This window comes from Cupressus sempervirens, chromosome 11 (genome assembly GCF_028749045.1).
Source record: "Cupressus sempervirens isolate cs-2001-9-10 chromosome 11, ASM2874904v1, whole genome shotgun sequence".
Taxonomy (NCBI): Eukaryota; Viridiplantae; Streptophyta; class Pinopsida; order Cupressales; family Cupressaceae; genus Cupressus; species Cupressus sempervirens.
Window position 1 is genome coordinate 410,091,158 of NC_143128.1, and position 144,179 is coordinate 410,235,336.

Here is a 144,179-nt window from a genome sequence, read left to right on the forward strand (position 1 = left end):
AAGGGAAACCTAAGAATCAACTACAAACCATAATAGGTACACCAACACAAAATAGTAGGACTAACTAACAAGAATTATTAGCTCCATACCCTAAAGCTCTCTAAATCATGTACATACCAACTTTTCGTATCCACTAAACAAAATATAAGATATTTTAGATTTTAGATTTGATTGTTTAGATACTTCATAGCATCAAATTTTCTTGTTCAACATCCACTTCTGATTAATGCTTCATCTATTGGGCTATTTATTCATAGAATTAATATAACATAGTAGACCTATTTTTCCTTCATGTCAAGAATTTACATAATCCTTTTGATTATAACAAAAATATAAAACAAGATAAAATTTAAAATGAATTACAATTAAAACTCAATAGACTTTATCATCAAACCTCATAAAATTTAAAGTAACACAAGTAGAGAAAAGATCCAAATTGGGAACCTTAAAATACTCCACTTGTATTTATTAACTTAAAATAATATAGTGAAATGTTAGACCCTATAATATAACTCAAGACAGGATTAACATAAATATAACCCTATATTTCCTTCTATGAACAAGAAACAAAGAAGAATTATACATAGTATAATTGGATTGACTCAAAATATGGTGACTAACTTTCATTATATCAAAATTTAAACCCTTCTCTAGCCTTGGGAACTCACTCATATAGATGATTTTTAGTAGGCTTTAGGCATTGAGACGAAAGACACATGTCATATTTTGATTTCATATTTTAGTTTATTAGAAATAATCAATCAATTAATTGTGTAAAAAAAAAAGTTAATCAATCAACAACTTGATGTGATAGATTGTACTCACATGACCAATTACCTCCTTTTATCTTTTGCACTCTACCCTAATCAAACTACTCATTTATTATGGTATTTGTGTTGCTGAACCTTCATGACTTGAGTCATCAGCTAGAATACACCTTCTAACCCACTCTTCAAATTCATCATCTGTTGGCCATGTATGATCCAAGATTTTATCTACTACCAACCTATATGAGTTGTACTTAACCATGGCCATAGTAGCCTCCTTCTCAAAATTCTCATATAATATCCTAGAGTTAACCAACTTGGATATACATTCTTGGAAAAATGTCATATCCATATTTTTTGCTATCCTTTTCACTATGTCACTTACTATAGAAATGGCCTTAGTTCTCCAAGAATGTAATTATTTAATATTTATGTCCTTATCCAAAATAGTTGGTATCTGAGTGTCTTGAAACCCCTCTATTAAGTCATTTAGTTCCACCATCTATAGTCAAATAACACCTTTAAGTTTCTAAGTGACTTGACAATTTTCACTGTAGCCATAGAACTTGGGTGAGGATTAGGGTTTATTCCTACACATAACTCAAATTTTCTTATTTTTTAATCCTTTCTACCCATTATTTATATGTTGGTTTAATCAAATTTGTATCATCCTACATCTTACTAATATACAAGATAAAGTATTTTATATACATCATGAATCCTAAAAAAGTTGGAATTTGTCTTCTCATGCAAAAATATTAATGCAGTTCTAACAATAACCTCTTTTTTATAATCAAAATCATTTTGTGTATTCTCCAACTACATTTGTAAGTCCAAAACCTCCTTTATCAAAGAATCATCACTTTTTCTTCTCTTTGAAGAAGTTTCCTTGGGTTGTACTAGTGTAAGTGTTGGAAGAAAGGGTACTATGCTCAATTATTTTGATGAGGTGGCTTGATCTTTGTTCAACAATTGATCCATACCATAATTTTTAGCTATTTCAAGCTCAACTATCCTCTTCTCCAACACATTTACTTGATTTTTTAGATTAGAATTTGTTTGGTTCTTTGCTCATATGTTGCAAATGTATCATTTTACCCTTCTTTTAACTACTCATATCCCTTTTTTGTTACTTCTATAAAATTATGAACATATGAAACATGTTTTTTCAAATTATTTGTAGAATGGGAAAGTTTAGCATCCTCCACCCTTAGTAAAACCACATGCCCTCTAATTCCACTATCTTTATCAATACTTTGATTTTATAAAAAAAGGTAAGAAAGACCAAGTGGCTAAAATAGCTAGATCCTCACTATAATACATTCCAAGGGTGGACCTTTTAGTTTCTTTTTTAGGCCTCTTCAACCTCATATATTTCATAATTGAATCAAAGGAAATTACATTAGAAATATTATGATTTGGCAATAGTTGGATTAGATCTATTAGATTTCCACAATCCATGTAAATGAGCTTTTACTTTCTAGATTTGATTGTATAGATTTTTTTACCATCAACATTTCAGATCATACTACATGATCCATCATCAATATGCAAGAGAACAAGAAGAACAAAAGATCCCTGATTCTTGATTTATTATTCCTTAACAATTGTTCTCCATTCTTCTAGAGTAATTTCATCCAACTGTATCATCATCTCATGCTCCACTTCTTTAGTAAGGTCATCAAGATCAACATATGGCTTTTGTATTATTTTATCTTTGGCCTTTTGGAGACAATCCTCCATGTAGTATTTCCATAACAATTTCTTGAAAGAGATTATTTGAAAATTTCAACATTATCCACATTTACCTTACATGACTATATTCTCAACTCCCTTGGGAAAAATCCTTTTTTTCTTGTGTTGTAATATCAAAAATTGGTTTCTTAGGGACTTAGAGATCTTTTCCTATCAAATTTTCTTTAGGGACATAGATGTAGTCTTCTTCTTCTACATAATTTACATATGGAAGATTTGATTCCCCAAATTTCTCTATACCCTGAATGTTCTCTATATCATTTTGGACCTCTCCTTCACTAGCTTCTCTTTCATTGGGTATATAATCATGGTGCCCTATATGTGGTTAGGTTGTAGAAGTGGTCTTGGAGATTATAGAGAAGGTGATATTCTTACTGATTCTTCTAGCTCTATTGCTTCTAGGCTTACTATCTTAACTATCCCTGGATAAGTGGATCTCCCTCCCAATCTCCTCCTCTAATACAATCTTAAACCTTCTAGAGTTTCAATATACTTCTCTAACTATTCACCATGAGTTTGTGACTCCTCTCTTATCCTCTTTTGTCTTCTTCCTTCTTTAGGGACTACATCAACATATTGCAATAGCACATTTAGAATTTATGTATAATCTATGAAAATTACCTTTGTCTTCTTTGTTCTTCCCAATTTTTCATTCATAGTATCATATCTATTGACAATTGGCTAAATGAAGATATGTAAATTTTTTCATTAATGGAAACACATGATGTACATGCTTGTGGAAAACCTCAAAAATAAAGATACTTAGCTTTTTGGTACTCAAAAAATTGTCTAAGTATGAAAGTGGTTTACAACAATATATTTTTTTGTATGCAACTTATTGTCGATGTCATATTTGTTGACATATTTAGATTGTATATAGCTACCAAGCTCATTATACAATTCTTAGTGTTTGCCATGTAATTTAATTGCTACTAAGTTTATCATTTGTTAGCAAGCAGTGCAGTGTTCACCAAGTTCATAGTGTATGAGATGAGAGTCTAGTGTTAACTAATCTTCCCAGTGTTAACCAAGAAACTTAGTTTATACTAAGCTCAAGGTGAGAATTTTTACTGATTCATACAATGTAAATCAAGAGACTTATTTTATATGAAATTTTTTAACAATGTCTACTGAGTGACCAATGTAGACCGAGTTCAAAACTACTTAGAAGTGATCATTATGGACCAAGCTTCTATGTCTACCAAGTGCATGATGATATTGAGTGTTGATAGTGGATGTCAAGTATCAAAACCTCACTGACTCAGTCATTAGAACCTAAATGTCTTCATGTGGGCTGACTTTGTAACATTTGTGGTAACTTGTATAATGGTCGACTTTGTAATTTGTATAATTGGATTGATATATGTAATGTATTGTATCATATCCAATGCATGATGTATGGATGTATGTAATCTGTGGAAATAAAAATGTGAATTACATCAAAGAAAAGTGGAAGGAGCAAATTATAAAGGCCATAACAACATAAGGAGTAGTAGAGACATATTTATCATAGAAAGGTGATCAATATACAAAAGAATCTCATTCAACAAACTAAGTAGAAAATCAGAGATCTACTACTACTTCATCCTAACAAGTGGAATAGACAAATCCTTTCACAAGATAGACCTAATATTATTTTGTAAATCTCTTTACCGAGTGCATACTTAATTGTATGTTTGTAAATCCTTTCACAAGGTGGACCTAATAGTCCTTATTGCTCCTAATAGGGTAGATCATCAAAAGTCATCAATGTAAGCTTTAACAAGCTAACTTTATACTGCAGTACTAAAGTTGTGGGTATCATCCCCACCCTAGTTTTATGTTCTATTTGGAAGGTTTCTAGGTCACCAAATCTTCATGTCTTAGTGTTATGAGTGCTTTCAATTTATTATACATGCAATTAGATAATTTATATTATGGATAAATGCTAATTGAATGTTTGGATTAAAAGGTTAGAATTGTTAAAAGTTTTAGAAGTTACCGATTCACCCATCCTCTCTTAGTAACTTAGCTTAGTCTTGAATATTTCCAATAATTAGTATTAGATCTTTTTGGTTCTTAGGAGAAAGCTTAATGGCTTGAGAAAATATCAAGGCCATAAAGATATTCAAACTTGAAAAAGGCATTGACAATGAAAAGTTGGATTTAGAAATGGACATTGCCCAACTCAAGAAATAAAAGGAGAAACTCTCTCAATCCTTGAAAAGAAGAAAAGAACTAGCAATTCAAATGAATGATCAACTCTACATTGAAGAAAGAATTGAAGAACTTTATTCAAGCAATTCAGATGAATCCAATGAAGCAATCAAAGAACTCCTAAAAAAGAATGGTTCCCTACAAGAAGTAAGAAAGCGAAGAAAAGAATAAGAGATTTATGTAGTAAGGTTATGTGAAGTCTTGGAGCAAAGAAATAAGATAAAAAGAGATAGATGGAAGGAACAATGAAATCTAGAACTAATCCCTTCAACAAGTAGACCTTATTGATCAACTCTTCAATGCAAATGAAGAAACCATGAGCCTAAGATTTGAAAATGAAAGAATGAGGAATGATCTAAATTGTGAAAGGAAAATCAATGAAATAATGAAAAATGATCTAAAATCTAAAAGACAAATCAATGAAAGATAAGGAATGATCTAAACTCTAAGAAGTGAATCACTGAAAGAATGATGAAATCTCAAGCAGACATGAATCAATTGAATGAGAAAAACCTCTATAGGAAAAAATGAAAAGTAGGAATTGGATATACAAAACAAGGAAAATCATCCAAGCAAGGATTTCAAAAGAACCAAAGACCTACTTGCAATCAATGTGTTAAGACAGGCCATACATCAAACAAATGTCAAAGTAATGGAAAAGAAAAATGTGATGGATGATTCTACAATTATAGTTAGAATGGTCATATAGCTAATGAATGCAAAGAGAAACCAATATTTTAAGGCATATGTCACAAATGCAAGAAACATGGACACAAGTCATTAGAATGCAAAACCAAGGTATTGAATCTAGCAGAGAAAATTGTGAAAGCAATATTTGGAAGGGACTACAACACATGGTGCAAATGTCATTATTGTGGAGAATTTGGACACATTGGTATGAATTGTGTTAAATATCACACGAGGAAAAGAGACACCAATATAAAAATGTTTCATTTGTATAGAACTTGGTCATCTTGCCAAGAACTAAATGAATATTAGTAAAATTGAAGATGAGAAAAAGGTATAACAATAAAAAAAAGATGAGACAGCAATGGGTTCGTAAGTCTATCATGTTGGAGTTGATGAAATCCAACTCTGAAGATGCTCAAGATCACCTACATGTGAAAACCTTTCAAAGAGAAGCTAAGGAGAGAAGAGCATGGAGCAAGGGAAAATCCCTAAATGGACATGAAAGAGAAAATGATATTGCAACACAAGAGAAAATGTATTTGCAATATGCAATGTCTTGATGTTTTTATACAATGAGGGAGCTCGAATATAAAGAGCTCCAGGAATCTTCCAGAACAAGCTAGAAGATGCTAGGAGATAAGTGTGACAACTAAGCATACATCCACACAAGGTGGAAAGTCCTCAAACAATGTGAGAGGATAAGTATGACTTAAGAGAGAACAAATTCTCGTATTGTCAACAACTTATATTAAACTCCTAGGCTACAACTAATTAATAAATGCATTTACCTAAGTAAGATTAAGTAAATAGAATAAATAATTAGTAAATTAATTATTTAATCTAATACCCCCCCTTAAGTGCAACTTATGGAAATGCCTTAAGCTCACAAAATAAAGGAAAAAATGCAAAATGGGTCCCAACAATGAAGCCATTTTAGGTACCCAAGTACAATGCAAGAAAAACAACATGCTGAAAAAAAACAGGAAGTGAAGGCAGGAAGGCCTCAACCAATCCCTCCAAGGACAACTTCCATAACCCCAAGCATTGACCATAGCTAAAGAAAGTGAGGTGATGCAAAAGGCTTAGTGAAGATGTCTGCAACCTAACCGACAGTAGGAATGTACTCCAATGCAATAACACCATCCTGGATCAATTGACAAATGAAATTCATATTTAACTCAATGTGCTTGGTACATTGATGTTCCACCGAGTTGCATGAAATGTGGATGGCACTTTGATTATCACACCACAAAATAGTGGGATGATCAGGAGGAAAGCCAAACTCAGTCATCAACTGACGAAGCCATAAAGCCTCCTGACTAGCAAGAACTGTGGCCCTATACTCATCCTTTGTAGATGAAAGTGCTCGAGAATGTTGCTTCTTGCATGACCATGTGATGGGACTAGAGCCAAGGCAAAACACAAAGCCAAAAGTAGACTTATGATCATCAACATCACCAGCCCAATCTGAGTCAGTGTAGCCAACAATGTGTGGAGTCCCCATAGTGTAATGAATGCCATATATAAGTGTGCCCTGAATGTAGTGCAAAATCTGCCTAGTAGCTTGCCAATGACTCTCATGAGGGTCCTGAGAAAACTGAGAGACTAGGCCAACCACAAAAGAAAGATCAGGGTGGGTGTGTGTTAGGTACAATAGGTTGCCAACCAATTGCCAATACAAAGTAGCATCTACTGGAGATGAAGAGCAGGAGGTAGAAAAAGTGACACCTGACTAAAATGGTGTAGGAGTAGCCTTACAATCAAGCATGTGAAAGAAATGAAGCATTTCAAGACCATACTTCTGCTGATACACAAAAATGCCAGTAGGAGACTGATGAATCTAAAGACCAAGAAAGTAGTGCAACAAACCAAGATCAGTCATCTCAAACTAGTCCATTAGTGTAAGCTTAACATCCTGGAGCATGAATGATGAACTACCTGTAAGGATAAGATCATAAACATACAAAACAAGAATCAAAATTTTATCACCAAGATGTTGAATGTACAATATGGGATTGGAATGGAAGCGAGTGAAGCATGTAGACACCAGAAATGAGTCCATCTTCTCATACCAAGCCCTAGGGGCTTGTTTGAGATCATACAATGAACGTCGAAGCCTACAAACCAAGGTGGGATCCTGCACAAAACTTGGAGGCTTCTCCATATAAATATCCTCTATGATATCACCATGTAGGAAGGCACTTTTCACATCCATCTAATAAACTGACCATCCCTGTGAAGCTGCAAGGGATAAGACAAGGCAGATAGAATTCATCTTGGTGACAAGGGCAAATATCTTAGAGTAATCAAAACCCTCAACTTGCAAAAAATCCTTCACAATAGGACAAGCCTTATACTTATCAATGAAACCATCAATAGCATACTTAGTGTGGTAAATCCACTTACAATGCACTAGTTTTTTTTCCCTTGGGAAGAGAACAAAGATCCCATGTGTGGTTCTTCATCAAAGAAGAATATTCCTCCTCCATTGCACTATCCCATTTTGAATGTCCTGTCACCTCCACAAAAGTTTGAGGATCAGTACTAATAGTGTGATTGAGTAGACTGGAACTCACAGTGTGAGAACGGGTGTGACAGGAAGTGGATGGGTCACTAGCTAGAGATCCTACAACCTTAATAGTAGCTCAAGCCCATTTAGGCATCTGGGGAGGATCCTATGGTGGAGGTATATTGAAATCACCATGATCATCATCCTCATCATATGTGAAACAAAGTGGAGATGAAGAGGGAGTAGTGGGAGCTAGAGGAGGTGCTGGAGATGAGGAATGAACTATGGGAGGGCTCCCATCAAATTGGACATCATGTCAAAATAGGACCTCTCTAGAATTAGGATCAAATAACATGTAAGCCTTTACATCCTTGTAGTAGCCAACAAAAATCAATGGTCAGCTCTTCAGTTCCATTTCTTTCCTCTAAGCATCAAGTACAAATGCATATGTCGTACTCCCAAAAAATCTGAATGATGACACATAAGGCCTTACATGGGACCAAGCCTCCTCAGGAGTCATATGTTGAAGTGCCTTGTGAGGCATCTAATTTTGAATGTAGTTGGCACAATTGACTACCTCTACCAAAAAACATGAATCCATGGACCTAGACTAAATCATGCAATTTGCCATCTCCCGAAGGGTTCTATTCTTTCTCTTGGCCACACCATTCTACTGAGGAGTGTAGGGCACTGAAAGCTGATGCTAAAGACCATGCTCAAAATAGAAATCTCTAAAATCTTGGTTCACATACTCCCCCCCATTATCCATGCATATGTGCCAAATAGAAAGTCCAAAATGCTTCTCTATAAATGCCTTGAAAACTCAAAATGAATTGAAGGCATTAGACTTGTACTTAAGAAAGTACACCCATGTGTGTCTGGAGAAGTCATCAATGAATGTAAGCACATATCTAGCACCTAAAAAAGGAGTAGGAAATGGCATGAGGTCACTATGAATCAACTCAAGAGTGCTAAACCATGAGTGGCTCATACATGTGGAAAAGAATCCCTATGTTGCTTGCCAAGTGCACATCCCTGACAAACACCATCTACACTAGAAATTTGGGGAAGCCCAAGAACAAGTGCTTGTGTGCTCTTGTGTTGAAGATATCTATAATTGACATGCCCAAAATATTCATGCCAAAGTCTACTTACTAAATCTGCATGTGCAACTAAACATGAACCTGTGTCATCAAAAGACTCAAATCCATCAAATATATAGAGGCGTGATGTAGAGTCAACACTCCTAGTAGCCACAATCATCTCTAGATCATGCAAGTCCTAAATAACCACATCATGTGGTGAGAACTTGACTATCTTCCCAGAGCCAAAGTGTCAAATCTAATAGCTAGATAGAAGGTTCATCAAAATATCAAGAACACAAAGTAAATCCTATAGAGAGCCCCCAGCCAAAGAAACAGTATCAAAACCCAAAACTAAAAGTTGTGAAGAGCTCCCAACTACAATCTATGTGGTGGCACAAGGAGCAAGTGAAGTAAGCAACTTAGGATTCATAGCTCGTGGAAAAAGAGCATGACCTTTCCCTATAGGTGGAGATGAAGACTGGGGAGCTAAAATGTGATGCTCCTTCATGGCTTCCTCTAAAGCCTCTAATTGTTTCCAACACTTGGAAACTGAGTGTCCATCTTTCCCACAACAGTTGTAGTTCTCACTTGATTTCTTTTTGGTCTTGGAGGTAGACTCACTGGACTTTGAAGAATCTTTACCCTTGGAAGGGTTTGTTGGAGGATTAGTTGGAGGCCTAGGATCAGATTTTGATGTGTATTTCTTCAATTTTCCTTTCTTCTTTGATTTCCCCTTAGAATTTTGAGCAACCAATGCTTGGCCAGAAGAGCCAGAGCCATCCACCCATTCGATCTTTGCCTGTTCCCTAGTCAACCTATCATAAAATGTCTCAAATGTAGGAATCCTATGTCTATCTCCAAGGGTATCCATGATGGAGTAGAAAGTAGAAGAAAAGACCTAATACTACCCCTTCAACTTTGAGAGTATCAAAAATATGCACTCATTATCCATTTTGTTCTCCCCACATCCCCGTAAAACTACATGTAGGGATTTGAACTTAATCAAAAAGTCCTCAATAGTGGGAAAGTTTCTTGGTAACAAAGAATTCAATTCTACATCCAACTAAAGTGCTCAAAACTCATTCACCTATCCAAACAAAGTTTGAAATTTCTACCAATAAGCCTGTGGAGTAGTCAAACCATCCAAATGAAATAGAAAACTGTCTAAAATGTTGAGTGCATTCAGTCCCATGGCTTCATCCATTTTGTTTCTATGCTATAGAACCTCAAAAGGTCATGTAAGAACTAGTTGATTCTCATCCAAACAAGACAATAGACCTCTTGACATGAGGAGCCTAGTCATTTGTGTCTTCTAGGTGTGGTAGTTGTGTGGTGCCAGATGGGTCACAGATGGATCCGCAATTGAGAGAAAGAATAAGACAAAAGTAGAAGGGTCTTAACTAAAGTAAATTATAGAAAAGAAATACAAACCCCCCCCCCCCCCCCCCCCAAAAAAAAAAATGTACAAGTATATCCCTCAAATACAACAAAAACAACTATAGAAAGAAAAAAATTGGAAAAGAACCTAGATTTGTTGATGCAGAATAGGAGGAAATAGAAGCCTCTACTTTGATGCAAAAAATGGAAGCTCAAATGAACTTAGAATCTTATGAAACTAGCACCAATGTCTCCATCTCTAAGTCATCTTTTCGATGCTTCTTTTAGAATCTTATGAAACTAGCACCAATGTCTCCATCTCTAAGTCATCTTTTCGATGCTTCTTTTAGATCAGAAAAAGACCTTTGTATGCTCAAGTTATAGCCAAAAAATTGACTGTTGCTCCAAAAATACACCTTGCTAGAAAATTACTAGTAGTGGATTAAATTTGATGCTCGTATGGCCATCACAAAAATGTCCCCAAAAAAGATGACATCAGCAGCTAGAATGATGATGTCAATAGATGGAAAGATGATGTCACGTAACAAAAAATGATGTCAGCAAAAGTTGCCAAAAAAGTGATGTAAACTGTCAAAATGATGATGTCAGTGTGTCTAAAAATGACGTTACTGGCTGAAATGATGACATCATGATTTGGAGTGGCTATAGGACAATGGAGCAAAAAAATTTGCTAGTGGTTGTGGTGCATGGGAGGAGAACATGGCGGTGTCACCGGCGGCGGTGGACTCTGGGTTGCACGTTGGAGGCGCACTAGTAGCACGGGGCTAAGGGTGGTGTTGCGGCAAGAGTCATTGGTGAAGAGGGGAGCTAGTGGCACACTGGTGGTGCATAGGCAGCCCCGTGGTGGCTCGTGAGTGCTGCTACGACGACGTGAAATTTTATTTTTTTGCTTTGTTTATTCGTATGGCTACTTGGGAGGCCAAAAAAATTCCAAAAAAAATGCCTGAAGCCAAAAGAAAAAAGTTTTATATGAATCTTAACTATAAATAGTGTTCCAGATCCAATGGCAGTGTCCATTTGGGCTGAAAATGCTCTAGAAATTTTCTCTATCCTCAATTTGAAGAAAATTGTACAAACAAACTAGGGTTTGTGACTCCAAATTATGGCTTCAAAAATCCTTCGAACAAGAAGTAGCAGGGAGGCTCTGATACCATGTTGAAGTTGATGAAATCCAACTCTAAAGATGCCCAAGATCACCTGCATGCAAAAACCTATCAAAGAGAAGCTAAGGAGAGAAGAGTGTGGAGCAAGGGAAAAACCCTAAATAGACATGAGAGAGAAAATGATATTGCAACACGAGAAAATGTATTTACAATATGCAATGTCTTGATTTTGTTATACAATGAGGGAGCCCGAATATAAAGAGCTCCAAGAATCTTCCAGAACAAGCTAGAAGATGCTAGGAGGTAAGTGTGACAACTAAGCATACATCCACACAAGGTGGAAATTTCTTGAACAATGTGAGATGATAAGTATGACTTAGGAGAGAATAAACTCTCGTATTGTCAACAACTTATAACAAACTCCTAGACTACAACTAATTAATAAATGCATTTACCTAAGTAAGCTTAAGTAAATAGAATAAATAATAAGTAAATTAATTTTATACTCTAACATATCGAAGATACAAGTCTGAGCAATGATTGACAAGTCACTCAAGAATTTGGTGATTCTACCACTTATAATTAAGTTATGAAGGGAGAACTGGTGCTAAGTCATCAAAGAAGGCTAAACAACAAAGGCTAAGAGAGGAGAGAGATAAAGAGTATAAGATAATTGAAGATGCTAAAAACATTTTGGCAGAGGCTATAGGAATTGAGATTAATTCTTCTTAACCTATTTTGTATCACCTAGTAAAAGTAGTCCAAAAATTCAATGAAGATATTGATGGACAAGATAAGCTATGGAGAAGGCTGAAAAAAAGTTTAACAATAAAGTGTTAGAGCACATTTCTTAGTAGATTGCCATTCATCAAGTAGAACTCTCTACAATTTTGGTCAATTTAGAAACATCATGTTCAAATGTGTCATCACTTTTTGAGAAGTTATGTGATGTTTTTGGTTTTACAAAGAAAATAAAGGAAAAATTATCAGAAATAGATGAAGATCTAAAGGCTAGTGCTTAGCAGCTGCAACTTGACCCCAGTTCAAGCTCTACACACTTCAAGAAAATAAGATTCTTGTCTGAAATGCAAATATAATTGCTAAGGAAAGAAGCAAGGATCCGATCTACATTGATTGACATATAGAACATGATACTTTCCAAAATGGATGCACTATGAAAACATATTGCATATTAAAAAACTCTAATCCATGACAATATCTTCTCTATTGGAGACTACATGATAGAATTATCAGCAAAAGTACAAATTATACTTCACACATGCAAGGTCTTGTAGGAAAATTGGGACAAAACTTTGGCAATTATTCTGAAGGTACATTCTAAATTTTTGTCTCATTTTGGTGTTTTTATGTAAATAATATAGAATAAATCTTTGGCATTATTGTCAAAAAGGGGGAGAAAAGATATATTAGAGAAAGATATATTGAGAAAGCCATATGTTATGGAGAGTAAGACATATACAGAGAGACACACAGTATGGGAAAATATGCTATGGGGGAGAACTTGCAATAAGTAAGTCATGTTGTATATAGTAGGAAGATGTATGGTATATTTTATATACCTCACAAAATCAATTTTTAAAAATCCCAAAAATGATATACTCTACTAAGCCAGTATCACATGGTGATGGATATAAGGTATTCAGTTTTGGCTGATAAGTGTTTTTGTCACTAATGCCAAGGGGGGAGATTGTTGACATATTAATCAAGTTTTTTATTAGTGACACACACTTATTCAAATTGTATATAGCTATCTAGCTCATTATATAGCTCTTAGTGTTTTCCATTTAATTCAGTTGATATCAAGTTTATCAATGGTTACTAAGCAGTGTAGTGTTCATCAAGTTCACAATGTATGATAGGAGAGTCTAGTGTTAAAAGAGATTCCCAGTGTTAACTAAGAGATTCAACTTGTACCGAGATTGAGGTGAGAATGTTTATTGATTTATACAATGTAAATCAAGAGACTCAGTTTATATGAAAAATTTTCACAATGTCTACTGAGTCACCAGTGTAGACTGAGTTCAAAACTACTTAAAAGTGATCAATATGGACTAAACTTCTATGTCTATCGAGTGCATGATAATGTTGAGTATTGATAGTCTATCGAGTATCAAAACCTCATCAAGTCAGTCTTCAAAACCTAAATGTCTTCATGTGGACCAACTTGATAACATTTGTTGTAACTTGTATGATGGCCAAATTCATAATTTGTGTGACTAGATTGATATATATGTAATTCATTGTATCATATCCAATGCATGATATATGGATATATTTAATGTGTAGAAATATAAATGTGAATTACATCAGAGAAATGCAGAAGTAGAGAATTGTAAAGGCCATAATAGCATAAGGAGAAGGAGAGACATATTTATCATAGAAAGGTGATCAATACACAAAGGAATCTCATTCAGCAAACTAAGTTGTAGATAAAATATCTACTACTACTTCATCCTAATAGGTGGATCAGCCAAATCATTTCAAAATATATACCTAACAATCTTTTGTAAATCTCTTTACCAAGTGCACCCTTAATTGTATGTTTGTAAATCCTTTTACAAGGTGGACCTACCAGTCCTTATTGCTCCTAATAGGGTAGATCATCAAAAGTGGTCAATGTAAGCTTTAACAGGCTAACTTTATATTGTAGTACTAAAGTTGTGGTATCATCCCCACCCCAGTTTTACTTTCTATTTGAAAAGTTTTTGGGTCACCAAATCTTTTTGTCTTAGTGGTATGAATGCTTCTAGTTTCTTATGCATGCAATTGGATTAGAATTTATATTATAGATAAATGCTAATTGAATTGGATTAAAAGGTTGGAATTATTAAAAGTTTTAGAAGTTATTGATTCACCAATCCTCTCTTAGTAACTTAGCTTAGTCTTGAATATTTCCAATAATATTATGATAGAAAGGTTACATGGAGGTAGAATGAAGTGAGTTGAACATGTGGTTAGCATTTCTTGCAAGAATACTAACTCTAACATTTGTTATTCATGCTCTAGTGAATACAATTATATGATTATCAAATAGGAATAGAGAGCAATATTCGAAGTGAAACTTGTTTATATGATGTTATTCTTGAAAGAGTAGATATATGGAAACTGTATACATTTTCTTGATGATGTGTATAACCTCAGACATTAGTATAGATAGTACAAAAAATAGACATTTAAGACTTACAGAACATTAGAATGAAAGCTAAAGGAATTATTTTGTTTACAAAATAATTACTTGACCAATTAGGGATGACATCCTAGATGTTACTCTAAATTAGAAAGTTTATTTTGGTCTTAGCTAAACTAACAACAATTTTTAAAAAGGCATGGTATTTATGCAAAGACATCTTGTGAAATTATGTGCAAGTGAATTGTGAAGCAATTTGTGATGTTATGAGCGAAAGATATGAATGTGAAGTTTTGTATCATATGTAGAAGTGAACTTCTAATAACCTAATTTTGTGATTCAAGATTGAGTTGAGGTCAAATATTGGTTGAAATAAGGTACAACATCTATACTTCTATATTTGAGGAACTTAGAGGATAAATTACTTGTTTGGATAATGATCTCTTCTTATAGTTGAAAGTGCATGTTTGGGTAGTGAGCTCTTCTTGCATCCATTGTACCACAACTCCTAACAATGTTAGAATCTCCTAATAGGGATTCAAAATCTCCTAATATAGACTCTTATGTATTAAATGTGTTTATAGACTCCTAATAGGGTCCATCCTCTAACAAGAAATATATATATATATATATATATATATATATATATATATATTAGTATATCTTTGTGGGTATCATTCACACTAGGGTTTTACCTTGGCTAAGGCTTTCCTAGTTAACAAAATATAGTGTTATGAGTTCTCCTTATGCATGGTTACTCTTACTATTTAGCATTACTTGTTTACTTTCTTATGTATGGTTCAAAGTAATAAATAATATCTAGTTGGAAACAAAATTTTGTAGAATATTGATTCACCCCCCCTCTCCCCCCCCCCCCCCCCACCCCCCCTAGTATTCCCAATTTCTAATAATTGGTATTAGAGCTTAGTTACTTAGAAGAGACTTAACAAATTGGTAAGATACCTATGGATATAGAATAGTTGATGAAGAACCTTGAAGAGACACTTGAAAATATTGATCTCCTTATTGAAGAAAGAGATAAGCTAAAAGATAGATGTGAATACTCCAAAGTATACATTGAACAAATGAAGGACAAGATTGAACATCTCAAATCCAAGCTTGAATCTATTGAATCTGAAACTGGTGATGATGAATATTGATGGGGACACAACCCAACAACCAGAATAGACACAATAGAAAGGGGAAATTATATTAACTGAGAAAATAAGCTGGTACAAATAGTGCAGAGAAATTAAACTCAAAACATGCCCTGCGGGCTTAAAATAGCATAAATTTGGAGGATATTTCTCCTTTTAGCACCTCCTCTCAAGCTCCAATCCGAACTGCCTTTTACAATGCCAAAAATCTCCTTAAATAGACCTCAGAGGGTTAAGGACTAGGAGTACATTCTAGAAAGTGCTAGTAGGCATCCACCGACAAAATAGAAGGTTCCGAAAGCTGCGTTAGAAGTTGGTGCAATTCTAGAAGAATCCAGAAACGGTAGCCGAACTTTCGGGAGGCATAACTTTTGAACCGTAACTCTGATTGACAAACCGTTTACATTTTTGGAAAGCTCTCGAAGTGCTCTATAGCCCTATGGACAAGCTTTGCTCATCCCCCATTTTTCGACCCTTTTCGAGGTCATTTAATGCCCCAAACCTGAATTTGAAGCATCCTTAGGGGGTCTCCAAAACCCGAAAAACTGTAATAACTTTCAAACCGTGGGGCCTTTTGACCTGATTCTTTTTTTGGAATGCTCTAAATCTCGATTACATTCATGTGGCCAAGTCACACCTTCTAGGTCACCAAAATGATAGTCAAATTGCATGCTCCTATTTTTTTGGGATTTTTAAATGCACTGATAGTTGAACTATGAGAGTTAGAACCTTTATTTGAGCCAAATGGGTATCCAAAAATGTAAAGACATAAAATAGAAACTAAGTCTAAGTACATTTTTTTGGGTGACACAGGATTGCCCTTATACCTCTGGATGCTCCTGCATCAAATATTCAATACTAAAAGAAAAGTACAAGATCTTGAAGCATGAATTGAATATTACCAATCTAAAGTTAAGTTTGAAGAATGATCCTAAAAAAGTTGAATATGATTTGAAGACTAAAAATTTATATCTTAGAGCCAATCTAGCAAAGAAGACATTCAAACTTGAAGCACTAAAAGTAAATTATGAAGAACTTCAAAGTACAACACTATTGTGAAAGGTGAACTAACTCAGAGTAAGCTATAGGTTGAAAAGCTTTATTCTAGTAGAGAAAATCTTGCTGAAAAAATGTTAGTGAAAAGATCTACCTATGATCAGATCGGTCTTGGTTCCCTATTTAACATGTCTTCGAAGAAACTTGAAAGTGGATCATATCTAAAAGAAAAAGATACATTTAATGATAAGATCAAATCTAGCTAATCTTCTAATAAATCTAAGGAAGTTTAATAAGAGGAGGAAACTAAGAAATTAGATAAACCTAAGCAAGTTGTATCTCCTAAAGAAACTAGGTATGAATTTCAAGGTAAGCATTTTCATGTAATGAAATAGGTTGTGTGGAAAGAGATTGCACAAATAAGTCATTTAATTATGTTACAAATATCCATTTTCATAATTTTCATGGTATTGGTCATAAAGAAATTGATTGTAAGAAACCTAAATATGATAATGATGAAAGGAATAGTAGAATGTATGGAAATACTAACCCTATCGATAGAAGAAGATCTAATAAAAGGACATCAAGAGAAAGAAGACCTTTTGAAGATAGAAAGCAGATTGTGTGTTATAAGTGTAACAAGTTTGGACACATAGCCCAGAATTGTCAAGCACCTATTGATTAATAGAATCTTAGAAGCAAAACCCCAGTATGTTAGTTATGTAACAACTTCAAACATATAGAAAAGTATTGCAGAATGGACAAAAGGAACAATGAAAGGAACCTTGGAAACAAAAGGAACAAAGAAATAAACTTTGGAAATGATAGAAGGAATCATGAAAGGAACTCTGAAACTAACAAAGATAATGAAGATCAAAGAAATGTAGTTAGTGAACTTTGAGAAGAACTTGATGAGACATCTATAAAGGGATTAACTATTGGATCTAAAGAAATGTTAGATGATGTGGAAAAGCAAGATTCAAGTTAGTAATTAAGTTTGATTCAACCAAGTTGAATTAAGCTTGTTCATAGCACCAGAATTTGAAACTTCATTTAGAGATCAAACAATGAGTAGCGAGGTTGAGAAAAGATGTATCTAGATGATTTTAGATTACAACTAAGCTTACTTGTGATTTGGAGCCTATCAAAACAAGTTACAAAGGAAATAAGAGTTATTATTACAATAGAGAAAGTTTACTCTATGGCAGAAGATGAAATCTATGTTTTCATACCAAATTTCATGGAGTGAAATTTTTTGGAGCATTTTCATGATGAAAGGAAGCTATGGTTAACCTTGGGTAGCATTTGAGGATCAGATAGATGATTTTGAGAAGATATTTGATTCCAGAATGAAATTATCATCTTTTTTATTTAGCAAACTACGTAATTAATGCAAGTTCTATTGGATACAATTGTCTAATTTTGCGTTGTCTTTGATGTTACACAAATTTCATATCAATTCTCAGTCAGAGCTTATTGAGCTCACTTGGTTAGCAACATAGTTTTCCTTGTCTACTGAGCATCCTTGAAGATTACTCTAAGAAGACAGTGTCTACTAAGATTAGTCGAGCATTGAAGGAATTCTGGTAGGAAATAGTGTCTACTAAGTTCTCATGGTTAGTGAAGAAAATTTTGGCAGATTCAATGATCACCGAGTTCACTTAGTTGCAAAAGGATTTTTGTAAGTTTTCAATGCTAACCAAGCTTCTATTGGTTAACATAGGAAATTGTCTCAGAACTAGTGCTTACCAAGTAGGGTTGGCCAAAGAAGGATTTTGTTGTTTTGGCATAAGAAGCTTAATTATTTTAGATATTGTTTATAGCTAACTATGGTAATGATTATTGGTTATTATAATTTGTATTTGAGCTGACTTAACAATCTAGATGGTATAAATGAAAGGTCAAGTTGAGATTTTCAGTGTGTGCAAGTGTATTGACTGAATTGAGAAGGAAAGAGTGAGAGAAAACTTGAAGGATAAGAAAATATTCTTGTGGATTAGAAAAGTGTTATTTGATCAGGAAGGGTCAAGTATGAAGTAGAATAGAGATTTGTAATCAGCAATTCAATTTCATCACAATCAAGTCATTTCAATGTTACTTTCTAACCACTATAGCAGTGATCTAAAATCTCTTAATAGAGTTGGTTTAACAACCAATTGTAAATCCTCTAACAAGGTGAAAATTCCATTAAATTGTTTTAAGACCTATTGCAAGGCCACTCCTATTAGGGTGATTAAATTCTCTAACAAGGTCACACCTAACAATGTGTTTTGTAACCTTTAACTGTGTTGGCTCCTAACAGGGCTCACTTCAAAAGAGTGAAAATAGTAACTAGTTACATTGATTATTTTTCCCATATTGGGTTTCCATGTTAAATCTGGTGTCTCATGTGTTCATATTATTTCGCTTATGCTTTCAAATTAATCACTATTAATTTTTTAAGATTAGCTAAAAGTAAATCACACCGCATCTGTCGAGTTACATCATTTTCTATGCGTTTACCAAATAAAAACAACAATCAATTTTATCAATCTAATTTTTTTGTTTACATCTAAGGGATCTAGGATATATTTTAGTGGTAGTTGATTCACCCCCCCTCTTAGTTTCTCCTTCTATATTTCCAACAATTGGTATCAGAGTATTTGGTGCTTGCGGGAAAGGTTTCAAGGACCTAAGCTAAAGATCAATATGCCTTACAAGAGAGAGATTCCAAAGCTAAATATAGAAAACTTTTCAGCATGGCAGGGACTCATGAGACTTCATCTAGTCTCCATTAGTGATTTAGGCTTGAAATACCTTGATGAAGAATACACAACCCCTATTGGTAAATTATTTGTTGGAGATATTGTTGAGAAAAATAATCATAACAACATGATGATTGGCATTGCATCTACTCTAAGATATGATGAATTTGATGAGATCAAAGACTAAAAAACTACTTTTGATATGTGGAACAAGCTAAAGGAAATATATTGTGGTGATGACAATGTGAGGAGAGCCAAAGAAAAAAGCCTTAGAGGATAGTTTGATCAAATGAGAATGAGAGAAGATGAAAATGTTGCTAAGTATGTGGAAAGAATCAAAGCCAATGTGAATGCAATCAGAGCTTTTGGAGGAGAAATCAAGGAAGAAACTATTGTAAGTAAAGTTCTTAGAACATTGCTTCCTATCTATGAAATTAGAGTATCTATTATTCAAGATAAGAGGTGTGAACCAAATCACAAGCTAAGTTTGGATACCTTAGTAGGAAGATGGATAGCTTTTGAGCTAGATAACTATGACAATTATGTTCCAACTTCTAAGAATGTTAAATCTACATTTGAGGCCAAAATTTCACTCAAATTAAAAGGCAAGAAGATAAAGGACAATCAGTCAAAAAGTGAAGAGGAATTAGAGGAAAGTTTTGATAGTGATCTTGAAGTTGTTGAAGCCCTACTTGTAAAGAAATATTCTAGAAGTAGAGAAAAATACAAAGTTAAAGTTTCCCTAATCTATTTTTCATGTGAAGAAATTGATCATATTGCTGCCAAGTGCCCAAACAAAGAAAGCAAAGATACGAAGAAGAATAACAATTACAATGGCAAGAAGGATTTCAAAAATCTCAAATAATTCAAGGAAAAAGGTAAGAAGACCTATTTTATGGCTAAAGATTCTGATAACAGTGAAGATGAAATAGTATACATTGCTATGAAAGATGAATCTGATGAAGAAGAAGAGAATATGGCACTTATCTCTCATGTTAGTAAAAAATGACACATGGATCATAAATAGTGGATGTTCACATCATATGACTAGAGAAAAAAAAAATTTGAAAATTTTGAAGACTATGATGGTTGTAGTGTAAGATTTGGAAACAATGAACCTTGTTGCATAAAAGGGAAAGGCCAAATCTCATTAACCAAAGAACTTGTATGTGACAATGCCTATTGGGTTGACTGACTAAAACATAATCTGCTAAATGTGGCATAGCTAATCAACATTGGATTCAAGGTAGATTTCATGCATGGCAAGGCAAGATTGCTAGATGACAAAGGGAATCTGATTGGATCAGGAAAACAAACAAGAGGTAAACTATTTTATCTTGATCTTGGTGATTGCTCATGTTTTATTTCTCAAATGGAAAAATTTGGTTATGGCATAGAAGATTATGTCATGTTAATTTTGATAATATGGTCAAGATAAGAAAATTCAAAAAAGTAAGAGGTATTCCTAGTTTCAAGAAACTAGATTTTGGTTTATGCAAAAATTGTCAGATTGGCAAAATGGGAAATACTAGTTTTAAGAGAAAAAACTATCAGTCTAAAGATGTCTTGGAAATTGTGCATACTCACCTATGTGGGCCCATTGGAATAGAAAGTTATAGTGGAGAAAAAAATTTTATTCTTTTTGTTGATGATTATTCTAGAATGAAAACTGTTATGTATCTTAGAAAAAATCATAAGCATTTGAGAAATTCAAATGGTATCTAGTAAGAATAGAGAAGAAAATAGGGAAAAGATTGAAATGCTTAAGATTAGATAGAGGAGGTAAATTCATATGCAATGAATTCAATAACTTTTGTATTGAAAGAGGAATTAAAATACATGTATCAACCCCTAGTACTCTTGAGTAGAATGGAATAGCTGAAAGAAAAAAATAGATCCATCATAGATTGTGCAAGGATTCTAATGATTGAAAATAATGTTGCTATCAAATACTGGAAGGAAGCCATCATCATTGCAATTCATACTTTGAGCTGACTAAAATTAAAGAAGGACTCATATAAAACTCCCTATGAATTATGGTATGGCTATAAACCCAATGTAAGTTACCTAAAAGTATTTGGAAGTAAATGTTATATCCTGAAAGAGTCTAGAAAAGGAAAGTTAGATGTAAAAGGTGATGAAGGTATATTCTTAGGATATTTGTGTATAAGTAAGGCATATAGATGTTTGAATTTTTTTACTCATAAAATCATAGAAAGTGCACATGTAAGAATTGATGAGTTTGTAGAAAGGATTGGAGAAGAAAGCAAAAAGGAACTAGAAGATTATAGAAGATATGTTTACTTTAAACCTGATACATTGCCAAACACATCTATCAATAAGGAGACTTCTCCTCCTAAGTCTTCCTTAGTTACTAAGTTACAATAAGTTCAAATTGAGTCACAAAGACTCGAGTCACATTCTGAAGCTATCGAGCCAATGCCTACTGAGTTTGAGCAACCAGAGCTAGAAGTTGAAATTCAAAATGAAGACAATATAATTCATTCAAAAGGTAAAGAACCTACATTGGCCAAGTATGTCAGAAGGCATCACACACCTGATCAGATTATTGGAGATAAATTAGAAGATACTATCACAAGAAGTAAGCTAAAAAGTACATGTTTACTTGTTGATTTTGAACCTAAAAATGTTAAGGATGCATTGGAAAATGAAAGTTGGATTGAGGCTCTGAATGAAGAAACAAAACAAATAGAGAAGAATAAAACTTGGACCCTTGTTTCTAGACCTAAAGATAAAAATGTGATTGGAACAAAATGGGTATTCAAAAATAACCTAAATGAAGATGAAAAAGTATTAAGAAACAAAGCAAGACTAGTATGTAAAGGCTACTCTCAAGAAGAGGGAATTGATTATGGTGAGACTTTTGCTCTTGTTGCAAGATTAGAAGGTGTTAGGACTCTACTTGCATATGCTACTCACAGAGGATTCAAAGTATATTAGATGTATGTTAAATCTACATATCTTAATGGTATACTTGATGAAGAAGTCTATATTAAACAATCAAAAGGTTTTGTTGATCCAAACAAATGGGACATGGTCTATAGATTACTCAAGGCACTGTATGGTCTAAAACAAGCTCCTAGAGCATGGTATGAAAGGTTGCACAACTACCTTATACAAATTGGTTTTTAGAGAACTAATGATAATAATAGTTTGTATATCAAGGAAAGAACAGATAATAAGATTGTATTGGTAGAGATATTTGTGGATGACACTCTATTTAGGATTTGAGCAAAAGCACATAACAAATTCACGAAGCCCAGGAAAACCTGCATGCAAAAAACCTATCACGGAGAAGAAAAAGACAAAAAGAGGTAAGGGTTTGATCTAAAAAACTCAGACACAGAAGAAAAATATTATTCAACGGATTCTTGATAAATTTACAATGAGATCAAGCTTTATAAAGGAGATTGAAACTTGAAAAGGGTAACCTAAAGCCTAAAAAAGCTAGGGTTGCACATTATAATTAATAAAATATTAATTATATACCCCTACAAGATAGCTTAATCAAACTAGAGTAATAGGCAACTTAATTAATTAAATCAAAGTGATTTAATTAATAAGTTAAAACAACTAATTACTCTAACACCCCCCCTTAAGCAAAGCTTAGGAGGTAAGCTAACCTAGCATAATTATGAAAGTAGAAAAGTGGGTCCCAACAACAAGGCCTGATCAAGTACCCAATACAAGGAAATCTCTATAAACTGGAGAAATAGAGAAAAACACATGGGAAAAACCCTACTTCAAAAAGAGATAGCAAAGAATGTTCTAGAAGAAGGAAAAAATAGAGATCATTAAGAGAACCACTAAAGCATGAAAAGCTGCAAAACTTTGTTTAAAGGTGCTGATCTATAGAACCTCCATGAAAATAGAAGGCATGGACTAAGCGTGTCTATATGGTAGATGATCCATCTCATTGAAATGAATAGGTAGCCAGCCACTGCAATTGCCTAGTATGTAGGATTAGGTACTAAATACATAGCTCACAATAACAAACCATCGAACCATGGAAGCATTAGAACCAACAATATAACTCCCCATTAATGTAGATTGGGTGAGGTGACAAACAACTAAAAAGATGGGCCAAAAATCTCTACAACACAGGAACCAAACACATCAAGAGTGAGGTACAAAAACCTATAAAGGCACGTGTCATTGACACATCATAGGGCTAATTTCATGGAAGGGACACTCACTTGACAAAGGAAGAGGGCCTAAATGGCAATCAACTATCCCCCCCATGGCTCTTTATAAAATAGTGCAAGTACAACAAATCACAATGATGAAAAGGATCTCAAAACACAAGAAGTGGCACTTTATCTTAGTGTGTTTGCATAAAGATGCTTACAATAAATATCAACAATGATTAGAAAAAGCATAAGGTTGGTACAATAGAAGGCACATCCCAAAAAAAAGCATCTAAAGCAACAAAATTGATCCTCAGACCTAAAACAACAGGATATTCACCAGCATGCAAAAATGTAGAAGGTTGAATAAAATGTGCCTGGAGAAAAATTTAGAACAACTAGCATTACTGAAAAGAGCATAGAAAGAGCTTTCCAGTGATATAAAGAAGTCCAAAAATGGAGATCGGATGCTCAAGATACGCCTCCTATAGTGCAAAATAGAACATCCAGCTTTGACTACCAAAATAGGCAACCAAACTATATCCAAACTCAAAAAATTTTACACAAATATCTCTGTCTAGAACCAGCTTTCTGATGCATTTTTCAGATCGAAAAAATACGTTCTTATGCTCAAGTTATGGAGAAAAAACCACCAGGCCCTCTAAAATGCAAGGAAAAATATTTTTTAAATAAAAAAATAATAAAAAAACAAAAAAAAGGTGCCACCCCCACACCACCAGTAGAGTGGTAGTTGGGGTGGTGGGAGGGCGAAGGGCCACCATAGGGTGGAGTGGCGGTGGGGTTACGGTGGGCACTGCCGGCAGAGCTATTGCAGGTTCGCTGGTAACTTTAGCAGTTTTCACCAGCGATGATCGCAGCGGTTAACCGCTAGCAGTTCCACTATGGCTAACTAACCACCATGGGTAAAAATAAACTGCTGCATTTTTTTTGCAATTTTTTAAAAAAAATGTGTGCCTCAAATTGCGTGCAGAGGCCGTACAGCCTTGTATGACAATTTTTTTTGCCTCCCAGATCAACATTATCCAAATCAGACAAATTTTATATGGAAATGGAGGTTTTGATGCCTTTTGAATCCATCCGTGATATCTGTTTGGCCTCAAATAGATCCAAAAATTAGTGGCCCCCTTGTTTTCTCAGAAAAGACCTAAAAAAATACCAAATCTAATCTACCAAACCCTTGCTCTCCCTTTTTCTTGAAACACCGAACAAGCTACATCAGATCTAGCTCTGATACCATGTAGGATTTGAGCAAAATCACATAAAAAATCTATGAAGCCAAAGAAAACCTACATGTAGAAAACCTATCATGGAGAAGAAAAAGACAAGAAGAGGCATGGGTTTGATTTAAAAACCTCAGACAAAGAAGAAAAATATTATTCAACGAATTCTTGATAAATTTACAAAGAGATCAATCTTTATAAAGGAGATCAAAACCTGAAAAGGGTAACCTAAAGCCTAAAAAAGCTAGGGTTGCACATTATAATTAATAAAATATTAATTATATGTACCTAAAAGATAGCTTAAGCAAACTAGAGTAATAGGCAACTTAATTAATTAAATCAAAGTGATTTAATTAATAAGTGAAAACAACTAATTACTCTGACACTATATTTATAGGAAATGATTATCCATGCAAAGAATTTTTAGAACAAATGAACAAAGAGTTTGAAATGTCCATGTTTGGTGAGATAAAATTCTTTGTTGGACTACAGATATAGCAAAGCGAGAATGGTATCTACATTACTCAATCTAAGTATATCTAAGAGATACTCACAAAATTTGGAATGGAAGATTCTAAACCAGTTGGAACCCTCATGTGTACTAGACTAAACCTTACCAAAGATGATGATTCAAAAGAGGTAGATCAAACTTTATATAAATCAATGATTTAAAAATTATAGTATGTAGTTCATACAAGGCCTAATATTACTTTAGCAGTTAGGATAGTGGCAAGATTCTTAGCTAAACCTAGAGAAAATCATATGATGGCAATCAATAGAATTGTGAGATATCTAAAAGGTACCAAAGACTATGGTTTATGGTAAAAAATTGAAGGAAAAGTAGACCTAAAGGTATTCACTAATGTTGATTGGGCAAGAAATCTTGATGATAGAAACAGTACAAGTAGTGGAGCATTCTTTTTTGGTAAAAGGTTGGTATCTTAGATAGGCAAGAAGCAAAACTACACATCCCAATCTATAGTAGAAGTAGAATATGTTGGAGCAGCAGTGAATTGTTCTAACATTATTTGGTTTAAATAGTTGTTGGAAGGCATGAAAGTTGAGGTCAAAGAACCAATTGTCATGTATTGTGATAACACCAATGTAATTAACATATAAAAGAACTAGTGATGCATTCCAAAGACAAGCACATTGCTATAAAATATCATTTTGTCAGAGAACTATTGTAGGACAAAGAAATCAGATTGGAATATGTTCACACAAAAGAATAGATTGCAGACATATTCACCAAGCCATTACCTAAGGATGCATTATTGTATCTAAGAAGTAAGTTAAGGGTCATTCCCCTATCTAAAGCTCACTCAATAAAGTTTTAGTGATGCATCAATAGGAACCAAGTTGAAGATCAATCAGTTGATGTAGCATAGTCAAAGAGAATATTGCATATGAATTAGTACTCAAGGTACATTAATACTCATTTGGTATGTGTTGTCATTGGCATGTGTTGTCAAAGAGGGAAAATATTACTATCATATCTTTCTAAGGGAGAGGTATACTATCATATAAGTTATGTAATTCCTTCACAGAGGGAGATTACTACATGAAAGAGAAGAACCTTTTGGGTAAAAATCTAAAAGGTTGAAACTTTCTATCAGAGAAAGTCTTGTTCTCAAATTTTATTGTGCTATGACATGTTGTGTTGCCATCAATTCCAAAGATGGAGATTTTTGGACATAATTGTCTAATTGTGTGTTGTCTTTGATGTTACACAAATGTCATATCAGTTGTCAGTTAGAGCTTATTGAGCTCACTTTTTTAGCAAGACAATTTTCCTTGTCTACCGAGCATTCTTGAAGATTACTCTGATAAGACAACATCTATCTAGCTCACTTGGGCATCAAAGGAATTTAGGCAAGAAATAGTGTCTATCGAGTTCTCATGGTTAGCGATGAAAAGTTTGACAGAGTCAGTGTTCAGTGAGTTCACTCAGTTGCCAAAGGATTTTTGTAAGTTCATAGTGTTAACCAAGTTTTTGTTGGTTAACATAGGAAATCATCTCAGAACTAGTGTTCACTGAGCAGGGCAAGCCAATGAAGGATTTTGTTTTTGATTAGATAAATAGGTTTTACAGGGATCTTGAAACCTAATAGTTAAAACATATAAGACTAATAATAAGCATGAAAGCTTAGCCAAAAAAGTATAAGTTTAGAGGCTGATAATAAGCATAAAGCCTAGCCAAAAAGTAAAGTTCTGAGAAAAGAGCAAGAAAAAGGATAAGTATTACCACGGCCTAAAGCCAAAAGACATAGAAAAGCAAATGAAGGATTTTTTTATTTTGGCATAAGAAGCTTAATTATTTTAAGTATTATTTCTAGTCAATTGTGGTAATGATTATTGGTTATTGTAATTTGTATTTGAGCCGACTTGACAATCTAGATGGTATAAATGAAAGGTCAAGTTGAGATTTTTAGTGTGTGAAAGTGTATTGATTGAATTGAGAAGGAAAGAGTGAGAACAAACTTGAAGGATAAGCAGATATCCTTGTAGAGTAGAAAAGTGTTATTCAATCAGGAAGGATCAAGTATGAAGTAGAATAGAGATCTGTAATCAGCAATTCAATTGCACCACAATTAGGTCATTTCATTGTTATTCTCTAACCATTGTAGCAGTGATCTAAAATATCTTAACAAATTTGGTTTAATAGCTAGTTGTAAATCCTCTAATAAGGTGACAATTCCATTGAATTATTTTAAGACCTCTTGCAAGGCCACTCCTAGTATGTTGATTAAATACTCTAACAAGGTCTCACCTAACAGTGTGTTTTTTAACCTTTAACTGGGCTAGCTCCTAAGAGCGCTCACTTCAGAAGACTGAAAATAGTAACTAGTTATATTGGTGGTTTTTCCCATATTGGGTTTCCACATTAAATCTGGGTGTCTCATGTGTTTATTTTATTTCTCTTATGTAATGTCCCTTTACTAATTTTTTATCATATTTCTAGCCTCAAATCAGAACTTTAAAACCAAACAACCAATATTACAAAGATCTGCCAATTTCCCAATAAAACCCAAATCGGGTATGTCCAAATTAGTGCCAAAAACTTCACAACTTCACAAATTATTAATAAATCTGAAAATGGACATTTTTACAGAAATTTCAGCAGCATAACAGCCTAAAAAATGACATTTCCAGATTTTTATAGCCCTTACACAACATATCACAAATGTAGGGCAAAACTATGCTCAATCGGGCTCCCGAAATTAACACAAAAATGCCCGGAAACACCACAAAACACTCATAAATTATCTCAGAAGTTTAATCATGACCCAATAAATATATTCAGCTCTATTTTAACATCATAAAGTCTGAAATACAGCAGCAAACCAAACTGATATGAAACACTCAACTGAAAACCCAAATTCAAACCAAAAGCAACCTCGAAAACACCCAAATCGGCACTATTCAGCACAAGGGCAAACTCTGTATGAGCATGCACATGGAATGGCTTTAAACTCCCATCCTTAGCCTTCCTATAAACTTGAAAACTCCCATTCTTGGGTCTCCTTCTCCACAGGTTTGGCAGCCTCTGAAGAACAACAAGAAAATTAGCAAGAATCAAGATGTAGAATGAGCCCAAAATGCCTCCAAACCCCTTTTAAAGAGGGCATAACCCTAACTCACGTCCAAGAGGGGTTAATAAAATATAATTTAATAATAATTTTTATTTATTAGTCCATTGGTTTCCAAAGATTAACCCCTTTTTCCGAAATTTCACATTTTTGGAGCCTGCCTGCCTTAACAAAGTTTATTTATTTTTTAATTATTTGAATAGGGGACATGACAAGTCCTCCCCTCCCAAATATTGCTTGCCCTCAAGCAATGAAGGTTGGAATTCTCAAGAATATTTTCTCCTTCCCAAGTTGCATCCTCTAGTGGTAATCCTTTCCATTTGACCAAATGCTCTATGATGCTCCAATTTCTCAACCTTTTCTCTCTTATATCCAAAATCTCTTCTGGTATCAAAACTAATTTTCTTTCATCATCAAGAGGTGGTAATTCTATAGATACTATGGTTTGCTGGCCTAGAACCTTCTTTAAGCAAGATACATGAAAAATATTATGTATTTTGCTGTTTGGTGGGAGCTCCAATTCATAAGCTACCTCTCCTACCTTCTTGATGATTTTATAAGGCCCATAGAACCTTGGCTTGAGTTTCTCTGCCCCACTTCTCTTCAAGGTGCTTTGCTTATATGGCTGCAACCTAACAAATACCAAATCTCCCACCTCAAAATATCTTTCAATCCTTTTCTTGTTAGCATATATCTTTTGTTGGTTTTGTGCATGTTGTAGATTATCCTTGAGGGACCTTATTATGTCTTGGCTTTGCTTGATGAAATCACTTGCTGCGGGTACTCTGCTATCGGAAAGTATTAGATCAACAAAGGAAAGGGCATCGTAACCATAAAGAGCATAAAAAGGAGGCATACCAATAGACATGTGATGAGATGTATTGTAACAATACTCCCCTAGGTGTAACCATTTCACCCAAGCATGTTGTTGATTTGAAACATAGTTCCTCAAATATCCTTCTATCTATTTATTAACTATCTCTGTTTGTCCATCTATTTGAGGGTGATAGCTAGTACTGGGAGTGAGTTCAGTTCCTGCCAAATGAAAGATCTCCTTCCAAAAAGAGCTGAGGAATCTACTATCCCAGTCACTAACAATGTTTCTAGGCAAACCATGTAATCTAAAAATTTTCTTGAAGAACAATTCGGCCACTTGTGATGCCTTGAAATCAGATGTGATAGGAAAGAAATGTGCATACTTAGTTAGTCTATCTACCACCACATATATGCAATCCTTACCTTGAACCTTGGGCAACCCAGTGATGAAATCCATGGAAATACTTTCCCATTTTTGTTCAGGGATAGGAAGTGGCTGCAACAACCCTGCAGGAAAATTTTGGTCACTCTTGCTTTGTTGGCATACCATACATTCCTTAATGTGTTTAAGGACATCCTCCTTCATACCCTTCCATGAAAAACGCTCTCAAATTTTCCTGTATGTCTTGAAGTATCCCTGGTGACCAGCCAAAGGTGTGTCATGAAAGGCCCTCAATATCCTCTCCTTAGTTTTTGACCCTGGCACTAAGAAGATCCTATTCTTGTAATAAATCAATTCATCAACAACCTTGTACCTATTATCATCCACTAACTTATCCAAAATCTTGGTGGCAAATGAATCTTTAGCATACTCTAAAATTATGGAGACTTTCCAATCAACAGAGATAGATGATAAGGAACACAAAGTGGGCTTTCTTGAGAGAGCATCAGCAACCACATTATTCTTTCCTTTCATGTATTCAATATCAAAATCATAAGCTTGCAATTTGCTTACCCATTTTTGTTGACGATCATTCAAATCCCTTTGGTTCAAGAAGAACCTGAGGCTATTATGGTCTGTCTTTACAATGAATCTCCCACATACCAAATATTGTCTAAACTTATGAAGTGCATGCATGATTGCCAACATTTCCTTATCATAGATGGAGTACCCTTTCTCTAATTGATTTAATTTTTGACTCTCAAAAGCTATTGGATGTCCCCTTTGAGTTAGGACAGCCCATATACCTTCTCCCGAAGCATCACATTCAACAACAAAAGGTAAAGAGAAATCTGGAATTGCAAGCACAGGGCATGAACTCATTACCTCCTTAAGCTTATAAAATGTTTTTTGTGCCTCTTCTGTCCAAACAAAAGCTCCTTTCTTTGTCAAATCAGTCAAGGGGGCAGCAAGCTGAGAAAATCCCTTGGCAAATCTCCTATAGTAGCTACACAACCCGAAGAAACCTCTCAACTATGTAAGATTAGTGGGTGGAGGCCAATCCAAAATTGCCTGGATTTTTTGTTGATCAACCTGTACTCCTTTAGAGCTTATAATATGTCCCAAATATAGGATCTTTGTCAAACCAAACTCACATTTAGATAGCTTAGCATAGAAGGATTGCTGCTCCAAGATTCCCAAAACAGTGTCTATGTGCTTTAGATGCTCTTCCCATGTTTTACTGTATATCAAGATATCATCAAAAAATACCAAAACAAATTTTTGAAGATGCTGACTGAATACCTTATTCATACAAGATTGGAATGTTGCTGGTGCATTAGTGAGTCCAAATGGCATAACAAGAAATTCAAAGTGCCCATAGTGACATCTGAAAGTAGTCTTTTCCACATCTTCACTCCTCATTCGGATTTGATGGTAGCCTGATCTTAAGTCAATTTTTGAGAAGTATACAGCACCATGTAACTCATCAATGAGTTCATCTATGTGTGGTATGGGATACCTATTTTTTATGGTCTTCTTGTTTAGAGCCCTGTAGTCTATACACATTCTCATTGTACCATCCTTTTTCTTGACAAGTACCACAGATGATGCAAATGGACTAGAGCTAGGCCTTATGAATCCCATGTCCAGGAGTTCTTTAATAGTTTTTTCAATTTCTTCCTTATAACCTCTTGGATGGCGGTATGGGGTTGTTATAACTGGTTTGGCGCCATGTTCTAACTCTATAACATGCTCAAACCCTCTATCTGGTGGTAATCTTGGAGGCAAGTCATTGAAAACTGTACTATGCTTATCAAGAATATTTTGAATTTCAAAATAGAAATTACCTTGATTCTTTGGAGAGCTTGTTGGTTGGATTATGACTCCTGCTGCCCATGTTACTTGTCCTCTTCAAAAAGTCCTCTCCATCCTCTTTGCAAAGACCTCCTTAGGTGCTCCATTCGATAACCCTCTCAATATGACTTCTTTCCCATTGGAATGAAATTTAAACTCCATAGTTTGATGGTTCATGTAATAGCCTCCGATAGAGTGCAACCATTGAACACCCAATACAAGATTTGTCTCCCCAATACCAACCACATAGAAGTCATCACATAACTCATAATCTCCTAAGGTCATCTTGAGTTGTTTCACCACCCGTGTGCAAGGCATAGTGAATCCATCAGCTACAGTAACATTGAATCCCTCAAAATCTTCTGCTTTAAGCCCTCTTTTCATGACAAATCCCTCATCAATAAAATTGTGAGTTGTCCCACTATCAAGAAGAACAGTCAACCTTTGCCCTGCTAGTACCCCTCAAATTCGGAAGGGATGGTATCTTGGGACTCCTGATAATGCTGCTAAAGTGCCATCTTTGCTGATTTCTTTTACTTTCTCTTCTTCTACCTCCTCCTTAGTATCATGAAATTCCTCATGCTCATCTGAATCAGATTCTAAAGCAACTTCAATATAGTGCACTTGACCTTTCCCCAAACATCTGTGTCCTGGAACCCATGGTTCTCTACAAGTAAAACAAAGCTTTTTCCTTCGTAATTCACTCCTAGTCTCTTCATCTACCTTCTTTTTTTCCACATTTGTCACATCTTTTGGTGGTAGTGTTGGGAAAGTCTTTTTCTGAAAATTCCCCTTATGTTGCTAAAGATTTGGGGGTTTTTGATTAGTGATTGATTTCATAGGCACGCAAGTTTCAAGTTGCAAGCTTCTTTTGATAGCTTCCTATAAGGTTGAGGGTGAGAAAGCCTTAACCAAACCCTTAACAGAATCTTCTAAACCATCAAAAAAAAGATAAACGATCCTCTTTTCACTCATATCAGGTACCATAACAGCCACTTTTTGAAATTCTTCTATATACTCATTAACTGATTTGGTTTGCTTCAACTTTGACAATTCTTTAAAGTACTCTTCATCATCCTTGAGGTCAAATCTATCTATCACCCTTTGACTGAAATCTTCAAATGTAGTTACCTGATCGTGACCTTGAGTAGTCATTCCATGATACCACCAATCATAAGCTGCATCTTCCAAGTGTAGACTTGCAAATTGAATAGCATCACTCTCTTTCATGGGGTTAAGTGTGAAGAAAGTTTGTAATTTTTGTAGCGATGCTCTAGCTAAAATTTTATTTGTTCCATCAAAAGTAGGTGCTATAAACTTGCTTATTTTATTTTTGAGCTCTCTTCCACTTGTGTCATGCTCCCTCCTGTTCTCTTTCTTGGGCATCAAAGCATTCATCATATCCACATATTCTCTAAAAGGAACTAAACTACGAAAGTCATCATCTAAGCCATTGTAAGTAGCTCTTAATGTAATCAAATTACCTGTAACCTCTTCCACTGGATTAATGGCTAGATTTGGTACTGGTGGCTCATCTGCAGGCAAGAAAATAGATTTGGTTGATTTAGATGGTGTGGATCTCCCATTTCTCGGCTCCTCTGAAGTGCTCCCTTTCTCATTAATAGATGCAATTCCTTGTAATTTTTCTGTCAATATTCGCAAAGCCTCTCTAGTTTCCGCCAAACCATCCACTGTTTGCTTCGAGTATTTTGGATGTCTTGGAAGAATTTCTTTGCCATCTCATCTGGATCAGCCATACTTTTTTCTTCCTTGGATTTTGTACTTTTGCTTTCAACTGGGGGTTTGATCAAAATTTATTTATTCTTTTCTCACTACAAATATATTTTTTCTCTTTCACTTAGTTGCATGCAATCATAAAATATGACATGCAAGATCTGGGTAGTTATCAAAACTTGACATGCAAGATCTGGGTAGTTGTTAAAACTGACATGCAACTTCTAAAAACCCTCAGGCTGGAAAGATCACGGCTCTGATACCACTGTAATGTCCCTTTACTGATTTTTTATGATATTTCTAGCCTCAAATCAGAACTTTAAAACCAAACAACCAATATTACAAAGATCTACCAATTTCCCAATAAAACCCAAATCAGGTATGTCCAAATTAGTGCCAAAAACTTCACAACTTCACAAATTATTAATAAATCTGAAAATGGACATTTTTACAGAAATTTCAGTAGCATAACAGCCTACAAAATGACATTTCCAGATTTGTATAGCCCTTACACAACAGATCACAAATGTAGGGCAAAACTATGCTCAATCGGGCTCCCGAAATTAACACAAAAATGCTCGGAAACACCACAAAACACTCATAAATTATCTCAGAAGTTTAATCACGACCCAATACATATATTCAGCTCTATTTTAACATCATAAAGTCTGAAATACAGTAGCAAACCAAACTGATATGAAACACTCAACTGAAAACCCAAATTCAAACCAAAAACAACCCCGAAAACACCCAAATCGGCACTATTCAGCACAAGGGCAAACTCTGTATGAGCATGCACATGGAATGGCTTCAAACTCCCATCCTTAGCCTTCCTAGAAACCTGAAAAATCCTATTCTTGGGTCTCCTTCTCCACAGGTTTGGCAGCCTCTGAAGAACAACAAGAAAATTAGCAAGAATCAAGATGTAGAATGAGCCCAAAATGCCTCCAAACCCCTTTTAAAGAGGGCATAACCCTAACTCACGTCCAAGAGGGGTTAATAAAATATAATTTAATAATAATTTTTATTTATTAGTCCATTAGTTTCCAAAGATTAACCCCTTTTTCCAAAATTTCACCTTTTTGGAGCCTGCCTGCCTTAACAAAGTTTATTTTTTTTAAAATTATTTGAATAGGGGACATGCCATCTTATGCTTGCAAATTAATCACTGTTAATGTTTTAAGATCAGCTAAAAGTAAATCACACTGCATCTACCGAGTTACAACATTTTCTATATGTTTACCGAATAACAGTAGTAATTAGTTTTATCAGTCTAATTTTGTTGTTGACATCTAAGGGATCTAGGATATATTTTAGTGGTATTTGATTCACCCCCCTCTTAGTTACACCTTCTATATTTCTAGCAAGTTCAAGTTGGATAAATAAATAGAACACAAACTTGATTATTTCCTCATTGTGATTATCTTAGAAGTTTAAATCACCCCAAAGTGATTTGACAGAGTGATTTTGAGCAAAGCCTTGCTTTGAAAAAATGTTATGAATTGAGTGATGATGTAGCTATTGGTTGCATTGATCTATTTTTGAACTCCCAAAAGGACAAATCCTCATATAGATTTGGAACATATGAAGAGATAACTCAGTTAGCTTACTATACATCTTTAGAAAAAGGATCTCATAAGAAGGTTGAGACTATGATGAAGAAAGTATTGATTGAGTTTGGTATGATAGAAAGAGAATCATAGGCAATTAGACAAACAATACCTAGACTAAAACAAACTAGTGAATAAGGTGTGATGTATGTGAACCTCTATTAGTTGGTCAAACATTAGGAGTATCCATTGAAATAACTCCTATAGAGTAAAGCATTCCATATGTTGTTGTATTAGTCGAGCAACCAAGTGAATGCAAAAGGAAGTCTGAAAGGCTAGTATAAGTTGAGGATAAGTCAAAAATAGTTAAGCAACAAGCTATTGGACATAAGAAAAGGAAGAAAAAATTGTTGATAATTGAAGATTCTAGTGAGGAAGATGATGAGGAACAAGAACTTAAACAACCTAAAAGGTTATTACTTCTAAGCAGCCAATAGGTAAAAAAAGGCAACCCTAGAAACCAAAGATAGAAAAGATTAACACAACTATTTCCAATGAGGGTAACCTTTTGCAAATGAATAAGTTTTATGACTTGAATAATGATATTGAGAAAAAATAGATAACAAGCTAATAACAAATTGTCATGTCTTCATCATATTGGTCAAAGATATACTTTTTGTGAAATTTTGGCATATTCTCCAAGGATGTATCATTTTATAGCTCTCTAAAAATGCCTTTAGATCTAGTAGGTGAAGACAATTGATGTCTTGAAGTAGATCATGTAAACCTAGAAGAAGAGGATGACCTTAAAGAGGGTGACTTGTGTACATATAGAGAACTAGAAAGAGAATCATTTGATGATTTTTTTTCCTTGACCATTTTTTCAAATCTAGCATATTTTTTTATCATGCCCTTAGTGAGACTAGTGTAAGCAAGGTTAGGGGTCTCTTAAATTTTATTATGTTGAGTTTGTAGGGTTTAAAATTCCCTAAAGAGCTCAAGCAACTTAGGATAATCTAGACTTGGTTGAAATTTGATAGCACAAGATTTAGATCCCATAGTTGTAGATCAAAAGCCAAGCATGAAAGAGACTGGAAGATAACTTGATGTTCAAACTATAGGAGGTAGAGTGTTCACTTGTAAAATAGAGAGTAAAAATAAGAGAATGACTTGTGAACAACATGTCCAAGAAACTTACAACACAATTGACTCAAGTTAAGAGTTAGGAAAGAAGCCAAATATCCAAGTAGCCAAATAGATAGATAGGTAATGACAAGCGAATGACTCTCCCAATCAAGCAAGGCAATCAAGAGGTCAAGGTATCCATTTTAGTGAAACATACTCTAACATGTAGCTTCTAGACCCAAGGAACCATGGTAAATCAGGTATAGATACTTTAGAAAATTGAAGAATAAGTTTGGAGGAAAAGAAATTCGATTTAGAAACTAGGCAAGACAATATAGTACCTCATGTGATAGTTTGACAGTGTAAAATATCATACAATATTATTCATAGTAACAAGATGACACTTTTTCTTAGTACGACAATTTTTCTTCAACAATGCAACATAACTTAGTATAGGAAAGCAATATTAGTTAAAGTAACTAGGCAATACTTTTTTTGGACAAAAAGTATCATATGATATCTCTCTAGAAAGGATGCAATAGTTTGCTAGTGAATTGTGAAAATAAGACAATGTTGACCCAAAAGTTTATGTTTCAGTTTGATAATCAGGTAGCTTTTAGATCACACAATGTGAGATTTCAATTTGTGTCAGTAATCAACATGGTTTGCAAATAGTAAAGTTATTTTGCATGTATCAATTAGTTGAACAAGGGACAAAGCAACCTTGCCAACATGTATATCATGTGATATTAGAACAAATTTTTTCCATTCTAATGAGATGTTTGATGTGAAAGAATGTTTACATAGGTTAGCACATTCAAGAACACTTGCCAAGCATTTCTACCTAAATGGCACTATTCATTACTCAAAAACTTGGCCCATGCTAAGTGCTCCTTCACCTCATACCAAGTGGTTTACCACAAGAGATATTGGCTTTTTCACGGAAATTCCATAAGCATTACCAAGGAAACATAGATGGTGAGTGTAAAATCTTGGGGTGATTCGGGTAATCCACTAAGATCAATCCTTGTACCAAGAATTTGAGTCAAAAAATAAGGTAGCTACTAACCAAGGATGTTTAGAAAGGATTTATGTTCATAGCACTCCTCTTGCTCTTGATATAGTACACATCACCTTGCAATGAGTAACTAGTCTTGCGAGCACAAGAGTACCTTAAAGATTCCTGCCTAGTGATCTCCTCATGGTCGCAATCCCACAAGAAATCAAACTAGGTAAGACAAATGCTATGTCTACCAAGGTTTTGTTTCCTTGATAACCTTGAGATTATAGTGGGTCAAAATAGTTGGGTTCACTTGTCCCCACTTGGTTCATCCCTCTTGGTTTCCCAAGAGAAAGCCCTCTAAAGGATTCTAACTAAAACACATTGGATCCACTTTCAAGAGTCAAGATTTCTAATTTTCCACAAGGGTGAAGAGCATACCCTCCTATCTTGATCATTCCCCCTAGACATGCCAAGAAGTTTCAATTACCCCCTTACTTTTGAAGTCCAAAGGTGAGTCAAGATTTATGATTCACCACAAGGGTGAAGACCATTCTCTCCTATCACCAAAGAATCTCAATCATGAGTTTAATGTGCCTAGGAAATGAAAGCAACTAGTAGAATTTTGCACATAGAATAAAGGAAATACAAGAAAGTGCTTGATTTTTATGCATTGGCAAACTCTACAAACAAATGTTAGTAGCCCTTGTGCATTTGAAGCTTTGACATGTGCTATGTTTTGCTAGGTTTTTTTTTCTCATCTCTGACATGTGCTCCCACAAAAACCACAAGTTAGAGCATTGAAAGTATATAACAAACATGAGTTATGAAAATTTTAACACCTTAGCATGAGCTATTATGTCTACCATCCTACATGAAAGCTTGACTATGAGAAAAAAATTTAACCTTTTTTGTCATTTTTTATATATGTAAAATAACTTAGAAAAGACCAAATCTACAGAACCATCAAAAGTCAAATTTCACTCTAAACCCTTCTATCCAAGTGATTCCATGAGTTTAGAATGCTTCGATGCCAGCTTAGAGCTCCCTATCTATGGAGTGCAAGGATTCTTAAGATAACATGCAATGGGATCTCAGCTGAGCCTTATAAGCGCATTCCCTTCTAGTGAACCATGCAATGGGAGGTTCCAAAGATGAGATGGAAGAATCCAAATGTCCACAAGGAGTTCCTCAAGGATTAAATGTAGAATAAACTATATGAATATGCAAATTTCAGCTATGTTAAACAAGATGAGAGTATTACAAGATCCAAGCTAATTACTAATTGATTTAAGCTATTGAAAAAGAGAACTAAGCTAAATGGAACTACACTAAAATGCCATATGATTCTAAGCTATCATGCGATGGATGCGAGAATGAGATGAGAAGTAGAAGTTCTATACAAAGCTCTTCAAATATTCAAATGATAAACCTGTAGCATAATAATACTCAAAAGTGTGGATCCTTTGACAAAGGGAGAACTCTCTCTTTTAAAGTCATATAGATGGTGGAGATCAAGGTCAAAATAATGGAAGATCAAGGGTGGAGTTTGAAAATGAGGATTGATCCATGTGCACACACAAGTCAACCAATAAAATAGAAGTTGACTTCCCATATAAGACAAAATTCACAAATCCTTTTCTTTTAATTTTTAAAATACAAAAAGGACTTTATGTGTGCACCTTAAGCAAGTTAGAAGAATGTCGTATTTTATTTAATTAAAAGGGGACATGTTCTTTTAATCAAATAATGAACTTAAGATAGTTATAATCAATTTAATTGATTTTAGCAATTTGGTCTAGGTAAATGATTAATTAATTCAGCCAAAATGCTGAGAAAAGGGCTAATAGTCTAGGTGACCATTTCTAGATGATTATAGTAAGTTTTGGAAATTTTTTTGATACTTAGCCAATTTTCCTAATTTGTTGCCATCAATGCCAAAGGGAAAGATTTTTGAAAATTGGCTATATGAAGATATGTAAATGTTGTCATTAATGGCAACACATGATGTACATGCTTGTGAAAAACCTTGTAAATTAAGATACTTAGCTTTTTGGTACTCAGAAAATTGTCTAAATATGAAAATGGTTTACAACAATGTATTGTTTTGTGTACAACTTATTGCTAACATCATAGTATGTCTAGCAAGGTTACATAGAGGTAGAATGAAGTGAACTAAACATGTGGTTAGCATTTCTTGCAGGAATACTAACTTTGATAGTTCTTATTCATGTTCTAGTGAATATAGTTATATGTTTACCAAACAAGAACAAAGAACAATATTTGAAGTGCAACTTGTTTATACAATGTTATTCTTGAGAGAGAAGATATATGAAAACTATATACATTTTGATCATGATGTGTATAACCTCAAACATCAGTATGAAGAGTATAGAAAAGAGATATTTAAGATTTATAGAACATCAGAATGAAAGGCAAAGGAATTATTTTTTTTACAAAATAATTACTTGACCAATTAGGAACAACCAAGATATTTACTCTAAATTGGAAAGTTTATTTTTCTCTTAGCTAACCTAGCAGAAATTTTTGAAAAGGCATGGTATTTATGCAAAGGCATCTTGCAAAATTATGTGCAAGTGAATTGTGGAGCAATTTGTGATGTTATGAGCAAAAGATATGAATGCAAAGTTTTGTATCATATGCATAAGTGAATTTTTGATAACCTAATTTTGTGATATGAGATGGTGCTAAGGCTAGAGATCCACTAAAAGAAGGTACAACATCTATACTTCTATATTCAAGGAACTCAGAGGATAAATTACTTGTTTGGATAGCAAGATCTTCTTGTAATTGAAAGTGCATGTTTGGGCAGTGAGCTTTCTTGCATCCATTGTACCACAACTCCTAATCGGGTTGGAATCTCCTAATAGGGACTCTTTTGTATTGAATTTATTTATAGACTCCTAATAGGGTCCATTCTCTAACAAGGAATATATATATTAGTATATCTCTATGGACATCATTCCCACCAAGGTTTCCCTAGTTAACAAAATATGGTGTTATGAGTTTTGCTTGTGCATGGCTGCTCTTACTATTCAACATTACTTGTTTACTTTCTTATGTATGGTTCAAAGTAATAAATAATATCCAATTTGTAAAAAAAATTTCTAGAATACTGATTCAATAGCGCCCACTGCCCCCCTCCTCCCCCCAAGTATTCCCCATTTCTAACAATATATACTTAGGAAGTCATCAAAAATTATTCTCAACTTTTGATATAAGCTCTTATAGTTTAAGAGTGGATCATAACTTAGATCTTCCTCTTGAATTTCCCTCATTTTTTTTTGGTATGTATGTCAATATGCTTTTATTCTTTTATGAGATTTCAAATCTTCATCATTTCTCATGATGTCCTCCAAATAATCAAATTCATTCTTACACCTAGGTGTCTTATTTATTTTGTGTGTTAATCTTTCATAGAAGTGTATACATGAAAAATCATGCTCAAAGCATTGTAGGATGGTGAAGATGGATGCAAGAAAATAAACTAAGTTAACCATGCAAATAAGATGAAGCTAGCAACTACCAAAAGTTAGCAGAATGCATAAAACTACTATGAGCTCTAGAATTATACTAACATGATAACAGTGCAAATGAGGGAGATGAAAAATGTTTGAGACAAGGGGTCTATTTATAGGCTTGAGGGAGACCTTAAGGAGGTGGCATCTATGTGGCATCCACATAGGTGCCACAAGGGAGACACATGGGCTAAGGGGACAAGCCATGCAAAATTCAAAATCAATCTTTTATGATTAAGATGGCTTAAGGTTTGCTCACACATGTGTGAGCAACCTTGGAGAAAGGAAAGGGGGGACAACAATGTAAGAGGCTTTTTGCAGGAATTAATGAAAATAGGCTTCCTTGGGCTTTGAGTTGCTCACACATGCATGCGCAACCACTTAGGGGTTAAAAGGTGTTTAAGAGAGTATTTAGGATAATAAAGTGAGATTAACTAGTGGGTAGGCTTAGAAGGTTGAGAGTGATGGGTTGTAGATGAGATTTTAGGTGGGATTAGGATTAAATTAAATAGTATTTAATTTAATCGTAGGATTATAGAATTTAATAAAGTGGAGGGAAGTTAAATAAATTAGAATTTATTTAAAAGGGAATTTATGGAGAATTATGCATTAAATGAATTTAACACATTAGGGGGGAAGTATTCAAATTAAATTTAAATACATTAGGGAAGTGAATCTATTTAATTCAATACATTTAATTAAATAAGTAGAAGAATATGAAAAATATAATAAATAAACAAATAATAAATTATAATTTCAAGGAAATATTAATAAATTAATATTATGTTTGGGATGATTTTAAGCATCTACAAAAAGCTCTCTGTGTCATTCATCCTTTTTGAACTAAACTCCAAAATTGTAGGGTTTGAGCAACTAAATTTGATCATTCCTTCCATCTTTAATGATTGAAAAGTGATGAAAATTTGTAATATTAGGAAAGAATGTTTATTTTTTGGCCTTTTCTAGTGGGAAGTTAGTATCTTGAAGCACAACAATTATCCTCATGACTTAAAGAAAACCAATTCTTAGTAGAACATAGTTGGGCGACACAAAAGGCCTTCCTCAAAGTCCATATATTTTGGTAATTGTGGTATGAGAGTAATAATAAATGTCTTCCCATTGGTGACACATTTTTGGTTTTGTATTGAAATCAATTGGCCTTAAGAAAATTCTCAAAGAGCAAGAAAAATCACTAACTGTTGTCAAAATCTTTCTTCTCAAATTAGTTCCAAACTAGTTTTCAAATAGCACAAATCTAGAGCCCTCCCAATTCATTGAAAAAATGGTTGACCATAATTGAACAAGAAATACTTCATCATCCCTTTCAAACTCAATATCCATGCATTGTGAAAAATAATATTTATTGTGAAAATGAACCATATCAATAAGCAATGAGTACCGTCCAAAATCTATGGATTCATCTTTATTTAATGATGCCAATACCTCATCAATATTTGCTTCAAGATACTTGGGGAAATCATAAATTACTGCATCCTCATACTTCTAAATTTTGAGACACATCCACTTTGTAGTTTTACTGAATTTTTTTCTATTTGTCAGCCTTATTATCTGGTAAAGAGAAGTATGGGTGTTTACCAAGGTATCATTATAATGTTCACAATAACCTATGGTATGTGATATAGCTAGAGGTGTCATTTTGATTCCATCTACCTCTTTTAAGAAGGAAACTATTGAATTTTGTTGCATGTCAACCCCTACATGATCAAAAGCTTCCTTAAAAATTTTGAAATCTATCCTATCAGGTATATCTTCAGCTAGACAGAGACCAAAAGCTTCTATATTGGAATCAATGTCTCTTCCTAACAAAACCTCCCCAATTATGGCCCTAATTATGTGTGAAATTGAATCATATCTATCCACAAGATCCAACTGTAAGTCAATATCAAGGAGAACGGTAGGCAATACCAATTTACCTAAAGCATATTGCTAGACATTACTGAGAGGGATTCCTAAATTTTCTTGACCACAAAACCACTTAAAACCTTCTAAACCTTTGGTTTGCATATTTTTATCATAAAAATTTCCATATCCATTCTTCAAACCATGACTTATTTCATTTTTCAAAGTTTTCTATACCTCAAATGCTTCCCTAGCCTCCTTTGACATAGGTAATTGTGCAACAAAATATCCTGTAGTCTTCTATCTTTGTAATTAAGCTTTCTAGAACACTTCTTGGGAGGCATTATTTCTTATTATAGGGTATTCACACAACTAGGGCTTATTTTGGGTATGAAAGCTCAAACTATGGCTTTTATCGGTTAATGCAAATCACATAACACAAAATCTCTTAAACTAGAGCACAAGCAATGAAAACAACCACTTACTTATCTATTTCACAAATTTTTGAAATTCTCTTAGTCTAATTTTGAAAACCCTTTAGCTTGGATTTCCCATTCTTGCAAATTTTGCATGCAAATGCTACTAATTTAGTATGAGGTGATAGCTTTTAAATCTGTCATAGTAGCATTAGACTCATGAATTCATACAAAGTAACCGTCACTCATCCAAGATTTAAAAAATATCTCTTCTCATCTTAGTACCAAGTATAAATTTCCACCATTGATCATCAACCTACTAATATCGGATGACTGCAATCTCCCTTTGACATTCACTAACCATCTAATTCATCTTTTGGGACCCATCACCAACCAATAAGAAACCAAAAAATTTATAACATAAGCTTGTTTAAAAATTATACACACTGAAGCAAGTTGAACATGTGTCATGATCATGCTTTATCACCATAAAAATGCCAAGCCCTTGTGATAACACATAAACTGTTAATCTCCTTTCTATTTTTGAGCACATTGATGACTCACTTCATTGAGTGAGTAAGTCCCCATAGTCAATTTAAACCTCATGTACAATTCTTCCTTCTAAGTAATAGTGGGCTATTACAATTTGGATGGGACAAGTGGAATAATCATGCTTCATCTTCATGAGGATTCAGATTCCTCATGAGAAAAAAAAGCCATCTGATTATCTTAGGATTAAAATAATAGGTACTTATACAGTTATACTTGCTAACACTATCAACATGGCCCAATCATATGTTAGGTCCCTAATGACTCCTTAGGTCCCACTGGAAAAATTTCTATTGATCAAAGCCACGTGTCATGATCTCTCTTTCTCTCTATAAACTCTGTAAGAGTTTGCAAGAATGTGATATCTATTGATTAAAAGAAAAGAGAATGCGTTGTATTATAAAAGAAACCCTAGTCCTCATGTCCATGTGGAAACATATTAAAATCTCCATTGTTTTATTCATACCTTAGACCTATTCATATCGACAAACATGAGTGTACATGGACAAAATAGGATGTAAAAGGTCCAACAATTCATCTCACCAATAAATATTATATTGGGCCTATTCCATGTAGAAAGATCTCACCTTATTGCTATAGCTATTTCCCAGGATTATAAGTTAATGAGAATTGTTGCCATCTTTATATTTGAGAGGACATAGGTCCATCCCCTGGATACACATCCAAATCTCGCTATGTCACCATATAGAGAAATACATCTTACAAACAAGTTGTGGCCGTTGATTTTTTCAATTGCTACCTAAAAGGGAGAAATGTTTGGCCCCACCACCAGCCATGTAGAAACATCATGCATTCTTGCTAAAAGAATTATTAGAGCTTGGGAATAAATGTGTTCTATTGATCTTAGGTCCCACTATTTCATGCACTTAGAACCAATTAATATTTAGGATACTTAGGACCAAGGTTTATTTATTAACTAAAGTGTCAACCATGGGTGATATAAATGTTAGTACCTAGGATATTTATGAATGGGCCCTAACTATGAAGAAATAACCCTTTTCCTTTTTAAGATAGACATATTTTTTTAAAACAGGCACAGGGTCATGACTTAAAATTAACAAAACTTAGGCTCAAATACAACATGATAGTGGACACTACCTTTTTAAAGTAAGTCAAAAAAGTAATGAAGGAAAAGGAATTAGAGGATTTTGAAAATTTACTTAGGGTTTCCACTTCAAAACCCTTGCAACTAGGGTTTTTCAACATAGGAAAAAAATTGGTACATTACCAAGAAATTTTCTTAAAACCCAATATAGAGATAGACTTCTTGCTCAAAAACACATTAATACATCTCATATGACATACTTATTTGATTTGATCCTTAGATCTCTCTGTGGTGCCTCTTGTGTTTGCAGTCTATACCTTGTCTATTTTGATTTGAGAGATACTCGATACTCCTATTTTTATTTGTATTTTGAGATGACCTAAAGATCATATGTTATACTTTGATTCAATACCATAGATGCTTTACTGCTATATTGTTCAGTTTATCATGTTTTCATGTTGATGCCATTTTGAGATGATAGTAGATCTATGATGATATCCATGTTTTTGGTATTTTGGACATACTTTCTGATTATTTTATGTGATGGATTTTATGCTATGTTTATTTACTTCATTATTGTATCTTTATGCTTTATGTGAATGTGAGTGATGTAAATGGATTTATTAGGTATGTAATGCATTTTTCTTTGGCTATGATAATTATATACAATTGCACTTGATCGTGTGTTTTATTGTGTATGAATTATATCTGTGGCAGTGGCACATGGAGTTAGTGATTCAACTATTCATATTTACCAATGTTGTCCCTATATGGTTGACATATCCTTATTTTAAATTGTTTAAATTAAAACCTTTAAGTGATTATTAAATCTAAAATCATCTACATGATGTGATTAGACCAGTAAGCATGTTTGTGCATTTAGAGGTTCGCATTGTCATGAAAGTAGTTTAGTGATTTTCTGCGATTTTGGGTTTTTGGCTTTAAATCTTTTTAGATTTAATTTCTGGCAGCTTTGCCTTAGGTGAATTCCCATTATAAGGAATGACCTATTTTTATTTGGGTTGATCCAGAGTCTAGCTACTCTAGTTGGCTATTTTCCCTAATTGACTATTCACTCGAAAAATGAATAAGTATTGAAAACGAGTTTTTATTATTCATTCCCCACTTTTTGAAATAGAAAATTTGAGAGCTCTTTTGAGAATCCTCTTCTGAAGGATTCAATTTCTATTCATTTTGGGAGCTGTGAGCCTAGGATTTTTGTGAGATCAATTATCATGTCCCCTTTTCAAATATTTAAAAGTAATAATCTTTGCTAAGGCAGGTAGGCCCAAAAAGGTGAAGTTTTGGAAAAAGGGGATAATCTTTGAAAGCTAATAGACTAATAAATGAAGATTATTATTAAAATATGTTTTATTAACCCCTCTTGGACGTGAGTTAGGGTTATGCCCTCTTTTAAGGGGTTTGGAGGCATTTTGGGCTGATTCCAGAACTTGATTTTTGCTCATTTTCTTTGTTATTCTTTAGAGGCTGCCAAACCTGTGGAGAAGGAGACCCAAGAACGAGAGTTTGTAGGTTTCCAGGGAGACCCAAGAATGGGATTTTGTAGGTTTCTAGAAAGGCTAAGGATGGTAGTTTGAATCCATTCCATGTGCATGCTCATGCAGAGTTTGCCTTTGTGTTGAACAGTGCAGATTTGTGGGTTTTCAGGTGTATATTTTGTAAGAGTTCGGTGTTTCCAATTGAGTATTTCATATCAGTTTGGGTTGCTGCTGTATATCATACTTTTAAATATTAAAATAGAGCTAAATATATTTATTTTTATATGATTATATTTCTATTATATATTATTAAGTTTTTGTGGTGATTATTGGCTATTTTGTGCTATTTTCAGGAGCCCGATGAGCATTTTTTTTGTCCTCCGTTTGGGAGCTATTGTGTGCATGTTATACAGATCTAGAAATGACATTTTATAGGTTGTTATTCTACTCAATTTTTTTTTTAAATTTCCACTTTAAGATTTATTAATAATAGGTGAAGCTGTGAAGCTTTTGGCACTATTTCTGGCATACCCAATTTGGGGTTTATTAGAAATTGGTGGATCTTTGAAATATTGGTTGTTTGATCTTAAATATCTGATTAGAGGTTGGAAATATCATACAAAATCAGTAAAGGGACATTTCATCAATCTCATTGGATCTAGCTTGGGGAGTTCTTGCCTTGTTGTCATTTTCAATGGTTTTGGTAGGATATTTATTTTATTCTATGGGTTTTGGTTTCTACCCCTTTTGCTATCAGGTAGGGCCTTCTTATTTTATTGTTTCTACTATGTTTTAGCTTTTGTTTCTTGTAGTAGTATGTTAGGAGGCTGAGAATGAGTGTTCCCCTCTATTTCTTGTTTCTGATTCTACTTGGTTGGTTGGGTGTGAATGTGTTCCCTATTTTTGACAAGAGGGTTTGAGTCGTTATGCTAGCCATTTTTGCATACAATGTCTAAACTCATTTATTTTTGGATTTTTGGAGTTTTTACACCCAAAGGCCAAATGGGTTTTAATTTTGGAACTTTTCCATATTTTGGGGTTTTTACCTCATTTTACGTGCCACCTTATTTTCTCAGGTTTTCTTGGCATGAGTTCAATCATGGACCTAGATGATCTTTTTGGATGTCAGTTAGATCTTTGCTGCACTTTTATTGTTGTATTGGGATACATGTCACATCTGTTCTCTTGAGTCTATTTTTAGTTGAGTGACTTTATGCTTGTATTCTCATCTAGTCCTTGTGTTATGATCTTAATGATGGTGGTGCGCCACACACGATTATGTATGTGTACATTTGTCAAGTGACTTGCAAGTCTCAATCTTCTATGGTACTTCTAGAAGTTATGATCGTTGAAGTTGGGTTGGGAATTTTTATGCCTATGGGCAGTCATCATTGGATGAGCACGAGTAGGGTAGGGTAGCATATGGAGGGGGCTTCTTTTCCACAACCTGGTGCTTATTTCCCGAGGGTTGGCACATAGAAGTTTTAATCAAGTGATTACTAAAGAAAATATTGGGCAGTAATAAAACTTAAGATAATAAAATATATGTGTGAGAACCTTTCTGTTGATGGATTTTTATCCACATGATTCAAGTTTGAGCTTTTCAATGCCAAGCAACTCTCCATGATGTTAGCCCCTACTTAGTAGCCTATTGAGTGTCTAACTAGGACCTATAGTTATGCATTGTTTATGTCTTGGTTTTAGTCATCATACTACCTAGCATGTGTGTTAGCCATGTATGTTTTCTTTGCATGTGTTTGTGGTTGGACCATTATCTCCATTAGTATGATAGGTGTGGACCTATGGGTACCATGTGGTTGGGAGGCACAACTACCCAAACCACTACCAAGGGTCTGTGTATAGAGGTGATCTTTTATTGTAGTGTGACCATTGCTAGATGTTTTCACTTGGTACTTCAAGTTCCAGAGTATGCTTTCTTGTGATTTATGCTTTTGTTGGAATCCTTTTATATCATGTTTGGATGATGTTATTTATTATCACATTTCCTTATTATGATGACTAGCATATGATAGGTGATGTTATCTACTTTGTAGGATTATCTTATGCTTTACTTCTAGCATGTTAGAATTCCTTATGCTTATGTGTAGCATGTTTTATTAGTGATGTCCCTATTATGATAACACCAACGATTTGATTGGTGGCTTGGGATGTTATTCATGGGGGATGGCTAGGGCCCATGATGGTCTTATGATGCTACTGATGGTTGGGAGGAACTACATATTTAGGTAGTTTGTATTGCCCATTACGATGTTAATTATGTTCATTGTGATGTTATTTCCATTTATTGTGATGCTGCTTTCAATACTCTGCGATGTTTCCCATTTGTTCTTGTCCTTTGCTATATGATTAGATGGTTAGATGTTGTTTCTATCTTTCCATCTTTTAGTATTTTATTCAAGTGTTACACCTTGAAATGTGGATCCAATACTCCTAGGTGTGGAGGAATTTATTTTCTAGTTTTCTTCCTTTATTGTTTTTTGGCTTGCTATTCTAGATCTGCACATAAACTTGCAGTTTCTTGCATGAGAGTTCAAGTCCTCGTGTGGCATGTTGGGTTTCTTCACACATCTTTGCACTTTGTCATGCAAAACCCGACACCAATTTGTGTTGTTAGCTTGTGCACTTTCTCATGTGGTTGGTAGGTTCATGCAGGGTCTATAGCACATCTTCACATGAGAATCTAGCAATCTGTTGGCCTTGCACAAAAAATAGGGGCTATCTAGGCTTATCTGAGAAAAGTTCAAAAGTTGGTTTTGGACACCCTTTTAGGTTTTACACCTTCCTAGTCCAAAATAGATTTCCTAAGGGGTTTAAAATATATCATTTAAGTGTAAGTTTTCATTCCTTATATGTAAGATATATTTTATTATATGTGACAAGTCTTTTGAGATAGGTTCAAGACCTCTACAAGTTAAGATAAAGATTCTAGGAAATTTTAGGGCTTAAGGATTTTAGACTTAGCCAATTTTTAGGAGTTAGCTTTTGTATTTTAGTCTGGGTGATCTCTATTGTTATCTTGTTATGTTTTGGTTAGTAGTGGTCTTTGGAGATCTATTGGTGTTTGGATGTTTTTCAGTCTTCTGTTGTGATCTTTGTGATCCTTATATGTTGATTGTTGTGTGCATCCATACTTGTTTAAATTTTTTTTAATCTTGGCTTATATTTATCCTTGTTTCCAAGGATCTCCAGGCATGGAATTACACTCTCCCTTTCTTATATATTAATCCATTGGGACATTCTCCATATGTTAGGAAATAAGCTACATTGGAAAACCATGGGTCCTATATACTTACCATTAGTACCTTGTAACTCTCTATATTCACCTTGCATAGACCATTGTCATGGACTAGCTTGGTAGGATTATCTCAATATCATATTATTGAACTTTAAAAATCCAAGATCCTTTTGTGTGACATCCAATCTCTTGTTGAGTCAAGATGCTCTTGAATACTGAATTTGGTACATGTACAATTGAATGTGAATGAAGAATGTGAAACTAGAAGTTCTTTAAACCCCTTACCACAACATAGGAATACTTCTCCATTTTAGAGTATTTCAGCTCATGGTCCTTAAGAGGCATACTCATGAAAGAAATAAGTGCTTGAACACCTTCCTTGCTCTCCTGCATGAGGATGGTTGATAACATATGGTCTGGTGCATAGCAGGTTTATGATAAACTACCTAGTGTAGTCTAGATGGACAAGAACATGATCCTTTGCAATAGCACCCTTTATATCTTCAAATTTCTTTTTCCATCTTCATTCCATTTAAATCCTTGACTTCCTTTCATAAAATCCACTATACATTTTGTAATTTTATAGAAATTAGGGACAAAATTCCTTAAGAAGTTCACTTGGCCAAAGAATGATTTGACTCTAGTTTTTCTTAATGGTATATTGATTTGTTAGATAGCTCTGACATGTTCAAAATCAATATGAATGCCTTCTTGAGACACAATGTGATCCAAAATTTTCCTTCTATCATAGAGAAGACTAACAAGTCTTGGGGTTGAGCAATATGCCATGTTCTCTACACCTTTTTAGTACCTTCTCCAAGTCCTTCAAATGATATCCTCTCTTCTTAGGTAAAATAGTTAGACAATCCAAGTAAATAACAATTATCTTATCCTTTATATCTATAAATAACATTTTCATAATTCTTTGAAATTTTTCTCTATCATTGATTAACCCAAAGGGAATTCTATTGTAGGAAAACATTCCCCAAGGGGTGGTAAATAGTGTCTTATACTAATCATTTTTATCCACCTCAATCTAATTAAAGCCTAAGAATCCATCCAACATAGACATCATCTCTGAGCATACTATAGTTTGAAACAAGTAGTCTATATTGGGGAGAGCATAGTTGTCCTTAGGGATACTTGGTTTAGAATTCATAAATCAACACATATCCTAATTTCTCCATTCTTCTTCCTAACATAGAAAATATTTACAATCCATATTGAATGGTGTATGAGATAGGTGATCCTTGCTTCCAACATTTTGTCTACTTCTCTAAAAATAACATCTACAATTATGGGGTTGTATTATGCTACTTCCTAAAGGGAATACTTCCTAAAGGGAATTGTATCTAGCTTGAGGGGAATTTAATGCTTAAACTCTACATTCATGAAATTCTTCAAATCCCCATAACCCCTACAAAAATATCTTGATATTCCATAAGAAATTTCTTTACCTCAACTCATTCCTCTTTAGTACAACATTTCTCAATAATGATAATTTTTATGTTTTAGTTTACTTCCTATGTTTAATACATCATATTCTCTAGAGGCACCTCCTTTCCTACCCCTTTCTCTTCTAATGTATGTATCATGTATGCTAAATAGCTTCTCTAATGAAACTAGGTGTGGAGGGATTTTATCACCTTTCAATTGTGGAACTCCTAGATCCAAATACTTTTTCCTATCAAGTGAGAAATTTTGGTAGGGGCTATCATAGCCCTTCAAAGTGTTGGTCAGTGAAAGGCTTAACTCCTTCAAGAAAATTCTTGATATGCTTGTCATCATTGAACACTTTCCAAGAGTCTATTTTATCAAGCACATTTGGTTTGAATAGTACCTCAACCTTATATTCTTGATCTATAAATTTAGGATGAGGTAACAACAAGGAGGCTAAGACCAATAATGAATGATCCCTTTCATTTTTTTCCCTTGGGACAACTTTAATTAAGAAGGCATAAAAATCCTCAAGTTCATCCCATACTCAATTCCTATAATTTTGAAGCTTATAATTCTTCACCATAGATTTTCTTCAAACTTTCTTAACTATAAGCTCTACATTACTTAGAGGCTTTATAATTCTTTCTCTTTTTTCTTTGCTACAACTATTCCCTAGAGAAATGCTTCTTACTTTGTAATATTGTTTGTATTCTTGAATTTTAACTTATATGCTAGTTGTGTGATGTCTCCCTTAGGGGATACAAGTATGACACATAATCCTGATCTAGCAAATTTATAGATACCATCAAACTCTAGTTTCCATATTTATTGATCATTTGGTGATTCTACTTCTTTCCAAAACACTAAAGTTAGAAAACATCATATAATTACCACACTCCATCTCTTGATATAAGATCTAGGCTTTAGGATCACCAGACTTCATTACTGTGAAATTAGCCTTTTCTTTAGGGTCAAATTTAATCTTCTTATTTCCCACATGGATGATGGAATATGACCAATATAATTGGATTTCACCTCCCATGTCCCTACAAAGGGTTCTACTGAAGAGCATACCATAACTTGCAAGGATGTTAATCACTATGATGGTTAACTTCAACCCTTTTTTAGATGTGTTGCTAAGGCTACTTGGGCATCCCTAACTTGGCCTATGAGGGGGATTTATTTAGCATCCATGGAATAGAAACACCCAAAGGTTTTAATAAAGGGAAAACCTAAGACCCAAGAAATAGTGATTGGAATGACATTATCTAACACTCCTAAATCTATTATAAAATTACTTAGCTTGTGACCATTGATGAATAATGACACATAGAAGGGATATAATTTTTGGCTAGGGGAGGTTGCTAAAATAGGGGACTCTTCTTCTTTAAATAATAATGCTAGAACTAGTTCCTTTTCAAGAGAGGGGCTCATACTAGCACTCACTTTGGCATTCTCATCAACATTCACTATAGCATATATATTAGCATTAGTCTTATCTATACTATCTCCTTTATAATAATAAATTAACTTCTACAACTCAAAAGGATTAGAATTTAAGTAATCTAAAGGAGAAATATGAATGTAGGCATCTTTATTATAGTAAATGATGTCAATGATTTTTTGGACTTACCACTTGGTTTTGCTCTTGAAGTAGAGGAATTTGACTTGCTAGTTATGGGTAGAGAAGCAGTAAAGGAATTATTTTGAATAGGGACTAAAGTCATGGGATTCTTATTCTTATAGCTTCTAGTCATCATTAATGTCATGTGCACTCCACCAAGAGTGGAAAAGAAATCTCCATATTTCACCAAATAGATTAATACTTAAAGGAATAATTTATAGAGTCACTATTAGGAGTAGAATCATCTTCGCTTTCAAGAAATTTTGTAGACAACTCTTTAGTTTTTTTCATCTGTATGAGTACACACAATGATGTCCTCATGTTATGGAGACACAACACTGCAATTTGCAAAAAATGTAGCAATATGTTCAGCAGCTAAAACCTTCTCATCTCCACTAAACTTTGGGAATTTATTCCTTGAATCTCTTGGTAATTCATTAATTTTTGTGAGGTGAGGATGGAAAATAACATTACCCCAAGGTACTACCATGGCTACTTGTAGAATATTAGGTATAGACTAGAAGGTTACACTTGAGGGTGTAACAACTTAGTGAAAAGTAAGAGCATTACAAACTAATGAAGGTTGTGTTCTAAAGAATGAAGGAGAAGATGACTTTCTTTGTCTTAACCAAGAAGGATTAATGGGTGAGAGTAGAGCTTTTTAGATGCCTTTCAACACCAAATCTTTGGAATGGATCCTTCTACTTCACAGGGGGTCCTCTAGGAAAGGAAAGTTAGATTTTCTTAGCTCTTTATAGACTTAATCAACTTTACCATGCACTTCCACACTCCTAGTGTACTTTAGATCTAGGATGAATCAACATCTTCTCAAATAAATTCTTTGGGCTTGCCTCAACCTTAGCTACTAAAGAAACCTTTCCCAATACTCAAATTTGACCTCTTCTCTCTCAAGCACAAAACATACTCTTCTATATTCATTCATTGATTTTTTGTTCCTCCAAGAAAGCATGTTCAATTGATTAAAAATTTCTTCTTATTTGTCTTGGAAACCAAGGTTGGGTTGGACAACTGGGACTAGAGATTCATGGGAAGCACCATCTTTCCTCATAGCCTAATGCATGTGACTCAAGAAATATAAGATGTCAGAGCATTAAATGTTTGTGTTCCAAGACCACCTAAAATTATCATAAGATTTTATGCATACTATAAGTCTTGGATGGGGATGCTTAAGCAACTTGAAATATAGAGATTATAGATTTTAGGTTTGATCCCTAATAGAATCACCAAAAAAAAGAGGTTAACAGTTTGTTTTACTAGGTTTGGCTTATACCTTGACTCTTTATTGTGCCCAATGTAGGGGAAGAACAAGATGAACTCAAAAAATTGGGTAAATTTATGTGTTATATCACTACCCTCTAAATTAAAAGGTACAACTCCCTTGAGGTAAAAATATTTGCAAGAAGAATTTTCTCTAGTAGATTAAGGGATTTTGAGGGGTATGCTCTTAACTAAAGAGCAGTAAAGGAAATTACAAAGTTCAAGCTTTGAGTAACTTAGGCAGATTGATGGTGTTGATAGCCCACAAAATTCATTGCTATGAATGCATGTTGTATATGCTACTTTAGTATGTTAGAAACACCAAATTAAAACAATCAAAAGCATTTGGATACTAATTTAACATAACTTCATGAGAGACAAAGTGAAGTCCTCAAATGAGAATATGAGCCATGGATAGGCTCCCTCAATGAGGATGATCACTTGATGTAGAGGTGTGTCTAATAGCTAAGATGGCTTGATTATGTATGTATGCTCAAATGCTCAAATGGGCTTCAATGAAGGATTTTTGATAGATTTTGGTGAATGGATTTGATGTAAAAATTGCTTCTCAAAATGGCATTATGGCTTTACTTTCTAGATTGTGTTAAAATGGATTGGGAGAGGATTCCTTAAATAGGCAAAGGGCTTGAGGGATCAAGGGCTAGGATGCAAGGATGGGAGAAAGCTTATGGAAGGTTTAGATTGAATGAGAGGAGGGCACATGGATTGTGCTTTCTTACAGCCAATTAGGGAGTGAAACATGTCACAGGGTCATTGGTTAGAGCAAGAGGGGTTGAGGGGTCAACAAAGGAGGCTCAAAGCTCATAAAGACCCTCATAATGGCTTGTAAGAGAAATGAATGGGCTTGTAAGAGTCATTTATGGCTTTGTGGGCTTCATAAAGTTTTATGGTTGAGATATTTGTGAGAGACTTGAGATATTTTGACTTGGGTTGGATTAAGAAAGTCTTAAGCTTGTTTCGGATTGTGCAAATGATTAAGGGTAGGATTAGAGATGGCTTAGGATTAGATTAGGGATGTTAGAGATGGGCAATTGGATGGCATTTGATGAGGGTGGGTGAAGGACAAGATACTTGTTGGCTTTGGCTTGGGTTAGCAAGTCTTAACCCATGTTTAGGGAATGTGACAAGGTTAAGGGAGGGATTAGGATTAGGGTCAAAGATAAGGATTGCCATCTTCTAGAAGAGTCTAGGCTTTGGATGAGGATGAAGACTTTCTAGAAGAGTCTAGAACTTCCTAGGATGAGGATAAAAAGGGTTTTTAGGAAATAAATAAATTTTTATTTATTTCAAGGGTTTGGGTTGAGGAGATATTTATTAAAGTATTTTTAATAAACACGAGGATTAATATTTAATCTTAATTAAATATTTTGAGTTGGGATTAAGGGTAGGAAATGATGGGATTAGCCTTTAATCAAAATTAAAGAAGGATTAGAAGATTTTGGAAGATGTTAGTGGTCTTAAGGAAATTGGCCAAGTTTTGGGCAAAAAATAAATAAATTATTTATTTTGAGATTTTTTGTCAATTTATTAATTAAATAATTAATAAATAAGGAAATAATGTTTAAATAAGATTTAAACATTTTTGGGAGGGATTCCTTAATTAAATATTTTTAATTAAGATAAAAGGATTTAATGGCATAAAAATAAATAAATAAATAAAATAATTAATTAATTAATAAATGATGATGTCATCTGGGACTTTTTCAAAAAATAAAAATACTTTATTTTCTAAAAGATTTTTTAGGTGTCTACACATGCAAACCACTTTTAACTCTCCTACTCTAACCTATAATATGCAATCTAATCTAATTTCTATATGCAAGGCTATACTAAAAAATATAAATTATAGGAGAGATATAAATATAATTAACAAGACAAAAAAAATTGGCCAAGTTATCAAGCTTATAAAAATATCCCAATCAACTTTCACTTAACACTTTACATTAACTATATTCCAACTCCTCACAAAACATAGAATGTGAAAAAGAATCTAACTTATGCAGAATAGGGGAAATGAAATAATAATGTAGATGATAGCAATACTTTGTATTGCCAACCATAAGGAAAATAATAACATAGAGTTTATTTCAACTAGAAAAATAATCAACACTTGAATTCCATTCCCATACACCATACATGTAAATTAATATAAGCAACAAAATATTAGTGCAAAGGCAAACTCTCATTTGGTAGGCACAACTATAAGGGTTTGTCCATCCAAATTTTTTTGATACTCTATTCATATTTGAAAGTTACACTTATAGGCCCCTCATAGAGATTTGGATAGTTACATATCATCATTACAATTCAAATCTAGTTTGAATAGGATAGCCCAAAATAGGATTGACTGGAAGTTATCTATTACCAAAACTCATATATGAGAGGAGAATCACCATATATGTCTACAATAAATAGGGAGAATCAGAGACAAAGATTTCAAAATTCATATTGAAGAAGAATCATTAGAATAATGTAACACTCCTATTCATGTCAATTCTTCTTCTTGGGCATTATGGACTTGTCCTTATCTGCTTTCATGGAGTCAACAATTGTCTTTAGCTCCTCGACACTTGGAATGAAAATTCTATTAGTTTTTACCACCTAGCAATCATGATCACCTATCAATTACTCCATGATGGTGATGTTGGATTGGAGCTTGTCTAATGTTTTACTCAAAGTACTATTGATTATGGTAAACTCTAGAATCTTGAAATCTTGGAAGCTAGTGGGATTGATGGTTTTTTGAATGAATTTAAGGAATTTTGACTTCATCTACTCAATATCCACCAATTTCTTATTTGGATCCACTTGAGATTTGATGTGTAAATATTTCAAGTACATGTATATTTTTTCAATCACATTTGTCACTTATCTACGTATAGTATTCAGTTCACGCTTTGATTTTTCTAAAATCTCTTTCTTGAATTCCACTAATTGTCCTCAGTAGAGCAATGACTCTTTTCTTGACCTTAGGATTGTTATCACCTAAAAATAGTCATCTAGACTATTAGCCCCCTTCTCAACATTTTGGCTGGATTATTTAATCATTTACCTAGGCTAAATTATTAAAAATTAATTTATTTGATTTTAACCTATAGTTTGACTATATTATCCCAAGTCCATATTTAATTAATAGAACATGTCCCCTTTTAATTAAATAAAAGACCCCATTCTACTAAACCACTCAATGTGCACACATAAAGTCCTTTTTCTATTTACAAATTAAAAGAAAAGGCTTTTTTCTCACATGAATAGTCAACTACTTTTCATTGGTTGACTTTCTCTTGCACATGGATCATATCAAAATTCAATCCTCACCCTTGATTGTCCAATTCTTGATCTTGATCTCAACCATCCATCTACCTTTAAAAGAGAGGGTTCTCTCCCTCTATAAGGATCCCAATTTTTAGTATGTTATGTTGCAAGATTCTTGAGAGATTTATTAGAACTTTTTCTAAGGAATCTCCCATTTCATGGTTTTCTAGAAATGGATGTATCTCTAAGGCTCAATTGAGAGCTTATCATATGCACAAACAAAGATCTTTGCACTCCATGGATAGGGAGTTATAAGCTTCCATTCAAGTATTCCAATTCATGGGATATCTTTGATAGAAGGGTTTAGAGAAGTGCAGTTTCTTACAGTGAATCTTAGTGTACACTTCTCTATAATGAGTTCATCACATTACCAAACTCTAGATCTTATGAACCTGGAATAAAACCTCCATGATGGAGACATTATCACTTTTGTAATCATATAAACAAAGGTCAAAAAATTGAATATTTCATTGAGTTGAAACATAAAATTCAAGATCTTAGTGCTAATGGGATCATAGATGTTGGAACCCCTAATGACTCATGTGATGAATTTGCTACTCTTTAGAAGACCATATTGATGAAACTATGTCTAGTGATGGTCTAATTGACACCTCCACTTCTTCTAACACTCATGCATCTCCCAAAAATTTGAATCTTTCCAACATGCCTCCATAAAACAAAGAACCTAATGCTTTCCATTTTGACTATGCTTATCCTCAAGGGATACCTCTAAAAGAAACCCAAGCTAACCTTCACTTGGCTGCAAACATTTTCCATGCTACTAAGACTAAAGATCCTAACACTTACTATGATGATATGCTTACTATACCCACTCTATCTAGTCCTAGGCTATCTCTTCAAGATGCTATCATGCAAACCTCACAAGCTCCTATCTCCTTAGAAGTGGCTCCATGTCAAGAGGACTCTCAAAAAGAAAAGGCAATAAATGTCAAGAAAGATCAAGATCAAGCACCCTTTCATATCTTTCAAGATTTTTCCCCTCCATATCCTATGTCTTACCCACTTCCTAAGTATGATGAAGACACCACTTCCACTATCCCCATTGAGCTTACTAAAAATCATGAGAAAATTTATATGCCTATGCTATCCAAAAAAAAAAATTCAAGATCAAAGTATCACCTCTTGTTCTACTACTTCATGTTCACTTCAAAACTATGTTCAAGCTTCAAATGATCCTATCAAAGGTGTTTCCCATATCAAAGCTACTCATGAGTCTATTTATGGTCTTGACCATATTACTCAATCTAAAGATCCTAATTTATCCCTATTCATTATCCATTTGCATCTCCCAAATCTATCCTTGGTCCTTATCCATATAAGCTAAGGCCTTCCAACCTTCCTTCCATATTGGGGTCTTATGTTCCTTCATCCCCTACACTTTCCACTTCTAGCTCTCTAATTGTACCTCAAGATCAACAAAGACATTCATCCTTGAAAAATATCCATCCACTCAACCATCTAAACCAGTCATATTAGCCTTATCCATCCACAAATCCCAAGTCTCTTGGAATCAATTTGGATGATCAACTTAATAATAAACACAAGAATCCATTTACAAATGAAGACCACTATGTCCTATCTAATTGACATGTGAATACAAAGAAAGAAAAATTATTTAAGAGACCACAAAGGTCCACTACCCAAAGAGCTATATCAAATAAAATATGGGTTCCTAAACCCATTATTGAAGAAATGTGTTCTAAAATATCCAAAGGAAAATATAAAGCTATATGGGTTCCCAAAGTCTCTCTTGAAAGACTTGAATATTGAACATAAATCTAAGTTGACATTCAAGCTTCCTAAGGTTTCCACTCCATTTTCTTCCAAACATCTTCCTCAAAATATTCCAAAGGCTTAGACTTCATATTCTTCTAAAATTACTCTATCAATTCATACATCTAAACCTCAAGTGATTTCCTCCATGATCACTTCATCATTTCATCACCCTTTAAGGTGTGTGTCTATGTTGATCTTGTCCAATGTTTACCTACATGTATGACATATTTTCAAGCCTACACTTACTTACTATACATCTTCTTTCCTTACAAGTAATGCACTCTTATCCTCCATATGCTCTTTCTACTACCACCTCCTTTCCATCACTCTATCAGAATCTTTGAGCATACTTATCTATGGTCTTGGATTATCATGACTTATCCTTACTATAGGAGCACTATCTAAATTGAAAAATCTCGATGTCTTTCTAAACATTCAAATTTTTTTTTTTTTGAAAAAGTCCTCAAAACATCTACCAAGTGGTAAAGACTTGGAAATGAGTGCTACTTGAGACTCTCACTCCTATTTGTTAGTCTCAATCATTGACTTCACAACACATTTCCTAGGTTGGAATTGTCTCTTGTTCTCATCTTCGGGGCACCACTACTTATGGTCTTCTTTTGTGTTAGGGTTTCTTTGGAAACTTGTGCACAATGCTCTCCCCTTAACATCAAGTGTTTCTCAACACTTTTTAGATACTCCACCTATAGTCTAGGATGATATGATATTTCTCACTATCAAATTCAAGTCTTGAAGAAATGGCCATGTGACTTACACAAACACACTTAAACATTATACTTGTTGAGCTATGATGAATGTTATCTTGTTTGTGTGTTGTCTATGTTGATTTATTTTCTAAGTGTAACCTCCCTAATAGTCTTTTGAGGATGTCATGGACTAGAAGACTAGGGGCATGGGGCATGTTTTACCTTTTCTCTTCTTGTGGGTATACCTTGTTAGTCTAAGGTGTTGAGAGAATTCTAACTTGTCCTACTTGACATTTTGGGCCTACAATGTATCATCCTTATCTATTTTCACAAGACCTCACTCAAGGGTTATCCTAGAAGTTATGCCTTGATGCATGTGTAATCTTTATATACTAATCTTAGGGAATCTAGCTGCATTAGTCATCATGACTTACATGTCTTTGATTCTTCGGTTTGATTCCCACATCTCTATCCAACATAAATCATATTCATATCCTTTTAGTTATACTAGGTATGATTATATGATCTCTCAATGTCCCCAATAATGATCAAAGATTAAATTAGAGTCTAAATGTTTTGCATCCCTTAAAAATAAATCATTTTGTATACTAGTTTTTATCACAGGTACATTCTAGCTTAGTCTTGCATTTTGAATATGGGGAGAGCTCTCTCTTCATATTTTATGGACACATTAGCTAAATTTCTTTAATGCTTTCTTCATTTTCTTCTTAATTATATCTAATCACTTTCTTGATCTTTTATGTCATCTCTTTTCTATCCTATCAGTAGAAGTGGTTAATCCAAATAATCATGACTAATCTATCAAGGTATCACATTTTCAAAACATGAGTCTTCATTGTAAGCATGAGAGCTAAAATATATATGAAAAAGATCTATGAACATATAAACACAAACATAAAATTAAGCATAAAACTAACATGAGTAAAAGTTGAAACATCACATGGAAACATAAACTCAAAATGTTGAAACATCCATATAAAACATCCATCACATGAGCAAAAAATGAGACAAGTATATAAATACATCAATTGAATCTAGTATCTCATATATATCAAATGTGTCAAAGTACATATATAATATGGGATCCAAAATTTGGATGAATATCTCAAAATATATATGATACAACAAAATGTTGCAAGGAAATCAGCCTAGAGCTAGTCCTAGACCTAAAAATAGCTTCCTCCCTCATGAGTAGGTTGTGCATGAGGAGGAGCTGTCAGTGCCCTCAATGGCAGTTAATATGATCTACCAACCCTCTCAGAGTGCATAAGTACCTGTTGATCCACAAGAACTACAACAATTTATAACCCATGGTAGTAGACCACCCTAGCCATTTTTTGCTCCAGCTCCCATCTAGCCTCTACTAGATCATCCCTCAGATATTGCACTCACCTATCAACCTCTACTTGAGAATCTACTAGATTTTGGTCCCTAGCCACTATAATCATCCCTAACCCCTATAGCTCTTCTTCCAAAGCCTAAATCTTGGCATTGTGGTCACCCTCCTCTCCATCTCCTTTGATAGGCTACTCCTATCATGGCTTTGCACACTCTACTCTCCTACATCTCAATGGATGATCCTCCTCCTCCTCCTCCTCCTCCCTCTCCTCTCTCATAGCCTGGGCCCACATTTGTCTCCTCCCACCTAGTTGGGAACTACTCATGACCTCCATCTACCTACCAACCCTACCCCTACCTCCTCCACCATCTCCACCATTCCCTAATGTTCTACTACCAAAGGGGGTACATCTAGTTGTGTGAATCTTAGGAAAGGATGCCTCTCCATATTAAAAATTTTAAATCTACCCCTATGTCTTCTAGTTCTAGGAAATAGTCCCAAGGCTCTCACATCAATGATGTAGTATCCCTTAAGGTGATTTGATAGTCCAACATAGGTAACCCTATGCCTCCTCATCATCAAACTGTACATAGCTAGTGGTCTCCATTGAGATCATTTATCATTGAATAAACTATCACCATACTCAATTAATCACAAATCTATCTATGATCTCTAAGTTCCTTCCCACCAGTGGTCAACTATAGCACATATACTCAAGATCCCATGCATCTGACCATTTATGACACTAGAGGGAGGGCCACCACAAAAAAGAGGTAAGCTCATCGAATAGGTACCATTAGTATGTCACATCCTCATTGTGACTCTGAGGGATGAACCTTGTGTATCTAAATATGAAGGGCTCACAATGCTCTCATGACTACACCCAAGGTTAGAGAATTGTAATGTGCTCCCAAGCCCATATCTAGGCTAGCACTGTACCACATGCCTATGTTCACCCAACTTGGTAAACTATCTCATGAATCTCATGAGACATGTTAGCTAGGATACCAAGTCCCCATGCCATCCTTCGGGGATGCCCAATCAAGTATACTACCAATGAACCCCAACATAGAGGGAAGACCTTCTATCCCATGTTAGTGACAAGAACTTGGGAAAATAGTGAAAAAAGAAGGAAAGGTAATTGGTACTAGTATCCATAATCATCTATCAACCTCTCCTAATTGAGGTGTCAATCTAGGATTTTCACATCTTGAAACTATTACTACATGACCAACCTCCCCTCTGTTAGGGTTTGATTGTAATAAACCTGTAACATACAAAAACCTCATATTAGCACACCTCATATGGATGTTAGAAACTTAAATAAAAATAAGAATCAAAAAATAATGACCATACTCATAGGGTCACGAAGGATGCGATATACATCCTTCAAGGTGATGGTGCACTCACTTATAGGCAAATGGAAGGTGTTGTGCTCATTGTGCCATCACTTAGCTAAAGTAGTCAATAGCCTATGATTTTCTCATATATGGTGCATGTGTGTCAAACATCTCAATCCCATACTCTTTATAGTGGCCTTCTTGTCATCATCTAGATGACGAAGGACATGCAACCCCACCATCTTGGGGGCTCTAATCAAAAGGGTGGGAAAGACAATCTACAAAATTGAGTCAAAAAAAATCAAGAACATCAATATCAACTATACACAGATCAAGCGCATCATCAATCAATCAAAATGATAGAAAATAGTATTCATACATGCAAGATTTAACACTAAACAACTCAAAAATAAATTGTATGCCACTTTTCATAATAGTTGAGTGATACAATTTGTTGAACAATAGTCATGCAATAGTTTTTATACTACCTAAGCAATAATTTCCTATCGGTTGATGGTTCAAAATATGCCATGCAATATTTGGGTAGGAGTAATATGATACAACTTTCTAAAAGCATGTGATGTATTATAGAATTATTATACAATACTTCTCAAAGTAGTGGTTTGATACTTTTAAAGTATTACACGATATTTTGTTAAAATACCTTTAAAAAATTAAAAGCATGTTAAATGATTAAAAAAACATAAATTTTTTGAAGACTTACTAGGGCCTCGTACTTGGGTGGCCGATTGTGCAACTAGCTATGCTCAAAATGGTGTTTATGAGTTAGAATACTAACAAGTTCCATGATCTCTCTCCAAATTTCTCAAGAGCTCTCCAAAATCACAAAAGACAAATGAATTAAAAATGACCCTTGGAACCCTTATATAGTCCTCCAACCTCATTTTGACTCATTTCTCAAACTCCTTAGGATTCTACAAAAATTGCACTCCTGGCTAATTTCAACATTCTGGATCCACTTTTATGATTGAAATCAAAATCTAAGTTAATCTTGATGGTCAAATTGTATTTCAAAATTTCACTTTCTTCTATGCAGTTGGCTGACCTTTTGAGGTCTAAACCTTTGAATCTCCATTGGGTCATCTTCATTTTTTCCATGTCTTCACCATTTCTACATTTTGTACCTACTTCAATTCATATATTATACTTATAAATCATCTTTCTCCTTGATTTGACCTAATTTTTATTCTTTATCCTCCTTGGTCAACTCTAGTCAAATTGGGGCATTCTATCTCTTCCTTATTGTCGCTCTTTGGTTCTAATCACATATATGTCATCATGGATGTTTCTATATCTTGATTTTCTCATATCGTTCTCATTTCTACATTCCCTTTACATCATTTAAATTCTAATTCGAAGGGGACATAAATACTCTATCATTGTTTGCTTGCTACAAGTATCTATTTCTTAGGAGCATACGCTTGATTCTTTTCATTTTCTCTTGATATATCTATGTTTCTTAGTGTTAATATTCCTCTTGAGTTCTAATATTGTATCTTTCCTAATGTTTGGTACTATTGCTATTAGGTTGTACATTTAGGACTTCCTATCTATTTTTGTATTTTGTTCTTTGGAATCAGATCATTCTATATATTCTTGCCTACTTAGCTTGTATTTTTTTTGATATAATATTTTCCTAGATCAATCACACATCAGTCAAAGGGGAAACTTTAATCACCTAAAAATTTTCATCTAGACTATTAGCCCCCTTCTCAACATTTTGGCTAAATTATTTAATCATTTACCTAGGCCAAATTGCTAAAAATCAAATTATTTGATTTTAACCTATAGTTTGACTATATTATCCTAAGTACATATTTGATTAAAATAACATATCCCATTTTAAATAAATAAAATACCCCATTCTTCTAACACACTCAATGTGCACACATAAAGTCCTTTTTCTATTTACAAATTAAAAGAAAAGTTTTTTTGTCTCACATGAAAAGTTAATTACTTTTTATTGGTTGACTTATTGTTCCACATGGATCATGCCAAAAGTCAACCCTCACCCTTGATCATCCACCTCTTTATCTTGATCTTAACTATCCATCTACCTTTAAAAGAGAGAGATCTCTCCCTCTCTAAGGATCCCATTTTTAAGTATTTTTATGTTGCAGGTTTTAATACATATTCTTAGAGCTTTGTGGAGAATTTCTTACTTCTTGTCTAAATTCTCTCTTCATCACTCTCATACTAGTTTAGATTCATTTGCAAGTAAATTAGTTTTCTTTTCAATATCTTAGATCACCTAGTTTAATTATCATGGCTTGGTAACATTATCATATTCTTAACATAGTTGCATTCTTGCATCTGATTCTAGCATAGATCATACTTGCATTGCATATTTGAGAACTCCTTTTGGACACTAGCATTATTTCTCTTGTCCAAGGAATCTACCATTGCATGGTTTACTAGCAATGGATGTGTCTCTAAGCCTCACCTAAGAGCTTCTCATATGCAAAAACACACATCTTTTCACTCCATGGATAGGAGCTCTAAGCCACCATTCAAGCATTCAAATAAATAGGATATCTTGGATAGAAGGGTTTAGAGAAGTGCACTTTCATAGTGTACAAGGATGCCATGATAGATGAAAACATCAGTCTTCATTTTGAACACCTCTTGTAATAGGGATAATTCCATTGTCAAATTTTTTGCTTCCACTTTCATTGGAGAATGTTGCTTAGATATAGCCTCTCTCAACTTATCTACATCTAGTACAAAATTTCTAAGGTTCTCAATTAGGGGACAACCTTAGGTCTTTATATCTTTAATCTAGGCATGACCAATCTATCTAAAATTCCTCTCTCACTATAGCTTCACAAGAAAATTTTTATTCTTATTTTCCTCTAGACAAAATCTTCATGTAATAGCATTATCCATTGGCATCTTGGAAAGCGGGACAAACACTACCTTGATATAATTTGTTATTTTTTTGTTGGAGGCTTTCAATGTTTCCTTTTCCAACTTCAATTCCTGTAGCCTTTCCTTAATTCTAACATTTGTAGATTTCTAGATATTGACCATGGTATCATTCATTGGTAGACCCATGTCATGAGTATGTACATCTAGAAATTGCTTGGGCTTAGATCTTCAATTCACCCATCTTTTTGAGGTTGTGCAATCTCCATAACCATGTGTCCAATATTGAAATCAGTATCTAGGGTTACAAATGTCTTTTGTTTCTTTAATTTGGGGCATAGAGTAGGCTACTACATGGCTTGAGCAATTAGGTCCTTTGGTGGAGCACTCTCCTCCATCCTTCTCTTCTTTTTTCTAATGGTTTCCTCTAACCAAGACTTGGTTGTGAGGATATTCAATACTAATTAGAGTGTTGAAGGATCAAATAAGTTTCTTGCCATCAGCGGTGTCTCCTTCTTGCTGGAGAAAGGAAAAGTTATAGTTTTAGTCATAGAAAGTGTAGGTGGATTACCTTGATCAGTAATTACTTCTTTTTGGACAGTCTATTAAATTTATTTGTCTCCACTATCTTCATCACCTTGTTGATTTCTAGATTGAATACTAGAATGGTTGAGGAATTTTTTTCCAACCAATTGATCTTTTTCTTTCTGCTTCTCTACCTCAATATCTCCAACTTTACAAATCTTAGGTAGAGAGCCTCCACCACAAGTATTAGGGGCTTAAATGTTCTTGTCTAGAGGTTGATCTCCTCCTCCTCTACCAACTAACTATGATGGAAGTATAGAGGCTAAAGTAGTGGTTGCCATGATAAAAGTAGTTTTCAATGTTATTTGAGCTCTACCAAACATGTCTATGGATGACCCTATAGCACAAATCCTCTTTATTTTGGCTCTTGTCCATTCTACCTAGTATGTCATCCATCATAATTTCAATCTTATCTACCATGGGACCTTTAGGTGGTGTGATACTAGGGAGTATCCTTAATTTCTTTCTCATAGGTAGAGAAACTCTTGTAGTAACCATTTTCCTCTATATCATGAACTTTAATTCTCACATTATACAATTTAACTTCTTCTATAGTAAGCCTAGACCAAAACTTCTCTCTAGTCTAAATCTCAATATAGAAATCGACCTAGTAGTCCTCAATATCAGGCACATGCTTGTAGTTGGAGCCAAGTTATAAATGATCCTTCACATAATCCACTAGATCATACTATGGCCTAATGACTTCATAATATCTTAATTTGATCTTATCTTCAAGGACTTAAGTAAATTCCTTGTGTCTGACCTAGATGCACAAGATTATGATCCTACAATAATTGGGAAATGAATTTTTACTTTCTTAACTTCCAAAATTTGTCTACATAATTCAATTTACACTACCTTGTTTTTAAGGTACCTAGGAAACCTCTTTATAAAGGCATCAAATGAACCAATTTAGATGTAAGATAATGCCATAAACAAAATAAAACAACACCCAAATTGGGTCACCACTCAAATTGCCTCTGGTGAGAATCTTTGTTCAAGACACCCTTGTAGCTTTCTACATAGCTTCATGGTGAAGGAAGAAATCACCTTCACATACTCTTCATAGATTTTCTCAAGTTGTAAGAAGGGTAGAATTCATAAAGATTTGTGTCTTCATTAAAATCCTCGATGCTTGGTAGGCTCAACCATAAATGATGGGTCACTAGAATGTATACTAGATATGATGACATCCAAAAAAAATTAAACTCCTTTATTGAGTTCATCTGGCTACACAACTCATCAAAGATGATTTGAGCAAAATCGATATATTGGCAATTTTCTTAAACTACTTGTACTAGGAAGAAATGACACTCTTTTAAATTAAGGACTTCATCATGTCCTTTCATTCTCAACAGTAGGGCCAATCTATCTACTATTTATCACTTCATACTAGTTCCAAATAGAATCTTTGGGAGCTTACTCTTCTTTTTATTTGGAGGTTGGAAACATGCTATTAAAATATCTTCTCACCTTAGCGTATTTTTATCATTGTACATGGAAGAAAATTAGCCAAAGTCAACACCATATAATTCTTCCCATTCTAGAATATTGAATGTGCTCTACATAAGACCTCTGTCAAATGTGAGCAAGTTAAAGATGTCAGCTATCTTGATTTTTCTTGATTTTGCATCATACCAAGCTATGCACTCTCAAACTAACTTTAGGGCTTTAACTCCCATGAGGAATCTAGTGGCCTCCACTTTCATTGATAGGATGGATGAGCTAAGTGTTTAACCTTCTATGCCAATTTATGAGATTATAAAATCTAAAGGATGTGTCCATGAGATTCTTTAGTTCACTCTCAAGGCTGGGAAATCTATCAATGCCACTAATTCTTCTAGCCATTCTCTATATAACATCACACTGAGAAAGAGAAATTGCATTAATCATGAAATTGTACCTAGTTGCAAAAGTGAACTTATCAATAATTGGATCTTATTGAATTCAAAATTTAATGTTGATCATTGAATTTCCTACATCACACAAGTGACTAATGGCCCCCTAACTTAGTTTTCTCCTTTAATGGTACAATGATTGAATTTTCATTTAATTCACTTGATTAATGACTTGATTTAATATCAAATCCATATTTAATGAGGAGCCATATAATGGATTTTAGCCTTAAATATTTGGCTTAGCAAAAAATACACCCTTTCACATTCCCTTCTTAATAATATGTTTAATAGAAGTAGGCTTTTTACCTCTTTCCCAAAAAGTTTGATTTTCAATCAATTTTTCTTTGTTAGGATCAAACTAATCTAGGTATGCTTATACAAGTGAAGAAGACAATTAATTGTACTTTTCTACAACTTCTATGCTTAGGCTTTTCCTCCTTTTATCTTTTGAGGTTTATGAAAGCATAATAGTTACATCTCCACCAACATGTTTCCTTCAATAACCCAATGACTTTCTAAAATTTCTATTTGATATAGATTGTCAGAGAAGTAGGCCAAGGGGTTCATTTTTGCACTTGGAGAAGTTAATTTCTAATTTTTTGAAACTCTTTTATATCTTTCCTTCTTTTACCTTGGTGTAGCATAAAACACAAATCTCTAAGATAATATTCACTCCCACTATAAAAAAATACTCCAAGTATGCTTTATCAAAGACATGTCTTATAAGGTGCTCCTTTGATGGAGTAGTTAAAGCATGAAAACTTTGATGTGGCACAAATTCAACTACAACTTTCCCATTTGAGTGATCCTTTGGCTTAAGGCCTTCCTAAATAAATCCAAGAATCAAAATCTTCATGCATATACCTTAAGCACTTAATCAGTTCCCCAATTTTCGAAAATTGGGATCATAGGTACTCTAGCACACTAAAAATGGCCAAATTTTGAAATTTTTAATCCTATCTTCAAGCTATTCCACAAACTATTTCTTCTCATTTAGGATTCCTTTAAGTTTCTCTATATTGAAAAAACTATTTCATGCACTTCATAGAATAGGCTAATATGCACTTTCAATGAAGTCCCCTCTAGGGTACTCCATCTTTTAGAATCATAGTTAGTGAGGTGGTTTTTGACTTGGAATTCATCATTGTAGGGTTTTATTAATAGCTCATTTAGAATTGGAATCCCTCTAGGCACCTATTGACCATGGCCTCTAACCTCTTTTATCTTTAGGAAGGATTCATCTTCAATCTTCCAAAATAAGGTGCTTTTAGCTTTGCAAAGCATTCATAGTGGCCTGTTTCTGTTGACATCCAACACTTAGCATTTCTTCACCTAGGGGACCTGATTTTCTTTGAGAAAATTTATAATGGATCCCAACAAGCATTTTTTTTACTTATATCACCTAAAAATGTATCTCACCTCCTTTTGTCAGAAAATTAAGTTATGTGCTACTCCTCCTACAAGAAAGAAGCCACAAAGGTGCAACTCTGACATAGTTAAAGAACTAAGTTATTCTAAATTCTTGGAAATAATTATAGGTTCCTCTACTTTAGATACACTCCTCTAAAAATTTACATCTTATATTCCAATAAAATTGTACTTCCATAGGCTATCTTTCTTCCTATGTTGGAAACTCACTATACGAGCTTTGCTTCTGATGAAGAAATAGATGAACAAGTGTAACTTTGAAAGGATATTCTTCTACAAGTTTTATGATCCAATTTTGGCTATCTTCTCATTTTGGTAAGATTCTCAACAGCCATCACTCCCAATCCTAATAACTCTAAAGGTGAAGGCACATATGATTTGTTTGAGTCCCTAAATGAAGGGTCAAAGAAACATGGAACATGGAATTCCCAATGTCTTGCACAAAGGTAAGATTACAAGAAATGAGAAGAAAATACAACTAATTAAAACCTAGGCCTAGACATTAAACATAATTTCATTAATTTGACTCAAATCTAGAAGCATAAATAAGGGACACTAAAATTCTAGCAACACAACTATTAATCAATTTAGTTTTGGCAAGACCAATCATTTAATATTGGTTAAATAGAGTCTAATCCATGCAATCAAACTATTATAAAACTCTAAAGATAGATTAAAAACTATAAATTATTGGATAGAGAACTTGAATAACCTAAACTCTAGTCTAAATGAATTTAACCCTGGTGATAGAGACTAATTAGACAAACATAACCTAGCATGTAACACTTGATAATCAAAGATGCATATTAAGTTTGATGCAAGAAAAAAAAAATGAATTCAAGAGGATAATAATGATAATGAATCATTGAATATCCCAATATTAAAATCAAGAATCAAAATAAATTATCTTTATATTTCTAATAAAATAAGGAATGACAAAAAATGCTATCAATTGCATAAATCTTGAAACTATATCTATCATTAAATTTTGACTTGTCTTGTTGTATTGCATAAAAGGAAAATATATTCGATATATTCCCCCAAAAACTTGTATGTCTAAAAAATGTATCTCTATATCATTTTGAATGAGATCTTGGTACCCCTCCTTATAAAAAAAAAAATGGGTACAAAATATCTTTAGATCTCTTCATAGAAATAACTAATCATAACTAATCTATCTGATTATAAAAGAACTGTACAATATGTATATAAACTAAAAACTACTTGATTAAAATTTATGCTATCATTCAATAATGGTGGCCTCCTCCTCCTAATTTTTTCTACTTCTAACTATGATGATTTAAGAACTACCATATAATGATTTACCCACTTGGAAATATGGACATGTGTAGGCTGTATGAATTGAGAAACTTCAAGGATGAACTTTTGAAGGTCTTATCACTTCTTTCCTATAAAAATAGGCACATCAATCTAGAACTTGATAAATTTATCCTCCAGAGTGATTATCTTGTCCATTAATGTATGAAATTTATTCATTTGAGAGTTATTATTTTCTTTGAACCAAGTCATATCTCTTTGAGGTAATGTTGTCATCTCATTTATCCACCCTTCTAAGTTCTTATTCTTTTCATCTTTATCTTTTAGAGTGGGTATGACACAATGTTCTATAGGAGTAATTATCACCATCCTTCTTTCTATTTTTTATTATTCCTATTCCATGTATGTGAGATTCCTTGATATGGATTCCAACATATCAATGGTACCTTTAATCTAGAGAGGAGCATCAAGGTCTCCTTTTGTGATCTTATGAAGTCTACCCGATTCAAATCTAGAGGATTTCCACTTTCTTTTCATCCTAGGCAACATGGATTTATTTTTCTTGAAGAAATTAATCATATGGTTCATACTTTGGAACCCATCATATACCTCATCACACTTTCCCAGGATCATCTTCATCCTAAAATAAAGGATTTCTTACAGGTTCCTATAAGTACAATCCTTATGTAGATCTTCCTCTCTTATCTTCTTAGGTTGTTATTCTTACACTGAAACAACATGGGCTCCTTGGTAAATTGTAATAGCATTTTGTGCAAGAAGAACTTTCAAACTACCAAGTTCACATTCTAGTCTCCTAGTGTTTCTATGCATCTTATTTATTATCGAGTTCATACTTGTTTCTCTTATCTATAGTTCTTAATCCCTTCTCTCATATGTTTCATCTCATCTCTATTAAATATTTCCCTATGCATTAATTTAGTAGAAAAGACTAGGAGATTGGTATTGTCAATTGCCTAAAAAAATACCACTCCTTATGTTCCCCTAGATATATCTATCAATTTGAGTTTATCCCCTTTGAATGTCACACAAGTGGCCAAACTTTTATTTTTGGGGTTGAACCTAAACCCTTCTATATTTCCAATGTTTCAATTTAAGTAGCAATATAGAATATTATCATTTCCTTACTTGATCAGTAAAAATAATTATGTAAGAGCTAGCCTAGGAAATATAAGTTTGTCACTATTTTGTACAATCTCTCTAGATTCCTTTTCTATGCAAGATATATCATCCATATGTATTTCATCAATCATTTGTTGCACTATGGTAGCATGTTATGATTCATCTACTCTTATCTCTAATATTTTCTTCTTTTGTTCATCAAAATCCTTCATTTTATATTTGATCCAGGAGTCCTTAAACTCCTAGCTCTTAGGGAAGTCATCTTATTAATAAATCCTTGAGATATTTCCTCTCTCTCATCTTTTGTATAAATTGGAAAATAATTCTCCATTGTTAGCACATGATAACCATGCACTTATTCTTGGAACACTGGGGCTAGTTGTGACTCCTTGACTGCATTGCTCTCCTTCAAGATCCTCAAGATATGAGCCACTTCTTCTGACCCATTCTTCTTCATTAGAATCATCATATGTAACCAAAGGAGGGTTTCTTATTTTAGGTACTTCCATTTTTTGCTATGAGGAAGAAGAAAATCAGTCATTTATTAGTAGTTTTCTCTTCTTTTTGGATGGTGAAGGCTATAGGTGTTCAAATTCCTTCTCTTTAATTTCTTTTAAGTGTTCCCACTACATTTTTTCAAAATCTTGGATACATTAGTCAACTCTAATTTCTTTCAAGTCCACCTCATTATATAAATGAGGAATTCTCTTACTTAGCCTCTATTTTTCTATGTTCAACATAATTTTTCATTTCTTCACTTTGCATTATTTTAGGAATATCATCACAATTTTGGATGATATCTTCTTCCATGTTGAACTAATGATCATTTCTTGCAATGAAATATTTTATGTTTCCTTTGCAATCATACTGCTTTTCTTTGTCATTATAAAATCCAATCTTATTCATGATATACTCATGTACCTCTTTTATATTTGAATATCCTATTATAAAACCATCAAATTTAATAAAATAATGTATATTCATCTCCTATCTCCTAGAGTTTTTAATTTCCCTCTCTATCCATATTAGCTTCCATAATCTAAGGAATCTCTCATTTCATGGTTTACTAGAAAGAGGTGTATCCCTAAGGCTCAGTTGAGATCTTATCATATGCACAAACACAGATCTTTGCACTCCATGGATCGGGAGGTCTAAGCTGCCATTCAAGTATTCCAATTCATGGGATATCTTGGATAGAAGGGTTAGAGAAGTGCACTTTCTTAGTGTATATTTTAGTGCATAGTTCTCTATAATGATTTCATCACATTACCACACAACTCTAGACCTTATGAACCTAGAATAAAATTTCCATGGTGGAGAGATTATCACTTTTCTAATTATCATAGAAAAAAAGGTCAAAAAATTGAAGATTGCATTAAGTTGAAACATAAAATTCAAGATCTTATTGATAATGGGATCATAGATGTTGGAACCCCTAATAACTCATGTGATGAATATGCTACTCTTGAGCAAGATCATATTGATGAACCTATGTCTAGTGATTGTCTCCTTGACACCTCCACTTCTTCTAACACTCATGCATCTCCTCATCATCATATATCGGTAGATCACTTTTGAGGCTCAAACTTATGTTGGAATACTTTAGAATAACTAAGGGGGGTGAATTAGTTGGTCCAAATATCCAAATAAAACTTTTTAGAACTTAACAAAACTCTCTCTCTCTCTCTCTCTCTCTCTCTCTCTCTCTCTCTCTCTCTCTCTCTCTCACACACACACACACACACACACACACACACACACACACACACACACACACACACATGTATCATGTATCTTGCATGCATCTAAAAATTTGATCAACTTCGTAGATCATTTTCCTAGGTCAGAATCACTTTGTAGAAATGTAAACATTAAACACTACAAAATCATTCACACATTTGACACAAGAATTCTAAATGGAAACCCAATTTGGGAAAACTCGCCAATAACATGCTACTAATTCTAACTCTTTTGAAATGATTCCCTATGAAAGGCCAACCCTATTAAATTTTACAATATACATTGTTAAATGTGACCCGATTAAAGGATTTCAATCACCCTATTAGGAGTGAGCCTTGTAAGAGGACTTTAGAGCATTCCATTAGAATGTCACCTAGTTAAAGAGTTTATAAATGACTATTAGGTCAACCTTAATCCAAAGGATTTATCCTAAATTGATACAATGATTAGAAAGTAAAAGTAGGACTTGATCTGATAACAGATCATAACTCACTTGCAAATTATAAACCCCTATTTCAATCCTTCATTTTGCTTGGCTTCATTCACTTTATCTCTAACAACTTGTTCACCCTTCAAGAATTCATCCTCTTAAGCCTTATTCCTTTGCATTCCAACTGTAGACTCTCTTATTCAACCACCATAAAGAAACACCCTAGACTCCTTGTCTTCCTTGGGTTCTTGCACATTGCAATTTTTTCTTCACACCTTGTATCCCCACATAAAGAGAATTTGGGTCTTTTTCTACTCAATAGCAATTTTCCATTTTAGGATTAGGTTAGATTCATTGAATATTCCCTATTTTCTATTTTTTCTCTCTAGAAAATTCTTCCACAATTCTCTTTGAATTCACCTCAAAATGGTTTATCTTTAATTTTATGCCACTAGCTCATCAATCTTATCTTCCACATGCTTCACACAATTCAAGTAACCAACTTTGTCAGCTTAGATTCAATGAATCCATGATTAAACTCAAAATTTTGTCACTCAACAATGACTAACCTTTGATGCTCAATACATAGTGTGTTGCTTGACATCCACTAAAATTCACTTGACTCATACTTGTCTTTTATTGTCACTTGGAACATACTAGAATTTACTTGACCTGTACTAACTTCACTTAGCATACATTTTTTCTTGACTTTTCTTAGCACCAACTATTTTTATGCTCGGCTTGAACTAACTTCACTCGGCACCAAATGATCACTAAGTCAAGCTTAGCAGACTAAATTTGTATTCTTTGTTCTTCCAGATTTAGCTAGTGTATCCATCAACTTCAACTTTAAGTAGATAAACAATACAACATATCATTCATGTCTTACCTTGTCTTAGTTCTCATTATATACAATAAATAACTCATCCTTTCCTCTAGATGCTCTTGTTATCTCATCTCAACAAATCCTCTTCATCAATCAAACAAATTATAGCATTCAAACCAAACAATAAATTGTCTCACAATCAAGTAGCAAGTTTGACATCATTGAAAATATAATGATTGTTCTAGTCCATACAAACAATTTGTTTTCAACAACTTGAAGAATTTTTTTGGATGCTTTATTTTATGTTTTTTGGATATTCAACCTTCATAATTGTTAGATTTCATCTTCACTAAGGGGTCTTTCCTTTTCACTCCCCACTTTATTTAATTCAATATACTCCTAAGTGAATTCATTTTTCAAGTGCTCCTCTAGAGTTTGATCCCAACACCCTTTTCGATCATTCTTGCATATTTATTTCTCATGTATTGTTTCATCTCATATACATTTTTTAAAGGTCACCATATGAAAGTATTTAGTGATCCCTAAATCACCAATCTCATGTTTATAGTTTCTTAGTGTGGTTACCTCTTTTTTAATAAATTTTGGTGTATATATATTGGAAGGTACTTTAGGATAATAAGCAAGAATCTTCTTCCTGGTGAAAGGCCTACAACTTTTACTCTTATCCCTTTGATCAAATTTTTAGAAAGTATAGCCAAACTATTTCTCAAATTACCCCCTTGATGAGATGTTTCCTGAAGTCAAGGATTTATACCTATCTCTGGCATCTCCTCTAAAAAATTTAGCAAAGAGAATCATTATGTTTTCCTCATCACACACTTGATATGTATTCACAAAGTCATTAGATGTGTATAAATGATAAGCTACTAGTTTTTCCATTCTCTATAGAACTTTGGCATGATATTGAACAAGCTAGAACATAATTTGTCCAATTTATAAACAAATTTTCTAAAATAAAATGGCTTGATGCTATTTGGGATTAATGATCTTCTTTGGGATGGATGATCTATTTCTTTCCTTGAGGAAAATTTTGTTCCTTTCCTAGGATACTTTCCTCAATAAAGTCACTAATAATTATTTGAATAGAGTCCCCACCTCTTTTAGAGGAAATGTCTAATTTGTTCTATCATCTAGGTTCATCCTATAGTAGAGTATATTTTTAAAAAAGTTTCTTTATTATTTCTTCTAGTCTATGAAAGTAAAATCTATGGGTCAATTCACAATATCAACTATCAATGACTCTCACCAAGAAAGTTGCTAATTTGTTGGTTCCTCAAATTGTTGGTTAAAAAATTGTGAGCCTTGCTTAATTTTGACTAATTCAACACAATTTGGCCACCAGATAGGATTAATACTTTATGATTAAATCATCTTCTCTTTAGGATCTACCAACCTAGACAAGTACACCTTATGAATAGACTTTCATTAAACTAGTTTTATCTTACTTTTATGGTTTTCTTAATTGATATCCTTGAGACTGCAAGTTCTTTTCAAGAAGAAATCAAGGTTAAGTATTTTTTGTAGGCTTAATAAATAATTGGAAATAATTAAAGTAACTTAATGTGGTGCAAAAAATTAGGTAAAGAACTCCTCCAATTACAATTGTTAATAAAATTAGTTTTTGTAGGACTCATCCTTTATTATTGGGTAAATAGAGTTTAGCCCACATAATCAAAGTATTATCAAACTCTAAGGATAGCATGCATGAAAACAATTTTTGGATAGAGAAATTAAAAAATATAAACCCTAGTCTAAATGAATTTAACCTTGGTGATGGAGACCAATTATATAAGCATCACATAGCATGTAACATTTGATAATCAAATATACATATTATGTTTTATTTGTCAAACAATAATATGAATTCAAGAGGACCATAATTATAATGAATTATTGAACATCCAAATATCCAAATAAGTAATCAAAGGAAATTATCTTTATATTTCCAATAAAATAAGGAACAACAGAATAACCATATCAATTGCATAAACCTTGAAACTGCATCAATCATTAACATTTAACTTGTTTTTTTATATTGCATAAAACTAAAATATATCTGATATATGCACCAAAAAATTGTATGTATAGAAAATTTATCTCTATATGTTTTTAAATGAGATCTTTGTACCCTTCTTGAAGGCGTCAAAAAATGATTTAAACCTCTTCAAAGAAATAACTAATATATTTGATTATAAAAGAACTATACTAAATGCATATAAACTAAAAAAAATACTTGATTAAACTTTATGATGTCATTTAATCATGATGGCCTCCTCATCCTCATTATTTCTTGCTTATACATGTTTTGATTAAGGAACTATCATATAATAATTTACCCACTTGGAAATCTAGGCATGTGTAGGCTATATGAATTGAGAAACTTTAGAGATGAACTTTTGAAGGTCCTACCACTTCTTTCTTGTAGCAACACACACATCTATCTAGAACTTAATAAATTTATTCTCTAGCATCATAATCTTGTCCAAATATGTATGAAATTCATTCATTTTAAATTTCTTATTCTCTTTGAATCAATCCATAGCTATTTAAGGTAGTGTCTTCATATCATTTCTCCACCCTTCTAAGTCCCTAGTATTTTTTTCTTCATCTTTTAGAGTAGGTATTACACAATGTTATACATAAGTAATTAGCATCATCTTTTATTCTACCTTATATTGTTCCCATTCCATTTATTCCATATTCCTTGATATCATTTCCAATATATCAATAGTACCTTTAATTTGAAGGGAGCATCATGATCTCTCTTTGTGAACTCATAGAGTCTATCTAATTCAAATCTAGAGGGTTTCCACTTTTTTTTCTATCTGAGATAACATGGATTTTTTTTTCTTGAAGAAATTAAGTTTATAATTCATACTATAAAATCACTCATATACCTCATCACACTTTCCCAAGATCATATTTATCCTAAAATCTAGGATTTATTCCAAGTGTCTGTAAGTGCAATCCTTATGCATATCTTACTCTCTTAACATCTTAGGTTTCTTTTCTTCAACTAAAATAATAGGGGCTATATGGTGAATTACAATAGTATTTGATGTAGGAAGGGCTCTCAAAATATCATTTTCACTTTCTAGTCTCCTAGTCTTTATATGCATCTTATTTATTATTAGGTTCATATATATTTCTTTTATCTATATTTCTTCAATCCTTTCTCTTGCATGTTCCATCTGGGATCTATTGAACATTTCCCTATGCATTAATTTAATAGAAGAGACCAGAAGATTTGTATTATAAATCATCTAAACCACTTCCATTCCATGTGTTCCCCCATAGATATAAATGAATTTGGGTTTATCCCCTTTTAATGTCACCCAAGTAGCCAAGTTTCTATTCTGGGGTCAACCTCAAACTCTTCTATCTTTTCAAGTATTACAATTTTAGTAGAAAATGTAGCATCTTCTTACTTCCTTACTTGATCAAGTAGAAGATAATTCTTATAACTCTATCCCAAGAACAATAACTATACCAATCTTTCATAAAGTCTCTCTAACTTCCACCTTTATGCAAAAAGTGTCATCTAGATGTAGTTCATGAACCATTTATTGCACTGTGGTAGCATTTTGTGATTCATCCACTCAATCTAACCTTTTCTTCTTTACTTCATCAAAATCATTCATTTTATATTTAACCCAAAAGTCCTTAAACTCCTAGGTCTTATTGAATTCATCTTGTTCAATAAATCTTTCAGAGATTGATTCTCTGTCATCCTCTGCATCTATTGGGTTATCATTCTCCATTGTCATCATATGATAAAAATGCACTTTTTCTTTGAACACTATAGTTGGTTACAACTCCTTGGTTTCAATTCTCTCCTTTAAGCTCCTTAATATATGAGCCACTTCTTCTAACCTTTTTTCTTCATCAGAATCATCATATGTAACCAAGGGTTGGTTTCCTATTTAGGTGCAACCATTTTTTCCTATGAGGTAGAAGAATCTAACTCATTTATTATTAGTTTCCTCTTCTTTTTAGTTAGTGAAGATTGTGGTTGTCCAACTTCCTTCCCCTTCTTCTACTCCAAGTGTTCTTGATACAAATTTTCAAAGTCCTAGATAAATTTTTCAATCCTGATTGCTTCCAACTCCACCTAGTTATAGAAATAAGGAAGTTCCCTACCCAACCTCTAATTTTCTATGTTCAATAGGATTCCCCATGTCTTCACTCTCTGCATTATTTTAGGAATATTATCACAATTTTAGATGATATCTTCTTCCAAGTCTTACAATGAAATATTTAATGTGTCCTTCGAGATCATACTATCTTTTTTTTTCATTCTAGAATACCAAAAGTTATTCATGATACACTCCTAGACATTTTTTATATTTGAATATCCTATTATAAACCATCAAATTTAATGAAACGATGCATATTTTTCCCTTTTATTCTAGGATTTATGATTTCCCTCTCTATCCATAGTAGCTTCCATATGAATTCCAAAAAACCTACACTCTTAGATGCAAATTGGGGTAATTTGTGAGGCTGTTGCCTACACCATGTAGCCTAATTAATATAAAGTTTGGCTTACATACTCAATCCCAAAAATTGAATTTATAATTTATGCTAGAAAAGTACTCTTTGGGTCTCAACATAATCTTAATATTCTTGGGTATTCTTTTAACTTATCATCTAAGAAACTTGGGGATCAATACAAAAAATATATCCCAAAATATTTTATAGTCTCCATCTTTGCCTACTTATCCAATGCTCTACACCACATCTAAATAGGTAATGGGTTATCTTGGTCATTGGTTGTGGTTAGTTTCAAGGATTTCTTGAACTAATTAGTAGTTTGAAATGGGATTAAATGAAATAAAAGAGAATAATTATTGAAATATTGTGTGGTCTTCCATTTGGCTAGTTGCATGTGAAGTGTCCTCTTGGTGCAAGACACCTAGGGTTAAGGTCAAACCCTAAAGGCATTTTGGTTTGTACATGATCTAACTACTTTTAGAGTCTCAAGGTGTGTGTAGGAAATTTATTTTGGTTGATTTGAAACTAGGAGTTAAAAGTTGTCAAGTAGGTCCTAGGAACCAAAAATTTGCTTAGTGGTTAAACTAGAAAAATAAGGTGAAAAGACCCAATGAGTAGTTAAACCTAGATGAAAAATGGTCATTTGATGATATAAATCCATGTGGAGAGGTTTGGAACCAAATTGGTCAAGGTTAGAGTCTTGGTTTGCAATAATTGTAAAAGTTGTCAAAAAGTTTCTCATTCAGAACTTTTCAATTTTGCAAAGTTGTAACTTTTCAAGGAGTTTTTGGAAACAAAATACTTGGAGTAGTTATGGATTGGTTCAATAGACAAGGATGGGGAAGACCATTTAAACATCCCTCAGTCTAGTTCCAAGGGTTGGATAGTTGGATGTACATACAACATTTATAAATGTAGCATTGTGTGAGCATTTGGAGCAGTTTTTGTGAACTAATGAATTAGAGGAGTTAATTGTGTTACTATTTTCATTATTTAGGATTACTCAGATAATTTTTTGAAAATTATATATAGTTTATTAGTTTCAAGAGTTTCATTTCTTTAGGTTTAGAAAATCATTTTCTTTGTGTGATATTGTTGTCCAGTTTTGAGTTGTTAGTGTACCTATGAATTGTGGGCCTCTAAACCTCACAGACACTTCAACGTGGTCATTACTTGCAAAGTCATCCTAGAATGAACATTGAATTGTTCATCTAGAATGCTCAACAATGTGACCCATTGCCTCCTATCTAAAGGGATTTTGCCTAATTAATGTCCTCAGATTCAAGGGTTAGGCAACCAAACCCTCTAAGAATGAAGGATTTAAATGCAACTATATGATTATGTAGATTAATCTATATGTTATGCAAGCATTAATCTAAGAACAGATAAAATAAACTAGATTATATGTATGCACATTAAATCTAAATGAGAGAGAAAAATTAATCTAAATGATATTAAGCTATGAAAATAATAAGAAAATGAGTATTCAATTTAGTAGCAATTTGATAGCATAAGAATTCAACTTCGGTAATGAGGAAATGAGGGTCTCTTAAATAGACTTTCCTAGAATCCATCAATGGTTGAGATCAATTTCAATCAATGGTCAGGATTTAAGATGAGGTTCAATTAAGGTGGAAGATTCCCAAATTAGAGGGAGTTAATTGGCTTAGATCTGAGTGTAAGAGTCAGTCAACTCAGATAGACTTCAGTGTGAGAGCAAGTGATCTACGTCACTTCTAATTTGATCAGCAATGAACTGAGAATTTCCATTCTTGAACTAAAGAGAAAATTAGGAGAGATATTTAATTTAATAAAATGAGACATGCTCTCATAATTACCTTTCTCTATTTAATTAAATAATTCCATTTAATTAGTTAGAGACACTTTTCTTATTTAATTAAATAACTCCATTTAATTAATTTAGGAATAACTTCCCATTTGATTAAATGACTTTGGTTAATTAACTTAGAAGTAGCTTCTCCATTTAATTAAATAATTTCATTTAATTAATTAGAATAGGAATATTTATTAAATTAATTAAATTTAATCCCATAGCACATTAACCTTAGGAGATAATTTAGTTTAATAAAGTATGAACACTTTATATTAAATTAAATTGAAATCAAATAGGTTTAACATGGCTAATATGAGTGCGTACTATAGAGATTAAATAATGAGTATGATGAATGTAGATTAGGGTTTTCTACATTTGACAATTAAGTCAAGTAGAAAATGTTAGAAAAAGAATTTTCCTAATGAAATAGGACTTTAGAATTGATCAGAAAAAGACCAGAATTGGTGATCATGGCAATAAGCCAATTTTGGGGTATTACATTTTGCCCCTCTTTGAATGAATGTGCATGCTGCACATTCAATTCAAAGAAAAATCAAAAAAAATGATGTGAGGATCAAGAAATGAGATTGGTTCCAAAATTGACAATACGAAGACCAATTGATAAGCTTTTAAGGACTATCTCTAGAACAGAGCTTAATCCTAAGGGATCCGAGCAGAGCACCTAGATACCTAAGATTGATAAGCATTTAAAAGACTATCTCCAAAATGGAACATAATCTTTAAGGATCTAGATAGAATGTCTAGATACCTAAGATTAAGAGAATTTAGAAGATTATCTCCAAAATGAAGCTTAACCTTCAAGGATCTAGATAGAACACCTAGATACCTAGGATTAAAAGCATTTAGAAAATTATCTCCAAAATGGAGCTTAACCTTCAAGGATCCAAATAGAACGCCTAGATACCTGAGATTGAAAGCATTTAGAAGATTATCTTCAGAATAGAGCTTAACCTTCAAGGATCTAGATAGAACACCTAGATACCTGAGATTGAAAGAATTTAGAAGATTATCTCTAGAATAGAGCTTAACCTTCGAGGATCCAAATAAAACACCTAGATACCTAAAATTGATAAAAGATAACAAGGTCCAATCATGAGTCATAGAATCATACCCATAATGAGGCTTGATCTTCAAAAGTCAAGGTTTAGACTATTCCAATACCTGTCCATTGAACTCTGAGAAGAGTTGTTACAAGGTTGATCAATTGATGAAAAGATAAGATAGATAGAAAAGATGCTAGATAGAAGGGAGCAAGATGCCCTGAGTGATGAGATGCCCCGAATGATGAGTACATGAGATGAGAAAAAGATGCCCCAAGTGATAAGTATTCAATGATGTAATCATCCTGCCCTCTCAAGAGCAAAATCAAAAGATGACACACCAGAAATGTGACATAAAGAAATATGTTGAGAGATATAAAAGAAATCAGAGATTTAGCAGAATATAGAAGAGGTCAAAATGATCGAAAGAAAATTTAGAGTTGATTTGAAATAATTGCGAGATCCAAAGACCAAGTTTGACCAAGGAGTTGACTAGAATTGAGCATAGTGGACTTTAATGGACTATTTCCAAAATGAGTTTTGAAAACATCAAGAATGTAGAGTTGAAAGAATTCCAAGAATCACAAAGTATTGGAAAGATCTGAGTTGCACAAGCGTTTGATTGCATTGGTCCCCAAAATTTTAAAATGCATTTTTGAGGTACTTAAGTGTGTCAGATTTCAAATTTGATCCCAAAAATGGATTCAAAATGGTCAAATTAGCCAGGGGGTGATTTTTGTGCAAATCAAAACACTTTGAAAAGTTAGGTCAATAGCTATATAAGGTCCTAAGGGGTCATTTTCAATTCATTTGTGCTTTTTTTCTTGTAGTGAATTGAGCTCTAAGAGAGACATGGTAGTGAATGTGAGATACCATCATTTTGAGCGCTCCAAAAAACACAGCTAGCCATTAGACTACGGACCACCGGTGAGTCATCAATTTCCCATCTTTGTACTTTTGTTTTCATGCTTTACAAGGTCATTTATTACATTTTTTAGCATGTTTTAGGGTTGTAGAAATGGTCTTCGTGCGAGATTGTCTTTTCTTGCACAAAGATAATCTCTTCTCACATGAAGAAATAGGGTGCGCTATTTCTTCATGCACGTCGATGAGGTTTCTCACATGGGAGACACCCACCTCTCACACAAAGAACTAGATTCTTCGCGCTTGAGAACTTCATTTCTTGTGTGGGGACTTCATTTTGCGCGCGAAAATGGGATTCTTCACACAAGAGTTGGAGATCTTCACACAAGAGTCAAAGATCTTTATGTGAGGTCTTAAGATCTTTGCATTAGAATTAGTGGCAAAAGTCTTTAAAATTTTCAATTTTGCATATAAAATTTGTATTTTTATTAGATTTGTTTCACCATTTCGTGCCAGTACTGACCATTTTCTTGTCATTGTTGTTTGTGTGTGTGCAGGAGGTCTTCGATGATATCTCATTCAGATCACATTACCCACCATATGGAGAGTCATTATGGAGTCTTGATGATGTTGATTAGGCACACATTGCTCAATTAGGTTTTTCCTCCCTATTTCAAATTCTAGCCGTGATGGTGAATCAAAACTTACTCATAGCTTTGGTGGAGCATTTCCATTCAAAGACAAACACCTTTCATTTGCTAGTAGGTGAGATGAAAATCACCCCAGAGGACATCTGGATGTTACTGCAGATCCCATTCCATGGTACATGAGTGGTCTATGATATAGTGCCCCAAGCAGGCACAGAGGCACTATCTATTGTGTTTGAGAGGGAGCTACAATGAGGTAGATCCATCAACTGGGATGAGCTGATGCATACATATGAGCTGCCACATAGGTTGGCATCTGTTTTAGCCATATTATTGAGCTACTTCTTGTGTCTTGATAGAGGATAGCATGGTTTGGAGTGTGGTTGGGGAGTGATGCTACATGAGATGGTAGAGGTGCTTGAGATTTTTGGGTGGGGTCAGTGCATGCTAGCCCACTTGTACCATGAGATGCACAAGATAGTCTTCCATGAGAAGAAGACTATAGCTATCAGAGTATACATGCTTCAGATCTAGGCCTAGGAGCACCTTCCTATATGTAGGCCAATTTTTGAGGATTCCAAAGAGACAATGGAACCATATATCTGTAGATATCAGGGGCACATTACCCAGGTCTTCCTGGGTAAGACAAAGCACTGGAGGACATGTCTTGATGACCTATTCTCTATCATATGGCAGCCCTAGTGAGAGACTAAGGACTAGGATGATTCCTCAAGGGACTTGCCTTAGATGTTCAGCTCATGACCATTGTTGGAAAGGATGATGCAGATCATAGAGTGGTTTGCGATTTCACAAGTGTGGAGGCAGTACGATCGACCACACAATGTTTCTCAAGAGTATTGTGGATACACTAGGCTAGTGAGAGATGTAGGGTGAGGGTGGCCTCCATGGATGGATCCTGGCTGATCCATGATAGATATATGTAGCCTAGCTATGATTCAATGGGACTACCTTTTTGGGGTAGTAGATGTAGGGACAATGCCTGCATATCAGGCTTATATGATCAGTCATCCATTCTTGAGATTTACTGATCCACTGGGGATGGCAGGTCAGGAAAAGAGACAGGTGTCGCAGTAGCAACAAGCACAACCATGGCTATAGGTGTAGCCATAGGTCTGGCACCAAGTATAGCAATTATAGATTTCCCCATGACAGATGGGACTAGACCCAGGTGTCGGGGGTAGTGAGACAAGACATGGTTGATGACAGAGGCAAAGGATGGAGGAGCAGGCCCCATAGTAGGAGGCTCCATAGTAGTAGGTGCCACCATAGTAGTAGGCACCCCCACAGTAGTAGACACCACCACAATGGTAGGCACCTAAGATGCTTGATGAGGATATGTCAGATCAACCTACAGTTGGGGGGTAGGACATAGTACAGTGCTACCGAGAGTGGATTTGTCAGGCCTCTTGGTAGTTGGGAGATCAGCAGATACAGGTACTTGTCTAGGACTCATAGCTAGTGGAGTAGTAGTGGGAGATTGATTGATGGAGAGAGCACACCAAGACTGTTGAGCAGTGATTAGAGATAGCACAGGAGGAGATCCATCTTCAGTCAGCTCGAGCAACTTACTACTTTGTTGCTTATTCGATAATGGTGCCTGATGAGGCTCTATAGGTGCAGTGATTCTCACAGTATGCTCGAGAGTTAAGAGGTGCACGACCTCTTGCTAGACTTGACATGCCAACACCTCCTCCTCTGCTTGTGGCTCCTTCTCCTACTCCTCTTGGAGATGAGAACACAAGGAAAAGTTAGATGTTGTGCATCTGGGTTGTGATTTTTGATCTCTAGCTATGTATTGATTGGTGTGCTAGCACCATTTTGTATCATTTTGATTGATAACACTTGAGTAGTACCCATTTTTGTACTAACACATTCTTTTGAGATATACATACAAGATTTTGAGTCGAGTATTCCTGTGTTCATGTCATTATTTGTTTTACTTTACTTTGATGTACATGAGATGTCAACATGATGATTATGAGATGTATGTTGTACTTTGATATGAATGCATATGTATTTTGATGTGATGTGATGTGATTATGAGCATGTAGAGTAGATATTGTGAGTATATGGATGCAATGCATATGGAAATGGACTGACATCTCATGTAGTGTTGCATATTCGTTGCTTGATAGTGATAAGTATTTCATTGAGGAGTGCAAATTGATGAACCAAATGCTTGTGTAGCTGTGGAGAAACCTAACATGTTTGAAGATGCCCCCAATCCTTCCTCACACAAGGGAGAAATAGAATGACAACAAAATTGCATTCTTATACAAGTGAAGCATGTAATGCAAGACCTATGTTAAATGCAACCCTAGGTCTAGTTAGCAAGCCTCGACAATTTATCATCACTAGACATAGAAAAAAACTCGTATGTTATACAATTCCCACTAACATTGCAATCAACAAAATATGAATAGAACATACATTATAGGTTTGTCAGGATTAAATGTAAGCATTTTAGGCACAAGAAGCTAGAATGACCAAAATATTGCTTGCATGTCAGGCACACCAAACACATAGGAGATCCATCTTATGCTTAGTATTAAGTAAGTATTGTGTCTACAATGACCCTTGCATTCGTAACCTAAGATAGAAGTGTACTAGGAATACTCACAGTGATCGATACATTCACTTAGCAGGATGAGTATCAGTATTTACTATAGCATGAAGAGTTCACTCCAACAAACAAGAAGGACTAACGTTATTGGTATATTCATATAAAAAGAGTTGAGGTACACATGGCCATGCAATATGAGATGGAGGCTCTTATAGTGGACACCCCTTTCATAGAAATATAGCAACTTATTGGAACTAAACCACAGACAAAAAGCAAAGAAAAGATCATACCCCTAGTCATTACTTCTCTAGTCGAAGATGACATCATCGAGTTGCTCAAGGAGATATGATAAAACAAAAACAAAGCAAACAAAGAAAGAGCTCAGTATATCCAAACAAGTATGTCATGTTTAAGTTCAATTTTTTTTTGGGATTGATGTCAGGTATCAGTGTCCAGAACATGTTTGAAAGAAATCTCTTTAGTAGGGTGACAATAGTAGGCAGACATAGTCAGAACGACTGGTGACTAAGGTCAAAGAGGGATCTTGACAATGAAGAACCTAAGAAGGATTGAGTGATAGTAGACAGACATAGCCAAGACAACTAGTGACTAACACAAGAGAGGTCTTCCATAAAGGAACCTGGAGTCGTGACCTAAGCAATAGTAGGCAAACACAGTTGAAACAACTAATGACTATTGCAAAAAAGATTCTATGAGGAGAATCTTTGAAAATGAGGGACACTGGCGACAATAGGCAGACGTAATGAGGACCACTAGTGACTATTGTAAAGGAGATCCTATGAGGAGAATCTTGAAAGTAGTGACACTAGTGATAGTAGGAAGATGCAGTGAGGACCACTGGTGACTATCGCGAAGGAGATCCTATAAAGAGAATATTGAAAGTAGTGACACTAGCGATAGTAGGTAGATGCAGTGAGGACCTCTGGTGACTATCACGAAGGAGATCCTATGAGGAGAATCTCAAAAAGAGTGACACTAAGGGGAATGCCCTCAAGCTATAACAAGACTCAATCCATGGATGCATGAGTAGAAAGTAGAAAAAGCAGGAAAGTGAAAGCATGAAACCGATTGTACATGATAGCCAGAAGATGCACTATAGGATGGAGCATTGGGAACAAGAGGCACCTATTTACCAAGATTTCACCTTCTTGGCAAGATTTTCCTTTTTTTGTTACCATGATGCCTGTTTCTAGGTTTTCACCAATGGAACTTTTTTTGTTTTTCAATTTTTTTTGTTTTTTTATTTTTTTATTTTTTTGTATTTTTGAGACTTTTCACTTTTTTTGGTGTTACCAAGGTGCCTATTGCTAGGTTTTCACTAGGGTAATAGTTTTTTTCAGGACTTTTTCTGATTTTTAGATTTTTTTTAGGACATATAAATATGTACAAAGAGCTTGTTGATATTAGATCAACTGTAAAACTACTTCAAGTGGAGAGTGTTGACATGTTCTTTGAGCACTTCTCCCTCAATTGTGGAAAGCTGATAGGCACTAGATCCACATACTATAGTAATGATGTAGGGACTGAGCTAGTTTAGTTCAAACTTTCCTTTTTGTTCTTGTTGTTGTTGATTCTTAGGGTTCTCTCTCAGGATGAGATCACCCAGCTGGAAGTCACGTGGCTTGACCCTTCGATTGTAGCTCCTTGCCATTCATTGTTGATATGCTCATAGATGATCACATGCCACTTGTTGACATTCATCCATTAACACAAGCTCTTGAAGCTAAGCTATCCTATAGTGATCATCAGTGCTAAGGCACTTCATAGAGATTCTCAAGGTAGGAATCTTGACCTCTATTAGAAGCATAACATCTACCCCATACACCAACGCAAAGGGAGTTGTGCCTGTTGGAGTTCTAATGCTTCTCCTATATGCCCACAGAGCTGGATTGATATGGAGATGCCAATCTCTCCCCAACTTGCTGACTGTGTGATGAAGAATTTTGAGGATCACCTTATTGGATGCCTCAGCCTAGCCATTACCCTAGGGGTAATAAATGGAAGACCAATGTTGTGTGGTTTTGAATTTCTTGCACAGTTTCGTGAGGTCTTTATTCTTGAATTGTCCTCCATTGTTAGTAATGATTGAGGATGGTACACCATATCTATAGATGATGTAGTTTGTGATGAAAAGTGCTATAGTTTTGCCATCAATAATTGTGAGAGGGACTACCTCTACCCACCTCGTGAAATAATTTGTAGCCGTGATAATGAACTTATGTCCATTAGAGGAGGTTAGGTGGATCTATCCCACCAAGTCAAAGGCCCATTGTTGAAATGGCCATATTGTACTAGAAGGAATCAGCTCTCTGGCTAGAGCATGAATCAAATTCCCATGTAGTTGACACTGCTTACAGGACCTAATATACTTGATAGCTTCTTGCTCCATTTTGGGCTAGTAGTAACCAACACAAAGGAGTTTGCGAGCTAGTGTCAAGCCATTGGAATGAAATCTACAAATTCCCTCATAAACCTCAATTAGTGTGCATTTGGAATCTTCAAGTTCTAAACACCTAAGGAGTGTTCCATCAAGAACTCTCCTATACAGATCATCAACAATAATGACATAATGCGAAGTATTATGGATTAGATAACATTTCTCAATTTGGGTTAGACCTTCTGGAATGGTTTGATTGCAAAGGTAGGAATAAATGTGATGGTAGCAAGATGATTCTTGTCCTATAACAAAACAGATCATCTTAGAATGAGGGGTGTCATAGGCTAGGTAGTGTAACGCTTCCACCAAGAACTCATGCCGGAGATCATTTTTAAGCATTTGTAGCAAGGAGCCTAGGGTGGCCATGGCATCAACCACTTTATTGTCTGCTCGTGGAACTTGCTAGAAGGTGATGTGTGCAAAATACTTCTTTAAGTCATCAACCATATGCTTGTAAGGAATTAGTTTCTCATTCTTTGTTTGGTACACATAATTAACTTGGTTGATGACAAGCTGAGAGTCACCAAAGATATCTAACTAATCCACTCTCCATTCAGCTGCAATTTTCATGCCATTGATCAAAGCCTCATATTCAAAAATGTTGTTTATACAAGGAAAGTGAATCTTGTAAGCTTTAGGAAATGAGTATCTTTGTAGTGTAATGAAGAGTAATATAGCACCAAATCCTTGTTGTGTGAAGGACCCATCAAAGAACATAACCTAGGTGTGGTGTGTGAGTGTCAGAATTGACTCATCTAGGAAATCAATGTTCATTAGCAAAAGCCTCTATATGGGTGCATCAGCCAGCTGGTCTACAATTGCATGTCCTTTTATAGCCTTGCATTCAACGTATTGAATGTCAAACTCACTAAGTATCATAACCCATTTAGCCAATCTTCTTATGAGAGCTGCCTTACTGAGCAAGTACTTTAATGGATCTATTTTAGCCACAAGCCATGTAGTGTGGGCAAGCATGTAGTGTCTCAACTTCTAAGAAGCAAAGACAATTGCCAAGCAAGCTTTCTCAATAATGTTGTAGTTCTTCTCATAAGAGACCAATGTCCGGCTCAAGTAATAAATAACTCTTTCTTTGTTGTCCATATCTTCTTGAGCCAATAGGATTCCCAAAGATGTTTTAGTAGCTGAAATGTATAAAAGCAAAGGCTTCCCATGAATATGAGGCATCAGGATTGGCAGATTGACAAGATATTGTTTAATCTATGTTACACTTTGCTCACAATCCTGGCTTCAATTGAATTTCACACCCATATATAGACTCAACTTGTGACTCTTTCTAGATGAACTCCCTGTAGACACCTAAATCCTTTAGAAAATAAAGTATTTTTATTTTCTGAAAAAAAAATTGATGACATCATCATTTATTAATTAATTAATTATTTAATATATTTATTTATTTTTATGCTATTAAATCCATTTATCTTAATTAAAAATATTTAATTAAGGAATCCCTCCCAAAAATGTTTAAATATTATTTAAACATTATTTCCTTATTTATTAATTATTTAATTAATAAATTGACCAAAAAATCCAAAATAAATAAAAAATTTATTTTTTGCCCAAAACTTGGCCAATTTCTTTAAGACCACTAACCTCTTCCAAAATCTTCTAATCCTTCTTTAATTTTGATTAAAGGCTAAATCCATCATTTCTTACCCCTAATCCCAACTCAAAATATTTAATTAAGATTAAATATTAATCCTCATGTTTATTATTATTTTTTTAATAAATATCTCCTCAACCCAAACCCTTGAAATAAATAAAACTTTATTTATTTCCTAAAAATCTAATTTATCCTCATCCTAAGAAGTTCTAGACTCTTCTAGAAAGTCTTCATCCTCATCCTAGGAAGTTCTAGACTATTCTTGAAAGTCTTTATCCTCATCCAAAGTCTAGACTCTTCTAGAAGATGTCTTTAAACCTAATCCTAATCCCCTCTTAACCTTGTCACATTCTCTAAACATGGGTTAAGACTTACTAACCCAAGCCAAAGTTAACAAATATCTCCTCCTTCACCCACCCTCATTAAATGCCATCCACTTGCCTATCCCTAAGTTAATCCTAAACCATCCTAATCCATCCTCTAATCATTTGCACAATCCTAAGCAAGCTTAAAACCTTCCTAATGAAGCCCAAGCCCTTTCATTGCTCTTACAAGCCATTATGAGGGTTTTTATGAATATTTTATCCCTTGAGCCTTCTTTGTTGACTCATCCTTCTCCTTTCCTCCATCCTCTCACCCTGTGACATGTGTCACTTCCTGATTGGCTGTAAAGAAGCACAATCCATGTGCTCTCCTCTCATGCAATCTAAGCCCTCCATGAGCTTTTCCTCATCCTTGCATCTTAGCCCTCAATCCCTCAAGCCTCTTGCCTATAAATTGGATCCTTCCCTTTTGCAAAAGAACACAATCCATGAAGTAAAGTAATAATGCCATTTTAAGAAGCCATTTTACATCAAAACCATACACTCACACCCAAATTCCAACTCCATTTGAAGCCCTTTTTGAAGCATAAGCTTGAGCATACATCCTATTTATTTAGACAAAGCCACTCAACAAGAGAGCCTCTCATTAAGAGAGCCCATTAATGGCTCATATTCTCAATTGAGAGCTCATCTTAGTCTATCTTGAAGTTTATGAATTTTGTGTAGTTTTTAGAAGCTTTATTTAAATTTAGTTTCTATTAGCATACTAACATTGCTCATATACATTTTTCCACGCCCAGTGGGACCCCGCATGGGTCATCTTCATTAGCTTTTTTAGTCAAGTTTTGTATGTTATTTGCTAATTTTGGCTAATTTTTCTTGTTATTGTGATTGGTAGGATTGTATAAATTGGTTTTGTAGGTCCACATGAGCATGAAGAAGACAAAGGAACTCATAGTCTATCTCATAGTGTTCGTAGATTTTTCAAGCTTATAGGTGGACAAAGCACTTAGAATTCTTCTTCCTCTTCTTGTCTATATTCTTCTTATTCCATCCACTTCTTCTTCTTCTTCTTGTGGGAGATCTTGGTCATTTTTTTTTTTAAGGAAGCAAAATCATACACACTTCTTTTTAGTGCTTAAAATGAACCCCCAAATCATACTTAAATCCATTAAAAACTAAAAAATTGCAAAAAAATAAAAATCTTTTAACAAGTGAAACTAAACCAATCCAATCATTTGCATCCTTGCAACATCAAAGTTTTAAATGCATTCATGCAAAGTTAGGAACACTTCATTTTTGGGAATTTAAAAAGAACTTCAAGTTTCCATTTCAAAAGGTTCAAAATCAACACTAAGTACACACTAAATTCTAAATCAAACTCAAAGCATCAATCAAGGATAAAATGAACCTCATTTGCAAATATTTTAAAGTTCTTTTAAAAATCTCATGAAAACTAAGAGTCCTAAATGGTTACCAAAATTGTCCTAAAAGCTTTGTTATTTGTTCCAAACAAATGTCTTGTTGCAAAATCTTGAATGTTTCTTAGGTTTTTTTATGCATCAAAACAATCTAGGAATATCATTTTTGGGCTTAAAACATGCAAACTAGAACACAAAATCTTGAATGAAAACCAAAATCCAAAGAGTCATTTTCACTTTTGAGTCCAAAACAATCTTGAATGATCTAAGATTAAAACAAAGCACTTCAAAGTTCTTAAAACAACACACAAAATCTCAATCTTGAATGCTCAAAGGAAAAAAAATTGAATGTTTAACCACTTGTCTTTGAATGCATGTTGCTAAAATTACTCTTGAGTGCCATGGATTAAAATCAAGTTTGTTTTTTTTATGAATGCATGATTAAAACAACAAATCCAATCTTGAATGCAAAAGGTCAATTAATCATTACAATATCTCACACCTCATCTTTTGGGGCATAAAAAGAATGTACATTTTAGAAACTTTCTAAGTTATAAACACAAATAAAGACACTTTGAGTGAATTTGTTGTTGGACTCACCCTCTTTAATCACCCATCATTCTAACCATTGGTTGCAATAGCAGCACCATAAATGGGGATGGGTCTACCTAAGAAGGTGTTAAGTGCTCCATAAAAATCAAATTCTACTCACTTGAGTTTTTATTGGTTTTTCTAAGATAAAAAATTTCTCGAATGCACATTAGTCTCACTAACACTTCATTTGGGCATAAAAATTAACAAATCTTGACGTGGAGGGCCTTTGGGTGCGCGCTTGAAACAGAGTTTTACACATCTTTATTTTGGGCTTAAAACAAATTCACACTCAATCTTGAATGCCTTAAAGAAAACTCCAAGCATGCGAGTTTACTTTTGTGGACCGTAAATCTTCTTGGTGTATTAATTCTTCAATCAATTTTACTTTTGTTAATGCTTCAAGTTGGAATTGAACATTTGCATCCTAAACATGTGTGTTTGCAAGGTCTAGATCAAAAAAACTTGAGTGTCAGTTGGAAAAGAATTTTATCTTTTAGCCCAAGATCATCCAAGTCTTCTCTCCCCTTGTTGTCTTTCAAGGCCATCTTGGGTGCATAAGATTAGGATCCAAAATATTGTTTAAATTTTAGTAGGCCTACTTGGGGATTTCATCACCCCCTGGGATGACCTCAACTTCAGCGTTTTGGCAGAGTATAAAGATCGGGAGGTGAATCCAAAGACACCTCTCTTGCGATCAAGATTTTGTCACTCGGGCTAAGTCTCAAGGAACTTTATACCCTTGAGAAGTGAAAGAGGAGAAGTAGGTTACCACTCCTCTCGGATGTGTGACATCTTTTTTCTTTCATCTAAAAATTTGGGCCTCATGTACCTTGAGTATATCGAGGACTCCCTAGCTAAACCAACTGTCAGCCTTGCAGACAACCATCTAGGGTGTTAATGTGTTTGAAGTGACTGATCAAAACATTTGTAAAACATACACACTCCTTGGCGCAAGTATCACATTTTGAGAATCAAAAAATTCTATCTAGTTTTTCCTATCTATTGCTTGATTTTTTACTTGTTGAATGAATGTTTGCCAAACTTGGTCAGTCCTAGCTTAGGGCATACTTAGCATAGTCACTACCTATTCTAAAAGTTGAACGAGTTAAAGCAAGACAACCAAAATCTCTCTAAGCCAAGCAGATTCAAGAATTTATGTCAGAACAACCCAAACCCAAAGAGAAGTTTCACAAAGCCAAACCCAAGCCATCTCAGGCATACCAAGAAATTGTAGCTAAGAAAAAGGAAGTAACACCAAGCCCTCAAATTTCCAAACTCCACAAAGCAGAAGACAAAGCTGCCAAAAAAGTCCTTCAAGATGCCTAGTTAGATCGCACTATCAAATTTAGCAAGCATCCAGGAGTTAACCCTACTGATGCCTTACCAAATAGGCATGATTTCTATTATTAGGCCCCCTTGTTCCTCCACATCTTCTTGCATAAGCTCCACTTTAGAGTCATCATTGTAGGTAAGCCACCCACCCTTAGTCATCCCCTTAAGAATTTTAGCTCACCCATCTCATTTAGATCTTTTCCTTAGAACCAAACCAATCCCCTCAAACCTAGCTAGCATCCCAAAAGCCTAAACTTCACATCCAAGCCTTCAAAATTGTTGTCACCTTGCCAAAGTCTGCCATTCCTACCATCTTGCAAATCCACCAATCTCACCAAGGTTATCCCTTTAACAGAGCTTTGTCTAGGGTATTCTAGCTTTGTCACTTGTTATCCCTCATCACCTTGAGCTAAAGGTTGGGATCCACAAGTGGTCAATCTCATGTTTTTCCTAAAGGATCATCAGTCTATCATTAAGTTGACACAATCACCACCAAGCTTGCACATAGGAAAGAAAACCTTTCATGATTTGGTGACATATCTTTGAAGTTAGAATCCCCAACCCAATCCTCCTTAGGTTTGTCATATAGCTTTGCCTCAACCCAGGAAATCATTTGCATAGAAAAGCCTTCCCCCTTTGCATCCATTAGCATTGTTGCATCTCATCCCTAGGAACATTTTCATGCTAGCCGTCACTTGCTTAGCCAAGAAGAAGAAGGAAACAATGGAGCCCTATCATTTGGATCAAACAGCATCACTCCCCTTGAGCACTCAACCATCCTTCAGCCCAAAGAACACTATACCATCACCTACTAACATTGAAGCTTTCATGAACCAACTGAGAAATGCAATATTGGTGAATGCCATTATAGACAAGAACAAAGAAACAATGATGGCTAACTTTCAAACAGACAATATAGGAGCCTTTGACTTTGGAAGACCTCCTTCCTTATCAGATCCATCTCACCCATTGTTTGGACAACAACCACTCCCAATAGGCTCTTATGATTTAGATTATCCTCAATATGTGCCAAAAGAAGAGCCTCAAGCCAATCCTTATGATCCAACAAACCCAAACATACCAGCCCCCACTCAAGTTGAAATCTCCCTTCCGCAAGCCAATCCAGCCACCACCACTCCACCATTGGTCCATACCACTCCATCCCAAACCCCCTTTACCCAAAACAGCTCATCATTCACTCCCTTCACTATTGTTGTTACTGCTCTCCAACCTAGCCTTCCAAATCCACCGATCTCCCAAATCAGTGCTAGCATCTTTTTCCAACCTCAGCGATATACAACCAGGATGCCACCCATGGGGCTAAGTAATCAACCTTTCATCACTGCCAACTTGTTTACCTTAGCTCAGAACACAATTTCATCATTTCCACTAGGTCCTTGGAGCTTAGTACCATCAGCCACAAATCCACAAGCTACTACCCTCACTCCACAAAGCTATCAAACCCCACAAACTACTACCAATGTTCTGCCAAGCTCTCAAGTGACCCAAGCTCCTACCACCACTCTACCAAGCTTTCAAATCCAGCCACCAAGCTATCAAACCCCATCAGTTCCATTCCCAAGCTTTCAATTCCCACCACCTCCACCACCAACTAATCCATTACCTCCTATTATTAACTATTTTTCTATGCCACTTCTAGGAGGAAATCCACCACCACCAACCACCAATTACTTGGCCTCCTTTGCCATGATACCCTCCCAAATGGGGGCACAACCCACATATATTGATCAAACTCCTCAAATCCCAAGTCATGTTCCACAAGCTCCCTGATCCTTTCCCCAAGCTTCACAACCATCTTATACCTTACCTCCACAAAGCAATCTATTTATCCCATAGCCAGCTTATATCCCTCAATCCCTATCCCAAATCCCATATTAGTAGCAAGCCTCACAACACATGCAGCAATATGTGCCTCCTCCACCTCAACAACCCATCATCCACCATTCAGCTACCCAAGCCATGTACAATCCCTACTATCCCATACCTCAAAGTCATCCATGTTCCATTGCCCCATCTAGCACATACCTACCTCAGGGAACTCTTACATTGGGTGCACCCCAACCATCACCCATTAATTTGGAATGGGAATCCATGAAGACAAGTTTGAAGAACATCTAGGAGGGAAATTATCCAAAAACCTTCAAGTTTGAGAATGTGTGTCCTTACCCATTTGACATAGCCATTACCATGACACCATTTCCCAAACACTTTGAGATACCCAAGTTTGACAAATTCAGAGGAAAAGGAGACTCTGTCACACATATCAAAGAATTTTACATGCACTACCAAGAAGTGGCATATAGTGACATCTTCATCTTGCCTCTCTTTCCCAAAAGCTTGGCTAGACCAACTCTTGAATGGTTATATAGAATCCCATGTGGCACAATTAAAAACTTTGCTGAAATGTCTAAGGCATTTGTAGCCCAATATGCCCATCTTGTTGAAACAGAGCTCTCAGTAGTTGATCTTGTCCACACTAAGAAAAAAGGTGGAGAAAGCCTTCTCAAATATCTGCAAAGATGGCAAACCCTTACCACCCGCATATCTTGCACCTTGCCAGAATGCCATTTGGTGAAAATGTTTATTAATAATGCCCATCCCTCCCCTTGAGCACTCAACCATCCTTCAGCCCAGAGAAAACTATACCATCACCTACTAACATTGAAGCTTTCATGAACCAACCAAGAAATGCAATATTGGTGAACGCCATTATAGACAAGAACAAAGAAACAATCATGGCTAACTTTCGAAGGGACAATATAGGAGCCTTCGACTTTGGAAGACCTCCTCCCTTATCAGATTCATCTCATCTATTGTTTGGACAACTACCACTCCCAATAGGCACTTATGATTCATATTATCCTCAATATGGGCAAAAGAAGAGCCTCAAGCCAATCCTTATGATCCAATAGACCCAAACATACTAGCCTCCACTCAAGTTGAAATCTCCCTTCCGCAAGCCAATCCATCCACCACCACTCCACCATTGGTCCATACCACTCCATCCCAAACCCCCTTCACCCAAAACACCTCATCATTCAATCCCTTCACTATTGTTTCTGTTGCTCTCCAACTCAGCCTTCCAAATCCACCCATCTCCCAAATCAGTGCTAGCATCTTTGGCCAACCTCAGCAATATACAATCGGGATGCCACCCATGGGGCCAAGTAATCAACCTTTCATCACCCCCAACTTGTTTACCTCAGCTCAGAACACAATTCCATCATTTCCACTACGTCCTTGGAGCTTAGTGCCATCAACTACAAATCCACAAGCTACTACCCTCACTCCACAAAGCTATCAAACCCCACAAGCTACTACCAATGTTCTGCCAAGCTCTCAAGTGACCCAAGCTCCTGCCACCACTCTACTAAGCTTTCAAATCCAGCCACCAAGCTATTGAACCCCATCAGTTCCATTCCCAAGCTTTCAATTCCCACCACCTCCACCACCAACTAATCCATTACCTCCTATTATTAACTATTTTTCTATGCCACTTCTAGGAGGAAATCCACCACCACCAACCACCAATTACTTAGCCTCCTTTGCCATGATACCCTCCCAAATGGGGGCACAACCCAGATATATTGGTCAAACTCCTCAAATCCCAAGTCAAGTTCCATAAGCTCCTCGATCCTTTCTCCAAGCTTCACAACCATCTTATACCTTACCTCCACAAAGCAATCCATTTATCCCATAGCCAGCCTATATCCCTCAATCCCTATCCCAAATCCCATATCAGCAGCAAGCTTCGCAACACATGTAGCAATATGTGCCTCCTCCACCTTAGCAACCCATCATCCACCATTCAGTTGCCCAAGCCATGTACAATCCCTACCAGCCCATACCTCAAAGTCATCCATGTTCCATTGCCCCATCTAGCACATACCTACCTCAGGACACTCTTACATTGGGTGCACCCCAGCCATCACCCATTAATTTAGAATGGGAAGCCATGAAGATAGCTTTTAAGAACATCTAGGAGGGAAATGATCCAAAAACCTTCAAGTTTGAGAATGTGTGTTCTTACCCATTTGATAGAGCCATTACCATGACACCATTTCCCAAACACTTTGGGATACCCAAGTTTTACAAACTTAGAGGAAAAGGAGACCCTGTCACACATATCAAAGAATTTTACATGCATTGCCAAGAAGTGGCATACGATGACATCTTCCTCTTGCATCTCTTTCCCAAAAGCTTGGCCAAACCAGCTCTTGAATGGTTTTATAGAATCCCATATGGCACAATTAAAAACTTTTCTGAATTGTCTGAGGCATTTGTAGCCCAATATGCCCATCTTGTTGAAACAGAGCTCTCAGTAGTTGATCTTGTCCACACTAAGCAAAGAGGTGGAGAAAGCCTTCCCGAATATCTACAAAGATGGAAAACCCTTAGCACCCGCATATCTTGCACCCTCCCAGAATGCCATTTGGTGAAAATGTTTATTGATAATGCCCATCCCAACTTGGCTCACCACATGACCATGAACTATTTGCAGACCTAAAAAGATATCAAAGAAAAAGGAATGATCCTTAAGCAAGGACTCATTAAAGATGGTGTAGTCAAGATTTACAAGGAAGCTAACCAAAATCAATCACATTCCACTGACAAGTCTAGGTATTGGAACAAAAAAAAGCACGTTGCAACAAACAGCGTCATTGACACCAGACATGTGAATATTGTTGGTCCTTCCCAAAATCAGTCCAACCCACCTTATCAACCAAACAATCAACAAACTATCAACTACAACACCAAAATCACCAAAGCTATCAAGGCCACAATCCAAGACCCAACTTTCAAGGGTCTAGCAATCAAGCTAATGCCATCAATGTAGCTACAGGACCAAAGCCCAAGTTCCAACCTACACCTAGAAATTATACACTCCTTGGTGAGCCATTGGATGTCATTTTTGAGAAAATGACTAAGGAAAACCTCATCAAATTTCCTCCTACCCAGCAAATTGACCTAGGCCAATCCAAAGCTGCATGGTACAAAGACAATAAGTGCTACAAATTTCATAGGTTAAAAGGTCACACCACCCTCAGATGCATGAAACTGAAAGATTATGTGCAGGACCTCATTGATCAGAAAGAAATCACCGTTGGTGCCCAAATCTCTCCTAGTGCAGGCTGACAGATCTATCAAAATGCTTTTCCCCATCACAACAACTAAAATCTTGGAAAAACACCTATCCAAAGCAACAACAACAACACCAACAACCACCAGCCAAACCAACAGCATGGAAAGAACAATGACCACACTTCATCCTATATAGATTTTGGTAGCCTCATAGGTTTTATATCTAAGAAAGAGCCTTCTATCAATTTTATCAATATCTAAGGACCAAAAAATGAGTGTGCAGTCACCACTTGAAGAGCGCAATTCAACATCGCAAGCCCACTAGTTTCACTAGCACCATCAGCTCCATCAAAAAGCTAGTACAATATCTTGGAACACCTTGGGAACATACCAGCCCAAATCTCCATTTTAGACCTTCTCTGCACTAGTCTTGTGTACAAAAACATCCTTGATAGTGCTCTCATAGAATCTCATGTCTCTTTAGATATCAATGCTACTAATTCTTGTAATCTCATTAGACACCTATCCTCCTCATGTGTCCTATCATTCAAATCCACTGACATACCCGTGGTCGAGCTAGATCACACCCTTTCGCTCCGCATAGCCATTATGGTATCCAATTTTGCCGTAAAAAGAATAATGATAGATAATGGATCAGCCTTGAATATTTGCACTCTAAAATTCATAAAACAAGCTGGGTATACTGAGGTAGATATCATCAGTGAGGTTATCACCATCAAAGCTTATGACAACTTGGAAAGAACCATAGAAGGAACTATTTTGCTGCCAATCAAGGTTGGACCAGTCATCCAAGAAACACTTTGCCATGTTATTGATCTAAACCTACCATTTAACATCCTTCTTAGTCACCCATGGATTCATGCCATGAAAGCTATTCCATCCACTTACCATCAGTGCATCAAATTTCCGCATTAGGGCACTGAGGTAACCATCCATGCCGATCTAGAACCCCTTGCTTACTGCAATGCGGTTGAAGCTTCATATGCAAACCATTACCCTAGAATTGATATCAGCATAGCCATTGCTAGCTCATCCCACACTTGTAATGACCCATAAACCATCATCGCCTCCACCCTATCTACCGTGAAGATCAATAACAAAGGCTATGGAGAGTATAATCTGTCAGATGCATTTGCTGTTAGGGCAATCCCACTTGATCCACACGCCCATGGATGACTGACATATCACAAAGCTAAGGAGATTCCACCTCCTTGATACAAATAGTTTGGCCCAACAACCTTTGTATCCTCAAAAATCCCTCTTCATGAGGAGCTCACTCCATATATCAACAATTGGTTACATAAGGATGCACCTCCAAGAAATCAAGCACTTCTTGATCACTTCAACTAGAAGTATCCCCAAGGACATAAGCTGATCACTAACAAATGGAACTATCAAGGTGGTGGTCTAGGACCAGAAGAAAGAGGCATGCAATGCCCCATTGACACACACAAGTGGGAATCAAAGTCAAGTCTTGGATTTGGCATACCCACAATTGGGGGCACCAATGAGAATGGTCACACTTTTCAAAACATTCACTGCAACCTTGTCAAAATCAAAGACATTCCTGAGGAAGTTGAAAAGAGAGCCTACGACGATATCCCAGACCAAATCTTCCTCAGAGACTCTGTTCTCCAAGAACTATCCATCCATTTCATTGACCTACCACTCGCCCATCCACAACTCATAGATTGGGACCAACCAAGCATCATACACATTGATGAGTTCACATTAGAGGAAGTGATTATGAGATTCATGGGAGCTGAAAATCCTCACAAGTAAACAAAGCCAGATTCTACCTATATCTATAATGGTAATAATGTCACAGTATTTAGAATCCACATGTTCAACCGTGTGAATAACATTGTCATCATTGGAATATGTATAGTTGACCTTGTTGTAGGGTTGTGGTTTAGAAGTCTCTCCTTTTTCATAAGCTATGAAAGGTTCTTTGAATGCCTTGTGATCCAGGTTTTTGTTATGTCCATCTACCACAAGATCACCAACATCAATCATGTCCTAGACTTTATGGTGCAAGTTTATACAGTTGTTAGTTTTGTGTACCTTGTTTTGGTGATACTCACAGAATGAGGTCTCATTCCACCATGGTGGACGTGGTTGTGGATCATAGGGATGAGGGTTATCCATTAGTGAAATAAGCTTATGTTGTAGCAATGTTTTGTAAACCACATCCAAAGGTTCTCCCAAAGGTGTATAGTCTCACTTGGGGCGTGTTGTACATGAGTTTCTTAGTTTTTTCCCACATGTCTTATTGTCAAGAGGAGGTTTCTCAACATTTTTAGCCACTTTCAGGCCATCTGTAAGGTTAAATGCTGCTTTAGTAGGTTTGGGTGTGACATTGTCAATGATTCCATCATGTAGGATTTCTTAGTTATTGTTGATGTGTTTGGTTTTATCCCTATTGGAAGTGAAACTTTGTTTCATGTCTCTCTGAAGAGCAAGTTCACCTTTCTTGACCATAAATTCCTTGATGCAGATAGCCTGTATGATCATGTCTTCAAAGGTATATGGACCTTGAAGTTGGATTCTGTATCCAAAATTAGGGAGGAAGTTATCAGTGAAAATGTCAGGCTTCTCTATTTTTGGAATTTTGTGGGAATACTTAGTATACAGTTGTCTCCACCATTGGAGAAATGTGAAAAAAGGTTCTCTAGCTTTCTATTTAAGGTTGCATAGATCTTGAATATTGCTGAACAAATAGATTGGCAATTTCGTCAAACATCTTGATACCAGGAGGTAAATGTGAGAACCACTCCAAAGCTTGACCACCTAGGCTTCTATGGAATAAACACATGAGGTATGTTTGATCATGTATAAACTCCATAGACAAAGCACCAATTCTCAGAAGAAATCTTGGGGATCAGTAGTACCAAAGTACTTGTCATATTTGGGTAGCTCTATGCCTTGTGGGAAAGGCAACATGTTTATGCTTTTGTCAAATGGAAATGGACAAAGAGCATCCAATGTGTATGTCTTTTTGGGTTTCTCTTTCTCATGCATCATCTGAGCCAATTAGTCTTGCATAATTTTCAATTTTTTTTGGAGTTTAGAAGTCTTAGTTTCTTCGTCAGGTGTTATAATGGTTTCCACATTGAAATGAGAGGGTAACTTTGCTCCCTCTTGTGCAAGTTTGAGAAAGTACTTTTCTTTCTCTTCATTGAGGAGGATTCTCATGACCTTTTGAAAGTTTTTGTTTCTTCGACATTTTGCTATGTGTTCAGGGAGTATTTCCACCTCTTCCTATTCCTCATCGGTGTCATGGTCTTTCTCTTTCTCTTTTTCATTCCTAGGTGGTTCTTGATGTCGACTATAACTACCATGTTCAAGTTCACGATTAGTCATTATAGGAAAGTGTTCAGTCTCAATGTGTTATGTTTCAAAAGGTCCTTTGAAAAAGGAATCAAACATCATGTTTGGTAATGCAGGACTTCTACCTATCTCAGTATCTTCTTGGTACAAAGGATTCCTAATTTGTTGTAAATTTATAAAAAATGTTTGCTGAACTCGAGGTGACCTAGCAAGTGAGGGAGATTGTGAAGATGCCTCACTAGCTGAACTAGATATAGATTGTGTAACAAAATCTAAGTGACCTTTGCCATGATTATGACCCCTAACATGACCACATCTAAGTCTAAGAGGATAAAATACGTTGCCACTTCTAGTTGTGATAGTCATAGACAAGGAAAAAAAGTAAGAACCTGGACAAGGACTACACCAAGACTAAGTCTCAAAAAGGACAAGATAATAGCAAGAATGCTATCCACCAAGGCACAAATGGTTTGATTTAAAGGCTAGAATATCTAGAGATTATGACCAATGTGACACAAGGTATGACAAACATTAAGAGAGAAAGAAAAAAGGTAACTTAAGAGATGAGACTAGTCAAAGTATGAGACACAAGTCTTCAGCTAAACAAAGTGCCGCTATTTCAAAATTGTTCACAGACAGAGAGTGATAAATTGACATAGAAAAAGGCAGCATGCAGGGCAGAGATAGCTAAAACAAACCAAAAGTGGTAATGCTGACACAAAGTCTCGCATGAGAAACCTTTACAGGCCACGCAAGGAATTATCTTGGACCATGAGAGATTATACTCTAGGCCATGCGAAAGTCAGTGACAGTAGTTTAATTTCGCACGAGAAAGTTTCACGGACTGTGCAAGGACTTGGGAATCACATGAGTAAAAAATGATTTCGCATGAGACAAAAATGTTTTTGCATGAGAAGACAGACCGGTTTTACAACAGCAACTGACTTCAAAGAGATTTTCATAATTTTAGACTATTCAGACAGAATAGATAGATTTATCAGAAAGATTTGATTGGATGGATAACAAGGTTGACCTAGTAATATTTTTGGACAATTTTTTAGGATTCAATCAAGGAAATATGTTTGAACAAGATAGTGGGAAGCAAATAGTAGTAAAAAATAGTCGTGCCGAGGGCAAAGCAACTCGATAGGATAGGGGAGTCTTGACCTTTGTTTGTTGTAAAATGGTTTGGACTTTGTTGATGACTCAATAACAAACAAACTTTATCCCTAGAAAGAAAAATTGGTAGAGAAGGACAAACCTTTGTCCCAAATCTTATGTGCATGCGTGTACCTCATACAACTGTGTCACCCCCTAAAGGGCACCCATGTTTTTGGTATATTCAATGGACTCACTAGTATACACTGAACGAGCACCCTTGTGGCAGGGGACAAGCATGTATACCACCTTCAAACATCTAGTAGCATGTCTATGGTGAGTTCTATAGGAGATATTCTTCCCCCTCCTTGCACAAATATTATGACTCCTTTCGGAGGTGAACTAGGTGGCTTCTAACTACAAGGTTTTTAATTGGCTTCAATTCATATTAATTCCTAGTGGCTTCACAAGAAAAGTTGAGACCAATAGCCCACACTAGCATCTGAAAGTGCACACTACTTGCTTAACAAGCCAGGGGTCGGTGTTGACCGGTGCATAGACAGAGCTTCCCCTTGATATGCAATATCAAGAACCAAGCGAAAGAAATTAATTCGGGTTTGGATTCTTTCGCACTACAAAGCATCTTGATTATAGTGAGTTGGAATCTCTGATGAAAGGAGTGTGCTCACTTGGGTCATTCCTAGAGGTTGGATCACTCTGGCAGACCCTTTAAAGGATTGACATGGACCAATGGTCTAGAGTTATGGGTAAGAAAGTTTGATTTTCCTCAAGGGGAAAGAGCATAATCCTCTACCTTATTTCCTCATCCAAACATGCAAAATAGATTAATTACCCACTTGGATTAATCAATCCAAACTCATTCTTCCTTAAAGATTTTGATTCCCTTAAAGTAAATCATCATCTTATCATAGAAGAGAATAAGCATTGGAGAACCACCAAGCTGCTTGCCTTCTTTGGAATGTCATCATTCAGAAGTGTCTAGGTTTCTAATTCACCCTTGGTCATGACCTCCAAGTGGTGAAGAGCATAATCCCTTATTCTTTCATCTTGCACCCTAGGAAATTCACAAGCCCCTAATTAGAATAGTTTGAAAAATAAGAAAAGCAGACACACTATTTTGTGGGTTTTAAATTTGATCTTTGACAAGCGTATCTTCAACAATCGTCCTGCAAAAAAATTGTTAATCCATGTTTAAGTGGGTTTTAGAAGGAATCTTTGACAAATTTCCTACAAACAATAGTTAGGCTATAACTAAAACTAGAAAATAGATTAAGACAAGCACGTTAGTAAAATCAGATAATCTGAAGATCAAAAAATGCTCAAAAATTAAAGCTGTTGTTACAAGATCTTGTGTGAGATCTCTAACAAAGCTACATGAAATTGTTATCTAGCTCACATGAAGTTCCTTTATGGCCCACACAAATAAAATATGTTTTGTGCGAAGTTTCATTCGCTCAAGCACTTTCTCATGCGACATGCAGAGAATCTTTCCACGAAGATTCAGAATCCTCGTGCGAAAATGAATAGTCTCGTATGAAGATTCAGAACCTGTATGGAATTGTACAGATAGAGAACATGAAAATAATTTTAAAAATGCAAAGGAGGCCTGAGAAATTGATTTTCTCAACCCCAGGGTGGGCGCCAGAAATGTACCTGTGAATTGTGGGCCTCTAAACCTCACAGACACTTCAATGTGGTCATTACTTGTGCAGTCATCCTAGAATGAACATTGAATTGTTCATCCAAAATGCTCAACAGTGCCACCCATTGGCTCCTATCTAAAAGGATTTTTCCCAATTAATATCCTCAAATTTGAGGGGTAGGCAACTAGACCCTCTAAGAATGAAGGATTTAAATGCAACTATATGATTATGTAGATTAATCTATATGTTATGCAAGCATTAATCTAAGAACAGATAAAATAAACTAGATTATATGTATGCACATTAAATCTAAATGAGAGAGAAAAATTAATCTAAATGATATTAAGCTAGATGATATTAAGCTATGAAAATGATAAGGAAATGAGTATGCAATTTAGTAGCAATTTGATAGCATAAGAATTCAACTTCCATAATAAGGAAATGAGGGTCTCTTAAATAGACTTTCCTAGAATCCATCAATGGTTGAGATCAATTTTAATCAATGGTCAGGATTGAAGATGAGGTTCAATTAAGGTGGAAGATTCCAAAATTAGAGGGAGTTAACTGGCTTAGATCTAAGTGTAAGAGTCAGTCAACTCAGATAGACTTCAGTGTGAGAGCAAGTGATCTGGGTCACTTCTAATTTGATCAGTAGTGAACTGGGAATTTCCATTCTTGAACTGATGAGAAAATTAGGAGAGATATTTAATTTAATAAAATGAGATATTCTCTCATAATTACCTTTTTTTATTTAATTAAATAATTCTATTTAATTAATTAGAGACACTTTTCTTATTTAATTAAATAACTCCATTTAATTAATTTAGGAATAACTTCCCATTTAATTAAATGACTTTGTTTAATTAACTTAGAAGTAGCTTCTCCATTTAATTAATTAATTTTATTTAATTAATTAAAATAGGCATATTTATTAAATTAAATAAATTTAATCGCATAGTACATTAACCTTAGGAGATAATTTAATTTAATAAAGTATGAACACTTTAGATTAAATTAAATTGAAATCAAATAGGTTTAACATGGCTAATATGAGTGTGTACTATAGAGATTAAATAATGAGTATGATGAATGTAGATTAGGGTTTTCTACATTTGAAAATTAAGTCAAGTAGCAAATGTTAGAACAAGAATTTGCCTAATGAAATAGGACTTTAGAATTGATCAGAAATAGACCAGAATTGGTGATCATGGCAATAAGCCAATTTTGGGGTATTATAGTTAGCCTAGAGATGGCTATGGCTTGAACTTCCACAGTCAAACTCTCATGCCCTTTGGAAATAAGGAAATAGCCTTTGTAGATTTTTTAAATATGGAAGTTGGATTTTGTGCAAGGTAGTTGGCCATGGTTACAAGTGAGCCCTAGACAAGCTAGTAGAGCTTGGCAAGGCATAGTGTATGCTTCTAAGGAGATACAATAGTGAATAATGGATTGGTATGAATCAATATCTAGAAGGTATGGCAAGGGTAGGGTACTAAGAGTGTTGTATTCAGAGGTGGAGGTAGGAAGTGAAGAGAAACACCTTAGAAGGAGAGAAACCTTACTATTACCTTACAAACCCTCAAAATAGGGATTTTCATAAACTCTACTATACTGAGAGTACTATGACCTAAGACCAGAAAAATCCTTTAGCCTAGGTCCATAGGAGACAAAGTCCTTTAGACACCAACTAGCTTTATCAAGGTTTTTTAGGAGGAAATGCTAAACCCTTTACTTAGGAGGGATAATAGGGGCTCTTAGGGCTACAAGGCCAATTTAATCAATTTGGGGTTACAGGTGTGATGGACCTAAAAGAATGATGTAGAATGGTGGGTAATGGAATAAGAAACTTATTAGGAGAGCCTAAGCTTGGTTAGAACCTAGAAACAATAGTGTGATGGGATTTTCCCTTGGAGGCTTAATTGTGCCTAGTGGAAAGAGTGGGAAGGAGAGAAGGTAAACTTAAATTGTTAGGGAGTTTTCTTGGAGGAAGGGGATCTAGAGGGTGATTTCCTAGTGAAGAGTTAAATAAAGAACCCTAGGAGGCCATTTAAAAGCCTCAATGGAGCCAGTGAGCTCTTTTGGAAGGAAGCTCCTCATCATCTCTCAATTTTTTCAGTAAAATCAAATTCTACGTAAGAATGAGGATTTTGAATTCTTATACACATATACATGTAATTGAGAGGAATATTCTCTTTTGAATATTCTCCAAATAATTGAACCCAACCATAATAAGTATTTTTGAGAAAATCCATGAATTTATCTACAGGATGAGGGCCAATATGGTGAACTAGCATTAACCTATTATTTTGACCTCTCATCATGAAATGGAAAATTTCTATAAATTTAAACTAATTCATCGTCCTTTCATAAACAATCCTAAACTAATGTATACTAGTTTTCGTCAGGGCTATTGAAAATATTCAAGATTAAGCTAAGTTACTGAGAGGAGAGGGGTGAATTAGTAACTTCTAAACTTTAACAATTTTAACCTTTAATTCAATCATTTAGTTATCATTTATCCATCATATAAATTTATATCTAATTGTATGTATAAGAAGTTGAAAGCATTCATAACACAGAGACACAAAAGATTTGGTGACCTAGAAACCTTCCAAATGAAAAGTAAACCTTGGGTGGGGATGATACCCACAACTTTAGTACTATAGTATAAAGTTAGCCTATTAAATCTTACATTGACCACTTCTGATGATCTACCCTATTAGGAGCAATAAGGACTACTAGGTCCACCTTGTGAAAGGATTTACAAACATACAATTAAGTATGCACTTGGTAAAGAGATTGACAAAAGACTATTAGGTCTACCTTGTGAAAGGATTTGACTAATCCACCTATTAGGATGAACCAGTAGTAGATCTTTGATCTACAACTTAGTTTGTTGAATGAGATTCCTTTGTGTACTGATCACCTTTCTAGGATAGATATGTCTTTGCTACTCCTTGTGTTTATGGCCTTTATAATTTGCTACTTCTGCTTTTCTTTCATGTAATTTTCATTCACATATTTTATATACATCCACTTTTTCATCATGCATTGGATATTATACACTGCATTACATATATATCAATCTAATTATACAAATTACAAAGTTGGCTATCATACAAGTTACCACAAATGTTAGAAATTTAGCCCACATGAAGATATTCAAAATTTGAAGACTAACTCAATGAGGTTTTGATACTTAGCATCCACTATCAATACTTGACATCATCATGCACTCAATAGATGTAGAAGCCTAGTCCATATTGATCACTTCTAAGTAGTCTTGAACTCAGTCTACACTAGTGACTCGGTAGACATTGTGAAACTCGTCATATAAACTGAGTCTCTTGGTTTACATTGTATGACTCAGTAAACATTCTCACCTGGAGATTGGTATAAAATAAGTCTCTTTTTTAACATTGGAAAGCTCAATTAACACTAGACTTTCATCACATACATTGCAAACTCAGTGAACACTGTACTACTCAATAACCACTGATAAACTTGATAGCAACTAAATTACATGGAAAACACTAAGAACTATACAATGATCTTGGTAGATATATGCAATCTAAATAAGTGTGTGTCACTAATAACAAAATTGACTAACATGTCAACAATCTCCACCTTTGGCATTAGTGACAAAAACACTTACCAACCAAAATTGAATACCTTATATCCATCACCATGTAATACTAGCTTGGTAGAGTATATTGTTTTTGGGTTTTTTCAAAATTGATTTTGTAAGGTATATATAGGATACTATATATCTTTCTACTACATACAATATGTCTTACTTATTGCAAGTTCTCCTTCATAGAAAATTTTCCATATTGTGTGCCTTTTTGTACATGTCTTACTCACCCATAACATATGGCTTTCTCCAATATATCTTTTCTCCCCATTTTTGATAGTTTACCAAAGGTTTATTCTAGTTTATTTACATAGAAACACCAAAATGAGACAAAAATTTAGAATGTATCTTAAGAATGATTGCCAAAGTATTGTCCCAATTTTCCTGTAGGACGTTGCATGTATGAATAATGAAGTACAATTTGTACTTCTACTAAAAATTCTATCATATTTTCATTTTTGATAAAAATATTATTTTCTTGAAGTGTGTATAGCTTGAACTAGGGTCACGTTGTAGCTGCTGAGCACTAGCCTTTAGATCTTCATCTATTTTGGACAATTTGTCCTTTATTTCTTTTGTAAAACTAGAAACATCACATAGCTACCCAAAAAAGTGATGACATATTTGAACATGATGTTTTCTAAATTGCCCAAAATTGTAGAGAGCTCTACTTGCTGAATGGAAATTTGCTGAGCAATGTGCTCTAGCACTTTATTGTTAAACTTATTTTAAGCCTTCTCCACTAACTTATCTTGTCCATTAGTGTCTTCACTAAATTTTTGGACTGCTTTTGCTAGCCAGTACAAAATAGGTTGAGAAGAACCAATCTCAATTCCTATAGGCTCTACCAAAATGTTTGTAGCATCTTCAATTATCTTATACTCTTTATATCTCTCCTCTTTTATCCTTTGTTGTTTAGCCTTCTTTTGGAGGAGTTCACCAAATGTCTACATTTGATCTAGAGTAAGCTTGTAAATATCCCAATTGGAGATTACTATTTCCTCATCTAACTCAATTTCTTCCTCTATCTTCTTTCCTTTTCCCAAAAATTTTGTGCTCAGTTAAACCTTGGGCTCAATTGTCCTTGCATTTATTGCTTTTGTATCTAGAATAGAAATAATAGTAGAGACTTGGGCATGTAGTAGAAATTGATACTGTACTAACTAAAGGAATACTTACAAAAATGCTTGAGGATTGAAGGAAGAATTTGTAGCTTGGTGGATGAAGTGGAAGTCACTTTTGTCAGTGATGAGCTGAGTTGAGTGGGAACAAAAAGTGATTGGACATTTGATATATCACTAGTGGTCACAATGAAACTTGTTGATGTTGTCTCCACCCTTGATGTTGACACTAGCTTGCTTGGAGAGTGAGGAAGTGAGGCAATGAGTGTTGCAACTATCTAAATTGGAGTCTCCTCATCATCTTGCTTTTCTTCCTCATCAACCTCTTGTTCTTGATCCTCTTCATCTTCTTCATTATCAAAGTGAGTTAATAGTTCAACATTCTCTTCTTCATATTTCTCCTTATCTTCTTCTTCATCATCATTTTTGACATTGACTAGAAAATCACTTGGTTTATGTAACAAATATATATTCTTCCAGGTATTTTTTGCATTCCTAACAACATGCTCAATTTCCTTGATCAAAACTAGACAAGTATTAAATTTTAGAGTTAGTTTTTCTTCATTTTTCTTTAATGAATCTTTCACATTAGCATCTAAAATGCTCAGTAATAACTACCTCATGGTTTTTCCATATATATCCTTGATAGTTTGCATAGCAAAATTCCATCTTGGCTTTATCTTTTCTAATAATTCACTAGGAACTTGAGAAGTGATCTGATCTAGTGAGTATTTCCACTTACCCATTTTATTTAGCACTAGGTCTTCAACTTGCTTCTATTCTTCTACTGTCCTAATCTCTTATTTCAATGATTAATATCTTGTTATCCCTTCTCCTTCTTCCAATTTATTTAAACTATCATAGAAGGTGAGTGGAGGTTTTCTAAATATGATGTCTCCTCCTTCTTTGTTAGCTTTCTTTCTTTACTTCCTTGTGAAAACTATAGTGGATGGTTTTGTTCTCTTGGAGATGATCACCTTGCCTTTCTTTTTTAGCAACAGTTCTTCCTTAGACTCATCCTCATCCTCTACTTCTTCACCTTGCTCATCCTCACCTTTTCCCTTGTTTAACAAAAGGGGTGAACTTTATTTCATTTTTTCATTTCTTCTTTTCCCTTTGTTGACCACCTAAGGGAGCTTTATTTTATGTTCAATCCTAGCCTTTGCTTCATCATAAATTCCAAAGTATGCAACCTTAGGATCAACTGGTTTATTGATAAGAGCTTCAATGATATCCTTTGCTTCATCAATGTTGACCTCATAGCCAAGAGGTTTTACCCACACAATTCTAGGCTTAACTACCTAAATATACACCTTATCACTGTCCACAATGAAACCTATATCATCTTTATAGTCCTCAACTAGCTTCTTGGGAATTATGAATCTATTGTTCATTTTCTCCTTAAATACATCAAAATAATTATCCATGATACTATTGTAGTTTTCACCCATCTCTGGAATATACTCATTGATTTGATAGAGCACAAGCACATGTTTTCTCCATACTACAGTACCTTTAGAGGGAAATAATTTCTATATAAAAAAATAGACAAGTCAACAAGGAATCAAACTTACATGGATTGTTCTTCAAAGTTCTTATACTTTCCATGTTCTTGTTAAATTATCTTAGCAATATCTTGGCAAGGTCATATGATAAATTGTTCTTGACCACCTTGTAAACTAATTCCACGACTTCACATGACACCCTATTTAGTCTACTCAAAGTGTATATCTTGTGTCCAATGATGTGAATACCAAACTTCAATTCTAAATCAGTGACAGTACTAATTTTCATTCCTCTTCCATCCTATTTAGCTAGGATTTTCTTTTCTAGTTCAGCCTAACCTAGGTTTTTTGTTGTTTTGGCTTTGACTAGCATAAGGAGGTCAGTGATTTGGTGAATCATCTTCTTAGTTATTAGAATTGGTTGTTCTAGCCATAGCTGCCTATTATGCACTTGGCTAAGGATAAACCTAATCCATTTGATTTGAAATTCTTGAGGCATGTGAGGGCTGTGTGTCAACCATTTGGTTTCTAGATGTTGATGCTCAAGTTTTAGGACTCCATCCACACATAACTAAGCTAGGGAATCATCCATTTCTAAAGTATCAATTTCTTGAATAACACATTTGAAATGAGTATGAATTTATTGATAAGAAGTACCTTAGGAGGAATTTGGGATTGCACACCACTTGGATCTAGGGTTTCAATAGTCATAGGAGTGAGCTTGAAACTTGGCACCTTCCACTCAACTCCATAAACCAACATGTCAGAACCTTGCTTAACCTTGCTACTACTGGATGCCATTTTCACTCAGTAGGGTTTGAGAGAATTCAAAAAACTTTCATTGGTAATTTTATCAAGTCACTTTGATTGCACTAAAAATTTCTCTTCATAATAGCACTCAAAATTTCATAGTAAGAAATGATTTTGATTCCATGCCTTTTGTTGAAATTTCATCATTAATGCTCAGTACAAAAATAGATATGTTGACAGACTATCATCCACTACTTGGCATTGAACACTTAGTGAAGTCTTCATGACTTGGCAACTATATGAATATTTATTACTCCTGACCTTACTTGATAGAGAAGTATCTCGGTAGTAAGTGATATCGATCTCACTCAATGATCCCTTTGTATCTTGAATATAGATTTGGATCTTTTCCACCTTTCAATCAGGAATTATTTTTGGATGTCTTCTTTGATGGCTTAGTTCTAGTTCTCCCTTGAGAAGTTAATTAGAAGTGGTAGAGTCACCCATTTCTTGAGTGACTTGACCATCATTGCTCAGACTTGTTTCCTCGACAAACTCAGGAACCCATTGTTGTCTCATTTGTTTTCAAATATTATCAGCCTTTACCTTTTTCTTATCTTCAATTCTTCTAGTATTCATGTAGTTCTTGGCAAGATGACTAAGTTTTGTATAAATGAAACATCTTTTAGTGGTATCTCTTTTCCTCATATGATGTTTAACACAATTCATACCAATATGTTTGAATTCTCCATAGTAATGACATCTACACTAGGCTTTGTAGTCCTATCCAAATATTTCTTTCATGATTTTTTCTACTAAATTCTATACCTTGGTTTTTCATTTTGATGACTTGTGTCCACGTTTCTTGCATTTGTGACATATGCCTTCAAATCTTGGTTTTTCTTTGCATTCATTAGCTCTATGACCATGTTGATTGCAATTGTAGCATTTTCCATTTAATTTTGCTCTCCCATTACTCAAGCATTTTTTGATGTATGACCTATCTTACCATAATAACTACAAGTAGTTCTTTGGTTCTTGTGAGCTCCTTTCTTTGATGATTCTCTTTCCTTAGTATATCTAATTCCTACTTTTCCTTTTTGCCTATAGAGGTTTTTTTCATTCAATTGATTCATGTCTACTTGAGATTTCATCATTCTTTTATTGATTTTCTTCTCAGAGTTTAGATCAGTCCTCAATCTTTCATTGATTTGTCTTTCAAATGTTAGATCATTTTTCATTCTTTCATTAACTTGCCTTTCAAAATTTAGATCATTCCTCATTCTTTCATTTTCAAATCTTAAGCTCATGATTTCTTCATTTTCATTGGAGAGCTGATCAATAAGGTCTTCTTGCTAAAGGGATTGATTTTGGATTTCATTGTTCCTTCCATCCATATCTTCTTTTATCTTGTTTCTCTATTCCAAGACTTCACATAACCTTACCAAGTGAATTTCTTGTTCTCTTCTTAGCTTTCTTACTTCTTCTTACAAGGAAACATTCTTTTCTAGGATTTCTTTGATTGCTTCATTAGGTTCTTTTGAATTTCTTGAATGAAGGTCTTCAATTCTTTCTTCAATATAGAATTGATCATTCATTTAAATTGCAAGTTCTTTTCTTCTTTTCAAGGATTAGGAGAGTATCTCCTTTGCTTTCTTGAGTTGGGCAATGGCCATTTCTAAATCCAATTTTTCATTGTCAATGGCTCTTTCAAGTTTGAATATCTCCCTGGCCTTGATCTTTTCTCAAGCTATTAAGCTTTCTCCTGAGAACCAAAATAGCTTTGATACAAATTGTTGAAAATATTCAATATTAAGCTAAGTTACTAAGAGGGGAGGGGTAAATTAGTAACTTCTAAACTTCAACAATTTCAACCTTTAATTCAATCATTTAATTAGCATTTATTCATCATACAAATTTAGATCTAATTGTATGCATAAGAAGCTAAAAGCATTCATAACATAGAGACACAAAGATTTGGTGAACCAGAAACCTTCCAAATAGAAAGTAAAATTGGGGTGGGGATGATACCTTCAACTTAAGTACTACAATATAAAGTTAGCCTGTTAAAGCTTACATTGATCACTTCTGATGATCTACCCTATTAGGACAAATATGGACTACTAGGTCCACCTTGTGAAAGGATTTACAAATATACAATTAAGTATGCACTTGGTAAAGAGATTGACAAAAGACTATTAGGTCTACCTTGTGAAAGGATTTGACTAATCCACCTATTAGGATGAAGCAGTAGTAGATCTTTGATCTACAACTTAGTTTTTTGAATGAGATTCCTTTGTGTATTGATCACCTTTCTATGATAGATATCTCTCTATTGCTCCTTGTGTTGTTATGGGCTTTATAATTCACTACTTTTTCTTTTCTTTGATGTAATTCATATTCACATATTTTACATGCATCCACTTTTTCATCATGCATTGGATATGATGTAATGCATTACATATATATCAATCCAATTATACAAATTACAAAGTTGGCCATCATACAAGTTACCACAAATGTTACAAAGTCATTCCACATGAAGAAATTTAGGTTCTAAAGATTAACTTGGTGAGGTTCTGATACTCAGAATCCACTATCAATACTCGGTATTATCATGCACTCAGTAGATGTAGAAGCTTGGTCTACACTAATCACTTCTAAGTAGTCCTAAACTCAATCTATACTAGTGACTTGGTAGACAGTGTGAAACTTGTCATACAAATCGAGTCTCTTTGTTTACATTGTATGACTTAGTAAAAATTCCCACCTTGAGCTTAGTATAAACTAAGTCTCTTGGTTAACACTGTAAAGCTCAGTTAACATTGGACTTTCATCACATACACTCCAAACTCAGTGAACACTGCACTACTTGATAACCACTAATAAACTCGGTAGCAACTGAATTACATGGAAAACATTGAGAATTGTACAATGAGCTTGGTAGCTATATATAATTTGAATAAGTGTGTGTCACTAATAAAAAAATTGACTTACATGTCAACAAGGACCTAAGTTCTCAAACCAAAAAATTATTCGATAGATGACCTAGTGATGATAAAAAAAACTATTCAATGAGGTTTCCTAACTATCCTTGTTGCTAGTTCATAGTGGTTAGCTAAATTTTTTGTAAGATCACTATCTATAAAAAAATTTGGGACACTGATATTGGATAGGTTTATTTTCCAAGGGTTATTCATAGGTTCCTTCTCATATTTGTTAGCATAGAAGTACTAGAATAAAGATCTTTCATAAATTAGAATATTTGCATCCTTACACCCATTATACTCATCATAAAATATCAGGATAGTTCCAATAGAAGAAGAATCAAGAAAAAATTCTAAAAGTGTTTTATAAATAGCATTTTCTATATTTTCTCCCTTATTCTTCCTAATAGTCATTTCTTTCTTAGGTGCCATTTTGAAAAGAAGCTTGAATTTAGGCAGAATATTTAACTTACAATTTTCAAAATATGTAGATGCGACAATGCAAGTCACTTGCTTGCTCTTCAAATTCTTACTCAACTTGAAGCAGTACTTTTTATAGAATTATTTTGTTCCTTTAAAAACTTTATTTTTTTATTTCTCATTTAATTCATATTCATGACTTCATACATTTTGCACAAGTAGTAACTTCTCTATTTCACTCACCTATCATCTCAAACATTTCTATAATTAATGCCTTTGTACTTTGGCATACTTGAAATTATGTATTTCACCTTTTAAGATGTTCATAAGTCATTTTCATATTTTTTCAAGGTAATATGGGTACCTCTTCTGAAACACTAAAATATTGCTATTTCATAATGCCTGTTTGGTAGTGTCCATAAAATAAAATAAAATAGCCACTTCTCCATCACTCTTTGCTAGTACACATCATTTCACAAAAAATCACCATTTTGTAGTCACCATGCTTTAGTTTATCTGAATTAGCAAAAATCACCATTTTGTAGTCACCATGCTTTAGTTTATCTGAATTAGCAAAAATCACCATCTCATAAGGCATCCTATTTTTCTTCTTCAAATTTTTATTATTATATTTCACTAGTGCCTTTATACTCTTCTTTTGATATGGAAAAAAACATGTTCTCTTAGGTATTTTACTAAGTAAAAACAAAAAAATTCATAGTGTATTTTGTATAGGAATTTTTAGGGTCTACCAATCCTAACCATGCAATAACAAAAAGTTAATGACACATTCTAAGTTTTGGATAGGACTTGGTTCCTTTTCTTCCTATTGATGTGTTTATAAGTGCTAGATGAGGTGTATTCTTAATGTTGTAGTACTTTTTACTTGCTCATTCATTCCAAGTGCTTGGTAAGTCCATTCTGAGTGTTATATAAGGTACATTCTAGTTAGTAAAGATGATGTAAAAATAATTTTCCTTAGAATTCATCTCCTTATAAATAAAATAGTTGATATTAGAATTAAATCTTATAAAGAGGAGAAGCTTATAATATTGGGGAATTTATTCAAGGACTTTTGAGGGTCATAGATTTTTCCTTGGATGTTTGTTTTAGTGAAAATGTGACACATGGATTCATTATAAAAAGTTAATTTTGTAGAGAACCACATCTTTTTTATCCTATTGATGCCTTTTGAGTGTTGGATAAGGTGTGTTCTTAATTTTGGGGTGATTTTTAGTTTCTCATGCAATTTGAATTATTGATGAGGTATGTTCTAAGTTCTAGATAAGGTGCATCCTAGATAAGGTGCTTTCTAATGTACATGCTTAGGCTAGGGTGTAATATTTTGATATTGGGTATGATCATATGAGTTTCAATGCACTAGATCCCATAAAAACTTCAAAGTTAAGCATTATTGAGCTAAAGTAATTATAGGATGCATGATCTTTGCATCACCTCTTTTGGTCCCATTCCCTATTTTATGTCCCAAAACTTGAATTGGTCCTTGAGTCCATTTTGGGTACATTTTGTAGGTGAAATAAAATTCTGTATCATCATTGCAATGTTAAAAATTTAATGATGCACTCTTAAAAACTTGTGTCTGACATCCTAACAATGCCTTCCAAGTGCTAGATAAGACACATTCCTAATTGTGGAGCTCTTTTTACTAACCTATAGATTAATAGTGTTTTATAAGGTATGTTTTGAGTGCTAGATAAGGTGAATTCTAATATGCTTGCTAAAAATAAGGTGGGAGGATTTGATTTAGGGTATGATCATACCAAGCTTAGTACATTGAATCCCATTAGAACTTTACAGTTAAGCATGCTTGGGCTAGAGTAGTACTAGGATGGGTGACCTTGCAAGAAGTCCCAGTGTTGCACCCCTTTTATTTTAAAGCCTTTTTTATGGTGTTATAATTACACAACTATTTTGGTTCTCAAAGCCCAATTTCAACCATGAAACCCTTTTTTATCATGTACACAATTCTCTATCTTGTACCCTAGTTCAAATTATTTTTGGGTCCCTAAGGCTACTTCTCATCTCCTAGGTGTTAGAGAGATGTTGACCCAACCTTAAAATAAATAGAAAAGTCAATGAATCATTTTGATTTTTGGCTATGCTTTTGTTCCTTTCCTCATATTCACACATTTTGAGTGCTAGATGAGGTGCATTCTCAATTTTGGAGTGCTTTTTACTTGTTCATTTTAAGTTCTTGATAAGGTCCATTCTAAGTGCAAGATTAGGTGCATCCTAGATACTAAATATGATGTAAAAAGGATGGTCCTCAACAAATTAATCTCCTTATAACTAAAATAGTTGATATGAGAATTGATTCTTATCTTGAGGAAAAGATTATAAGTTTGGGAAATTAATTTAGGGACTTTGGAGGGTCATAGCTTTGATCTAGATGTTTATTATCATTGAAATTTTATTTGTGGATTTTTTAGGAATAGTTATTTTTATAGACACTCATGTATTTAATCTTATTGGTGCCTTTTGAGTGTTGGATAAGGTGTGTTCTTAATACAAGAGTCTGTTTTACTTATTGGTGCATTTTTATATTTTGATAAGATATATTATGAATGCTAGATAATGTGCATCCTCAATAAGGTGCATTATAATTCATATGCTAAGGTTAAGATGCAATAGTTTGATATTAGGTGTGATCCTACTAGAATTAATGGATTGGCTCCCATCAAAACTTTGTAATTAAGTGTACTTAGGTTGGAGTAGTAGATAAAAGGGTGACCTTTCAAGAAGTCTTGATATTGCACCATTTCTAGTATTTTCTCTTGGAAATGTAATACTTACACTATTGGTTTTCTACTTAGATCTTGTTTCCAATCATGAATCCCCCATTTTTATCTCATTCTCTAATTTATCTTCCAAAACTTGATTCTATTCTTGAGTCCATTTTGGCCTCCTTGAGTCTATTTTACATATTGTGAGTATTAGAAAATGATAGTTCATACTTGTAATGTTAAAAGGTCAACAATGAACTATGGGTGTTTGATAGACACTTGTTTCCATCTTCTTAATGGTTCATTCCAAGTTCTAAATATGACACATTCAAAATCTAGGACCTCTTTTTACTTCCCCATACTTTAATAATGTTTCATTATGTACATTTGGGGTGTTATATAAGGTGTATCCAAGATTAGGTGCATTCAAATGCACATGCTAAGCGTAGGGTGCCTACATATTCTCTCCCAAGTGTGAGAGAGATATTGTCTCAAACTTGCAATAAAAAAAATTCAATGACTCATTTTGGGTGCTAGACAAGCACTTGTGTTTTTCTTCTTATTAGTGCCTTCTAAGTGCTAGATGAGGTGAATTCTTAATTTTGAAGTGCTCTTTACTTTCTCATTCATTATGAGTGCTTGATAAGTTATGTTTTGGGTTTTAGACAAGGTATATTCTAGGTACTAAAGATTTTATAAGAAAGATTTTCCTTAGTAAATTAATCTCCTTATAATTGAAATAGTTGATAAAAGAATTAATTATTATAAAAAGGAAAAACTAGTAAGATTAGGAAATTGATTTTAGGGACTTTTGAGGGTCATAAGATTTGACCTAGATGTCTATTTTTGTTGAAATTTGATAGGTGGATTCATTAGAAAATTTATTTGTATAAACCCTAAAATATTCTTTCTATTTGTGCCTTTACACTATCAACTAGGGTGGGTTCTTAATAATGGAGTTATTTTTACTTGCTTGCACATTCAAGTGCTTGATAAGATATATTCTAAGTACTAGATAACATGCATTCTAATTAAGCATGTTCCAAGAGAAGCATACAATAATTTGATGCTATATGTAATAATAACAATTTTTATGCACAAGATCCCTTTAGAGTTCCCCAATTAAGCACACTTGGGCTAGAGTATAGAGTAGTATTGGGATGGGTGACCTCTCAAGAAGTCCTAATGTTACACCTATTTACTTCTTTGGTTTGGGAATTGTAATACTTATGTTACTATTTTTCTTCATGGAACTCATTTCTAACTATGTCTCCCCTATTTTCACTCCCCATTTTCTAACCCAAAACTTGATTCAGTCCTCTTATCCATTTTGGGTCACCCAAGCTTATTTTGTTAGAAATAGTAGTCCACTAGTATAACTAAGAGGGGGGGATGAATTAGTTATATAGTAATTTGAAAATTAAACCTTTTAAACAATTTTTAATCATTCAACCAAAGAAAGTAGAAACCATAAAGAAATGCACATACACAATTACACCAGATATGTTGACTAAGGAAACCCTTGATCAGAGGGAAAACCCTGGTGGGAATGATGCCCAAAAAATAATGTACTAATCTAAATATTCCTTGTTAGAGGATGGAACATGTGAGGAGTCTATTACAACACTTAGTACAAAGAGTCCTTGTTACGAGACTTTGAATCTTTGTTAGGAGATTTCAACCCTGTTAGGAGTTGTGGAAGGTAGTTGAACACACTATCCAAACAACTTCAGGATCGGACCAATGAACCCACTATCCAATTGATCTTAGTACTATTCCTTTCAGAGTAATAGATGTGTGACAATCTTTTGCTTCTTCCTCTATCTAGTACATCAGACTACTTTACCTTCAGATCATGTAATCAAAGCTAGAACTATATATCCATCAGTAGTAACCCTTGAGGTCACTTACATGCATTAGTTGATCACTCTACTCCTCTACTTCATAATTCAAAAGTTCTCTCTACTTCTTAATCACAATGATGATAATTAAAAATTGGAAAAAAACTTTCCTTTATACCACACTCAATGTTAATTCCTTGAGTTGGTTCCATACTTTATTATAAGTTAATTAAATGAAATAAACATTTAATTAATGTTGTCAGGCCATAGTTATACACAAACTTTCACACATGCAACTTTCATACCTACACACTTGCTAACATCTATTAGAGTAAATAATTAATAATTAATTATTTATTCTATTTACTTAAGCTTACTTAAGTAAATGCATTTATTTATTAGTTGTAGTCTAGGAGTTTGTTATAAGTTGTTGAAAATATGGAATTTTTCTCTCTTCTAAGTCATTCTTATCCTCTCACATTGTTCAAGGACTTTCCACCTTATGTGGATGTATGCTTAGTTGTCACACTTATCTCATAGCATCTTCTAGCTCATTCTAGAAGATTACTAGAGCTCTTTATATTCAGGCTCCCTCATTGTATTTTCATCACAACAACACATTCTCATTGTAAATACAATTTAATTATTTTTGCATACTTTTTGTCTCTCATGTCCATTTAGGGTTTTGCCCTTGCTCCATGCTCTTCTCTCCTTGGCTTCCCTTTGACAAGTTTTTGCATGCAGGTGATCTTGGGCATCTTTGGAGTTGGATTTCATCAACTCCAAAATTGTATCAGAGCTTTCCTGCTACTGCTTGGTTGAAGAATTTTTGAAGCCATGATTTGGAGTCACAAACCCTAGTTTGTTTGTGCATTTTTCTTCAAATCAAGGGAACAACAATTTTTCAGAGCACATTGGGCCCAAATGGATGCTGCCATTGGATCCGAAAGGCATTTTTCAACTAGGATTCATATAAAACTTGTCAATTTTGGAGACAATGCTCTAGGAGGCAAAAAACATTTAGTTCAGAGGGTTGTACAAACAATTTTGGAGCATTTATTACAATTTTTTAATTAAAAAATTAGGCACCACCACAGGGCCGCCCGTGTGCCACCGAGGTGCCACTATTGCCAATAGCGCAGCCTCGAGGCAGCCGCTCCGCGACTAGTTTGCAACCTCCATCGAGCGGCGCCCCCTGATCTAGCCACCGCCACCTTCGCTCTGCCTCTCGACATCAACTACCACCTCAATTCCTGTGTTAGTAGCATAGTCAACTTAGTGCTCATATGGAGTTATGCAGTGCCGTCCATGCCTAACACATGGCAGGGCTACTATGTGTCACTTTGCCACATGGACCCTGCCACGTCATCTCTGCCACGTGGCATCCATGTGGCACTGCCATGTGGCTTCTTTTTTGCATCGACGGGATGCAAGCCATTAATTTTAAGTGCCTAAAATGCTGACATTAGCATGACATCATCCCTGCATCAACCCTTGCACCTCTCATAGGTCCTTTTTGACCTACCTTTGGTTTTTTGGCCATAACTTGAGCATACAGAGGTATTTTTCCAATTCGAAAGAAGCACTAGAAATCTAGTTCTGAGACAAAAAAATTGGTGTAGGCATTGTTAGGTTTTGATGCATTTTTATTGCCCATTTTTTTAGTTGAAGTCTAAAGTTCCTTTTTAGACTCTGACAAGCTTTTATTTTGCATCCCATGTCAGTTTTTTGAAAAAAAAATAAAATTTGGAAAGCTAGTTTTGTCACCTTTTTAGAAATGTAGTCCTTTTTCTTAGATTTTGGCCCATGCTCTTTCTATCATATTTTTAGCATTTTTGCTATATGGTGGATATTTTGAGTGTTTTAGGCTCGAGGATCATTTTCCTGGCATGGTTTCCTTTGTTTTAGGCTATACTATATTTTGTATCATCTTATTTTTAATTTTGATCGCTGTAGCTATCATTTTGAAGTACTTTTATGTATCGCACTGAGCTAAAGTGCCACTCATACATTCTCAGGGTCATGAACATTGTTTTGAGTCAATTGTACATGCACTATTTTCATAAAGCACCATGGGGGGGATAGTTGTTTGCTATTTTAGAAATTCTCCCTTTGTCAAGTGAGTGTCCCTTCCATGACATTAGCCCCATGCAGCGTCAATGTGACCATGTTTTTATAGGTGTCTAGATCTCTTCCTCTCTCATCGTTCTTAATTCATCTGTAGGAGACTTTGGCCCACCTTCTTAGTTGCCTATCATCTCACCCTGTTTGCATTAAGGGGGGGTTATGCTATTATTCTAATGCATTTTTGGTTCGATGGTTCATTAGTGTGAGCTATGTATTCAGTGGTTGATCCTATATACAAGGCAATTGCAATGGCTGGCTACCTATGCATTTCAGTGAGATGGATCATCTACCATATAGACACACTCGGTTTGTTCCTTCTTCTTCCTTGGTGGTACTTTAGATTAGTAGTTTGGTAGATTTGTAGCTTCTACATGCTTCAGTGATGCTTCTTCATGATCACTTCTTGTTCTTATTTTAGGGGACACTTCCCTAGTTGGAGGCTTCTTCTATTCTTCACTAGCTTCTTACCTCTTTTTGGGGGAGGGTTTTTTCCACATGGTTTTCTCTCTTTCCTCATTTTTAGAGGTTGCATTTCTTTGCATTGTTCATGGGTACCTAACATGGCCTCATTGCTGGGACTCATTCTGCATTTTAGCTTAGTTTGTGAGCTTAAGGCATTTCCCTAAGTTGTACTTAAGGGGGGGTGTTAGAGTAAATAATTAATAATTAATTATTTATTCTATTTACTTAAGCTTACTTAGGTAAATGCATTTATTTATTAGTTTTAGTCTAGGAGTTTGTTATAAGTTATTACCAATATGGAAGTTTGTTCTCTCATAAGTCATACTTATCCTCTCGCATTGTGCGAGGACTTTCCACCTTATGTGGATGTATGCTTAGTTGTCACACTTATTTCCTAGCATCTTCTAGTTTGTTCTGGAAGATTCCTAGAGCTTTTTATATTTGGGCTCCTTCATTGTATTTTCACCACAACAACACATTCTCATTATAAATACAATTGTATTGTTTTTGCATACTTGTTGTCTCTCATATCCATTTAGGGTTTTTTCCTTGCTCCATGTTCTTCTCTCCTTAGCTTCCCTTTTGACAAGTTTCTGCATGTAGGTGATCTTGGGTGTCTTTGAAGTTGGATTTCATCAACTCCAACAACATCATTAGTAGTTAATGTGCTACCTCTAGTTAACTATGGAACCCTTATTTCCAAATACAATGCTCTATATTGGTCATATGACAAAAATTATTTTTCCACTACTCTATTTTCCTATGGTTCTCTATAAATTATCAATATCTTTTGTATGCTATCGATTTAGGTTCTAGGCAGTTTCCCACATGTCAAATACATGTTGTAGTATATGCTAGCAACTATGCATAGGTAGATATGTAACGTGATATCTATAATACATAATTCTCAGTCAGCTGCTCTGATAGTCTTATATGATATTATTTCTATGTTTTCATCAATGGAAAACAATATTTTGCAATGCTCCCCCATAGCATCAACACTAGCATTCATGCTAACAATCTCCCCCTTTGGCATTGATGGCAACATAGATGAAAAACATCTAGTTCCAAGAATACCAACAGTTTTTCTTCATCACTCAAATCTTTAGGCAAATATTTTATTGCACCAATTCTCCCCCATAGTACAAAATTTTTCTAATGTTTTTCATGTCACTCTCTCCCCCATTGACATCAATGTCAAAGGTGGTACAAAAATTGAACATATAACAATCTATCAGTAGGACCACAAGCTAGTCTATTGCTTTACAACTTTTGCATATAATTCTATAAACAACACAAGTGTCTAAAGACACTACTATCCACCAATTATCATTTACCAAGAGTCCTTGCTAACTTTGTTCATTACAGGTATTCCACCATAGAGGAAGCATCAGAATTCAGTCTAGTCTAACAATGGTGCTATGTACCTTGGACTAATGTACTTTTGCTTCTTCTACTCTGAGCTAGGTAGAGGAATAACCCCAAGCATACCTCTCAGGTACTCAAAGGTATCCTTTAGTAAGGCCTTTGTGAAAATTTCTGCAATCTATTCCTTAGTGTTAATGTACTCTAATCTGATTTCTTTTTCTAACTTTCTCTTTCAGCACATGATACTTTATTTCTATGTGCTTAGTTTTGGAGTGTAAAATAGGATTCTTAGACATATTAACAATACTTGTGTTAATACAATAAGTGATAACAGGTTTTGTGAATGTAATTCCAATATCCTTCATCATTTTCTTCATCCATATGACTTGATTACAGTTGTTTGCTACTACAACATATTCAGCTTCTGCAATACTCTATGAGGTACAATCTTGCTTCTTATTGAGCCTAGAAACTAGTCTTCCTCTAAGAAAAAATGCTCCTCCACTAGTGCTTTTTTTGTCATCCCTATCTCTAGTCCAATCAGTATCTATATAAGTACAAAGAGTAAAGTCATTGCTTTTGTAATACCAAATACTATAATATGATGTTCCTTTTAAATATTGTCTTTACTATTGCATAGTGATATTCTTTAGGATCAGCTTAAAATCTTGCCACCATTCCAACTGTATTAGTTATATCTAGTCTACTACGAGTTAGATACTATAATCCTCTAATCATAGATCTATACTTCTTTTGTTCAATAGTAAGGGTCTCATCATTTCTTGATAACTTATGACCAGTTAACATAGGAGTTCCAATAGGTTTACAATTTTCTAAACCATATCTTTTCAAAAAATCATTTAAGTACTTGGTCTGAGAGATAAAGATACCTTCTTTGTTCTAAACAATCTACAATCCTATGAAGAATTTCATTTCTCCTATAATACTCATCTCAAACTCATTCTTTGTGTCTTGTAAGAATTTGTTACTGGCTTCATCATTTCCACCAAAAATAATGCCATCAAAAAATACAATGATTATTAGCAAATCATCTCCTATTTTCTTCAAGTACAAGTTACTATCTATTGTTCCTTTAGAAAATCCAAGCTTTGCTAAGTATTTGTCCAACCTTGCATACCAAGTTCTTGGTGCTTTCTTTAATCCATACAATTCTTTCTTTAGTCTACAAACCATATCCTTCTCTTTAGTTAAAGGAAAACCCTTTGGTTGTTCAATGTAAACTTCTTCTTCAAGTTCTCTATTCAAGAATGTTGACTTAACATCCATCTAATATACCTTAAAATTCTTTTTTTTTTGCATATGCCAGGAACATTTTGACTATTTCCATTCTTGCTATAGGTGCATATGTTTCTTCATAATCAATTCCTTCTTGCTAAGAGTAACCTTTGCATACAAGTCTTGATTTGTTCCTTATTACTTGTCCTTGTTCATTCATTTTATTTTTGAATACCCATTTTGTTCCAATCACATTTTTGTCCTTGCATCTAGGAACCAATTTCCATGTGTCATTTTTAATTATCTACTGGAGTTCTTCTTTCATTTTCCTTATCCAATGATCATCTTTGATTACTTCATCTGCACTTCTTGGTTCTACTTGAGATATTAGACATAATTCTTCCTTAATTCTACTCCTTGTCATTAATCATTTTTCCTTGCTTCCTATTATCTAATCATTAGCATGATTTCTTATCAAGTTCCTATTTGGGATAGGAGTTGCTACTTCAACTCTTATTTCTGGTACTATGCTCTATTCTTCTCTCACATCTTCAACTTGCACACTATTATGCAAGTCATTGTTAGTCTTGAGAAATAAATCATTACTTCTATTAGTCATTCCAGAGTAATCATCTCCATCAGAGTTATAATCCATTATCTTTTCCTTGGTGTCAAGCTTTTCATCAATTTTAACATTTGTGCACTCTGGTATAGTTTTTGTTCTATAGTTGTAATATCGATAGGCTTTACTTTTTAATGAATAGCCAAGAAACATACCTTCATCACTCCTTAGATCAAACTTACCAATATCATCATCTCTTTTTGTGTAACATTTTCTTCCAAATATCTTGAAGTACTTGATTGATGGTGAGTGACCAAACCATATTCATAGGGTGTTTTGTCCATACCTTTCCTAATTTGCACTTTGTTCAGTGTGTATACTACTGTATTGACTACTTCTCTCCAAAAGGTCTTTGGTACATCATTTTCAAATAACATAGCTCTTGCTACTTTAGAAATTGATTTGTTTCTTCTTTCAGCAATCCCATTCTACTTAAATGTGTGGGGTGATGATAGTTGTCTTTTGATGCCATGCTCTTCACAATAGATATTGAATTCTCTAATTTTTCTTCAAGAAAAGCTACCCACATCATTCTAGTAAAATTATTAACAAAAATCATAAGGTACCTTTCTCCATAAAATCCTCTTGTTGTTGTAGGACCACTTAGATTTATATGAACCAGTTCCAACTTTTGTGTAGTGCAAAACTAATTGCTAGGAAATGAGACTCTCTTCTACTTAGCCAAGATACATTCCTTACAAATAGTGTCAATGGACTTAGTGATCTTGGGTAAATCTCTTATAGCAAGTGTATTACTAGCCTTCACAATGTTATCAAAGTTAATGTGACAAAATCTTCTATGCCATAACTAACTATTGTCATTTTTTGCTACTAAACATGTTATTTTAGTGGAGTTTAACTAAAATACATTATCTCTAATTTTTGTGCCAGTACCAACTTGTTTTCCTTCCTTATTCTTGATAATGCATGTGTCATTACCAAACTACAATTGATAGCACTTGTCCATAAGTTTTCCAACACTTATTAGGTTATGCTTAAATCCATCAAAAAAGTAAAAATCATTAGTGTATGTTTTACCATCAAGAGTGATAGAACCAATTCCTATAATGTGACAAGTTGCATTGTTCCCTACTCTGACAATTCCTCCATCATAGTTTTTGAATTTGAAAAACTTGCTAATATCTCCAGTCATGTGATGTGAACAACCACTATCAATGATCCAATCTTTCTTTTTAACTTGTGAGATCAATGCACTTTCTTCTCTAATTTCTCTATCAAGATCATCCTCCTTTATAACTATGAACCCTAATTCATCTTCACTCTTGTTTTGATCAGATTCCTCTTCTTCTTCTTCTTCTTCTTCTTCATTAGCATATAAGAAATTTCTAGATCTTCTTGACTTGAACCTTCCCTTAAACTTTCTTTATCTTTTAGGACACTTAGATGCATAATGACCATGTTCATTACATGTCCAACATTTGAAGATATTCTTACCATCTTTTTCTCTTTCCAAAAGAAGAGCTACTCCCTCTTGGATCTTTTCCTCAATGGACTTGCTGCTACTAGCAATATCTCCATGTGCTTTTATGTTCCTTGCTAAACTAGGTTTGATGTTTAATGCACTAAATGTTGTCTCAACCTTTTTCTAATTCTCCAAATTTTTTTAGATCAAATTCTTCAGCTTCCAATCTCCCAAGAAATGTTTCTTTGGTGAAGTTACTGGTACAAGGTAACATTCCTCGAATCATCTATGTTACTATCTTGAAGGTTGGTGTTAGACATTTCAAGATCTTCCATATTATTTCATCATCAAATTTCTTTCCATCAAGAGATTTGATTCCTATAACAATCTCAGATATTCTACCAACATAACTTCTTACAGATTCATCTTCCATCATTTTAGCATCTTGGAATGCATAATATAGATTTTTCAATCTAACCCTCTTTACATGTGTATCACCTTCATAATTAGCCTCTAAAGTTTTCCAAATTTCATAAGAAGTTTTAAGTTATTTTACCTAACTATACTTACTTTTAGGTAATGCTAACAATATTGCTTCTCTTGCCCTCATGTTTTACATAAGCACTTCTCTCTTTTCCTTCATGTAGGTTTCAAGATTGTCTTCTTTTGCAATGTTCTTAGATGTCTTGGTTACAAGCCAATATCCTAGACCCATACACAAGAGATGAGTCTTCATTTTGTCTTTCCAACAGTTGTAGTTTGTGCCATAAAATCTAGGACTTTCCTTCCTAAATAGATTCACCATGGATCTCCCAAAGTTGTTAAACTTTCCTTCAAGGACCTGATGCTCTAATACCAATTGTTAGAAATAGTAGTCCACCAGTATAACTGAGAGGGGGGTGTGAATCAATTATACAGTAATCTGAAAATTAAACCTCTTAAACAATTCTTAATCATTCAACCAAAGAAAATAGCAACCATAAAGAAATGTTCACACACAATTACACTAGATATGTTGACTAGGGAAACCCTTGATTAGAGGAAAAACCTTGATGGAAATTATGCCCACAAAATAATGTACTAATTTGAATATTCCTTATTAGAGGATGGACCCTGTGAGGAGTCTATTACAAAACTTAGTACAAAGAGTTTGTATTAGAAGACGTTGAAGATTTTTTGGGATATTCCAACCCTATTAGGAGTTATGGAAGGTAGCTAAACCCACTATCCAAATAGCTTCAGGATCAGACCAATGAACCCATTGTCCAATTGATCTTGGTACTATTCCTTTCAGAATAATAGATGTATGACAATCTTTTGCTTCTTCCTCTATCCAGTACATCAGACTGCTTCACCTTTAGATCATACAATTAGATCTAGAACTATGTATCCATTAATAGTAACCCTTGAGGTCACTTACACACATTAACAAATTGCTTTGCTCCTCTACTTTGCAATTTTTGAGATCTCTCTGCTTCTTGATCACAATGATGATAATTAAAACTTGGACAATAACTTTCCTTTATACGACACTCAATATTAATTCCTTGAGTTGGCTCCATACTTTATTATAAGTTAATTAAATGAAATACACATTTAATTAATACTGTCAACCAATAGTTATACACAAAATTTCACACAAGACTTTTTTACCTGCACACTTGCTAACATCATCATTAGTTAGTGTGATACCTCTAGTTAATTGTGCAACCCTTAATTCCAAATACAATGCTCTATACTAGTCATACAATAGAAACTATTTTTCTACTACTCTATTTTCCTATAGTTCTCTATAAATTATCAATATCTTATGTACACTATTGATTCAGGTTCTGCACACTTGCCCACATGTCAAATACATGTTGTAGCATATGCTAGTAACTACGCATAGGCAAATATGCAATGTGATATCTATAATACATAAGTCTCAATCAGATACTCTGATCATCTTATACGATCTTATTGCTATGTTTTCATCAATGAGAAACAATTTTAATACCCCAAAATTGGCTCATTTCCATGACCACCAATTCTAGTCTATTTCAGTCAATCCTAAGTCCTATGTTATTAGGCAATTCTTGTTCTGACATTCACTACTTAACTTAATTATCAGATGCAGAAAACCCTAATCTATGTTCATCATACTTATTATTTAATTCCTATAGTATTTACTCATATTAGTCACATTGAACCTATTTGATTTAAATTTAATTTACTCTAAAGTATTTATACTTTATTAAACTAAATTATCACCTACGGCTAATGTACTAAGGAATTAAATTTATTTAGTTTAATAAATATGCCTATTCTAATTAATTGAATGAAATTATTTAATTAAATAGAAAAGGTATTTATGAGGTCATATCTAATTTTATTAAATTAAATATCTTTCCTAATTCTACTCTTCAGTTCTAAATGAAAACTCTGAGTGAACTACCTCTTGAATTGGAATCAATCTAGTTAACTTGATCTCACACCCATGACGAGTTTAGTTAACTGCTCATCACAATCAGATCAAAAATAGTTCACTTCACCTACACAAGGAAGTTTCCATCTTAACTAAATCTTTGCTTCAATCCTAACCGTCAATCTAAGTTGATCTCACTTGTTGATGGTTTCTAGGAATTCTATTTAAGAGGCTCATAATTCCTCATTAAAAAAGGTTGGAATCTTTATGCTATTGAATTGTTGTCAAATTGCATACCCACTTTCATAGCTTTATATGTTCTTTTTCTTAACATCTTAGTATTCATTTAGATTAAACAATGAATTGCATATAGTTTAATTTCTTTTATCATTTAGATTAAATGTTTGCATAACATTTAGAATAATTACTCTCATATGGGATTAATCATTTCAAAACCCTTCATTCTAGCATGGTCTGATTGCCTCTACCTTGAATCTAATAGCATAAACAAGTAAAATCCACCTAGATAGAAGGCAATAGGTTGCCTTGCAAGGTTTCTCTCAAATGAATAATCTCATGTTCATCTTGGGATGAATCTACATACAAGGATCATGTTGAAGTGTGTGTGTTAAATAGAGGCCACATTCCATGCATACATTTTTGGCGCCCACTGTGGGGCTGAGGAAATCAACCTCTTTGGCCTCATCTTCATTTTTTCTATTATATTAGCATTATGTTTGTACTATTCTATACCATTACTCGAATCTTTGTGTGAGACATTCCATTTTTGCATGAGAATTTGAAGGTTTTCACACGAAGTTTTAAACGATATCGCATGAAAAAGTGTTCCATTGTGCAAGACTTCACGTGACACATCATTTTCTCGCTCGACTTAGTGAAAGATTTTGCATGACCCTACACAAGATTTCACATGAAATTTTGCAATAGCAAGTTCAATTTCAACATTTTTTAGCATTCTTTTTGTTCAATTTTGCTAATGTGTTTTACTCTAGATCTTTGTTCTATTTCTCTAGTTTTTTGTAGCTTAATTGTTGTCTGTAGGACATTTTGATGAAGATTCCTTATAAAACCCACTCAAACAAAAACTGACCCTTGTTTATAGGATGATTACCAAAGATACTTTTGATGAAGTCTATTTTTAAAACCCACAAAACAACATTTCTTCTTTCTTGCTTTCAAAGCATAGATTAATTAGGGCTTGTGAACTTCTTAGGGTGCAAGATAGAAGAATAGGGGATTATGCTCTTCAGCACTTGGAGGTCATGACCAAGGGTGAATTAGAAACCTAGATGCTTTCAAAAGATGACATTCTTAGAGAAGCAAGCAACTTAGTGGTTCTTCAGTACTTGTTCTTTTCTATGATGAGATGTTGGTTTCCTTTTTTAAGGGAATCAAAATCTTTAGGAAGGATGAGTCTGGATTGATTAAGCTAAGTGGGTAATTAATCTATTCTGTTTGTTTGAGCCAAGAAATAAGGTAGAGGATTATGCTCTTTTCCCTTGAGGGAAATAAAAAGCTTAGACCCTTAAATCTAGACCACCAATCCATGTCAATCCTTTAGAGGGCTTGTTGGAGTGATCCAACCTCCAAGAATGACCCAAGTTAGCACACTCCTTTTGCTAGAGATTCCAAATCACTATAATAAAGAAGCCTTGTAGAGAAAAAGACTCCAAGGCTAGATTAATTTCCTCTCCTTCACTCTTGATATCGCACATCAAGGAGAGGCTTTGTCTGTGCACTGGTCGACACTGACCCCTGGCTTGCTAAGAAAGTAGTGTGCACTTTCAGATACTGGTGTGGACTGCTGGTCTCAACTCTAGTTGTGGAGCCACCAGGGATTAATTTGAATGGAAACCAAGTAAAAACCTCTTAGTTAGAAGCTACCCAGTTCACCTCTGAAAGGAGGCATAATCTTTGTGTAAGGAGGGGGAAGAATCTTTCCTATAGATCTCACCATAGGCATGCTAATGGATGTTTGAAGGTGGTATATGCACTCGTCCACTACCACAAGGGCACTAATTCAACATATACTATTGAGTCCTTTAAATATACCAAAAACATGGGCACCCTCTAGGGGGTGACACAGTTGTGTGAGATACACACATGCGCATAAGATGTTGGAAAAAGGTTTTTCCTTCTCTACCATTTTCTATTTCTAGGGATAAAGTGTGTTTGTTATTGAGTCTTCAACATTTCCAAACTTTCTCAAACAAACTAAGAGTCAAGACTCCCCTATCCTTCTAATTTGCTTTGCCCTTAGTTGAATTGTATTTGATGACTGATTGCTTCTCACTGTCTTGTTCAAAAACTTTTCCTTAATTGCAACTTGAAACATTTGTTCAAACAATTTTTAGAGTTAACCTTACTATCTATCCAACAAATCAATCCAACTAGTCTATCCAATCTATCCAAATAGTTAAGAAATCTCTTCAAAATCCAATGTTGTTGTCAATCTAGTCTTGATTTTCATACACAGTCTTGTATTTTCTCACACGAGAATTCATCTTTTTGCGTGAGCTGGTTTAGGTCTTCATGTAAGATCTTGCATAAACCCACGTGATATCTTGCCAACTATCTTTGTTGTCTTGGCACTTCTTTGTGCGAGCCAAAGAAAGTCTTTGCACAAATTTAAATTGTTGTTCTGAGTCTTTTCCTGACCCATTAAACCTTCTCACATGGCTCATAGAGAATCTTTGTGTGAGACCTTACTCTAAAATTATCAAATTAGCTTATTCAATCAATCTGCAACCTACATTCAATCTATTTCCTGCATTAAGTTGTGTCTTCCTTGTCTATACATAGTCTTGAAAAGTGTCATTTAGCTTAACTGAAGATTTCTGATCTACATTTTTTACTAGTCTTGTCCTTAGTTCTCTAGATTCTCATTCTTTAGTGCTTTTCATACTCTATATTATGTTAGTCATAACCTTTGGTTGTTCTAGCATTAAATTTAGACTATTCATGCCTTAGAATATAGCACTCTTATCTTCTCTGATTGAGACTATATTCTAGTGTGATCCTTGTCTAAGATTTTTCTTTTTGTCATTGTCTATGACTGTGGCAACTTGACTTATGTTCTAAAGCTTTGCTTTCACTACTTAAAACATAGTACATCAAAATGGCTAACAACAAATGTACTAAATCCAATATTCCTAGTGACAAAGAAAAGCTACTTATTGCAAACATGAAGTAACAAATTCAATCAATGAGCGCTCAACTTCAAAGACTGAAGGAAGAAGATGAAATATCCTTGAACAAATTCTCCTTTAGAGAAAATTTCCCTTCCTCCTATGACAACCAAAAATGAAATTCGTGTGATCTTGAATCCAAGATATCTGAGAACACTTCACAAACACTTAAGAGATCTAGAAATATCTTTGAAGAAAAACCTTGGGAACCTAAACTAAAGAGTGATTTCACCCCTTTGGGAAGATCTTATGAATAAAATTTGGAAGAACTTCTTCAAAAGAAACTCATTGTGTTACCTAAGGTCACTTCAGTGGGAGTTTCATTTATGAGTAACTATTGTGCTTATCATAGACAAAATTTACATAAAACTTCACATTGTAAGGAGCTGAAAAATGAGATCCAAGATCTCTTTGATAATGGCATAATTTGAAAATCTAAGCTCTCATCTACTATAGATTATACTCTCAAGAAGGATCAACCTCATGAAACCATGTCTAGTAATGGTTCAAACACAATTTCTACTTCTTCCAACTTACAACCACCTTCTAAATTGTCCAGCCTTTCCAACACATATTCACCAAAAGAAGAACTCACTACTCCCATCATTGATTATGTGTACCCTTAAGGATTGCCTTTGAAAGAAAATCAAGCCAATAGATACTAGACTACAAGTCTTTTCACTACCTTTATAGATCATACTTCTTTATGCCTTGCTATGCCTATGAAGTCCACTCTAAGTAATTTTTCTTTTGAACTTCAAGAGCCTATTATGCAGACTCCAAAACTAGTTTCAAATATAGATTTAGATACTCCCTCATCCTCAGAATTGGTTGCATGTCAAGAGGACTACTTAAATGATGAAGAAACAAGTGTTGATCAAGACCACAATTCCTTCATCCCCTTGCAAATCTTCCAAGATCTCATGCCTCCATCTCAAGAGCCACATAGTCCTCCATTTCCCCTGTCATCCACCGCTACTAAGCAAGATCAAGATATTCCTTCCACCACCCTTAAGGAGATTATTAAAGACCAAGAGAAGGATACTTTTCCTATACTACCTAAAATTCCTTTTGAAGATAAAAGTGTTCCCTCACCCTCTTGTTCTACCTCGCTACATTCACTTCCAAACTATGCTTAAGCTTTAAATACTCCTATCAAAGGTATTGCTCCTATAATATTTACTCATAAATATATTGGTGGCTTTGGTCATGTTTCTAACTCTAAAGATGTTGATATCCCTACTCATGGTCTATTCACATTTTCTAAATCTATCCTTGATCCCTATCCATCTAAGCTAGAACCTTCAAACCTTCCATCCATATTGGGACCTTATGTTCCTCGATCTCCTACTTCCACTCTTAGCCCATTACACATTCCTCCTACCCTACCCCAAGATCAACAAATATACACACACTTGGACTCTTCACATTCACCTTTCCATCTAAACCAGTCATATTGGCCCCATTCATCCACAAGTCCCAAGTCCTTTGGAAGCAATTTGGCTGATCAACTCAAGCACATGTGCATGAATCCATTCTCAAAAGTTCACTATGTCTCCTCTAATTGACATGTGAATGTCAAAAAGGAAAATACACAAAAGAGACCGCAAAGTTCTACTATTCAAAGAGCTCAACTAGAGAAAGTATGGGTTCATAAATCTATTATTGAAGAAATGTGTTCGAGAGCATCTAATGAAAAATCAAAAGCTATATGGATTCCCAAGTCTCTTCTGAAGGACTTGAATATTGAAAACAAATCAAAGTTGACATTTAAGCTTCCAAAGGCTTCCACTCCATTTTCTTCCCAACATCTTCTTAAAAAGGTTTCAAAACATTTTACTCCACCTTCCTCCAAAATTATTCCACCACCTCATATATCTAAACCTCATACTATTTCATCCATATTTCCCCCATCATTCCACTACCCTTCAGGATGCGTGTCAATGTTGATCTTGCCCACTTTTTCTTCTACCTTTGAACATCCCTTTCAATACTCTATCCACTTCACCTTCTATCCTCCACCTTCTATCCTTCCATCCCATTTATCTCATCCATAAACTAAAACCTTATCCCCCATATATACTTTCTACTATCTCCCTTCCATTACCTTATTAGCATCTTTGAGTGTACCTTGCTATGGCCTTGGCTTATCATAACTTATCTTTGTTATAGACATTCTATCTAACTTGAGAAAGGCTTGCATTCTTTTCAAAAACTCTAAAAAGAAAAAAAAGAAGAAAAAAAAAAAAAAAAAAGTGCCTTGGTGAAAACCTAGAAACAAGCACCTTGGTAGCAAATGTAAAGAAAAATAAATCCATCCTATGGTGAAAATCACTTCTTGTGGTACTTTGGATAAATACCATGATGAAAACCTGGTAAGTAGGCATCATGCATAATTCTTCCATCCATGACATCCTATCATGATCTTGCTTATCCTTCAGATGTCCTCTTTCCCAAAGTCATTCACTCATAACCTCCATAACAAACTTTGCTATCCTATTTGGTAAACCCTTTGGTCTTGATAAATGAAAGAAAGAAGAAAACTTAGTCCTTAGCAATCTCTTAACATGGTCATTTTATTGGATTACTTACGTGACACCTTTCATTACACCATGAGCTTATATTTTTATATCTTTTTCCCTAGCTTGGGTAATCTTGTGAAGAATTTCCTTGAGGGTAACCTTCACCACTTCATATTCCTTTCCTATCCATCTCCACTTATCCACTAGCTTGCTACTACATCTCATCCTACACCTCTCTAGACATTGAAAAAATAAATCAAGCTAATCCTTCTTGAGAGCTAGTAATCTCTAAAAATGTTCTAAAATTTTGAAAATGTCCTAAAAAAAAAACATAAAATTTTGAAAATGTGCTGAATTTTTGTTTACCCTAGTGATAACCTAGCAATAGGTGCCTTGGTAACAAAAAAAAATGGAAAAATCAAAAATACAAAAAAATCAAAAAAGAGAAAAATACAAGAAAATGAAAAAGAGAAAAATACAAAAAAATCAAAAAGGAAAAATACAAAAAAATTGAAAAAGAAGAAAAGTGCCATTGGTGAAAACCTAGAAATAGGCATCATGGTAGAAAAACAAAAAATAAATGAAAGTTTTTCCAAGAAGGTGAAAACCTGGTAAATAGGTGCCTCTTGTTCCCAATGCACCATCTTGCAACGCATCTTGTGGCTTTCTATACAGTTGCTTTCCTGCTTTTCTTTCTTTTCACTCATGTATCCATGGATTGAGTCTTGTCATAGCTTGAGGAATTTACCCATTTGGTGTCATTCTTTTTGAGATTCTCCCCATAGAATCTCTTTTGTTACAGTCACCAATCATTCTGGTTGTGTTTGCCTACTATCACTAGGTTTCACTCTTTTTGAGTTTGTCCTCATAAAATCTCTTTTGCAATAGTCACCAGTCATTCTAGTTGTGTCTGCCTACTATCGCTAAGTCTTACTCTTTTCAATATTCTCCTCATAGAATATCTTTCAAAACATTCACCAATTTTTTTAGCTATGTCTGCCTACTATTTCTTTGGTCACATCTCCAGATTCCTTTATGAAAGATCTCTCTTGCATCAGTCACCAGTCATCCTGGCTATGTCTATCTACTATCACTCGGTTCTCTTAAATTCTTCACCTCAAAGATTCCTCTTTGACCTCAGTCACCAATCATTTTGACTATGTTTTCTTACTGTTGTTACCCTATTGAAGAGATTTCTTTAAAAAATGTTCTAGACACTAACACTTGACATCAATCTTATGACACACCAAAAAAAAAGAACTCAAAACAACATACTTGTTTGGATATGTTGAGCATTTTTTTTTTCTTTATTTTCTCTTTATCATTTCTCCTTGACCAACTCGATGATGTTATTTTTTACTAAAGAAGTAATGACTGGGGGCATGATCTTTTCTTTGATTTTTTCCTATGGTTTAGTTTGAATTCATTGATAAATTCCTATAAAAGGGGTGTCCACTATAAGAGACTCTATTTCATATTGGATGGATGGGTGTACCTCGACTCCTTTTATACGAATATGTCAATAATGTTGGTTCTTCTCCTTGTTTGTTAGAGTAAACTCTTCATGCTATAGTAAATATTAATACTCATCCTGCTAAGTGGATGTACAGGTCACTACGAGTATATCTAGCACATTTCTATCTCAAGTTATGAATGCAAGGGTCATTGCAAATAGAATACTTATGGAATACTTAGCATGAGATGGATCTCTTGTGTGTTTAGTGTGTCTATGATACAAGCAACATTCAGGTCATCCTAGCATTTATGCTTTGATGCTTATGTTAACTTGCTATATTAAAAGGGACAAATCTTCTGGTCATTCTAGCTTCTTATGCTTTGAATGCTTACATTTAATCTCAAAAAACCTATGACGTATGTCCTATTCATATTTCCATGATTGCAAAGTTAGTGGTAATTATAGGATATATAAGCTTCGTTTATGTCTAGTGATGATAAATTTTTGAGGCTCAGTAACTAGACCTAGGGTTGCATTTAATATAGTCTTGCATTACATAATTCACTTTCATAAGCACGCGATTTAGTTGCAATTCTATCTTTATTCTTCGTGATGGGGGATTGTGAATCTCTTCAAACGTATCATGATTCTCCATGATTGCACAAATGATTGATTAATCACCCTCTTGGCTACTTTGGTTACTCTAAACTCATTTTTCTTTGGGATCAAATTCAAAATCTAACACACCTAAGTAGCTCAAAAATCTGTTTTAAAATTTTGGGACCAACATGATCAAACACTTGTGCAGTCTAGATTTTTCTGATACTTTGTGAATCTTGGAATCTTTTCAATTCAAAATTTTTCATATTTTTGAAATTCAATTTGGAAATAGTCAACTCAAGTCCACCATGGTTATTTTTGGTCAAACTTGGTCTTTTGGACCTCGAAATCATGCTAGAATGACTCCACTCTAAATTTTCTTCTGATCATTCTAATCCCTTCTACATTCTACTAAATCTTAGATTTCTTCTATACCTCTCAAAATATTGCTTTACATCATATTTTTGGTGTGTCATCTTTCAATTTCACTCTTGAGGGGATAGGATGATTACATCATTGAACTTGAAATTCAAAACAATCTAAATCCTTATTGCTCAAGGCATCTCGTGCCCATCTTATGTCCTCATCATTCGAGGCATCTCACCACTAGGGGCATCTTGTTTCCCTCTTTCTGGCATCCTTTTCATATATTTCATCTTGTCATTAGTTGATTATAGGTATTGGGACAATCTAAACCTTGAATCCTAAGGATCAAGCATTGTTCTGGGGATGATTCTATGACTCATAATTTGATCTTGCTATCTTTTAACAAATCTCGGGTATCTAGGTGTTCTGTCTAGATCCTTAAAGATTAAGCTTCATTCTGGAGATAGTCTTTTAAATGCTTAGTACTCTCAAGCATCTAGGTGTTCTATTTGGATCCTTAAAGATTAAGCTCCATTCTAGAGATAATCTTTTAAATGCTATCAATCTCAGGTATCAAGGTGTTCTATCTAGATCCTTAAAGATTAAGCTCCATTCTAGAGATAGTCTTTTAAATGCTTATCACTCTTAGGTATCTAGGTGTTCTATCTAGATCCTTAGAGATTAAGCTCCATTCTAGAGATAATCTTTTAAATGCTATCAATCTCAGGTATCTAGATGTTTTATTTAGATCCTTGAAGATTAAGCTCCATTCTAGAGATAATCTTTTAAATGCTATCAATCTTAGGTATCTAGACATTCTGTCTAGATCCTTAAAGGTTAAATTTTTTTCTAATGGAAAACTTTAGAATTCTTATCATTTTGGGTATCTAGGTGCTCTACTTAGATTCCTTGGGATTAATCTTCATTTTGGAGATAGTCCTTAAAAGCTTATCAATTGGTCTTTGTATCATCAACTTTGGAACCAATCTCATCTTCGCATCATTACTTCCTGATTTTCTTTGAATTGGACATGTTTCTCACACATTCATTCAAAGAGGGGGAAAATGTTATACCCCAAAATTGGCTCATTGCCATGACCACCAATTCTAGTCTATTTCAATCAATCATAAGTCCTATGTCATTAGACAATTCTTGTTCTAACATTCACTACTTGACTTAATTGTCAGATGCAAAAAACCCTAATCTGTGTTCATCATACTTATTATTTAATTCCTATAGTATTTACTCATATTAGTCACATTGAACCTATTTTATTTAAATTTAATTTAATATAAAGTATTTATACTTTATTAAATCAAATTATCACCTAAGGTTAATGTACTAAGGAATTAAATTTATTTAATTTAATAAATATGCCTATTCTAATTAATTAAATGAAATTATTTAATTAAATAGAAAAGGTATTTATGAGGTCATATCTCATTTTATTAAATGAAATATCTTTCCTAATTCTACTCTTCAATTGTAAATGGAAACTTTGAGTGAACTACCTCTCGAATTGGAATCAATCTAGTTAACTTGATCTCACACCCATGACAAGTTCAGTTAACTGCTCATCACACTCAAATCAAAAACAATGAACTTCACTTGCATAAGGAAGTTTCCATCTTAATCAAATCTTTGCTTCAATCATGACCATTGATCTGAGTTGATCTCACCCATTGATGGGTTCTAGGAATTCTATTTAAGAGGCTCATAATTCCTCATTAAAAAAGGTTGGAATCTTTATGCTATTGAATTATTGTCGGATTGCATACCCACTTTCATAGCTTTATATGTGTTTTTCTTAACATCTTAGTATTCATTTAGATTAAACAATGCATTGCATATAGTTTAATTTCTTTTATTATTTAGATTAAATGATTGCATAACGTTTAGAATAATTGCACTCATATAGGATTAATCATTTCAAAACCCTTCATTCTAGCATGGTCGAATTGCCTGTACCTCAAATCTGAGAGCATAAATAGGTAAAATCCACCTAGGTAGAAGGCAACAGGTTACCTTGCAAGGTTTCTCTTGAATGAAAATCTCATGTTCATCTCAAGATGAATCCACATACAAGGACCATGTTGAAGTGTGTGTGTGTGTTAAACAGAGGCCACATTCCACACATAGAACAATGTTGTGCAATGCTCACCCATAGCATCAACATCAACATTCATGCTAACATATTTCACGTCACAACTATAAGAACATGTTGTCTCAGGCTTGCAACATTAAAAAGTAAATGGTGCACTTAGAGTGTTGGATAGACACTTTTATTTGTGTTCCTAATGGATCCTTCCAAGTGTTGGATAAGGCATTTACCTAATTTTAGAGCTTTTTTTACTCCCCCACGCATTAATAGTATTGTATAAGGTACACATTTAATGCTAGATAAGGTGAAACCTAGATAGGGTGCATTCTAATGTTATTTTTAAGTTCAATTTGAAAGGATTTAATATTGGGTGTTATCATACTACCATTAGTTCATAAAATCCTAATAAAATAATAATTAAGTTCACTTGAGGTAGAATAGTACTAGGATGGGTGACCTCTTGGGAGGTTCTAGTGTTACAACCTTTTAAATTTAAATCCTTTGGTTGTGGAATTATTATATTCACCCTTATTTTTGTTCTTAAATCCCAATTTCAATCATGCATCCTCTTTTAATATTATTCACCATTCTCTATTTTCACCCTATTTAAAGTTCATTTTGGATCCTAAACCTATTTCATGTCTCTTAGGTGCAAGAAAGATGTTTTCCTTATCTCTTAGCTATAAGAGAGATGTTGTCCTAAAATATCCTTATAACTAAAATAGTTAATATAAGAATTGATTCTTATATTGAGAAAAATCTTATAAGATTGGGAAATTTATTAAAGGACTTCCAAGGGTCATAGTGTTTGACTCAATTGCCTATTTTTTTGAAATTGTATACATGGTTTCATTAGGAAAATTTATTGTATAAACACTCATTTTTTATTCCTATTAGTGTCTTCTAAGTATCAAATAAGGCATTTTCTTAATGATGGAGTGATTTTTAGTTGGTTGTGCATTTTAAGTACTTTATATGGTATGTTTCGAGTGCTAGATATAGTGTATCCTAGATAAAACATGTCCTAGATAAGCTTAATTCTATTGCACATTCTAAGATAAGGGTGAGAGGATTTGATGTTGGTGTGATCATACTATTTTTAGTGCAGAAAATCCCATAAAAATTCTATAGATAAGAACACTCTAGTTGGACTATTACTAGGATGGGTGATCCCCTAAGAAGATCCACTATTACCCCCTTTTTATTTTAAAGCCTTTGGTTGTGGCATTGTTTTATGTACACTACTATTTTCCTTATCAAATTTGATTTTTAATTACATCCCCTTTTGATACCATTCCCCATTCTATGTCTTGTACCTTGATTCAAGTCTATTTTTGGTCCTAGGGCCATTGCCCTAAGTCATGTTTAGTTAGAAACCAAAATTGATGGTGTGAAGAAAGTGGTTGAGAATATTTTCTCTCTTTACACCAAGTTGTGTGATGTAACTCTATTTACACAAGAATTGAAAAGACACATTTACCATTTTGAGGGAGATCAAAAATCAACAAGTAAAATCCTACAACAATGTCCTGGTCAAAGCTGGTCACATTCTTAGAATTTATTGTTAGTAGAAAGTTAGCTAGTAGCATTACATGCTCAAGATGCAAACATTTAGGCTATACTAACCAGCATCCATTCCATGTTGACCCCTCACATGGAGGTGTTGTACAAGGAACTAGCCTTTGTAGAAACATTGTTGAAGAAATATCCCCATCTTTCTACTCATGAATGCCTAGTTAACCTTGGTGCCAAGTTAGATATTCAAATCAAATCTCTAGAGGTAGTGCATGACAACTAGTATACAACATTAAAGATTATAATGGAGGTCCATAAACCATTCTTGGACAAACACACTATTTGTGTACCACCCATGACATAAGTGTCAAAAAGGGGGAGAACGATATTGAAAAGAACAAAGGGGAAGAATGAATAAGTTTTGAGGGAGATCCAACAAAGGGGGAGTCAGTATAGAAATAGAGTCAGCACAATAGACAATAATGCAATAGATTTACTAGTAGGAGTATTCAGATTTAGAAAATAACAATCAACTCAAGGAGGGTTATAAATTTTTGAGGTATGACTAATAAGTCATTCTAAAAAAATTTGAAGTTTTGAAATTTTGTTTGTAAGCCAAGTAAAGGATAGAGATTATCTAAGTTATGCTTATAAGTTAAGGTTATATATGCATGATCAAGTGTTTTTTCCAATCATGTCAAAGGGGGAGATTGTTGGTCTCATATTGGTTTTGACATATGAGTGACAATACACTTAATTCATTTACTAGACAAAACTTAGTTCATGTCGAACAAGTAATCTATATTTAACATAATTTATCAGATGGTCTATTTTGAGCAAGATATATAGGATGTGTCAAGCACCAGTATGTGTCGAGTAAATAGTTAGTGCTAACTAACTCTAGTGTCAAGTAGATAGTTGATGTTGAGTGATTCATATGTCAAGTGAATAATGGATGTTGAGTCATTTAGAGGTCAAGTTACAACATAGAAGATATAGTGGATGTCAAGCATTAGAGACTTCAAGTGTCAAGTAAAATATTTTTGGACATAGTTGTTTGTAATGGCACAAACTTCTATGTAAACTAGTTTTTAGCTGAGTTAAGGGTTGTTTTACGATTATAGATGATAAGAAAAAATCTATATATGGGTTCCCTATGTAGTACATGCAACCAATTAGTTAAAGGGGTGGATAAAGAAACAAAATGGGTGAATCACAATAGTTGATTCATAGCTAACCCTAAGTAACCTAGGTCTTCTTAAGGAAGGAAAACACTAAAACATTGTATGAGTGAAGAGAGAAGTTTTCATGCACAAATAGAGCATTCACAGTGACTAAGAAGTTATGATCAAAGTTATGAATTGTAGAATTATTTAGAGGACAAAAGTGATACATCTAATAAGAGAGGATCAAAAATACATTCAAAGAGGTGATCTATTATCGAGTAGTAGAGTGCTAACCATAGGATCATTGCTGAGACATTCTAATAGGTGAATCAATTAACTCTCTTAACAAAGTAGTCCTAACAAGCTATTGTAAATCTTTTAACGAGGTTCTTACTTCATTGTGAGTTTAAGTCCTTTAATTAAACACACTTCTAACAAGGTGTTTAAATCCTTTAACAAGGTAAGATCTAACAATCTTGTAAGCCTTCAATAGGGAAGACATTTCATAGGGTAGATCATAATCTATGATCAAACATTGTAAGATTCATTGGATACACTTTACAACTATAGTAGTGAAGATTTGTGGGTGTCATCCCCACTGCATTTTTACCTTCTCATTGGAGGGTTTTTGGGTAACCAAAATATCTTGTGTCATATGTGTGGAATGTTTATTTGTTTTTGTGTGCTAAAATGTTGTCACACTTCTATGAATCATTACATGTAAGAAGACTCAAGAATGAGCCCTCACAAATCGATCCATAGCTCTCTACTCATAGAGTGCAAGGGTTTGCAATGGAGGCCCTCAGTTTGACCTATTTTTGTGCCCATGCAAGTACACCATGAGATGAGAGATTCAAAGAGGAAAAGAAAGAATGCTAGTCTCCATGATCTTCAAATATGCATGAAAATAAGATCTAATCTATGAAAGAAAAATCTAATCTATAAATGCAAGATTTAAGCTAAAAGCCCATGATGGGTGCAAGAGAGAAAAAGAAGAGAAAATAGAAGTTCTCCACAAAAAGCTTTTGTATTCAAACTCCTTCAAAAATTAGTCTTCAAACCTGTAGCATAACGATAGCATAATCATGGGTGTCTAACATGAGTAGAGGGCTCTCCCTTATAAAGGAAATTATGGAGGTGAGAGGCTTCTCACAACCAATATGGGATAATAGAGCTTGATCCATGTGAGACAAAATTCCACCAATGAGAAAAGAGGAGTGGTTGAGAAGAAAGTGGTGATCCATGTGAGACAAGATTCCACCAATTAGAAAAGAGGAGTGGTTGAGGAGAATCCCACTTAGATCACATTTTTAAGTGTAGAGAAATTAAATAAAAAGAATTTATTTTATTTCCTTTTTTCATCAAAAGAGATATTTAAGTGGTATTTTTATTTAATTAAAAGGGAGCAAGTTCTTTTTAATTAAATAGAAGATATTTAATTAAATTAAAAGAGAGGTTTTTCTCTTAATTAATTAAATGTGGATGAACTATTTAATTAAAAGAGAGGTTTTCTTTTAATTAAATGGGGATTTTATTTTATTTAATTAAAAGAGAAGATTTTCTTTTAATTAAATAAGACTTGGAATAAAATGATCAATCTTAGAAATGAAATAAATCGAATTTGATCAAGGAAATTGATTTGAATTGATTTAATAAAATATCACAAACCATTGATTCAAAAAATTGATAAATTGAATAATGGGGGCCCATAGTCTAGGTGACCATTTTTGGGTGCATACAGTTTTCATGCTATGGATGAGTATGTTTAATTTGGTATTTCAATTTACATGGAAATTGTGAGATAGATGTGTGGTGAACAATTTTGTGGTTAAATTTTTGAAGTGCTGATTCACCCCCCTCC

General features: G+C 34.4%; 1 pseudogene; it reads left to right on the forward strand.

Annotated features, from left to right (window-relative positions):
• Positions 1-116,920: 116,920 nt before the first annotated feature.
• Positions 116,921-117,039, forward strand: LOC149530199 (5S ribosomal RNA; annotated as a pseudogene).
• Positions 117,040-144,179: the final 27,140 nt, after the last annotated feature.